This window comes from Mustela nivalis (genome assembly GCF_964662115.1).
Source record: "Mustela nivalis genome assembly, chromosome: 5".
In the NCBI taxonomy this organism is placed as follows: Eukaryota; Metazoa; Chordata; class Mammalia; order Carnivora; family Mustelidae; genus Mustela; species Mustela nivalis.
The window spans coordinates 7,693,057-7,837,235 of NC_139024.1; the positions used below are offsets into that span (position 1 = coordinate 7,693,057).

General features: G+C 49.5%; 1 protein-coding gene across 1 annotated transcript; it reads right to left on the reverse strand.

Annotated features, from left to right (window-relative positions):
* Positions 1-4,257: 4,257 nt before the first annotated feature.
* Positions 4,258-99,901, reverse strand: IGF2R (insulin like growth factor 2 receptor). Its single transcript, XM_082729508.1, has 48 exons — positions 99,511-99,901; positions 81,198-81,337; positions 71,522-71,643; positions 69,839-69,937; positions 64,889-65,021; positions 62,335-62,464; positions 60,943-61,048; positions 57,756-57,918; positions 57,405-57,579; positions 56,475-56,578; positions 51,337-51,501; positions 48,661-48,801; positions 47,319-47,459; positions 46,077-46,214; positions 45,317-45,464; positions 44,621-44,798; positions 43,870-43,985; positions 43,253-43,421; positions 41,912-42,091; positions 39,584-39,685; positions 38,376-38,477; positions 36,318-36,513; positions 35,332-35,502; positions 34,684-34,827; positions 34,429-34,604; positions 34,081-34,168; positions 33,389-33,604; positions 32,394-32,524; positions 32,043-32,140; positions 29,860-29,996; positions 28,851-29,041; positions 27,192-27,318; positions 26,394-26,513; positions 25,844-26,100; positions 25,321-25,539; positions 23,188-23,337; positions 20,593-20,754; positions 19,217-19,424; positions 18,719-18,865; positions 17,572-17,806; positions 16,623-16,759; positions 14,148-14,262; positions 12,871-13,017; positions 12,144-12,331; positions 10,145-10,331; positions 7,859-8,011; positions 6,784-6,853; positions 4,258-6,103 (listed from the first exon to the last, which is right to left on the reverse strand). The coding sequence occupies exons 1-48, from the start codon at positions 99,657-99,659 to the stop codon at positions 5,687-5,689; spliced, it is 7,488 nt and encodes a 2,495-aa protein (XP_082585634.1). The 5' UTR covers positions 99,660-99,901; the 3' UTR covers positions 4,258-5,686.
* Between the last annotated feature and the right edge of the window lie 44,278 nt (positions 99,902-144,179).

The window sequence follows — 144,179 nt, forward strand, 5'->3', positions numbered from 1 at the left end:
TCCTCCCCGCTCCCCTCGGCCCCATAGCTGTCCCAAGCTCCAGCTCTGGGTTTGTAGTGTCCCTCTCTGTGCTGCCAGGAAGCATGTCCTCTCCTCACAGCCTGCCACCCGCAGTACCTCCTCCCAGACAGCACCTTTCTTTTAAGGGCCTTTAGGGACGGTTCCAGTGCGCGGAGGAGTCTGGAAGCCGCCCGAAATGAGGAAGGAGCATGGGAGCCTCGACTGCGTCATCAAAGGCGTTGGCTTCCTCAGTGACCGCAGGCTCCTCCCTGGGGTCAGGGCCCCTCTGACGATTCTGCTTTCCCCACGCCAAACCCACTGATGCAGGAGGCCATAGAGAGGATGCTGCGCCCCAGGGCTCAGCCAGACGGCCAGATGCAGGAGCCTCCTGTCTCTCAGCGTCCCCCCCCAGTGTCCCCCTCCAGGCACTGGGACCATCCTGACTCAGTGGCACGTGTGTGCCTGGCATGCCCGTGACCATCTTCTTGTCTCCATCTGTCCCACACACATATCGAATGGGAGCCACCTAGCGTATTCCTCCTTACTCTCCTGCCTCCAGAGCCCGGAGGACCGAGTGTTCACGGGTGTGACCAGCCGGCTGGGGTCCCGGAAGCATGGACTGGTCAGCACAGGTGAGTGGGGTTACGAGCCAAGGCCATCTGCTGGACTCCGTTCTCAGCTCTGTTCCCCACTGGGTGCCAGCAGCCCGGTCCCAGAAGCCTGCACCCACGTCTTCAAGGTATCTGAGTCCAAGCCTGGCCCACGAGAACCCGTTTGGCTCTCAGTGACCCAGCCACCCTATTCCCACAAGGGAGCCCGCAAAACCACCCATACATTCATTCATTTATTCTCCACCGGGCACAGAGTCCACTGCAGGTCCTGGGGGGTGGGGGTGGAGCGCAGCCTTGGCCCTGGACCCAGCCACAGGTCCTTCTGGGCCTGATGGCTGCCTGGCCCCTCCAGGAGCACGACAGGGCCTCGGATCCTGGATTATGTAATGAAGCCGTCGGGCCAGGCAGGAAGGTATTATGTCCCAGTCCTGAAGGTCGAAACTCCAGAACCAAGGTAGGATTGCTTCCTTCCCAGGGCAGTGAGGGGAGGGTGTGTTCCAGGCCTCTGTCCCCGGCTTGTGGAAGGTCATCTCCTCCCTGTGTGTTCACATCCTCTTTCTGTGCACATCTGTCTCTCCCCAAGTTTTCCCTTTTTTCCCCCAGTCCTAGTGGATCAGGGTCCACTGACCTCACTTCAACTTGAGGACTTCTGCAAAGACCATCTAAGGTCACATCCTGAGGTGTGAGGGCTTAGCATTCCACACGTGAACTTGGGGGGACACGATTCAACCCCTAACAACATCGACTCGCTGCTCGAATGCGCAGAGAAGAGAAGGGCGTGCCAGTACCCAGAGCCCCCACCACCGTCAGTGCCATGGTCAGCGGCTCGAGACCCGGGCCCAGATGGGGGAGAGGTGTTGCGGGGGCACAAGCGGCAGGGGCTTCTTCAGGGAGAGCAGGTTCCGAGATGGGGCGCAGCTCTTGGGCCCTCCATGTCTATCAGATAGCACCCCCCAGCCCGTTCGCTGTGACCCCCCCGCAAACAACAGAACTGGGGCCCACAGTGACAGCCTTTCTCGGGGGTCTGGCCTCGAGCCACCAGGCTCCCCCAGGGGACACTGACAAACACTCAGAAAGCCTGGCGTCCCATACCCTTTCGTGGAGACTCACTGGCCACATCTTTTATTGTAATTTCAGCCATCCCTCCTTTTAAAGACTCTAGAGGTCTCGCGGCAAGAAAGGCTCTCTAATTAGGAACCTCCAAACTGACTTGGGCACAGGCCCTTTCCAGGTTTTGTAGAACACTGACTAAAATCATACGGAACAAGGGTTCCCTGGGGCACACTTTGGGAAACACCACTCTATGATGACAAAACTTCCTCATTGAAGTATGATTTTGTCCCACCTGAGGTCTCTGTCCCACGCTTCCTGAACAAGAGTGCTAAGGCCACGAGGTGGGGCAGAGCACAACAGGGATCCTCCAGGGGCCGGGCGGGGGAGGGGCGGCCCATGGGGACAGCGGCCTGTCAGGGTGTCAGACCCCAAGCAGGGTGAGAAGGGCAACCTCCTGTGTCAAGGCCATGGAAGTACAAAGAAGACAGAGGAACTCTCTGGGCTGGAATAAACTAAAAAGAGCAACAGAGAAGGAAAAATGTTCCTTGTCCTATTTGTTCAAAATTTCTGTATGTCCTGATCATCTCAAAATTAAAGAAAAAAAAAAATTCTGCAGCCAAAGGTCCCAAGGTTTGCTGGGACGTAGCTCTTGGCTTCTACCAGGGCTTTCTGAGGCACCGCACCGCACGGTGTGTCCAGCTACGCACCCCACACGGCCAGCTCCCCAAAACCGTTTCCTCCAGGACGGTGCTGAGGGCAGCCATCGGGTCACCCCACACAGTGGGGTGCGCACACGGGGGCCCCCGGTTTTGCCTTGTCCAGGGGTGACGACCAACTGTACCATGTGTTCAGTCTAGTTTCACTCTATGCAGCATCAAAATATAATATCTGAAGTAATTCTTCACTGAACTTGGTTTGCAAACTGGTCAGCACACAACAGAGACTAAGATGTAAAAAAAACAGGAGAAACAAGTCACAAGCTTTACTTTGCTCTTTCACTCCATCTTTTTTATTTTTTTGTATTTATCTGACACCGAGAGAGAGGCAGCACAAGCAGGGGGAGCTGAGGCAGAGGGTGAGGGAGAAGCAGGCTCCCCGCTGAGTAGAAAGCCTGAGGTGGGGGGGGCTGATCCCACGATTCTGGGATCATGACCTCAGCCAAAGACAGATGTTTAATGGACTGAGCCCCCCAGGCGCCCCATTTCCCTCCATCTTTAAGAAAAGTCTTTATTTTGGGACGCCTGGGTGGCTCAGTTGGTTAAGCAGCTGCCTTCGGCTCAGGTCATGATCCCAGCGTCCTGGGATCGAGTCCCACATCGGGCTACTTGCTCTGCAGGGAGCCTGCTTCTCCCTCTGACTCTGCCTTCCACTCTGTCTGCCTGTGCTCGCTCTCACTCTCTCTCTCTCTTACAAATAAATAAATAAAATCTTAAAAAAAAAAAAAAAAAAAAAAAGTCTTTATTTAGTTCCTTCCAAGCTGAGAGGCTCTCCAGGGTGTGCAGGGCCACAGGGGCGGCTTGCACAGCCCACCAGGTATTAGCGCACATCCAGTCCTTTCTGCTACAACCCTGCCCTTCCACACTCTCACAGGTCTTTGGCGCAGGTGCACACGGCTCACTGGGACTTTCAGGAGACATCTCGAGTCCCGGCCCACTCCAGCCTTACCTCCTCACCTGCCTGGCTCACGGTCCCCGCCTGAGCCTGGACAGGTGCATGGATAGTCCGGCCGGGCGGCCAGCCCCGCGCCCACAGCACCCAACTTGTGGCTCTCTGCCGGCATCCCTCGCTCACCCCATGCTCCTTGGCCACACGGCAAGGCTAGCTCAAGGGAAAGGCTAACCCCAAGTCATTTAAGTCCACCTGGAGAAGCAAGTCATGTGAGCGCACCTAAGTCATGAATGTTCTTCAGAAGCTGGTGAAGGGGATTTCTTTAAACCTCACCTCATGCACACCGTCTGCCCCCAACACGCTCAGTATTCCCTCGTGACCTGAGCCCCAAAAAGAGACTTAGTTAAGTCCTGCAGGCCCATCCGTGCACTCACATGAAGGACTGCATTATTCCGCAAGATTGTTTTAAATGCCTGGGCGGCAGTCAGCCCTTCTAAAGGGCCCTCATGTGCACTGTGCGATTTAGTGGTTGGCATACAACTGGTTTCGAATGGTTTTAAGTGTTCTAGTGAGAGCAGATTTCCACTGTACCACGGATTTCCTTGACATGCACTTGCCTACACTGTGCTTACCTCTCCCCAACTCTACCTCCCCGCTGCCCTTGGACAGACTCCAACAAAAGGGCGTCAGAAAGTTGGCTCAACGAAATGAAGCACGAGGGCTGTGCACTTACCAAAAAAACCGCTTCTCTGAAAATACCTGCTGTCAGGGCCCATTTTCCTAAAACGACCTATAGCAACAGCTGGCGAGGACGGTGAGGTCGAGAGCCCAGGACGGCGATGGTCAAGGTCCTAAGACAGCGAGCATCGTGCCACCGAAACCCAAACCCAGACCTCTTCGGGAACTTCACAGAACACAAGGGCAGACGTGGCAGTGGGCTCGGCAACATTTCGCCATCGAGGGGGACAAAGCAGTAACACCCGACTAATAATTTATCTTTTATTGAAACTGTTGAATACTTTATATTACAGTAAATTTGATTGAAAAAAAAATGAGGAAAGAAATCAATTTTAAAAAATACACTCATGTTGAAATCAAATTAGCCAGCCAAACCGAGTACAAACCAAGGGTAGCTTGCTTTTCAGTACATGAATACCAGAGTCTATATACAATTCTATAATTCGAGAAAAGTCATTCATTAAACACTTCAAGAAAGGTGCCAACAGCCAGGGAAGGACAGCGCTCCTGCCCTCCCGTCCTGCAGCACTGAGAGGCCGACCCAGCACCCCCAGAGCAGGAATCCCAAGTGCAATGCTAGGGCAAGATGCTAGCCCATCATCAGCTTTCATGCAATTTCCATGAAGTCACGCACTGTGCAAATTAAGGCTTCTTATAGGTCGAATGGTTGATAAACACTTTTTTTTTTTTTTTCTTAAAAAAATAAGCACAGTAAAGGTGGTATCATGAGAACCTGAAGAGGTGAGACCTATATCCCAAATCTGGAAAAAAGTTATTTTCTCTGAAATCTCAACTCCATCCTCACACACACACACAAATAATCAATCTTTGGGTGGGTTGTTTGAATTCACCAGCCGGCGAAAGAAATACTGATACATGTGCCCTGTGCACCTAGGATCGAGGATGTCATGCAAAAAGCTGCAGCCGTTACTGACGAAAGGCAGAGAACAGGCGAACCCTCCCAAGCCTAGGCACTCGGGGAGCCCCGCACGCGTGTGTGCCCGCACGTGTGCGTTCCCCTCAGAATCAGGAAGCAAAAAGGAAGGACAGGATGGAGCATTCTAACTTAGAGGCTACATTATTGACCAGCTCAAAATCTCCTACAGAACCTTCCTAGCACACCGACAGCTCCTCCTCCGGACAGCGGACGAACCACGACGGTATCCCAGCCGGCAGGAAAAAGACTGTTGGGTTGGTTTTTTTTCTTTTGGTTTTTTTTTTCTTTTTTTTCTTTTTTCTTTTTTTTTTTTTCTTTTTTGCAAACCTGAGTAATTGTCAAAGTCAATAAATAGGAGGAGAGAATTAAATGCTAAAATATAATGGTCAAAACCCTACAGGGCCTAAAGCAGCAAGGGTTTTTCTCAAATACACAGCCCTCGGTTCCAAGACGCGTGTGGCCCGGGCACATAATATGACGTGCACGGTTGCCATGCTTTTATGTGAGGGCTGGGGACAAAACCCAGGGCCCCAGCTCTGCCCCCAGTGACAGGAGCAGAGCCTTGTTCCAAGGACTGTAAACCTGACCTCCTCACTCTCTCCCCCATCACAAAAACTCTTCCCTTTTGAAACAGTTTTTGTTAAAGGCAAAAATGACAGAAGCATCATCGAGCTGAAGTCTTATTTGGTTGGAGGTGCCTGGCGACGCCGGACCCACGTCTCCTGGAGGCCCCAGGAGACTAGATGTGTAGGAGGTCCTCGTCACTGTCATCATGGAAGGACGCCAGGCTGCCGGAATTCAAGGTCTTGGGCGGCGCGGGCCTGGCCTTCCCTCTGCGGGCCCGGTCCCCTCTCGCCGGCACCCCAGCACCCTCTGCGCTCTCCCGAAGCCCACTCCTCTGCGGGACTCTCCCCTGCGGCACACCCGCGGCCCCAGTCCCTCTGCCCGAGTGCACCTTCACCTCCGGGATGGTCAGAACCTCATCCTCACTGTCCTGCTCGTCCCCATGCAGGGAGGTAAGGGCTTCGGCCTTCACAGACTTCGTGGTAATGTGGCCGTTTTCCTGTCCTTCCTTCCCGGGCCTCGGGGTCGGCACCTGGATCTCTTCCATCAACCACTCCGTTTCATTCTCATCCGCCTCCTCCTCCTTGTTCACCTGCCAGAGACAAAGCAGGACCCTGGAGCCCAGCTGAGGCCCCGCTGCGTTCTGTTCCTCTGTGGCCCTCCCTTCCACGACCTACCCCGGAGTCGGGGACCCCCCTCCTCTGCCCACTGCAGTTCCCACATTCCCAGGCTCCCCACGAGGAGAGGAAGGGAGGGCCGGCGACTGTCGGCTCCTGCTGAGACCCCACCGAGGCAGACAGCTTCGCCAAGGGCAGGAAAGCGGCCTCTACCCAAGCCAGGTGTCGGCGGGGGTGGGGGGAATGGACGGGCGGGGCCGAGCCCGAAGAGAAGCCACAGGAGGGACACGACTGGGTCTGAGATCAGCCTTTTAGGAAGCGGACTGGTAGGCGTATCACGAGCCACGAGCCTTCAGCCAAATAACGCCCGTCTGGGGAGTCATCTGAAAGCATCCATCCAAATGGCAGATGGCACAGAAATTTTCACTGTTTTTTTTTATTTTTTTTAAATAACCAACAAAGCAGAAGCAACTGAAGCTGTAACCACAATGAGAAAAAATTGAAGGAAAAAAAAACAAATAAGGGGTTTGGGTTAAAAACAACAGATGATGTTTTCCCTCTCGTAGGACAACCGACGATGAAGGCATTTTCCTTGTCACGGACTGAGGTCAGCACCGCCGGCCGGCTGCACACGCGGGGGAAGGCGGGACGTTACCTTCGAGTACTTGTAGGACACGTTGGCGCTCCTCCGGCAGCAGCCGGTCAGCCTGCTCACCACCAGCTCCCTGCAGGGCAAGCACAGTCGCTGCAGGGAGGAAGCAGCAGGGCCAGAGCCCCACTGCCCCGGCCCCGGCCCCTCACGCGCCCGACAGAGAAGCCGGCAGCCGGTGGGGACACAGCCCTCCACGGCACAGGCCCACTTAGCCCACAGCAGTGGGGCCATAACCCAGTTCGGTGAAAAGAATACTCTGGAATTGGACAGAAGTAGATCTGAACCCTGCTCTACCTCCTAGTGGTCTAGCAAGGGCAAGTTAGCTAATATTTGTGCTTTTCCGCTGACCCGTGTTGACTATGAAAAGGCCACCCCGGGCCGCAGTGAGATTCTGTGTGCCAAACGACTAACCCGAGACCAGCTCATACCCAGCCCTCTGCCCTGACTCTGTTCCCCGGCCAGCCTCTCCGGGGTGAGACGGCTGCACTCAGGACTCCGGACGCCAGCCCTCGCTTGCAGGGGATGGTCACGCCACAGGGCTCTGGGCTTCACCCGTGCACGCCACGGCCATCTCCCAGGTGGACAGCCACACGCGGGATAAGCCCTTTTACCCAGGGAAGGTGAGCCAAGAGGATGGCATGGCACATGGCGCGCATCTCACAAATGCTCACTCTGGCAAGGGGAGGAGGAGGAGGAAGACAGGACGGCGGGCTCAGCGGAGCAGGACACAGTGCGCTCGTCAAAGGTGGTCATCTTCCATCTATCTCTGGACACAACCAGAGACCAACATCCTAGAAACCGGCGGGCCTGGCTGAGCGCCCCAAGCACCTGCTCCGTGAAGGGAGCACCAGAGCCCGACTCAGATGCCTGGGACCGGCTCCACGGAGTCGGGCTTCACGGCGCCGGTCACACCGAACGCCTTGTCACAGGAATGGAGCCATTTATGAAATAAAACTTCAGAGACAGCATCCACGGTGTCAACACACACACACGCGCACACACACACACACACACACACACACACAGAGTCCCAGATCCCAGGACAGTCCCTCACCCTGCACCGCCTCCCTCTCCTCACCTCCGTTCCTTCTTGTAAAGCAGCAGCGCCAGCAGGCAGCCCGTGAGCGCCACCAGCAGCAGGCTGAGGACCGCGCCGACGGCCTGGCTCCGCTCCGACAGCCCCTTGTGCTCCGGCGTGGCCTCGCCCGCACCGTCACCATCGAGGCCCACCCTGAAAGGAAGCCACGTCACTTGGGGGCGTGCCACCCCAGCGGCCACCCTCGCGGTCCCCCAACCAGGATGCAGACAGCAGCAGTGACAGAGTCCCTGGACATGGAGGTTAGACAGGAGTCCAGCACACGGGTGGACGGCGCTGCCTGGCCCTCGGCGCGCGGCGGCGACAGAGGACCGCAGCCGGAGTCCTGACTCCTCCCACCAGACAACTGTCAGGGCACAGAGGCACCTGTGAGGGGGACGAGCGGGACGAGGGTCCCCAGTGGTCTCCCAGGACCCGCGACCCTCCTCTCTGGGGACAAACAGTGGCCGCCTGCTGTCCGAAGGCCTCTCCCTCCCTGCACCTTGTCTGGGGACGTAGTGTCTGCACCACGGGGGTGGAGGGTCCCCCCCAGGACAGCACGGGGCGCGGCACCATCTATCCAGGCTGCTCGTCCCGGGAGACAGGGCTAGGGACGAACACGCCTGCTACTCCACCAGCTAAGATTGGTCCAGGACCTTAACCAAGGAAAGTCGTAAAAATTCACTAACAGAACACCAGCAGCACCAGGACGGACTTCCCTTTCTGTTCAGAGAACCAGGCGTCTGTGGACGGACCTGACACTCCTGGTCCCGTGGGCACTCATGGCAGCGACAGAACGAACCCCTGGTGGCAATTCTTGCCCCCACCTCCCCCCCCCCACCCCACCAAGAAGGCAGAGAGGAACGTGACAGGACCCTCTGGGCTGCTCAGGAGCAGTGCAGTGAACTGGTGGCTACAGATGCTACAGACTCAGAAAACCACTCGTTCGAGCTGGGTCAGAGGGCAGCCGACGGCCCGACTATGTACGTATAACCATGCCGATCAGGGTTCGGCCGGAGCCAAGTCAGCTAATGCCCATCCACGAGGAGGAGGAGCGCCGTGTTCCCCTTCCCCATCTGCTTGGGCGGGGAGAGCCCCACGGCCGCAGCGGTGCTCTGGCGGGAGAGGCGCTCGGCCTCACTCGCTTCCAAGTGTGCCCTCGCTTCCACTTCCGGGCGCGCCGGGGAGCCCGGAATTACTCGGAAGTGTGCTTCAGTGTCCCAGTGTGTCTCTATTTTTTCAGTTAATTTCTCGTTACTGGGTCTTAACTGCCCGGTGTTGTTTACACAACACTGACATTTAGAAATTCGCTGACGCTGGCCTCACATCCACGTTCCTGGAAAACGCAGGACAAAGCGGACGCTTTCAAAAGCAAAAGCTGACTGGAGGTCAGACAGAGGGGGTCTGGGACCCCCCCACTGTCCCTAGCTCCGGATGCAGAGAAAACCTCCTCCAGGACACAAAGCACACAGCTACTAGGCAAGAACCTTCCTTCCTGATCTTACTCTCAGCACAGAGAACAGCAGCTCCTGAGAGAAGCTGACACGGATGAAAGAGGGAGAAAACAAATCCAAGAGGAAAGCACCGTGTAACAGCACGTCTACGCGAGGGCCTCTCAACGTGGCCGTGGACCGGGCGGAGGAACAAAGGCCATGGGGCCGAGAAGAGGGGGGGGTTCCCCGAGGCCGCACAGAAGCCCCGGCCGCCCTTCCCCCACTGGGAGTCCTCAGCACCCAAACGCGCACTCCCACGAAAACTCGGCATACGGCCGATTTTCAAAATCTGTGGAACAAGTTCTCATTCCTTCAAACACAGACAATACTTTGTTCAAGCTAAAGGAACATTTACCCCACGACAATCTGCACTAGAGCAGACAGAAAAACGTGCCGGGAACACAGAGGAGCCACAGCGGCCGCCTCCCGCGAGCCAGTGAGGAGAACTGTCGGCCGGGGCAGGCCGGAAAGAGCGAGGGGGCTGCGGCCTCGTGTGTGCTTGTAGGCGCATGCTGACGCACTGGGAGGGGCAGACGGTGGCTCTGCGGGTGTGGGGGGACCAGGAAGGACAAGACCTGGAGAGCCGCTGAAGCGGGGTCCTGGCTACGTGGGTCTGCCTCTCTGGTTCTCAGACATGCCAGAATATTCCCACAGGACAGCGCTGGGGCAGAGAACTCACACCAACAGATGCTCGAGCTGCATTCTGAGTGAGCCAGCTGGGGTCCAGCTAGGACATGCACGTCCCAAGGGCAAAGTGACCAAGGAGGCCCCCGCCATGCCAGGACAGCGTACTCACCCGAGAGGACACACAGCAGAGGTGTACCAGGAGAAGAGGTACTGGCAGTCGGCGGTCTCGTGGCTGAACTCGGGGATTCCATCCTTCACCAAAGGGTCACAGTGGAAGAAGATGGTGGAAGACACAGACTTCGTCTTATCCTTCCCACACTTCGAGGACGAGGCGAACACCACATCTAGATCACCATCTGTCAAAAAGGAAGACAAAACACAGGCAACGTTATCATCAATATTTCAATAAAGGCCCAACTTCACCTTTCCACGGTCTGTAAAAAGTTTGTATGGACTTCAAATCCGAGATAAAGGTCCTTCTTCAAGAGTCCCACATGTGCGCTTTCTCACAGGCTTCCTGACACACGTTACGGAGCCCCTGCCTCTCGTCAGGAAGCAGGAAAGACTTGAACCTTGCTCCAGAAGAGGTCAGGCTCTGTCCTCAGCTAACAGCGGGATTCAGAACAGGGGCTGGCCACGAGGGATCAGCACTTCTGGAGATGGAAATGGACCCAGGGGACAACCCGCCAGCCAACCCACCGAACAAGCCTCCACACGGAGCCCGGGACACTGGGGGACCGGTGAGCGTCCCTGGTTGGGGAGAGTCCACGCACACTGCCACACACCAGTGCTGGGAACAGAACCCATCCTCTGGCCACAGCGGGAGGACGATGGAAGCATCCGGCTCCCTTCCGGACGCTACCCTAGATGCCTCCTCCCGTGGCCAGTTTCCATCCTTAACCGTGACTGTAACAGGTCAAATGAGTCCTGAGTCCTGCAGATGCTCAAACCTCAGGGCAGTGACGGAAGCGCCCCGAAACCCGCAGCTGGTGTCAGAAGGGAGCGAGCCACGGGCGGACGCTGCCCTCTCCGAAGTCTGCTGGTGGCTCGACGTGCACAGTCCGCCACTGCTATGGGGCCAGGGCGTTTAGTGTGCGAGGCAGCCACGTCCGTGAATGGAAAGGGACCTGGAGCTCCAGGTTCGGTGGGCCGGGCTCGGGAAGGCCCCATGAGTTCGTGCTCATAACCGGCTGAGGCATGACCTGAACGGACCGCCCCACAAGGACGGCACGTGAGCGCACGTCCCCACGCTGACGGGCAGCCGATGGCAGCTCCGAATCGCAGCAAGATGGGGCTCCAGGCTTCCTACTCTGGCCCTACTCGGGAAGAGACTGAAGCTGCATTTCTTCATGAAATGCAAAAGGTGGTCTTAAAACTAAACAGACTTTCTAGCATTGGTAAACACTGAAAGTGCAAAGGTCTGAAAGGGGTTTTAGGAACGATGAATAAATAAATGCCCGTGCAGACATGACCCAAGTTAATCAAACTCAGAATTACTGGAAAGGAACAGAGAACCCGGGAGTTTACTCCATGATGCGAAATCAAGACAGCGCATCAGGCTGACCTAGCGGGTCTGTCTGCTGGGCCTGCAGGGCAAGGCCACGTGCAGGGACAGTGGCACTCAGCGTCTGTGTGTGAGCACACGGATGTCTGGGCTCCTACCACTCGGGGAGCAGCTGCTTCTCCTCTCGGGGAATCTCTTAGGAGCTTTTTTTACAACAGAGCCAGCTGGGTTTTTAAACACACTTAACTTTGTAAAGAGTGTCTCCCCTTTCTCTTCACCCTTTTGACAGATGTAACACGTCTCACTCTTCCGTAGTAACATCTGAAGTTGCCCAGTAAAGAAGCAACACGACAAAGCCAAACTGAAGGCAATTCTTGGACACACACACTTTATCTTCTGCCTTCACCCCACCTCACAACCTTGGCTTGAGACCAAGTTTTTGGTTTTCAGGCGCTTATCTATGAACTGGGGTGACTTTTTCCTAGAGCGAAATGCTCATCTTACATGTATTTTTGAATCGTTCTGACGACTGCATAGCAGGACACAGACTCAGACCAGGCTTCTGCTTTCAAACTGGGGATTTCAACGGAAGGGAGTGTCTTCATGAAATTCTTAAAGTCCCTCTGAAGAAGCTGAACATGGAACACTGATGGAAAGCAATTACCTTGAATGTAGTATTTGGTTTTGTCGGAAGTTCCAACTTTCCTACTGAAGTGCTGGTCGTTTGGTTTAACCTGGCATATGTTGGCGCCCGAGCACGCGGGATTTCTGGAGCTTGTGATGGAGGAAAGCTGGATTTCATACAGGTACTTGTCCCCATTTGTTCTCATGTCCCCAGAGGCACTGAAGAGCCTGAAGAGAAAAAAGGATGGCAGTGACTCCAGTCCCTCCAGAAACCCACTCCTGATAGACCCAAACAGCCGGGCCCAAGTGCAGGGCTGGAGGCCACGGCCCTTCCCGAGGTCGGCCGGCCTAGGAGCCTGTGAAGACAGCCGAGGGCGCCAGCTTCCACCCCATCTTCTTCCTGCCTTCCAGCCTGTGCTCTGAGCAGCAGCCCGCACTGTGCCCACCTCAGCCCGCCCGGGCACGGCCAGCAGCTGTGGCCTGTCCCTGAGGTCAGGTGGCCAACCCCTGGGATTATCAGGAGGGGAGGAGAAGGAGGAGCGACTTTATTTTTATTCTTGCTAGAGTTCACCATCTTTGGTGTTAAAACTTAATAGTTGAGTAATGCTTTCCCTTGGCTGAAGCAAAATACGACAGCTACCTAGGAACAGTAACCAACACACACTGCCGATTTTCCCTGCAGCTCCCCCCGCCACGGGGGAAAGATCTACACTGCTGGTTTGATTCTGAATACACTCCAGCGCGCCAAAGGAAAATGTTCCACTTACTTAAAATAAATATCTCCGAGGCTGACGCTCTGGCCGTTTACAGGGTTGGTGATGGTGCCGTTCACCATCTGCACCTCCTGGGGCTTCACGGCGCAGGCGGCCCGAGAGTCCCAGCGGAAGTAGTAAGTGCAGCTGTCGATGTCGAACCTGGGGAGCGAGCGAGGACGGCGGTCACGCCCAGCCACACTGCGCGCAGCCGCGGCCACACGCAGCTGCTCGCGCCTGCAAGACTGGCTTCCAGGGCTCCAAGCGGTCCTGAGCCCGGGTCCCCACGGACGCCCCCCACCCTCCCCCGTCCCCATAGTAGGCACCGGCCGCTCTGGGCTGGAATGGCTATTTACCGACTTTTCTCAAGAGCATAATCGGGAAGGGGAGGACCCAGTACATCGGCAATGTGGAAAAGTAAGCAACTGTGTAACAGTTTTGTTTTGTTTTATTAAGAAACAGCGTGGCACCATGCCTGGGTGGCTCAGTTGGTTAAGCATCAGCCTTCGCTCCGTTGGGGTCCTGGGATGGAGCCCCCTGTCAGGCTCTCTGCTCAGCGGGGAGCCTGCTTCTCCCTGCCCCCATCCCATTCTCTCTCAGATAAATAAATATTTAAAAAAAAAAAAAGAAAGAAAGAAAGAAAGAAAGGAAAAGAAACAGTGCAACATCTGAGAGTTGGAAAAACTTGCTCTCAAAGTTTTGAACTTTATTTTACAAGCTTTTCTGACTCCTACATTGATTGAAATCCTAGGACAATTCCCAGGTCTCCCCCGAAATTCCAGCCCAGCTTCTAAAAGAATCATTGGGAAACAGCAGCTCGTATGCTCCCTCTGTTGGCCAAACTGTTCCTAGCACTAGACGCACAGTTGCCTGGAAAATTCTCAGGTGATCCAAGAGCACCCCAGGTACCAGCCCCACCTGCATAGGGGTCTCAGGCCACTTTAACAGCTGGCCTGGGCAGCACCAACTGCTGCTCCTTTGGTTCTACAACGATACTGAAGGCAGAGGCCAGCGAGACATCACTTTACAAGTCGCTTTGGTCAAGTGACCCTGTGTCCCCACCCCTTTTCCAGGAAACCCCTCTCTGCGCAGAGCAGCCCCATCAGGACAATTAACAGCCCCAGCCCCCTCCCCAGGCCCCAAGTCTCAGTGGCTGCACAAACACCCTCTCCCTGCGCACACGACTGCACCCCCACATGCCCACACGCCCACAAGTGAAAACCAGGACTGAGATGGGGTGAGCTCTCAGGCCACTCTCTCCTCAGCTCCCCCTGCAGGCCCGACCCTCTCACCTCATGAACGACGGTCTGCCCACGGTCTTCGCACAGGTCAGCTCTATGACGGCAGATGCCGTCTTATTCTCCCCACACTGATAACCTTTCGAGTAAGTTACAATGACTTTCTCATCTGAAACATACAAAGGATAGAAGTGACGTTATTTCTGGTTATAAAAAGCTTCGGTGTCTGAAATCAGCATCTATGTTAAAGGCCAAGACAGAACAAATGTTTGGCTCTCTCACAACTTGTAAGTCTGCACTCTTGGGTTCGGAGCACAGCCCAGCTGGGTGACCGCTCTGGGTCCGCACCACACCTGGCAGGGCTGGGAAGACCTGGGCTCACACCCCTTCCCCTCCCGTGCGCTCGCAGCCCGACTCTGGCCTGTTGAGCACGTCTCCCGCCTGCCTGAGAGGAACACGGCCCGAAGTGTCTGCCATGTGCCCAGCACGGTGGGCGCATAGAGAAGAGCCCCGCTGCTCCGGTTCTGTAGGATTCTAGGGTCGTTGCAGATGCTTTTCCAACACACCCCCACCCCCGGGGAACCCTGAGAGTCACAGGCCAGGGGCTAGATCTCCCAACTACAAAGAGAAAATCCAGAAACAGAACAGCTCTGGTTTTCTCGGGCATCCTGGCTCCGTGTCCAACTCTCCCACTTCTGAAAACACCACAGACGAGAGACCGCGGACACCTGACGTGTGGGGGTCCATAAGGCAAAAGACCCTGCGTGGCTGCCAAGTCAATGGTGCTGCTGCTTCCAGCTACTGTGGGGGGCTACCCGGAGCCGTCTGGGGGTGCGTGAGCCCAGCCTGGCTCAGGGGCACAGGGCGGGGGCCTGGGAAGCAGGGCACACCCCGCAGCCCCTGACTCTCACACCTCTGAGACACGGGTGGTAGGGGAAACACGGGCCTTGGTACCAGCTTCCCACCTATTCTTCCTGGGACACAGGCCAAGACACAGGACACTGCTCAGCCAAAGGCCCAGGCCCTTAGCCTTGCCCAAATTCAAAGCTGTACTGGATGAATTAAATATCAGGCTCCTGTGCAAAATTTTGAAAGTTCTACTGCTTTAAAGAGAAATCCTTAAACTGCTGGAGCACAGGAACCAAAGCAATGCAGCTCTTACCGTGGACACCCTACACTCCTCGGCCATCAGCTCGACCTTCCCCAGCTCATTGCCCAACCTGGGGCACGGACTCTAACCCCGAGCCCACCCCCACAGTGCTGTGAGGACTGCTCAGCAGAGAGCAGAGCTGCAGATAAGGGTGACTTCCTGGAACAAAGAGTCCCTCTCTCCAACCCACATGGCTGCGGCCCTTCCCGGGCATTGAGCCCCTGGGCTCTGTCCTTGCACAGCCGTCCTGTGAGGGCCACGGAGTAAGGCCCCTGGTGTGACGGGGACTAGGCGATCCCTGCAGGCCAAACCTTCCTTGAGGCCTTCACTCTGCAAACCTTTTCCAGCTGGCTATGGGAAGTCGGGGAAGGGCTGATCCAGTGTCCATACACAACCACGAGAGCAACGGGGGGCCACCCTCGACCCTCGTCGTAAGCCGTGTGGGCAACAGCAGTGAGCGGCGTGCTGGGAGGGCCACTCCGGGCAACGGGACCGACAAGCGGCTCCGCCACGGGGACGGTGCCTCCCTCAGAATTCCTTGTCTCCCCTCCAACAGTTCGAGCAGATTCCAGTCTTGACAATGCGGGACCCCATTCTGCTCCAACAAGGTAAGAGCGTTTTTCTTTATTGGTCCCCCGAACACACCCCAGATGTTCCTAAGAAAGATCTGCCTTTTAAATAATGAAAGACTGGGGTGCCTCGGTGACTCGGTCCGGTTGTCTGACTCTAAATTTCAGTTCAGGTCATGATCTCAGGGGCGTGAGATCAAGCCCTGTGTTGGGCGCTGCACTGGGCATGAAGCCCGCTAAAGATGTTCTCTCTGCTTCTCCCTCTGCCCATCCCCGCCACACTCACTCTCATGTGTGTGCTCACTCGCTCTCTCTCAATTAAATAACGAAAGAATCTTCCACTCAACAACTAACGGCAAAATGAGTTCTTTACTAACACTGTTAAAAAGAGCTTCGGTATTTCCTAAATTGTTAAGACGCTACAAAAATGTACCTCTGAATTATGTTTACCAAGTTCTTGCGTAACGGTTCAGCCTTTCCGACTCCATGCTGGAGCGCGTTACGCTCGAGCCCGAGCTAGAGCCAGGAGCCAGAGGAACCTCAGCCACTGTGACCCTCTCGGGGTAGTTCCCCAGACAGGTGACCCCTCTGCACACACCTGCTAGGACCTGCCACCTCTAGCAATACAAAGTGTACTTACTCTAATGTTCAAGAATTAACAAAATGCTTGAGAAACAGTCGTTGGGAATGGTATGCGGCGGTTTAAACTGAAGCCGGTGCTGACCCTCCTGGCCATAGGAGGATGCTCTCAGCTTCCCAACTCCGAAGCAACACCTATAGTCACGCACCACAAAGGACCCAGGGCCTTACCTAAGACGTCCAGCTTCTGGGTGTGAACGAGCCCCAAGACCTGGACAACACCAGATGCACTCTTTTTGCAAATGCTGGCTCTGTCAGAGCAGTCGAGAGGCCCTTTATATATTTTCTGACAGAGGTTTATGTAGTACCTGTGGAAGAACACAGAGATGGGGGAGGGGCTGCAAGGTCAGTCCGCCCTGCGAACGGGGTTGCAGCTCTGGCCATCACTTTCCCAAACAGGAACTGTTCTGATAACCAAGCATGCCACGCCCACTCCGCACGCAACACCGAAACAGACTCCCAAGGAAGGTCCCGGAGTAGTTGGTTACTAAAGAAGGCAGCATGTCACCCAGGCGGGTTGGGTGAACCCGGAGGCCGTGTGGTTTAGAAGGGCTTGAGCTGGGACCCGCAGCGCTCCAGTGCGAGCGAGCTGCTGACCTTAGGACCGAAGTCCTCCAAGCCCATGCCTGTGCCCCACTCTGAGGACTCCTGATCCGAGGGCCCCTGGCGGAGTCACGGAGTGGCCACCACGGCCCCACGAGCCTCAGACCCGCACAGCCTATGTGGTCCGTGCCCAAGAGGGGAAAAAGTCAACGTCCCCGCCAACACCCAGCAACAGACAGGAGCCCCTCGCGAGCTCGACGCTCCTCAGGACGGACTCTGTCACACACAGAGATGGGGGAGGGGCTGCAAGGTCAGTCCGCCCTGCGAACGGGGTTGCAGCTCTGGCCATCACTTTCCCAAACAGGAACTGTTCTGATAACAGCTTCCGGTTCCAATGGTCCCTCTCCGGCCACCTCCGCCTTCACACCCAGCTCTGGGCACCCGGCCCGGCCGGCACTGGACCGGGGCTCTCAAGCCACCGTGGGCACCGGGTTTACATGGCACCCCAGCTCTGCAGGGACACAGAAGCGGGCCACCAAGAGCCCGCCACAGTCAGGCCATGGTGGCAGGTACTCACGAGACTCCTTCGTGGACAAAGAACCAAGAGCCGGTGAGCGAGGACAGCAGCCGCAAGTCGTAGGTTTTGTGCTTCTGGATGAATTTGCACTCCATCTTCTTTGGAGGACAGACGACTTTTGTTTTCCACTCAAATGTCACCTCACAGCCACGAACTTCACTGAAGACCTGCGGCCTGCCGATATCCGCGTCCTCGTCACACCTGAAGATGATCGCGGACATCCGGTGGCTGTTTGCTGGGGAGCAGCGCAGGGAAGAGTCAGGTCGCAGCCCGGTCCCCCGCCAGCTCCCCTACCCAAGCTCGGCTGTCTCATTCACACCCCCTGACCCGAAACAGACCAAGGCCCCTCAGGGCCCTGTGTCTGTCTCCTCCTGGGTTTCTGAATGGCCCCACGGCAATGGCTCAGTCCCTCGTGGACGGCTATTCACCATCTGGTCACAGTGAACGAGGACAGGAAGCAGAGCCACAGTAAGGTCCCTGTGGTTACCTAAAACGCCGAGCGCCATCCAACAGCCCAGGAGCACTGCCATCATCAGCCTCAAAGCAGAACTACAGTAGCCCCCGGACGTTTAACACTTAGAATTTCTTTAACTCCTCTTGCTCCCTGATTGTTCACAAGAATTAAATAGTCTTTTGTGTATTTCCTCATCATGTTCCTGGAGCAGTCACATCCATTTGTGCCACACGTGAGCAGGACTGGCTCACAGCCCTGGTCTCCAAGTGTCTCCGAAGGGCACGCAGCCCGGCTCGGCCCAGAACCCTGGCCCGGGCCCACCACACAGCAGGGAGTCGGCCCACGAGCCTGCCCCCAGTCCTGCCGACGCCCGTGCCGCCCCGCAGCCCCATGACCGGGACTCGGCAGCGCCACGCTATGAGGACATATACCGCCTGAGTTACAGGACCGGCCCTGGTGGCCCCCGGCCTCGGCCTCTCAGCCCCGCCCTACTTCAGTTTCCGTGACAGTCACGTACCACATCCCATCGAGCTAACCGAGATGCCCTTTCTCTACGGAAAACAAGCCTGACATGGAAAAACGACACGCGGCAGAGTTAACCCAGACATCCACGCAGGTCTGAGCGCGAAGCCAGCGTGCGGAGGACACCGGCCAAGCGGCAGCCCGAGCCCAGACGCGCGCCCCGCTACGTACAGTGTCTGCAGAAGCCCCACTCGTGGTCTCTGTCGTAGTTAGCGGTGGTGGAGCACCAAAGCCTCGCCCTGCCCTCCAGAACACACTCCTCGTAGCTCTTCCCATTGAATATGAAGGGGAACACACAGGGGTCACCTTCCTCAGTTTCTGGAAGAAAGAAGAACGTCTATGTAACCCTGATGACCTGCACAACCCCGGCCGTGCTTTCCCTGCTGGGCACGTCACCTAGGAAGGCTCAAAAGGATTCCATCCGGAAGCCACCAGCCTAAGCCAACATCTAGACGCCGGCCCGTGTCACGACGTGACTAGCAGCTCCCAGGCCAGGACGTGTCGAGGCCCGAACACACACTCAGGGCTGCGTGGACGGAACGCTGCGGGGCCCAAGCCCAGCGTCCGCATTCACGGCACCCACAGCTCCATGCCCCCGTCTCCTCCTGTGGCCGGGTCTAACACCACACTCACCGGGAACATAAAACGCAACTTGTTCCCAAGATTTACCTGGAGGACAATTATCTCCATTGGCATAACTTAAGATGACAGCTTCATCCTGGTGCCTGTAGTCCAGCCTCATGGATGCCAGCCGTCCAAAAGACGCCCCCTTGCTTCCAGAAAGCAGGCAGACACCTCCGTCCTTGCAGCCTCCTTCATCCAGGCCCGCCGCCGCGGTGCACACCCCGATACTGTAGGTGCGGGAGTCTCGAGTCACCTGGACAGACAACAGCACACGCAGTCGTCAGTGGGTCTCGCCATGGAGGAGAGCCGTCACGGCAGGGAGGTACGTTCCTGCCGGAAAGCAGGGGCCACCTCGGGGCTGCACACGGGTGTCTCGGTGGGCCCTTCCTACTCTCCAATCCTGACCTTCCTCCAGAGGGCACTGTCTTGCGCACCATCAGGGCATTTCCCTCCGGCCACTGGAGGGATAGGCACCTCCGTCCGCCACAATCCCAGCCTTCTTCACCCTCCCAGCCCCTAGGAGCCGCAGCACACACTGCTGGCTGGCCTTGACAGCCAGGCCTCAGCCCGGGCTCCCCACCTGTTAACACGGGGTGCTGAGGACCGAGCTGATGACCAGAGAGCACACACAGCATAGGTGAGCACGCGGCGAGCCTTCCGCACTGGCCCCGCCCTCGGCTCACACCTGCACACCTGTGCGAGCTCTCCATCACAGGAGCCAGGGTCCGAGCATCGGGGCTCACTACTCACTAGCTACCGTGCCCCGGGAGGTGCCGGTGTCTGGTGGGCATGGTCCAAGGTGCATAACCCAGTAACATCTCGATCACAGGCCCCAAGGCGAAGGAGCCTCCAACACCAGTAACTCAAGATGCCCATGGCCTCACCGATACCACAAACAGTCCCAGACACACAAGCCAGATAGATAAGCGCCCTAGCCGCATCTCAGGGGAGGGGACGGCCGAGCTCCCTCCACCCACCATTCCCTCCCAGCTCAGCAAAGAGCTGCGTCTGCGTCTTCCAGCCAAGTTGGCAGGAGACAGAGGGGTGTGACCCATAGCCTCTGCTGGGTGTACCAGACCTGGCCCTGCCCCCATGAGGTACACGGTCACATGCACGTCCCCAAGCAGCCTCCTGACCTCCACTGAGTCGTTTAACCCTTACAAAGCCCTAAGGAGCGAACCTCTGAGCCGTGGGACACGCCTCCAGCACTACTAGTTGGGCCTTCGCTGCTGCACGGTCTAGAATCTGTAGATTCTAGATCACAAGCTGATCACAAGCTGATCCTGGGTGTCCAGGGCGGGCCGAAGCCCACTGCCCCTCCATGCACCGTGCTTCAGTGGTCACAGACGCCCACCCCCTACAACACAAAGAACTGGGCCACCGTGTCCCGAGACCAGTGAGCTCTAGCTGAGCGGGGTTACCTTGAACGTGCTTTTGGAGAGGCTGGACAGGTTAAAGCTGTAGCGGAGCTGCTCGTCCGTCAGGGAGCAGCCGTCCGCCTTCACTTCGTCGGGACAGACAAGCGGGGTTTCCCACCCAAACACAAAGTCACAGTCACTGGTCCTCAGCAGCGTGGGAGTTCCCTGTTTGAAAGAAAACCCACGTGAGTCAAAGCCAGCGTCCTCACACAGACCCCTTCCTCCGGGGCTGTGGCCGCGGCTGGGAGACGGCCGGGTGCTCTGGTGACCCGCAGCGGCCCCCCTCCAAGAGAGGCCGTGGTCACCACCCACTGCAAGGAACCAGATCGGCCCTCCCGGCACAGCCAGGTGTCCTGCCCACACAGCTGGAGCCCCCCCACGACCTCCAGGGGCCCTCCACTTAGAGAAAGGGTCTCCGTGTCCTCCACACTGCCGGCTCCTTAACCGTCCTGATCCAGCAGGATGTGACAGCGAGACCCGGCCACTGCAGCGTGGGGGGCGACCGCTCTGCCCTGCTCGCCCGCAGCGCCTCCCCCACTGCTACAAACCAAGGACCTTCATGGAGGGCAGCACACGGCCAGACTGCACCCAGGCCACGGAGTCTGCGCCACTGTGTTTGTGCCCTCCCTCGCCCAGCCACAGCCACACAAACCGACAGGGCGGCTGGTCAGGAATTTCATTTTTAACTGCTGTTGAGAATCGGTTTTTCTATAAGCTTCAGTGGAAAAATACTCCCGCTCAAAATAAAACCGAAAGGGGAACACATTTCTTTAAGGTCTTTCCAAACTTGAGCACAAATTTCGTGTAAGATGCCTTGTATCTGACAGCCCGTGAACACTGCTCATTCTGAGAACCGGCGCCCGCCCCGTGCACCACCAACCACGCGCGGTTAGCAGGATTCGAGCTAAGTCGTTAGGCGCTCTCCATGTGGGAGGGCGAGGCAGCCAGCGCCCCTTGGGACAGGATCCTCAGAAGAATCCTGTCTGAAGAACGAAATCCTGCAGAGCGGGGCAGCCTTTCTACAGAGGAAGCCCCGTGGCTCATGGTGTGTGTGCCCACAGCTGCCTGGAACACACGCAGACCCACGGACAGAGATAAAAGGGGTTCACGGATCACAGCTCTGTACCCCGATAACTCAGGATTATGCTGACGGCCAGCGGACAGTCTGTGAACAGGGACACGTCCGAGGGCCCTGCTGTGGGGTGAGCCACCAGATGGGGAGACCCCAGGCAGCGATGGTCTACATCCTCCCCCCCTTCGGACCACGGTCACAGCCAGAGCTCCCTTTGCCTGACAAACCTGCTACAGGCCCAGAAACCAGAAAGTCCACTTAGGGAATTCACAGGACACGTTCCAGAACCAAAATCTGTTACCAGAGCTTCTCGGGCCCGAGGAGCCTGACAGCTCATCGTCTCCAGGATTTCAAGAGGCGATTCGAGCTACATATTCCTGTCCCTCCTCTCTCTCTAACACACCCCCCCACACACACACACACAGTCCTTTAATCATGCACATTCACGTTTCTGCAGCAGAAGGCAGGAATATTCTTATCAGGTGGAACGCACACCCTAAGCAGCCTCCATGCACTCGCATCAGGGGACTAAGTTTAACTAAGCATGTTCTGAATTTCAGAAGCACTGACTCTGCGGTGGGAAGCTGGGCTGCCCGGGGCGAAGAGCTCACCACCGGAGAAGGTGGGGTCCCGGGGGCCACCACGGGGCCGTGTGAGTGAGCGGCGACACCCAGAGGCTGAGTCCCTGTGACATGGGGACCACAACCAACCATTTATCTCCTGTTCACAGAGAGAAAGCAAGAGAAAACTATGCAGAAACTCTGTGTAACAGAATGGTACTCGTGATGGAAACTGTGTTATTTTTAAATGCATGTAAAACAGAAGTCGATAACCTCCTTAGAAGGAACATACGCAATTTTGTCAGAGCTATTTTGATTCCCGAGAGGCCTTCTTTTGTTGGCTAAATTCTAAATCTTGGGTCGTATCCTGAACGACGAGAGCTGCCAAAAAAGTCTGAGTTCCCAGTAGGAACATTTCCCTAATGCTATAGTTTTTTAAAAAGGAAAAAGAAAGCGGACCCTTCTGTATGTTGGCAGACCTTGAGCACCACTCCGATGCTCAAATGTTTCACGTTTTCAAATCCCAGCGAACCTCGCTGTGCAAAGTCTGCCCCATTAATGCAGTGTGGGCTCACTCATTGTTAGATTAATGGTTCTGGGGCACCCGGGTGACTGGGTCGGTTACGTGTCTGCCATTGTTTCAATGATTCAATCATTCAGTCATGATCTCAGGGTCCAGGGATCAAATCCCTCATGGGCTCCCCGCTCAGCGGCGTGCCTGTTCCTCCCCGTCCCCACTTGTCCCTCCCCAACTTGTGTGCATGCTGACTCTCTCTCGTGGTCTCTCTCACACAAAATCTTTTTAAAAAAATTAATGGTTTTAAATTACTCAGCACCCCGCAGACGTACCACGCGACTGCATCCGTGTTCGACATGGGCATCCTTAATTCTGAAGCTTTCTGGGCCTGCAGCTATGGCTCGCTAACCCAGGCCGCGGCCCCCGGACTGTGGGCGGCGCACACTTACCATGCTCACGCCTCTCCTGCAGTGGAATGCGATCAGTGAGGTGTAGTTGAAATGCTTGTCCGCCAAGCAAGGAGTACTACTTTCAAAATTCAAGTAAACTTCATTAGCTATGGGGTTGAGTATTGGGGGTCCCGTGACTCGGCCAATATCCTAAACAAAGAAAAAGCAGACAGCATTTCAGGAAATTGCTCCTTGGCACGGCGAGCACAGGCTAATGCAGAACTGCAAACAGAGTACCTCACGTGTTTGGAAAATGAGCAGCATCTAAAGAAACTAGGTTAACAGCAACTGACTTGACAAGTCTTGACAATAAAGCCACTACTCAGAAAGTTCAGTTCGTCAGTGGTCATCAGTTTCGATCCCACGGTTTCTGGCAATAGGATTCTACTTTCAACCATGGTCAGTTTTCAAAGACACCAGGCAGTAGGATCTTATCTCTCCAGGTGTCTCAAGAATGCTGTGTGGTCTCTTATTACCCAATGGTGCGCCACAGGGGCCCACGGACCTGCCCCACGCCGGCTCACGTCCTCACACCCAGCACTGCCCCGGGATTCCTCAGTTTCCTTGGCATTGCCCCTCAGTACCTCCTTGGGAGGGCAAAGTCTTCCTTCCCATGACATTTTACTGCTCAGCACAGCATCTTCCGGCTGCTCAGTAAATATTTCTGAACAAATAAACCCAAGAATGAAGGAAAGAGGAATGGCCAGAAGTGGTGTGTGTGTGGGTGATGAGAGGGAGAGTGAGCCGTGGGCTCTCGTCCATCACCGTGGGGCGTGTTCAGGCCACAATGACACGATGCCAGCTCCAAGCAGGGAACTGGTTATCTTTTCTAAGATATGAAAAAGGACAGGCCTGCAGGAAAATACAGCAGATCCTACCTCTCAGAAAAGACTCACATCCAGGTCCCAACCTGTGTGGTCAGAGAGGACAGCACTGAAATGCTTCCTACAAAGATGTGGGTACACCCAGGCCCTCGGCTCCTCATGGAGGTAGGACTCTGTGAGACTCCTATTACCATCAATTTCCACACCCACTCCCAACATCTCTCCCCACTGACGCTGCAGATAATGCCCATTTTTAAAAGGGCATCTCCGGGGACGCTTGGTCGGCTCAGTCAATTAAGTGTCTGCCTTTGGCTCAGGTCAAGATCCCGGGTTCCCCGGACTGGGCCCCGAGTCGGACTCTCTGCTCAGCAGGGAGCCTGCTTCTCCCTCTCCCACTGTCCCTCCCCCCACTCACGTATACACACACACACACACACACACACTTTCTAATAAAATTTTTAAAGAAAAAAAAAGGGCATTTCCAGATTTTATGACAGGACTGCGTAAAGCCTACAGATAGATCCTTTGGGACACCTGGGTGGCTCAGTGGGTTAAGCCTCTGCCTTCGGCTCAGGTCATGATCTCAGGGTCCTGGGATCAAGCCTCGCATCGGGTTCTCTACTCAGCAGGGAGCCTGCTTCCCCCCTCCTCTCTGCCTGCCTCTCTATCTACTTGTGATCTCTCTCTCTCTCTATGTCAAATAAATTAAAAAAATCTTAAAAAGAAAAAAAACAGACCCTTTTGAGATGCAGCTCAAATAATAAAGCACAGCAGGGATGTGATAAAACATGAAAACGACTCATGAAGACAAGTCTCAAAGAGCCGAAGCTGTGTACAAAGTGCTCGGAGCCCCCCGCTTTCAAGGCAGAGCCTCCGGCACTCAGCAGATCTGCTCGCGCCCTAGGAGGACCCATTTACCGATGTGCTCGGGACGGGCAACCTTTCTGTACCCAAGACATACGTCGCAAAGAAAGAAACCAAGTTATCGGTGTTCTTTCTTGTCACTTTACAGAGAAGTTTCCTGGTCAGGATCAACCTTGAGCATCCTAACACGACACCGGAAGTCTAGCGACTCACACGTGTTCCCCGTTCCTTCCACTGCGAGGAGACCCTCGGGCTGCCGTCATCAGCTAACGGCTCGCGGCACAATCCCTCCGCTCACCTTCCCCAACTGGACCCAGGACACAGTCCCAGACCCCTGCACCCTCCTTTCTGCTTAAGCAACCCTCCACTGAAAACAAGAAACACAACCTGACAACTGTTGAGAATCCTGCAGAACTCGTTTCCGCCTCGCGCTTCCCATACTTACTATGGGGGGACCGTCGACGGGAACCTTGCACACAGCCGCGCCGGCGGGACAAGGCACCCCATGCATCGGGTTCAGCGGCTGGCAGATGTTGATGTAGAAGTCAGGGCCGGTGTCGGAGGTTTCATCCTCACTCTCGTCATACGCCTCGTAGCCCCCCGTGCGGTGGATGAGCGGGGACAGGTCGATAATGGAGCTTCCGTTCCTCACAGAGCACTCCGTCTGTCAGACAGGGAGGACCTCACTGGAGTTCACAAGAACACCTCGAAGTCACCCCAGGAATTTAACAGTAGCACAAAAGCAGCACAAAAAACAGATCAACATTCCCCAACGTGTGGGCAGGCACACCTACTCATTGTTGGGACCACCGCGGGCGGCTGGGCGGTGTGGCCTGCCCTCGGGAGGGGAGCGGCGGGGGACAGTGACCTGGAGGAAAGCCGGTGGGGGGAGCAGGGCCCACCTGGGCTGTGGGTACCCAGGCGTCAAGGAAGGCACTTCTCAGAGTTCACACGGGCCCCAGACTCACCACCTGCTCGCAGGCCAGAGGCGTGTGCCAGGAAAAGAAGAGCGTGCACGTCTGCTTGTCGAGAGAGATGAGCATGGGCCTGTTGGTGGGCCCCACCTCGGGCCTGCACACGAAGCTGATCACGCTCTTGTAGGTCAGACCGGACTTGGAGGGACAGGGGGACCCGCCCTCATACACCAGCTGTAGGACCTGATCCACGTAGGTCAGCCTCTTGTTCGCCTTGCCCACACTGATCCTGGTCTGCCCGAAGCAGGCCCCTGCGCGAACACGGAGGGGGAGGGAAACAGAGTCACGGACTCCGATGACCAGCTGTCTGCAAGCCCGGAGCTAACCCTCGTCACTCTGAGCGCCCAGCGTGGTGCTGGCAAGCGTCCTGCGTCTACTCCTCCATCACGGGGTCCCGTGCCGCCCGCGCGTGCGCAGAGTGGTAGAGCAGGGACGGTGATGGGTCTTCAGCTCTACTCCTCTCTTTTGCCACAGGAACGTGGGGGCTGGGGACAGCCCTGGGGACGGGAGAGCCAGGCGACAGGCAGGAAGCCACAGCACTTACCCACACCGGGGGCGCAGTTTTCATTGTCATCACAGATGCTGATGAACACGAGCCCCTTCTCACTGTAAGCGGCCGTGTGTCCCGCTCTGCCACTTAGTGAGCTCAGGTCAAACAGATGTCCTGTGAGGGAGGCAGGGGGACGCACGGTGATGCCAGCAAGCTCACACGTGGACCACGCTGGCTCTCGGGACTTGTGACTTCCTGCTGGGAGTCCCCCACTTGCCTCGTCCACTGACTGGGCCCTAAAGAGGCTCCTGGCTGCTAGTCTATACCATGAGGCTGCGGTCTCCAAGTTTATAGGATAGCTCATCTCTCCTCAGGCGACAGCGCCTCCGAGTGTCCTTGGGGCTGGGCCACAGCAGCCACTAGGATTGTGGGATTCAGGAGGGCCTGACGGCATCCCTCCCGTGGCCAAGGGATGCCAGCTGCAGCCTGCTGGGTCCCCAGCACAGCCATGCAATCGCATTCTCCCCGCTGCCCCCACACTGGAAGATTAACACAGACACTGACTCCGAGTGAGGCAACTCCGCAAGCCTCAGCTGCTTCCCAATGAAGAAGTCGAAGCAAACATAACTGAGTAGAGCCAAGACAAGCAGCCAACATGCACACACATGCCCAGAATGCTGCTGCCCAAGGGTGTCCTGCTCCCCAGCTTCATGTTAGGTCCCTCACTCTGGGCACTAATGACTCGCTATCAGGCACTGGTGACCAACATGTCCCTCACTATTGGGGTGGGTCACTGGCAGTGCTGCTCACTGTGTGTGTGGGGGGGGGGTGGTGACTGGCAGTGCCCCTCACCTGTGGCGGGGTTGGTGACTTGGCAGTTGTCGTGCACGTTGCTCCTCACAGGACAGGCAGCCGGTGTGGGCCAGGAGAACGTATACTCACAGTCCTCGACCGCACTGATGAACATGGGCCTGGAGTTCTACAAGCGAAGGACAGAGCACTGCCAACGTGACCCAATTTCTACGACACGTCAGCTTACATCAAGTTAAGAGCTTCTCTGCAGCACCACGTTGAATTGTGGTCAGGGTCTTTACGGACCGAGGGCAGGCTGAGAAAAGCAAAGAGTCAAGATCTTCCCGGGATCGCGCTGGGGCCTTCACACACGCAAGGTGACACAGACTCAGAGCCGGAAATCCACGTGGGGGAACACGGAGAGTCTCCGACAGCTACAGCTGGGGAAAGGCAGGCAGGGGACCGGGCGAGGAAGCAGGCTCAAAGGCTCTGGTGAGTCGGGGGGGAGCATATAGCGGATAACACTAAACGCAAAGGAACTCAAACCCGTTACTATCGACTAAACCAAGAGCCCCAGCCAGAGAACTCGTCCTTTCCTCTCTCATCCTCCACTTGCTCTGGCGAAGGGCCCTCTGTACTTCCCCAAGCCTCCTGTGCAAGACAGAGCTGCTAAGACCGATGCAGAGACCCGCCCTGCAGCCCAGCCTCCTGGGCCCCCCACGGCAGAGCCCCTCACACACCCCCTCACGTCTCCTCCCACATGTCCATCAGCTCCTTCTTCCTCTGCCACGAGCCTCTGCCACTTATGGAGCTGAGAAGGTCTATCGGGGCCCAGGAGTCCAGTCCCCAGTGGCTCCCGTAGGCTAAGCCTCTGTACAGCTCCCCGAGGGGGAAGCCCCAGCTGCTGCTGCTGTCAGGGGGCAGACCCCAGAGCTCCTCCTGATACTGCTGGCCAAACACCGCCGGAGCCAGTGGGCCCTCCATCCTAGAACACTGAGGGGCTGGTCCAGCTTGACCTTATTCCAAAAATTAGCTACATCCCAAATTCTGAACAGCACGTGGGGCTTCACCTTCATCTCACACGTGGAGAGGTTCCTGCGGGGAATAACGGTCTCGAGAAACCATTAATTCAGTCCCACACCTGCTTTACGTCACACACAGCAACCCGAGAGAGGCGCGGACCACGGAAATGAGCCCGGCTCCATTTACCGCGCCCCAGCCGTGCACCAGCCCTGATGCCCAGGCCCCCGTCTTCTCCCGAAACTCACAACGATTTGGCGAGACGGGAACAGCTCGTGTTACTCATGTGTGAACAACTCAGCATGGCTAAGTAAGCAAGCAGAGGTATAGAGCAGCCCTGAACCTGGTCTGCTCACCTTCGGCTTCTCCCAAACTCCATCCGTAAAGGCAAAGAGCACTGTCAAATAGCAGTCTGCTCTACGGCCTTGGGGGGCCTTCCGGGGACCAAGCTTCAAGGAGAACCCACTAATTCTGAGACCTGAACTCCAAGTCAGACACCCCAGGAGTCAGCAAAGAGAGGTAGGTGCCCACGAGCCACAGGGCTGAGGCGACACGGCCGTCACCTGCTGTCCAACAGGGCGTCCCAAGCACTGCACCCACCACTCACACCCCAGGGGAAGCCAGGCCATCTCAGGGGCCCTAGGATCCGTACAGGCCCAGAGCTGCCGCACTGGGGGCTCAGGAGACTGTGTCACTTACCACTTGACTCTCGCTACAGGTGAAGCGGATGGTGGTTGACTTCTTCCGAATCTGGTCTGGACACAGGTCGCCATCGACGTATTTCAGGACAGTGGCACCATCTCCCCATTGTGGCCCCTCGCTCACCCTGCCGAGGTTCACGGGCTTGGAGCCGCTCAGGAGACACGCGGCCGCTTCCGGAGGGCACGGCTCTGTGAGAGGAGACACAGTCGTTACCTTGGCTGATTTTCCAGCCTGCGATTTATCTGGTAAGTAACGTCAGGTGCGTGATCACTTGGTATCTGTTGTTTCTTCCACATGAGATGACAAAGATGCCACAGGACTTCTCAGTTAAATGCTGTTTTACTTCAGATGGAAGGAGTAGTGGGGTAGTGGAGAGAATCCAAGATTCCACAGCCTGACTTATTTCTGAATCCCCACTGTGTTGAAGCTAAAATACTTAGATAAGCCAACCGGACATTTCAAATGGCCCACATTCAAGGACCATCTTTAAGAGTTACTGAGAACTCTGCTGATTTCCCAGTCCCTAAAACGTCTGTGCTATCTGCCCTGCATAAAAAACCAGTCCCACCTCATGGATTAGGAACCAAGTTGTCACTGATCTGCCTGGCACAGAAAGTGAGAGGAAGCGGGCCACGACCTCAAGTGAACAGGCTCACCCGCCCACAATACTCTCAGGAATCACAGGTGCACGCGCAATCGCTTTCACTTCCTGTGTCTCCTCCTGCCCTGCTAAGAGTCACCTGCCACCATGATTCCCACCACCCGCCTCCAACTCGTGCTCAAACAACATTACTATGTTCCCAGCAGAGCCTTCAACAAGGACTTTTTTTTTCTTTTTCCCAACAAGGACTTCTGCTAGACCATCCCAGGGATCAGTTCTGAGACCCTTAAATAATTACTTCCTCCTGCCACCTCGCGGCCAAAGCGCCTTCACAGAACCCTGTTCTTGCTCCATCTGCCCCCAGTCTGACCACAAGCCACCTGCCCACCGGGAGTCCTCTCTCACCGGAGCCAGCCTGGGGAGACAGAGACTTGCAAACGTTGATGAGGTAGTGCTCGGTGGCTCCTGTCCTTGTGACAGCTTCCCAGTTGTCACTGTACCTTGCTAGGGACGAGAGGTCGAAGGTGTTGCCAGCCCCATCTCTGGAGGGAAGAGAACACTGCGGTTAGGCTCACCGGGTACTCCAGGTGGACACCGAGCACTGGAAAGGCTCGACATTTGAGGTGCAGGCTGGGCCTGACATCCTGGGCCTCAGGTCCCGCCCAGAGACAGAACTTCCGACTGGACCTCGCCCACCACCTCCTGTCAGAGTGAACCTGAGCTCAGGAAACTTCATGACTCGGGTCAGCAAAGTCGTGTATTAATCCAAAGAAGAGCAAAGACAAAGCCTGCAAAGGAAGCACTCCCCGTGCTCAGGGCAGACAGCGCACCCCACAGAGCACGCCCCGTGCTCAGGGCAGACAGCACACCCCACAGAGCACGCCCCGTGCTCAGGGCAGACAGCACACCCCACAGAGCACTCCCAGCTCGGAGCACTCTCAGCGGCAGCCGCCTGCCATCCAGCCCCAAGGCAACCGCGGCCGCGGGAGTGCATGTGCACTGGTGCAGACTGTCTGCTCGGGCTGAAGTTCACTACTGTACACACCCCACACACAACCATTGCTCAGAGCCAGCCCCACAGCAGGTGCAGTGTTAACGGGGAGCAAGACAAGCATCTGGTGGCGCCCGAGGGCGCCAGGTCCAGCTGGAGCAGAGGCGCAATCACAGACGCCACCCCACGAGGTCGCAGCAGGCAAGAGGAGACCGGAAAGCATCCACTGGTTCAAAAAATATGGGCTAAGCAGAGGGTGTTATATTGACCCAAAAGGATACAAATTACCCAACTTATGAAATTCACAGAAATTATCAGGAGAAACAGGATACAAATTTTTTTAAGTATAGAGTATGTCAGAGGGCAATTAAAGCTGAAGAGGAAAAACGTCTGCGGCTGGGGGGGGGGGGGGGAGATTTTCGATGGTGTGGTCAGAGAAAAACTCACCGGCCAGGTGACCTCACTGTATACATTTTTGTACTTCCATGAATTTATTACGATGTGCATGTGTAAGCTTCCGTTCTAACTGATTCTCCATTTTTTACTCCATTAATTCTTATAAAAATGGAGCATAAAAAACATGATAGGAAAAGCTTTATGTACAAAAATATAAAACAAGACTTTGTACACAAATCTCAGAAAACAAAAGACAGCCTCAAAGGGCAGCAAGAATGGCTAAGCCAATCAGGACTATCTGCTCAGAGGTAGTTCACACCCGCTAGAAAGGAGAAATGAATTTGTTTCACAAGGAAACGCTCCCGAGGCATTTTGTTGGAAAAAGAAACATTTCAAAACATGACGATTCAACATCACTGAATGCAGATTCCTGAATGTACACTTTACCATACGTTACTGAAACTCAAATAATCACTTGACCTAAATAAAAGGAGAGAACGCAACCAAACAGAACAGGAAGGAAGGACAACATGGAAATGACTCTACTTTTCCCCAAGACTGAATGCGACACCCCTGCGACCCCTTTCAGGTCTTCACACAGAAGAGGCTGCATGTCCCTTGCCTGCTCGAAACCACAGACAAAACCTCCAGGGATGGGACACAACGTGCCTATTTTGTGCAGTTCCAAGGACACTCCTGTTGGGAGTCACACACCGTAAAGTCCTCTCTCTTACCTCAAGGGCACCCAAACCCACCCAATTCCAGGAACCACAGGTGACCGAGACCAAAAGAACCACCGACTGCCCCCGAAAACCTACGTCTGGGGGCCGCATCTCCCACACCACCCAGCCCCTCATCCTCTCCACGCTTGTGTCGGGGCTGTGCCCTCAGACACAAGCAGCGTGCGACGGTGGAGGGGAGGCCAGGTGATGTCCTAGTCACCCCGCTGCACTTACACCTGGGAATCACACGAGGTTTTCTGTCCCAACTGCAATCACCCCCCGGTGCGCATCTTAACCCAAAATAATCCCTGACCCAAAGCTGCGAAGGACTTGGAAGTTCACCTGGTCCCAGTGCTCACCTGACTAGGAAGGGACGAAGGCTTAGAGAAACCACCTAAGCTAACCTCCCGTGCCCCGAACTCCGAAGCTGGCCCAAGTTCCTCAGACATGAGGAAAAGTCAACAGACGCGTCCACTCACTTGAAGGAGCACTCGGTCACGTCAAAAGGCGCACAGGCGTACTGCGTCCGCCACTCGAACAGGTAGGAGCAGTCTGAAGTCTCCCGGAGAAACACGGGCTGGAAGGGGAGAGACGCGTCAGAGGGGGCGCTCCGGCTCACTCCTCACACTTCGGATTCGGGAGCGAACACGGGAAAGGGTGGTCACGAAGGGCCACGCAAGCTGACCAGGGTTCCGACGCACCTTCTGAGACTGAGGCACCTTAACTCAGCTACCCAGGGGAGTCTGAAACTCCAGAGCGGACGGAGGGCCGGGAGCGCGGGGAAGCCGTACCCAGCCGGGCAGCCACCCCGCAGCTGGGAGCCCACTCACCCTCTGGGTGCTCCGGTCACAGTAGAAGAAGATGGTTGTGGAGCGCTGGTACACCTTATGGCAAGTGTCCCCCCCAGTGTAGTTCATCTTCAACAAGCCATTCTCATACGTCAGTTTCTGAGTGAGGAGACCTGCTCAGAGAGAACCGGATCAAAACAGGGACTGGCGCCACCATGCCTGCCCTAGCAGACCCGTCACATCCCCTGAGCCAAGGGCTAGAAGAGCGGGCACGCCCGGCCCTGGGTGCTGGAACCTGCTCCCGGCCGCGCTGCGCCGCAGGCCTCCTCTCGCCCCAGGTCACCACGTTAGAGACTCACGGTGGGAAGGACAAGTGGCAGCCACTCCCCAGCCTCGTCACCTGAGAGGTGGCCCCTACGAGTTCCCCCACACACTTGTCACATCAGCTACTTCTTTTTCAAAGTTCTTCAACTTAGGGGCAGCCGGGGGCTCAGTTAAGCGTCCGACTCCTGGTTTCGGCTCAGGTCGTGATCTCAGGGCCGCGGGATGGAACCCGTGCTCAAGGAGGAATCTGCCTGAGCTCCTCTACCTCTGCCCCTCCCCCCACCTTGTGCCCACGAGCTCTCTCGCTCTTTCTACAATACAATCTTTAAACGTTCTTAAACACACTTCACTTGCCCAGCTGCGGAGGCAGCACTGTGAACAACAGCCTGCGCTGTAAGTTCCGAGCCAAACCCCGTCCTAGATGCCTCCCCTCTGACTCAAATCTAGAAAGTACTACCTCAGAATACCCACCACTGGCTACTTCAGCCTGCCCCGAGTTAAAATAAAGCATCAACAACTGGAATTACTAAGAACAAATAGATAAGATGCTCTCACAACATCTGCCGGTACAGATTCTGCTGAAGAAAATCAAATGACATCAGAAGCACCATGAACACGGCTTTCTTCTGACTCTAGAAAGAGGCCCCCCTTCAGTGTAACACCTTAACACGTAATTCCTCTGTTGCACAAGAGCAGAAAAAACCACACAGTACCTGCCACTTTCTGAAATCCCTCGGGTCCCCGCTTCTCCTGACACGAAGAGATCGCCTTGGACTTGTCACTAGTGGAGCAGACCTTTGAGGACAGCGTGCCACAGACACGGAAGTAATAGGCGTACTCGCCCGCGGTCACGACGGTGTCGTTGGCAGCCAGCGGCTTCAGGTCGTACAAGTTGCCGTGCCTCGGGTCCTTCACTTCACAGTTGTCTCCTTCAAGAACACACAGAAATGAAGGGCAACCGTGATCCCACGGACACTCACACTGTCGGGCAAAAAACGTCTTCTGATGTTTAATCAGGTGATTACTGTCTTAAAATAAGCATTAAATACCATTTCCACGTTTTCTCATCGTGCTTGAACACACAGTATAAACTACCTATCAGACAGCCTTCCAGAAAAGCCAAGGGTAAAGATCCACTTAACGAATCAAAACGCCAAGTTAAGGTTCCTAAATGCAGGAAGGCAATAACCGCCCATCACTCCAGGCAGAAGAGGAGGATGTCACTGGCAAAGCCAGCCAAGCACCAGAGTCAAAACCCACGGGTAGGAAACCATCCCTCCACTACGTAGCATCTCAGGACCATGCACGTGGCCAACGCGACGGGGTTTTGCACCTAGGATGCTGTCTGGAGTCTCTGCTACTTCAGCCGTTTACAACTATCGGGGGGCGGGACCCCAGGTCTTACCTTCCACTCTGATGACGGGACAGGCTTCCACCGTTCTCCAGACAAACACATACTCACAATCATCCAGAAGCTGAAATGTTGGGGATCCCTATAACAGAAACCGACAACTTACGTTTTTATGTTTTAAAGTCCGTCAGAAAGATAGCCGCAATTAGCCTCCAGCTTTCAATCTCCACGAGGCGAAACATAGAGCACTCGTTAAATACATGTAGGACGTGGAGAAGAATCTAGCCAAATGCTACTGAAGGCCTAACGCCCAGGAAAGCAGGGGCAGCTCCGGACGCAGAGAGGAGACGCAGAGAAGGGAGGCGCCGACGGGCAGGCGCGGGCGTTCAGCCGCTCACGCACCGAGGTCTGAGCGCACTCGAGCATGATCCTGGTGGAGAAGCGCTGGTTCCCGCACTTGTCGCCGTTGACGTAGACGATACTCAGGGACCCGTTCGCCGCGGCCTGGGGGCTGATCTGCACCACGCCCAGGTTCCAGCTGTTGTCTTCTGACACCAGGCAGGACCCCACTGCGCTGCCTGCAAGAGCCGGGAGCTCGACTGGGGCCGGGGGCGGGAGGACGGGAGACGGAACTGAAGTCAAATGCTCTCAACTCACCATGGCATCCAGGAATATAAGGGAGGGGGTTGCAAACACTCAAATAGAAAGTTCTCTTTCTTCCATCAGCCGAGGTGTCCACAGCAGTCCAGGGCTTCCTGACTCTGCTTAAGCCACTCAGGTCATACTCATTCCCAGCATCGTCTGCAATACACGGGAACACAGGCTAGCCCTGCTTTCTCGCTGACCGCAGACCCCTCATGCACGAAACTGACGCCGGATGCTAAGGTCTCGGGCGAGCCACCGGAAGCCCGGAGTCTTCCTACAGACACGTACACTCCCTCTGCCCCTCTAAGCTGCCCTTCGCAAGGGGGACCACTGACAGGAGGTACAGAGCCTGAGGCCTCCTTGGGACACTGTTCGGCATCCGGGGTGCACCTTACACAGCTTCCCAGCCTTTCTTTTAGGTCCTCAAATAAGATCTGATAATATGTCTTTCCCCTGAGTTTTCTTCTGTTCTTAAGCAGCTTCTGATCCCAAAATATAGATTAAAACCCTTAGTCCAGATTCTCTTCAAGAGAAACATCTCAGGCATAAGGATCAAAGAGGCACAGAACACAAACAAGCCAGACACGTGCGTGTAGACAGACTCACACACACATGCATGCCCTTGACCGGCCTTCCTAAACCGGGTCCTCTCAGTCTTACCTGTGACCTGGCAATCCACAGGAGAAGGGACGCAGGCCAGTGCAGTCTCAAACTCAAAGAAAGTGTTTCGGATCCCCCGGCCAGAGTCAATGTCCTGATGCAGGAATGTGGGGTTTCCTGGGTAAACATCATCGTTGCAAACGAAGCGGATGATAAAGGTATCAGCAGTCCCTGGGGAATGAAGAGGCCAGACTTTAAGAAACAGAGCAGCCATCACGATTCATCCCAGAGCAGCAGCGGCCACTGGGAACAAACCTCACAGCCCCCCTTTAAAATGACGACACCACCATGCTGGTCTGCTTCCCAAGGCCTGACATGAACTGCTGAGTAGCCACTCTCACTGCAATAGTGATCCACACAACCACGGGCTCATGGGGTGAACATAACGTCCTCTGTCCTGATATTCCAGAAAACAGGGAACCGCAGCATCCGCTCATCAACCCAAACATGAGCTAATGTCATTGATTCCCGGACAATACTGAGTTCCTAGTACACAGGAGTGAACGAAAGATATGTTTCCGAACACAGAATATACTGGGGAGGCTGTGGGCAGGGGGCGGGGGCCACTGAAGGGCTCCTGCAGCCAGGGGTGGCAGCAAGCCACGGAAGGACCCGCAGCAGTCCACGGGGTGGCAGGTAACGCCATCATCCCCATTCGGTCCAGGGGGCACCTGAAGCAAAGAGGTTTAGTAGCAAGCCAGAGATGACAGAGCTTTACGTCCAAGAACCTCCTGAGCGGCTGACTGTTGGGAGGCTGGGACCGGGGCAGGAGGAGGGAGAGCCAACAGCACAACCCCACTCGTGAAAGGGCCGCACGCCGGGGCCTGGCAGAGCACACAGGACGATTAGGGAGTGTGGGGCCATGGCCCAGAAGCGGGAGGTGGGGGACAGGACAGCAGATGGCTCTCGGTACATGCCCAGAAGGCTCCCAGTCACGAAGACCCCGGGACACCCAAGAGCTGCACCACACATGGTCCAGAGCTCACCTGTGGCGGGGGAAAGTGGCCCTTTGTAGGTCAGGGTTATAAAGCCCTCCGTGGACAGCTGCAGGCTTTTCTCGAGTCCAACCGGCCTTTCTGGCTTCAGGTTCTTGAGATCCTCTGTCTCAATTTCCGCCTCGCAGCCAGAGGCTGGTTTTCCATCGATGGTCCCGCACACGGGCATCGCACCACACACGTTAAACTGGGGGCCAGACAGCGAGAACCACGCACGTTAACTCGGGCCACGTAACTCGCCACCAACAAGAGCCCCAGCAACTCAAACGCTGCCCCATGACCCAGACAGCGTTCAAGTACCAAGCACACGCTCGGGCCGTTCAGCCCTGAAGTTCGCACGAAAGGCAACATCTGAAGCCCAATGACAATGCCCATGAGCTGCTTCAGAGGAACACGCAGCGCGCTTCCTGACACAGCGCCACGTCCATGAAGGCAAGAGGTTCGCCGCAGGGGACAGAATGCGGACAGCGTGCTGTCAGCGAGGCAGGACATGCTCTGTAGCAGGAAGACCCAGGGCGGCTCCTCCGCTTCCGCTAAGCACTCGTGGACGGCATGTCCACCCTCGAGGTTACACGCTGAAAGCACTTTTCTTAAAAACTGAAGCCCCCTACTCCGGAAATGGCCACCGGGTGGGCTATGCGCAGGAGACCTCGGGGACAAAATGCTGGGGCGGGTTCCCTTTCCTTCTTTCAAGGTCTCATCTGTGAATGAGCATCACGGCTGAGAGAAGCCCGGGCCTGCCCTGCTGAGCCGTGGGCACTGGCTTCTGGCTGCCTGCACCCGCGGCCCCTCCGACTGAGGGGGCAGGCCCCCGGGAGATGCCTCCCTCAGCAGCTTCAGCAGCGAGGGAGGGCCCCAGGGGGACCTGGGGGCAGCGGAGCCCAGCAGGACCAGGGGACGAGGGCACAAAGCCAGGGAGTCGGCTGGAAGGCCGTGTTGCCCTAAGTGGATGGATGGCAGCAGGCCGTGATGTCGCCCAGGACCCACAACACACCTGCCACCTCCTGACGCCCCTGCCGGCAGCCACACGCAGAGCCTGCTGGCTGCTTCTAGCACGTTCTTTATGAGGTAGAGCACCTTCCAGCATGTCCTCTACGTGGGTCAACAATGTTCTCGTCTGCCTGCCTGCCTCTCAGTCTCACGTGTGGGCACATATGCTCTCGCCTATTATAAACCAAACTGCCTGAACAATCTGGGAGTCGGGGGTAGGTGGAGGACCTGCCGAAGAGCTGCTGAGGGGCAAACGCTGTTCCGTGCTCTGCCGGGCACGAAACAAGCTGTATGCTCTCCTGTGTGAGGTGTACCCGCACCTCGGTATCAAATCTACAAAAACGTTCTTATCCCAACTTCGTGTTTTCGAAGGTTATTCTCTCATTCCACCAGGCCTATCAATGAAACAAGTGCTAGCAGAAGGTTCTAGAACATGGCCACCTGGGTCATCTCTCGTTTCAGGATCAGGTAACTACCACTTCCCCTTGACTGGTGGTTCTCAGACTCGAGGGGCATCGGAATCACCCAGGGGATGGTTAAAACAAACTCATGGATCCACCGCACAAAAATCTGTATTTCTAACAAATTCCAGGTGACGCTGACGCTGCTGGTCCAAAACCACCGCTCCAGACACACAGCAACAGATCAGGAACAACTTATTTTTGGGAAAATAGCACCCTCACATCAGCACTATGACAGGATGGGACTGAGTTTTTCCTCCCTTTCCCCTTGAATTTGGGTTTTTCGTCTCCTCCTGGGGGAGACCTGCCATCGCTGCGCCATTCCTCAAGACACCAGCCACCAGCCTCCCCAGCGGCGGGGACTTCAGTGACACCGGCCACCGGCCACCCCAGCGGTGGGGACTTCAGTGCATCTCAAGACACCGGCCACCGGCCTCCCTAGAGGCGGGGACTTCAGTGACACCGGCCACCAGCCTCCCCAGCGGCGGGGACTTCAGTGCATCTCAAGACACCGGCCACCGGCCTCCCCAGCGGCGGGGACTTCAGTGCAGACTGCCTTGTTTCAGAGCAAACTGGAAATTCATCACATAACTCTTACCACAAAAGTCTTCCCGATTCCCGGGACCACGTATCCTTGGGAAGTGTTCAGAGGGTTAAGGTCGAACACAAAGCCACTGTTCGGGTCCCTTATGGAACAGGCCTGCAAGAGAAACAGGGAACTCAGACGACACAACGTACCTCCCAAGCCTGCGCACACGGACCTCACAGAACACATGCTTCTCACTGACCTCAAACCCCCAGCAGACAGCGGGCATGATTGATTAAGAACAAAAAACAAGCAAAAAAACCTTAAAGTTGGTTTAAGTGTTCTGTTTTCCACCTCACTTATTCACTTAAAGGCAATGGTGATGGGAGGCACAAGGTACCTCACGTCCCTCCTCTTCTAAGAGGCTTCTAGGAGGCTGCTTCCTGCGCAGCCCACCGGACGCGGGGCAAGGAGCAGCAGCCCCAGCCGCGGTACGCATGGCCGAGGACAGAGCGCGGCACCCTGCCCTCCCCGCCCTCCGCAGGCTCCACCAGCCCACGACCCTGGCTGGAACGGCCGTTCAGGAGAGCCTGGGTTCTGTTGCTAAACCGGAGATTTTAAGGTGGAGGGAGAGAAAGAAGTCCCACCACGGAGAAAACAGCCAGGGCTGTGGGAACCACAAGTCTCCCTTTGGAGTCAGAGAGCACATCACAGCGCAGCCCGCTGCCAGGCCCCGCAGGGCTCACCTGAGGGCACGAGCACAGGCCACGCCCAAGAGCAGGACGCCCCAGGAGGGCAACAGACACACAGAAGAAATGGCAGTAACGGGGCTGGGGTCGGAGTTTTAGAACCTCGAGCATCACACCGAAACAGACGGGCCAGGTCCCGTAGATGACGGGGCACTGGTATGTGTGAGATCTTAAAGCGACGTGCTCACCACTCACTTGTCGGCAGCGGCAGCGGCGAACCCTCCGAGCCCCCCGGGGCAGGGATGCCACCACAACACAAATGGGACAAGGGAATGGAGCATGGAGCAAAGGGCAGAAGCCTGCAGTCGGCGGGGAGTAAGGCTGAGGGTCTGGTTCTTAGCCCAGCATCTGCGAGCCGGGGTGGGGGAGAGACGCGAACAGGAGTCCCAGAGGTCTGCTGTCAACACGCAGGAAACGGGGGCGCCACTAACAGATCTGGAAGCACGAGGGAAGGGGCGGTGCAGAGCCGGGACACCCGGGTGGGAAGGTTCAGAGCCGGCTCAGCGAGACACCCCCCGACCGCACCCGTACCTGGTCTGTGTCCGTCGTTATTTGGATAGGACAGGCGGCCTCTGTGTTCCACAGGAAACTGACCACACACTCCCAACTGAGGGAAAATATGGGGTGAGGATTCTGAAAGAGTAAACCCAGGGAACAGTCAGCACAACAGGACGAGCTCAATCTCACCACACAGCAGCGGCCAGACCCTACTGAACGTTTCACGGTGTATCCGTGATCAGCCAGCTGCCTGTGTGCACTGGCTAGTTATGACGGAATGTCCTCACTATTCCTACTAAAAAGATGGTACCCCTCAGGCTTGGATGTCACAAAATTCACCTGAGGTCATGGGGCAGTAAACGGCACAACCAAGGTCCAAGTCTTGCGTTTCAGCCTGTGCTTCTGAGAAACGCTCTATGCTAAGAACACACAACGTGAGAAGCCAGGCACAGAGTTCACCTACGTAAGCCGAAAACTGGGGAGAACTGACCTGGGGGGTCAGAGGCCAGTGCAGGGGCAGAGAAGTGACTGGAAGGGGCGCCCGTGCTCCGTGCAGCTGCTCCCGGCTCAGTGAGCGCTCCGGGCTGTCCATGTCACGTACACTCTGTGCACTTTTCTGGGTGTGTTTGAGAGAGAAGTTCCCCAAACATGTGCAGGACCACGTTCTGCAGCAACAGCAGCTCACGCCGACAGTTTATCACGCCACCAGGAGTTGTGTTAGCATTTCTCAACAGAGCCTCCCCATGACCCCAGGAACCCGGTTCTGTCATCACCCACCATGTGTACACAAACGAGAACACAGGGGCCCAGGGAGTCAGGACACCTGCCCAGGCTCGCAGGAGAAGGAAATGGCTGCCGCCTGATGGGGAGCCCACACCTCGCCCCCCGAGCACCCTCGGACCTGGAAGTCCCCCACCCTCTTGGCCTCGACACCCGTCCCAGTAAAACAGAAGCACATCAGTCCCTACTGCCCCACGGTGTGAAAAGGAACTGCTTTAGCCGTGAAAGTTCTCAAAGTCCCGTGGCTTGCGGAACCCTGCAGACGTGACCCCTGCTCACGGTCTCTGGCTGCACGGGGCATGGCCAGCCCCACACAGGCCCTTGGAGATACAGTGACTATGGGAGGCCACTCTGAAAACACAACACAGTCCACATAAGGTGTCACAGGAAGGCTGGAAAACTGAGAACCCCAGAAAACCGCCTGGAACAGTCCAGTATGTCCACGGCAACGAGAAACCACAGTGGGAAGAGGGAGGCAGGCGAGGCTCTAAGGAGGGGTCACAGACATGCCCAGAGATGGCAAGGACTGGGCTGGGCAGCTGGGAACCCTTCCTGAGACTGAGGAAGAAAGCAGCCAACCCAACCCCAGGCTAATCACGGAATGTGTTTACTGTTCGGTCATGGAACACCTCTCTTGCACAACACCGGCCCACACTCACCCAGCTAATAACTTCATCCCCTTATCAGAGACCCCTTCTTGACCTCTAAAGAAATCATCTCCTGGAAAAAATCGTGTGTTTGCAAATGACACAGAGACCTCAGGATCTGCAGGGCACCCGAAATGTAGGAGACAAAGTCCCCGGGACCGCCAGCCCTGGGTGCACTGGGTGCTCTTCCTTCCATGAAGCCAGAGGACTCGGCACGTGGACCTGACCCTTTTAAATAACTTATTCAATAATTAATGTGAATTCCGCTATCTCCACTCTGCATTCATCTAAGAGTCTGGCAATTATTCAAAAAATACATGACCCAGATATAAATGTGAAACCCCAGGTTAAAAAGCAACTGGGTTTGTGACAGCCAAGTTCTGAGCATGAGAGCCAGGGATGGGGCCTAACACCATGAAGGTATTTCATGCCACTGAATTGAACGCCTAAAAAAGGCTTAAATGGTACATTTTATGTTATTTATACGTTTCACTGACTTTTTTTTTTCAAGGAAAACGATTGGGACCATACGACGACCTCCAGAACAGTTTTATTTGTGGAATTTTTTCTTCTGCTCCTCCCTGGCTGAGGAACTCAGGGCCAGGAGCAATCTCTGTAACTTTCTCTACCTCCTGGCCTTCATTTTTTATCCTTGATTTGCCCACAAATCACACACATAACCCTCACTGTTCATCTGTAGCCCTGAGCGGCACTGACCCCAGCTTCCTTGTCTATGAATGTCCCTAAGACCTGTTCTGCCGTCAGGGTCCCCCATCACCAGCTGACAAGAACTAAGGGACAGGAGCGCGTCCACACAAAACCCTAAGAGGAACCACCACGCCAGACCCCTTCATCTCCAGAAGACACACATCGACTGGCCCTCTGCCACAGAAGACCCCGAAGGAAGCAAGGTCATGGGCCACGCGCGCCTTACCAGGCTGCCCCTGGAACAGACGAGATGGATCCTGGTGGTGTAGGTGGTCAGCCTCCCATCGCTGGTGGTGCACGCCGAGCCGTTCACGTACTCTATGAGGAGGCTGCCGCTGTCCTCCACCGTAGGGCCTCCCTTTGCGACCCCCAAGTTACTGATGGATGCTACCTCAGAAAAGGAGCCCTGCAAACGAACGGGTCTATTAGGTTTTCCCTCCGCAGAGAAAACAAGGCTTCTTCCTGACTGCTACATTTGATTCTTGTTATTCACAGCACGTATGCTCTGTGAAGTCATCACAAACACTGCCCCATCACGCCCGGGGAAACACGTACCTATACAGACACCATCCCACAGAGATGATGATCTTAAATCCTAAGAACTTCTGCTGGAACATTCTATTTTATTTTATGACAATAAATGTGGTGTGTGATGGGTCTGAGGTTGTCCCAACAGGCATCTAAGATGGGCCTCGAGCCCTACCCCCAGACCCCACACAGCCCCTCGTGTCCCCTTCCACGGTCATCGATCGGACAGACCTCGAGAAGGAAGAGCTTGGCCTGGCCCCGCCTCCAATGGGAATGCACTCTGGAGCCACTCCACACACGTCCACAAAGGACTGGGGCACTAAAGGTTTTGATCTGGGGCCACAGGCCTGTGCTGGCAAGGCAGTGCTTCACACACACAGAACCCGTGGACAGCGAGGACTGACTGTACTCTGAGGCCATGGCTCCACAGAGAGTGCACACACAGGTGTGCCCGCGCACACGCCCAGCGGGGAATGTCACTCCTACCCACCAGGGCGCGCTCCAAGCTGCCACATGACAGGCACCAGGAGAAGTACGTTCCCGACGTGCCACGCCCTATTTTCAAAGCAGCATGTGTACATCTTTATTTTAAAATTCCCTGAGCATGAAGAACACAGGCAAAGGGCCCAGAGCTGTGGCAGTCACCGCACTGGATCAGGGAGGAGGCGCCCCAAGCAAGGGAGCACGCACAGCCCCGCCACAGCCACAGCAACGGTCCCGCGCCACGCTCCCCTGCGTGAGCGGAAGCAAGAGCCTCTGGAGCCAAAAACCATTCTTCACAGAAGGCTACGGACTGAAGGACGCTCGTGAGCTCCAGCAAGACCAGGCATCGGAGCGTCCTCCACCCTGTGCCGTGATCGGAGGCCGCCAGCTCCAAGGCATTTCGTGAAGTTCTAAATCTGAACGACGACTCGAGCGTGATCACGTGTAGGGGGGCGCTCCTCCTGCTCAGGGGGTTTTGTCCCAGCAGCCGGGTCCACTCTAAAATACCTGCCTCCACCCGCCGAGTCACGTGCTCTGCAGGGAGGGCGAGACCCACCTGCTCATTCTTGTACCTCATCTGGCACACCGACGCATACCGATCGCAGCCCGGCACCGGGTTCAGAGGGCGACACACGTTTATGTAGTATTTCCTCCACGAGCTGTGCTCGCCCGCGTTGTCCATGGCGTACCAGTTTCCTCCACGACCGCCCTCGGATTTTGCGAGACTAAAATGTGAAGGCAAAATGCATGCTTCTGATGCTAACAGACGCCAGTCTGACAATTCGTTTCTAAGAAGTTACGGACAGACAGGACGAAACTGCCCTGCCCATCAAACCACGGGACGCAGCTCACCGTGACTCACAACACCCACGACTAGCTCGACCTTCACTGACCTCGCACGCAGCGGGACCCTGCACCGGCCCCCTCCCCCTCCGTGTTGTAAATGATGCAGCTGCAGACAGACTTTGCTATGACGAAGAGCAGTCAACGTCACAAAGGCGACCAGAGCGTTGTTAGAATTCCTTCTGCTTAAAACTCCCCAGCTTGGCCCTGCACCCCCAGAACTTACTTGACTCCCCATTATCCACCCAGTTACGAGCTCACCAGCCAAGCCTAAGCCAACCTGGACCCAGGCCGGGGCCAAGGCCAAGGGCAGGATAGCTCTGCCCTCACCTGGAGAGATCGTACTGCTCCATTGTGGAGGGGTCGGTCACCACGCACTCCAGGGGCTCCACTGGGCAGGCGTAACTGGTGTACCACCGGAAGTTGTAGGTAGAGTTATCTTCCTCCTGATCACGTGACAAGAAGAGAAAAGGGATATATGGCAAAGAAAAAGCAGAACATTAACACAAAGTCAGCATTTAAGAAACGGCTGGCACTTTCCCTAAGTAAGAACCACAGGAAAGAAAGTCTACTTTGCCCGTCTACACCTGTCTTATTACAAAGGACGATGTCCCAGTAATAGATTAAGACTCAGCTGAGTAGCATCAGCATGATTTGTGATGCAAGTTTCGTACACAAAATCAACAGGGTCGCGGGTAACCACCGAGGTGCACGGTCCAAAGAATAACCAGCTTGGATGAATGGTGCCTACGTATCCTGGCAACTCTAAAAAGATTAATTACAATCATAGGAGATGTTGATTGGCCAAGAAACCAGACAAATAATAGCTCTGCTTCATAATAAAGGGCCCATGACAGGGTCCTGTATCTCAGGGAGCCAGACACTTTGATGGATTCTCCCCAGGAAAGACCACAGCTCACGCCTCACCTGTGGTTAGAACCTCATTTCATTCCAGAGAAGTCACCAGCCCTGTTCCACCCACTGTTGTCCTGCCCCCTGTCTTTACGAGACCAGAGTTCTCTCCCTCTCGGCTCTCCTTGGTGACGGAAGCCCATGCGCGCTCACGCCGCACAGCTCCTACCTGATACTCAGGTACACCAACTCCGGCCTCTCGGTCACAGAGGAAAGTGATCAATGTGGCTCTTGGTGTGTGTTTTTCATTATTATAGGGCGTGCCATCTTTGTAGTTCAACTGGATCATGCCATCGTAATAGGACAGTTTAGCATTGCTCAGTCCCAAGTTCCAAACCTTATTACCACTAAAACAAGCAAACAAGCATCTCTTAGGAAGGACAGCAGGGCCAGAAGGGCTGTCATGCTGTGACCCGGAGCAAGGCCACCGCAGTGCAGGGGTGGGGGGCGCGGGGGTAATGTCCGTGACCCAGGGCTACAGATCACCGGGGTCTGTGGTGGGGCCAAAGGGCAGCCTCACCCCACACCAGAACCCAAGGCCACACTCAGCATAGCTGGCTTAAGGTACAACCACCCCCACTGAGCTATTACCACACCGAACAGAGAAACATGTGCGTATCTAACAACCGAGACATGCAAGCTTTGCTGAAGTAAGGTATTATAAACTCCGAGTGTGCGTGTGGCCTGCTTCCTTTCCAGGAAATGGAGCTCCTGGCATCCTCTGCTTTTGAGGCCAGGGCTGCTTAGAGTTGCACGCTCCCTGAAAAGCAATGATGTCTGTGGAGAACACACCTACTCCTGAATAAAACATCTGTCAGTATGAGATATCTAAGGAAAGTCCATAACTAAAAAGGAAGTTACTTGCATTTTGGCTAATTGACAGGCTCCGGAGCCCGGCGGACAGGAACTCAGAGACACCGCACCGCAAACATTTATGTAGAACTCATACTTGTCGGTGTCGACTCTATATGCACCATTTTTCTTTGTGAGAGGTGACAGATCGAAAGAAAACCCTAAGGAAGAGTGAAAATGACGCCATATGTAAGGTCAGTCAGACCACAGTTGAGAAGGGTGGCCCCAGGCTCACAGCTTCAAAGACAATCTTCCCAGGAACCGGCCACTGACAGGGAGCCGCAAAATGGCCAAAAAGATGTTTTCCCCTCAGGCCACAGGAACGGAACTGGCGGACATCTCCCCTGGAGATGGATTTGCCACCACCATGTCCACTTTACCGCGTTAACCTAAAACCAGACTGAAGGTCCAAAACTGCCGATGAAAAACCAACCAGTCCATGTGAAGCTAGATGACCACAACACAGTGACCTTCTTGAAAAGTCAAAGGCAGGTTTCTAGGCCATTAACTTATGCAAAGAGCCTGTCCAAACACCATTCATTTCCTTGTGGTCCTCACATTCTGTACTCAGTGCACACTGCCCTCTACCATGCATCTAAGACGTAGTAGCTTCCTCATTATCTCCACAGACACCAGGACTCTGGTGAAACAGTATTAGTCTAGTTCTCAAGTGGAGTAGTTCTTAAACTCCCACAGGAAATATTTACGAAAAGAAAAAAAAAATCTAAGCCATTGGAGAGGGCACCCCACCAAGGTGGTGTGTGCGCACACACCTGCCTGGGAGTCAAAGACCGTGCAGTTCTCGCCCTCCGTTTTGGACAGCACGCAGGCGGCGGCTGTATGCCACTCGAGCTCATAGAAGCAGCCGTCGTCCTCGGAGGTTCTCAGCACTGGGGCACTTTCCAGATCACCTGTCAGTGAGGAAGACAAATGGATCACTAATCGGTCCTCAACTAAAAATAGTCCCACAAATACTGGGATTCCGCTGACATGAGGTTCCTAGAGTAGTCAAACCTGTGGAGGCAAGAAAGAAGGGCAGTTGCCAGGGACGGGGGTGGGGAGCTCGTGCTCAGTGAGGACAGAGTGGGAAGATGAGAAAGTTCTGGAGACAGTCGGTGGCGATGGCAGCACGACACCGGGAATGTGCTTCAGGCCACTGAGCCGGACACCCGAGGAAGGCCAAATGCTGAATTTCATGTTATGCGCATTTTACTACAGTTTTTTAAAAACAGTAAATGTTGTGTTATATATATATCACCCACAACTCAAAAAACACTCAAAAATAAAAAAATAGTCCTAGCCCTTGACCATCTCCCACAGCTGGGCACTTATCCAAAGAAAATATTTCAACAGGAGGCGGACAGGGGACCTGCGATAGCACAATCGCCAGCCCTGGAAACACGCTATTAATCCAACAATAGGGAAAATGGTTAAAAATAGTTAAGACCCAACCATTATCAACGAGGAAGTCCCTAAAAATTATAACTATGACCGCAAAACACAGAAGAGTATTCACGAAATGCCACGTTTTGAGGAACATTTAAAAAAAAAATTCCGAACATATACAGATTTTGACCCTGTTAAACAATGTAAACCTATAAATATAGATAAGTGAAGAAGAGCATTGTCTCTAAAGGGTGAGATCACGTACAACATTTTTCAAGCGCTTACGATTTTCCCCCTTTGGAGGAAGTAAAGCAGCCGCACAGCCGCGCAGTATCAGTCCCGAGGAAGAGGAAGCCGCACTGAGACCCATAACTCATTTGGAAAATTGCAACATGACGCTCTCGACACCATATGGTTTCTCCATTTCTGGACTGGTCTTGGGTGGGGGCTGGGGGCTCAAATCCACAGACCGCCTCTGCAGGTTCTAGAACTGGGAATGTGTGGTATGAACCCTTTCTACCTCCCCCTCTCGGCAGTGGCCTGTGAGAAACAGAAATGAAGGGCGCAGCCTCACCCGGGACAGAAGCCACCAGCACATGTCGCCTCTCCCCTTTCTCAAAAGGGCTCACCTGGCTTACAGATGAGTGTTATGTTAGTCGTTATCTTCTTGTGGCCACAGTCGCTACCGTCGGTATAGGAGAGCTGAAGGTTCCCTTTCTCTTTCGTGGGAGAAGAAACGAACTTGCCTAGACTTTTAAATCCATCCTTATCTGGAAGAAAGGGAAAACAGAAGACATAATTATAAATGATGACGATGTAAAAAAAAAGAGGTACAAACGCGTCAGCCAGGACCCAGCAGGGTGCTGTGACCTCTTCCCAGCCCGCCCAGTCTGGCGCCGTGGTCGGTGGGTTTTTCTCGAGGGACAGGTTTGGCCAGGCCGTGGCAGCCACACTGAGGACACCAAGGCCACCTCTAGGCCCACTGGGACAGAGCAGTAACGATAAACAACATCTCGCTCCGTGGGCACGAGAGACAGACAGCAAGCGTGCATGTCACACCATCCCAGAAAGTAACACCCTTCCCCGACTTCCAGGGCCTTGCTCCCCTGAAAACACAGGTCTTTTGAAAGCACAGCCAAGAAGCTAGAGTTTGTCCCGGGACCAAAGCAGAAACTAACTGAACCTGTCCAGCAAGCCAGGCAGGTGACTACTTCATTCTTGAGTCAGTTGACTTTTACTATGAAGCCCTGAAACTCCGTCCCCAGCCCTGCTTACACAGAGGCATGGGCGCGCCCGGACCAGCTTCGGGAGACATATCAGCAATTCGGAATACCGGGGTAATTCCCAAAACCCAACCTGGGTTCACAACTCTTTATCTAATGTTTGTAACAGATTCTGATTACTTCCCCCGCCTCTCATTTTCCAGGGGAGTCTTAAGTGGCAGACAACTCTCGTGCAAAACGTCTGCGTCAAAGCCTCTGCAGGAAAACCACGGGACCGATAGAATTACAGCAGGAGGAACCCAAGGGGCACAAGTACTCTTCTATGGAGAATACGATGAGACGCCACTCGTCCAAAGCCATAACTTAACAGTCACGGGCAGTAAAGCTGTTAAAAACTCAAAATCAGTTTCATACAAGAACTGGCAACGTTATTCTCCAAGTTACAAAGGGAAAAGATGACCAAGTAACTCCAAGCCTGGCTCCTTCTTCTGTCCCCGGTTACAGGGGCAGCTCACCTCAGACGGCTCTGGCCACTCCGTGGCAGCGGAGCACTTAGTTTCTAGAGCACACCGAGCAGTTACCTACATGTGAGTCCCTTTCCTCCCCGTCCCGGATACGCGGAACCCAGAGAGAGGAGACGGCAGAAACCACAGGAGGATTCTCCAACTTGCTCCAAACCGGATGCAGCCGAGTTCTGTGTGCCTTTGGGAAAACCAGCACCGTGGGCCCCAGTGTGGCCACAACTCACCGACGGAGCAGGCGGCCGCATCTTCAGGGCAGCCTCTGGCCTGGCCTTCCTGCAGCACTCTGTGGCAGATGTTAACAAAGAAGGGCTTCTTTTCTGTTTCCCCCTCGCTGCCATCCACAGCTTCCCAATTCTGTTCCACTTCTATAATTTTAAAAGAAAAAAAAATTCTTTTAGCCAGAGGCAATGATTATTTCTCTGTGAGTCACACCATAAATGGTGATTAAGCCAAAGGAAAAGACCCAAAGCTCACCAAGCATGTAGTCCCTTAAACCCCAGTACTCACGTTTCTGGATGCAGCAGACCAAAGGCACAGAAATTCACTGAGCTCCTCAGGCTTCTCTTCATGGAACAGAAACAAAGCACGCCCCAATACCTCCTCAGAAGAGTAGCCTTACCACGAGGTAGGGACAGGGAATCAATCAGCGAGACTCTCCCAAGCACCGAAGTGTGAGATCAGAAACGGAAAAGCACATCCAGATGGCGACCCGTGCCTCGCACCTGGCCGAGCACCACGCTTTCGGTCCCACGCCCTCCTCCGACCACCAGGAAGGTCAAAGACACCTGCCCCCACTTCCCCACCAGCAGACCTAGTGCAGGCCATGCTTTGTTTCAGGAAAATAACAAAACACACTGGTCCCTGAGCTCAAACATCTTGTGATCCAGTCACGTACGAACAGAATCAGAACTTCACAGAAGATCGAGGGCGTGCGCGCCGAGTGGAAAGAGCAGGACCCTGAATCGGAGGTGACCCACAAGCAGTGGCCAAAGAGATGAGTTAGAAATGTGTGTGAAGGGCATACAGAGACTGAGGCACTCCTTTTACAGACAGGATGCTGGGGTTCAGAAGGGAAAGGCCACCACTCGTCAGGGTAACAGTCACTCTGCAGAGCTATGTGCCAATGTCAACACCTGAGAAGAGCCCATAGGAGGCCATGCAAAGACAAACAGTGACAAGGCCGGGGGAGTGGGGTGAGCTGACAAGCTGTAAGGCAGGACAACTGTTTAAAGCTAGCAAGGAAGGAGTTCTGAGGCAACCTCAGCAGTCTGTGTGGATCCTGAGGAAATGCTCAGGTCCCTGGAGAGCCCAATGGGGGGGCACGCGTCGGCTGCGTGAGCGCATGTGTCTCTGTATTGCTCACCGGCCCCTGTGTGTGTCTGTACGCGGTGGCATGTAAACAACAGTGCCCGACAAAGGGCTCTCACAGTACCACCCAGCTTAGTGAGACAAAGCTGAGGCCTGCAGGAGGCAGACATCTCACTCAGGACCAAGCACAACACCGTGTTCTCTTTCCACCGCACCAAGCCGAGCTCTTCGCAAACACGTGTGTACCAGCACTGAACCACGGCACCACTCCCAGCTGACCAGGTGCTGAGTGACTAACGTGCAAAGTACACTTGCTGCCAAGGTAGTTCATCAAACCTGAACATTTAGAGAGGTCTCGTGTCAAAAAGCAGCTCTCCGACACTCCTTACAAGAGAGGAATCCGTCCTTCTACTATCATATTGTCCCAACCAGATGAGGACTCAGAGTGCATGAGTCATCACTCCCACGGCACGGGTAACTCTGTGACTCTAGGCAAGCATTCTACCTCAGATATTATCTGCACAGATGCAATTTGCTTCCACTTACACCTAATCCCAGGGCTGCCGAAAGGGCAAAACTAAAAATGTCCCAACTAGATTCAGCTTCCCCGTGGGGAACCCCGATTCTTAGCACTCGGTCTCTCGACACACACCCCCTCCCCAACCCCCATGAAGTTCAAAGGCCTGGGGCAGGGGTCATGTTCGCCAGGACCCGGTCTGGTACCTGTCACATAGCCTATGCCCCACGACACCTGCAGAGCAGACTACCTCCTGCTCGGCCAGTCTCTACCGTGAAGCTGGGTCTCAAGGACAGACCTCTTCACTCGGATACAGCGAGGAACATGGCATCCGAGGGCTCCCAGCCCATTTGCCTTTCAGCCCCACAAGCATCAGAGGTTGCACAGGAAATGCAGACCCCACTTCAGAGAGAGTTTGTCTTAACAAAGGAGGAAAGCATGGGGGTCAAAATAAGAGTGAACCCAGCCACACTGGGTTCCGACCCTGAAGCCCGACAGGCCAGGGGTGAGGTGGAAACACGGCCCACTTGAAGCAGGCTGCTGTAGGACTCTAAACTTCCGCTGCTGACGGTTTTTGACTGAGATGTAAGTGACATGGAACACGGTAGTCGTTTCAGGTGGACAACGTTGTGACTTGATCTGTGTGCCCCCATGTTTAGTTACCATCCACACCACACACAGATACAAATGTGTACGTGTGTGTGTGTGAGGAGAACTTTCAAGATCTCCTTTCTTAGCAACAAGAACGTGTATCTAAAATTAAAAACTTTCTAATCACAAAGTTCAAGGCCTGGGACGTGGCCCTTTTTACTAAACTAGGATAAGATTCGCCAGGGCGTCCCAATTAGAACAGTCCTGCCAACCTCAAACTCAGGTATTTTACCTCCTAATTCAGCGTCATTCCTAATAATTTGTGTAACTGCTGCATAAAAAGGCGGGGGGGGAGAGGCCAGGAAACAATCAGCTGACAGTTCAAGAAAAGGAAGAGCATTTCCAAAGGTTTTCATAGGGAAAGAGGCAAGAGAAGGTTCCCGTGACCAGGCGGACGGAGCCCCACGGGGTGTGCGGGCCCTACCTGAGTGCCGGGCCAGCGCCGACAGGTCATATCGCTTCTTCCCATCAGTCACACTGCAGAGGAGATCCTCCTTCTCCTTCACACAGGCGTACTTGGTGTCCCACGTGAAGAAGTAGGTGCAGTCTACCTCCCCGGTGAATATGGGCACTCCTTTCCCATCGTTAACTGTGCAATTGGAGAAGGGAAAAAACAAGCACTCCATTATGTGACCAAAACCCGGTCAGCCCACTGGCCACGCTGCCAGCAGGGCAGTGCCAAGCCCCAGACATCAGAGGTGTCAGAGATTGGACACCTTCTCTGGAGTCTCAGACAATCCCAACCCCTCAGTAGCAGGCCTCTGTCCCTTCCACCTTTAGGAGGGTCTCAGTAAGCCATCAGGCCGTTCGCAACACGTTCGCCGTGGGCATGAAACGGGGGCCTGACGAGGAACATGTGAGCCCCCGGGCAGGGCTTGCCACGCACGGGCTGTGGTCAGCCCCGAACAGACTTGTGCGTGGACCCCGCATCAGACAACAAGGGAATCACCCACAGGCGGACGGAGACCAGAGCTAGAGCTCTAGGAGCGCCGCTGGCTTTCTGATGCAATGGCGAGCAGGGCGCGTTCCCTGAGATTCATCTCTGAGCTGAAACAAAAGGGTCACTGGGGATAGCCACCCCATCGAAGTGCCGAGGCCCACGTGCCCTCCCAGAGCCCAAGGCACGCCTCCAGACATCCCAGCATCCTTGACCCTCAGGCCTTCATCGGGGTCCCATGCTCCGCTCGCCACATGTTCGGGGGCCCTGATGCCACACGTCCAGGGGCCCTGATGGCTCAGCTCCAGCCTGAGAGCCAGCGCTTCCTGGGCCACTGCCCTGATCCACACAGCCTGGGATTCGGCAAACTTTGGTCATTTTTCCCTTACTAGAAATATCCCCTCGTCTTTCCAAGCTGGTGGACTGCTGGCACAGAGCTCTGTTTTCCACCCCTTGATGGTTTAACAACTCTCCTCTGGACCTCCTGCATGATTTGCCTTTCTTGAGGTCTGGTGCCCTGAAGTGCACAATGTTCTAAAGGAAAGGGAAATAATATTTTGTACCAAGGGCAAATGATGTTTTGATTGCAACTTCTCTTAAATCTTTAATATTATAAACACGATAATTATAATACCAGCAAGAGCAGCCGGTGTGTTCGGAGCACAACCTGAACCAGGCACCGAGCATCGAAGGGCTACAGGGGGGCGGTCTGCATAAAGCGGGCTCAGGGTTGAGGACTTGACAGATCTTGGCATATTAATTCCATGGCACAGGTACAGTTCCAGCCCCACTTTTATAGATTAAGGGGGGGGAGGGGAGGTTAAACAATTTGCGTATGGTTTCCTAGCTAGAAAGCAGAGGAGCCAGGACTCAAACCCAGACAGTCTGGCTCATAACCATAACCACAAGGCAATACTTCCCTACACTACTGCGGAGCTTTTTTTCTTTCCTTTTTTTTTTCCTCTTAAATGATGGACTTGAAGCCATTCTTAAGATGCAGCACTCCCAGCTTCCCTCCCTCTCCGGCTGTGACCCGCTGCGACCCACCGTTGCCTGCCCCGACCCACCGTCGCCCCGACCCACCGTCGCCCCGACCCAGACCCACCATCCCCGACTGTCGGCCCCTCCCTCCACCCGCAGCGGAACTCTTCCGCAGGTCACCCCGCCCACGTGGCTGCGGACGGCTTCCTCCCGCTGGGTCTGTCTGGGTTTGCGTCTCACGATGTGGAACAGATCTGTGTTTCCCACAAACCTGGAGCACTCGCCGCGTTTCTCTTTGAGCAGGTGAAGTCTACAAACCATTAAATGACACTAGGCCTGGTCCGGGTATCCAGCCCCACTCTGGAGCTGATTCTGTGTCTGAACCTTACTGAGGAGGGAGCACCCGTTTTCGTCACTGGGGAGCATCTCGACTCGCGTTCCTTCTTCACCGCCCAGTGAACTGTAGAAGAGTGATAAAGCCGGAACGACCCAGCTCAGGGGAAACGAGTTCCTGCCGTGGAACCCAGTCACTCTCCGCCCACACTATCGTCCCACCTCACGCTTCAGCAAAGACAAAGCTACCCACTCACCCGACCAGTTTAATTCTCCCTCTCGCTGCACAGCTAGACTGCATTTCCAGCCTCCTGGCCTCCGAGGTGGGGCTATGCCACTTAGCTCTAGCCCATTTTTTTTTTTAAAATACTGTTCCCATTCTGCAGAATCCTCGGAGGCCAAGTCTGCAGACAGCAACACCATGGCATGGGAGGCATGAGACAGGCCCGCGGACCGGAGCCCTGCTGCCAGCACCTCCAATGACCTGCCCTGAACTGAAGAAAATAAACCTTTAACACAGTGAGCCAGTTAAATTTGTGGGTAGCTTCGTACCAGCCTATTCCAATATATCACTCATCCAAAAAAAAAAAAAAAAAAAAAAAAAAGAACAAACCTGATTTCATATCCTTCTCTGACAAGATCCCCAATAGTAAGTATCACATTACAGCGAACTAGATGTTGGCTGCCGAACAAAGGGCTGTGTGTATGTGCACACACACGGGCTTGAAGAATGAATGCACGCACCTCTGGGCCTTAAAAACACTTAAGCCCTAGAATCGTGAACATATATAATTCTAGAACATACAAGTTAAAACTATAAACCACATCCTATTACGTAACCAATTAACACCCATTCACATTAAAAAAATTACATTATTACATTTATCCAAATAAACAAAATCCACCAAGGGATTTTTCTCTAAGAACTCTAAATTTAAGTTTGGACGAAATAATAATGCAGTAACTTTTACAGTACATAGTTTGCTCCAAAGTCTGAAATTGAATCACAGAGCTGGAAGGAGTCATAAATATTTTATGACCACCTCCAGCATGAGAGTAGGCTCAAAACCTCTCACAAAACCTCTAACATCTCGCTGTCCGGTCCTCTTGCCACCCTCCTAACTCAAACAGCCTAGGACGACACTAAGTTTCTGCATGAGGACATCTCTGTGAACCCTGTCAGGCCGGCGAGAGGCCGAGCTCACAAGAAGGAGCGGACGTGGGGTGGGACGTTCTGACCCATCGGTGCTGACGTAAAGTTTATATGAAGCCAATGTGCCAAAATACTAGCAACTGTTGAATAGAGAGTGGTGAGCATATAGACTTTCACCGTAACGTTCTATGTGTATGTTTGAAAACCGTTAGCGGTAAAGAAAGAGGAGGGAAAGGCGGCCATCGGTGCTTCCTTCACCCTCAGCAAGTTCCACACGAGTTCTGAGTGCCGGCGCCTCATCCCAGCCGCCCCAGACTCTGTACCCTTCTCAATATCCTCCTCACCTGCTGGGATCTATTTAGATCACTATTCTATCAGCCCAGCATGCTCAAATGAGATCAGTGCGCGCGCAAAGATCTCAGCCAAGTCATTTATAAAAAGCCCAGAAAAGAACGGGGCCAAAAGGGGTAAAGACAAGGTCGGAGGGAGACTTGAACCAGAGGAGTCGGCCAACAGCGAAGCAGCTCGGCCAGCAGGGGAGGGCGGGCGCCAAGGGGCCTGGTGGCCTGGGGACACAGCATGAGGAGCAGGGCACACTTCCCAGGCCTGGGGACACAGTGGAAGGGAGATACTTCAGAGGCAGTCCCCTCAAAGCCTGAAGAGGAGAGGAGGACGGAAGAAGGACGGGGCGTCTGAGGAGGGCAGCGGGGTGCTCAAACCACACGGGAGACGCGCCCAAACCAGCCATTCACCCTCCACCTCAAGCCCTGGGGACTCCACACTGATTTCTACAGAAAACCCAACTTCTCCACAGGACTTACGTGCTTCTCACCCTCCATTTGAGGGTCTTTAGCCACGTCCAGAATCTGAAGCTCTGACCTAGTCACACCTGCCCACATTCAGGCCTTTGCGTGAGCCGCTCCCTTTGCCACAGAGACCAGTCCCCATGGCCACCCGACCTCCATGCCTGGCTAACTGTGACTCAGCCACGGCGTTCACCGAGCAGCTCCTCCTCTTTCCCTAACAGCCCGACCAGCTTCGCCAAACCGAGGACTCCCTCCCGACAGGGTCCTGGCTGCCATACTCGCCCGCGGCCCTGGTCCGGCCGGCACGACCCGCACTCCAGGCTCCGTGCCGTCTCCCCCTCTACACTCCGGAAGCACACGCGAGGCGGGGCGGGGAGCCAGGAATGAAGGGCACTGTGATTCAAAGCCTCCCATCCGCTCTACTCCAAGCTCCCTCCTCGCCTGTCGCTGAGGCAATGTACTAGAGCCTGGTGCGAATCACAACCTCCCTGACCCCCTTCACCGTCACCAACACGAGCCTCCAGCACAGTTTACGTCGTGTGCAGCTACCCTCCCCGAGCTCCTGCTGAACCGCACAGGAACCGGCCTCATCACGACTGGCCCTCGGCGGGGTCGCGGGGTCTCTGGAGCCTCTGTGGCGGTGCAGCCCACTGCAAGCAGGCCGGCTCCAGTACAAGCTCCAAGCAGAGGCCCAGCCTGCCTGTGCGCGTCTGGGGTCCCAGCCTAGAGGCTGACGAGTGTGACAGTCCTCTGGTAACTATGGAACCCCGTCACCTCCCCGCAGATGCAGACTGTGCCCGGGAGCATCGCGATACGGACTGCAGCACAGCTTTCTGAAACGCTAGCACCACTGTGACCTCAAGAGAGCCTATCCTCATTGCTCGGTAAAACCAAAAGCTCCACTCAAACTTGCCCTGTGACCTCCTGTGATCCCCCATACCCCGCCTCTACCACAGGGTCGCTCATTTGCAGAAAGGGTCGTCTTGAGACTTCCTTCAGAAAAGAAGGGCTCTTTAGTGACTGCCCCTCGAGGGTGGGGGGGAACCCACCCCGCTGACCGGCACACGCTCTGGTGCGAGCCAGAATTCGAGAAAGAAATGCTTTCCCAGCAAGCCCAGGGCTGGGCCCCTTCCCAAAACAAACAGCAGAGGAAGATGGAAACAGGATGTGTGTGTCACGGGTGGGACGGGTAGAAGGGGCGCTCCTACCCACCCCAACAGAGCAACCTAGTCTGCGGACCAGAGGGGGCCACGTCCAAAGCAGAACGTCTGCCTGGTCCGTCCGCACGCGGTTCCCGAGGACACACGTGCTCCCGTCACGGCCACGGGCGAGGACGTGTCGCCCGCGCTCACCTGCCGTCTTGTTGCACTCGAAGTTTATGACACTCATCCGCTGGAAGCCGGAGCTGCACTTTTCCCCTCCAGAATAGATCAGGGTGAGGTCCCCATCGGAGTACCTGGATGTTTGCGACACAGACACAGGGGTTGGGGGAACCGAGAAAGAAGCTCGAATCGTTACGCGTCTCCACATGAAGCCTTCTGCATACCCTCTGCCATCAGCACTGACATAAAACAGCAAGCTCTCGGGCCAGCTGGGGGAAAAACGTCTAAAGGAAATGAGTTCCAAATGTATGGGCTTGTCGTCCTCCTGCTTCAAAGTAATAGCTGGCGGGAAGAAAGCACTGAAGGTTTTGCTGTGAGCATGAAAACTCTTCCACTCGTTCTGGATTTTGCACAAAATAAATAAGTCCAGAGAAACACACAGTGTATCTAGCAACTGCCATAAACACGCTCTCACCTGAGCGACCCTGGACAGCGCCCATTTGCAGAGAGCTACGTTTTCCTAACACTTCTGTGAAGATGACTACCAAATTACGGGTCACAGGAATTGTACTGAGCGCGTTTCCTTAATTGTTTCAAACTTTGATGTAACGCTAATGGCATTTCAGATTCTCAAACGGCCAGAGAAAAATCAGAACTCCTCAGAAAAATGTATTTTAAAATACAAAGGCTGAATCAACTCTTAACCTAATGAAAGGCCTTTCCTACAGTGTGATTCCTTACACAAAACAGAGGATAAAGCGAACCGTTTTCACAGACACGGTCTTACTGGAAAGCCAGGGTCGGTGACAAACAGCAACTTGCCTATGTCAGACAGGAAGGAATGCGGATGAGCGGACCTGCCGGCTCCTTCATGGAAAACGGAAGGAGGAAGGTGACAAGGGGAGTCAGCTACGTTTCACAAAAACAGACACAATGCACTTGAAATTACTGTTTACACACCGGAGGGTTTGATTCTGGTATTTTCCAGCTACTTTGATTTGAGAGGGTTCAGCCTTCTTCACTTGGCAAACGGCGGCATCTTTCTTACTACAGAACGGTACTTCGACTTCTCCACAGACATTCAAATAAAACATATATTCCTTCCCGTCTGAAGTGTAGTAAGAGGAGGACGGACCTAAAGGAAGGGGAACCGATGAGCAGAGGCTCTGTTGTGTCCCCAGGTGCTAGAGGGTCAGGGCATCACCTCAGGCGTACCCGAACCCCTCTTGGAAACACCCGCCCAAGGACAGAGGCGAAGTGGTCCCCTTGGCACACGTGCGCCTTCCCGCTTCCTTTCGGAGCTCCCCGCACCTCTGTTCTGTCGCAGTGGCTGGAGGTCAACGGTGATGTCATGCTGCTCGCTGGTCAGAGAGCAGGTTTGACTCTCCAGATAATCTCTGTGGCACGCATACTCAGTGATCCACTCGATTTCGTAGCGGCAATTCGATTTTGCTGTGAGCTTGGGAATGGTGCCCTATCAAGAACGGTTTGAAAGGAGCAAAATTAATGTGGTTTTTTTTTTTTTGGAGATTTTATTTATTTGACAGAGAGAGATCCCAAGTAGGCAGAACTGCAGGCAGAGAGAGAGGAAGGGAAGCAGGCTCCCCGCTGAGCAGAGAGCTCGATGCGGGACTCGATCCCAGGACCCCGAGGATCATGACCTGAGCCGAAGGCAGTGGCTTAACCCACTGAGCCACCCAGGTGCCCCAAAACTAATGTTTTTAAATGCAGATTTTCCATGCTTCTGAAAAGCTCAAAGGTAGTTTGTTAGGTTTTTATGTTCTTCCATTCCTGTTTCAGACCAAGAACCACCTCAACACAGTTCCATCACGGGCATATAAACACCCTGTTTACTTGCAACCATTTCTGTCTCTTTTAAAGGAGTCACACTCAAGGTCCACCCAGGGAGCCCAGCCTGGACTCGACGTCCCCTGACAGCCACAGCCTCCACACGCAGCCGTGACTCAAGAAGGCACGCGGCCTGTTCCCTCCTTTCTACTGGAGCAGTAGGGAACGGGCCAGACGAACCCACAAGTTAAGCGGAAGTCGCCGTAGGTGTGTCTGGGGAGATGGTCCGTAACTCCTTTGCTCCGGTTGTCAAAGGGGCCTCGGGCACACCTCACTGGTCCTTGAATCTGCTCCTGCGCTGGGGGAAGCCAGGGCATGACCCGCTACAAACCCTAACTCTGCCAGAGACCAGCTTTTACAAACATGAGCTCAGATGCTCGTGTTTGGTGTGGACAGGGAAGGACATGATCACTGCTGACCAGAGAGTGCAGTGTCGCCCTTTGAACCATCCTTGGGAGAACGAGTGAGACAGTTCTTAGTACCAGGAATAGCCTCGCACCTCCAGAAACACCCCAGGGCCAATGCTGCCCGCGCCAGCCACGCACCAGGCACAAGACAAGGCGTCAGGACTACATACACGGGCTACAACTTAGTAATGACACAGAGCTTCAAGTCCAGTTCTGTCCGACTCAAAATCAAGGCTTTAACTACTTGGCTTGGGGACACCAGACATCTGGGAATGGGGCGCTAAGCGCCGAGTGGTGAAGCCAGGCACAGAAGGCCCCCCAGTGCAAGATGTGCTCATCAGGGAGGAAAAGGCAACTCCGTGGAGACAGAAGGTCACCTAGCAGCTGCCAGAGCAGGGGGTGCGGAGGGAGGGACGGCCCCCGAGCAGAGCGTTTCTTCGGGGCGATGGAAATACTCTCGCGTTAGGATCACACCACCAGTCGCACAGTTCGGTTACTCTGTTGTACAGGAGAATGCTACAGTATGTAAATTCAATAAAGCTTTCTTAAGAAGATCTATATGACAACGTGAACATTTACTAAAATTCCAGCTCCTAAGGGCATTCCATGAGCCTGGTAAACATTTAAAGAAACCCTCGAGTGTTCAGGTGTCGTATGTCACCCAGATCTGTCCGGCAAACGGTTAAGCTGGAAATGGAACCTCTCGCTCCATGAATAACAAAGCAGCCTCCTTTCCCAACACCACCAGCTGCCCACGGAGAAGAAAGGGAGGGACTCCCAGACTCCTGATTCCCCTGACTGGGGTGGAATGAACCGCTTCTCCCTGGACGAGCAGGAAGGGGCCGCACAACAAGCCCAGCCAGCTGAGAACGTCTGTCTCATCGGGCAGGAAGAACTTCACCCCGCATCCGCAGGTGCAGATGGACCGTGTCCGCCAACGTCCCTAACATTCACCTTCAGAACGCATGTCGTCTGCTGGCCAGTCAGGTCTGTACTGAGCGGACGCCACGTGGCCCTGCAAGTCTGCGGACACGAAGTGGAAAGCTGGCCTGGCCTACACTTTTGTCTCCACAACCCCCACACACAAAACGGGCCAGCTGCCAGCACGAAACCAGACCAAATTCCATGTTTGTTTGTGGGGAGGGGGAGCTCGCTTCCCTCGCCAAAGAATTCAACTCCTCCTCCTTCGTTCTATTAAGAGGAGACAGAAATAAATGAGAGGAAAGCCCTGCCCTTCCTCCCGGGGGCTATCTCCCTTCCATCAGCACCCCACACCTGCTAGAACACTCGAACAGCAACGGACACGTGCAACGCGGCCGGGCACGGGCCCAAGGACAGCCAGACCCCGGCCCTACCCTCAAGGAGTTTACAAGTGTGCTGGAACTGAGCGGACAGCCAGGGAACAGGGTCAGGGGCCCGCCCGCGAGTGTGGGAGGAGGGGATGAAACACTTCACGGCAAGACCCTCAAACAACCACCTTCCTTCCGGCCAGGACTCTCCCACCTGAGAAGCCCCCAAACTCCGGCCACTGGCCTGCAGAAGCTCGGCCAGGCCTGCACACCACGTGCTCCGCTCACCTCTTACTATGTTTCTATAAACCAATTAATTAGCTATTTTCACCTTACTCATTCTAACAAATACTAGCTAGGAAATCACAGGTTTGAGATTATACATGTGGTTTTTCAAATGTTCATTCAGATCAGCATTATTATATAAATTTTCAAAATCTTTCCATGAATCACTTAAAATCATCTCACACAAACCAGAACAAAAGGCCATCCTCGGAGCGCCCGGGTGGCTCAGTGGGTTAAGCCTCTGCCTTCGGCCCAGGTCATGATCTCAGGGTCCTGGGGTCGAGCCCCGCATCGGGCTCTCTGCTCAGTGGGGAGCCTGCTTCCCCCTCCCTCTCTGCCTGCTTGTGATCTCTGTCTGTCAAATAAATTTTTTAAAAAAGGCCATCCTCCGTAGACATGCAATACCACAGGCATCAACACACACGGGGCCCCTCCGGGTTGGGAAGGAGAAACAAGCCCCAGCCTGCTGTTCCCCTGAGACCCTCACGCAGGCAGGAGTGCCTCCCCCCACCACCAGAAGCAAGTCTTCCTGGAATTCCACTGCCCTGACTGTCTCTGGCTCCCCCTCTCCGGCCCTAGACCCAGCATCCCGCACCAGCCCCAGATGCGCTCACCTAGACAGCCCACACGAGCACGCTGCCAGGAAGTCCTCTGTGGACAGCCACTCACCTCTCTGCGCTCCGATGGGCACACAAACGTGATGGTCACCGCCGGGCTGTGACCGTCGCAGAAGTCCAGCTCCCCGGCCCCTTCTTTCACATAACTCAGGACAAGCCTGCATGATACACGTTGAGAAAAGAGTGTTATGGAAGTATGAATTCCATTCTCATCGACGTGTTGCCCTGAGTGTTCATGCCGCTCACTCGTTTGGGGGCCAGGGGTAGCAGAAAGAACACTAAACTATAAAGGAAGCCACAGTACGAAATACCTTCAATTTCCATTTTTAAAAAGCTGATTTCAAGTAAACTTCAATGAGTGCTATTTTCTTTTTAAAAATAAATAAAGTGACCAATGTGTAAATTTAAATACTAAGAAAAGCTACTCGAGTAAGACAAATGAGAAAACACTATAAACAATCGAAGAAAACAAAATAAACACAGCGGAGCAGGCCGAGCGCGTTTCTGTCCACGAGGCTGCACGACTGCTTCTTCTCTAAACAATAACTTTGTAAGTGGAAGCCAAGATCTTTCCCTCTCTAACCTGAAGCCAGCCAAGCGCCCCAGCCGCCGTGACCTCCCACAGCCAGGAAGAGCCCGAGCCGCCCCAGTGCGCGGGGGTCTCCCGGCGGGACGCGCCTGCCGCTCCCGGTGCGCCGGCCACAGACCCGCCGAAAACAGATGGCCTTCCTCTTCTCTGCAGACTAGCTCAAGCTCTCACTCAGTGTCCAAGCTTTGCAAAGTTCCCTCTCCCCTGTGAGGAGTCACCCACTTGTCACTCAGGACAGCGTAATGGGCTGAATCGTGTCCCCCTACAATTCATACTTTGCAGCCCTAATCTCCAGGACCTCAGCATGTGACTGGGTTCGAAGACAAGGCTTATACAGAGGAGAGGAAGTAAAAATGCGGCCATGGGAGCGTGGCGGCGGTGGGGACGTGGAGCTAACCAGATAGGGTGGGCGTCCTTATCAGAAGAGACCAGGACACAAACACACAGACCAACAGAGCCCGTGAGGACACGGGGAGAAGGCAGCCATCTACTAGGCAAGGAGAGAGGCCTCCGAAGAAACCAGCCCTCCCATCACCTTGGACTCCTAGCCTCCAGAACGGAGAGGAAGTAAGTTTCTACTGCGGAAGCCAGCCTACGGCCTCTCGTTACAGCAGCCCTGGCAAACTAACACAGACACACATATAGAAACCTCCCAAACGTTTTTAAATTTAGGTTATGCTCCAGAGTCTTCTGTGGACCAAAGCAGTGGCCTGATACACCACCAGTTCCGTGCTAGAACAAGCCACAGCAAGGAGTCCACCAAGGCCCCAGGATCTATGGCACAATCCAGGACGCGGTGGCATCGGACAGGCCAGACGAGCATCTGCAGGAACTCACGCCCCAGCGCGGACCCACCTGTCCTTGTTCACCAGCTTCAGTCCCTCCTTGGGCTGGCCAACGTCGAAGGCCTGGTCCCCTCTCACCAGGCAGGCAGCTGTGCCGGCGGGACAGCCACGCAGCTGCGGGCTGGGGTCCCGCAGCGAGTCTGTAAGACATCCCATGTGACGCTGTCAGACTGTACCTCCGTCTCAAAGTTCTGAAAGTCCTCAAAGTAACACAAGTTAGTAGAAGTTTGGAACCCAGAAATAAGTCAGGCTTGAGAGAGATTCTGGGCGCACCGGTGACCTCTCCGGACGCAGGAAGTGCATGCGTCCTGGCCTGCGGGGCCACTGGGAAGCAGAGGCAAGAGACTCAGTCTGCTCCTGGCAGGAAGAGGTGATGAGAAACAGGGACTGTCACATACTTTGTACTCAAGGAACGTACATAGTCCCCCCACCCTTCCTGAAGACACACTAACTTGAGTATTATCCCCTTGTCCAAGCCATAAGCAACTAGAAAACGCAGGCACTCCGTGGACTGGTGGGAAGACGGGTAGGTTCGTGGAAGGAACCTACATACAGCTCTGGGACCAGGCCTTAGAAACATCCCTTGCTGTCCCTGCGACTTTGCTCTAATGGCACAACTATCCAATGCCAGGTGCATTTCCCGAAGGTCCGTGGGAGGATTAAAGAACATCTAGATGTGCCCAGAACAACAGCCAGACGTTAGACGATCCGCGACTCTGCTTGTACACAGTCACAGGCTCACTTGCATCCCTGGCCTGTGACTGGTGCTGTACCTGACCGCAGCTCCATCCAGGGCTGGGACTCAGGGCCTCACACATGATGGCCTCAAAAAATACGTCCCTCACAAAGGAGTAACTATGGCCCAGTCTTCTTAGTCGGGGCGCAGGGTGGGGGAGGGGGTGCCCTATCTTCTCCAGTCTGGCAGGAGGCCATACCAGCCGATGAAAAGGAAAGGCCGTGCAGCACAACTCTACCAGGGGCTGCTCTGAGTCCACATCAAGTACCAGTTGTGCCTCTTCTCCCCGTGGCATTAGCAGATCCCTTGGTTTACTGAAGGCCAAAGAGGAGGCAAGATCCCCAAGTGTGCAGAGAGGATACACAGAGCCAGCCCACAACTGCTCGTGAGGGTCTCAAGGTCACTATCAACATGGCTTGTGACCCCAGGCAACTTCCTGGGGAGGGAGAAGGTCTGGACAGAAACTGGTAAATCCACTTTTCTTAACTTTTAAATTATCAATTTACAAAATTACTGTGAGTCAAAGTCACTGAAGTTCAACCCAAACTGCCAATAATCAGGAAGAAAAAAACTTTCATAAGAAAATCGCCACCGAATTCAGAAAATCCTCGAAATGGTAAAAGACCAGAAATCTAAATGTTTTCTAAACTGAAATGAATTCAATAATCTGCAAGACTCTTCAGCTTTATAATCAAATTTGAGCTACAGACCCATTTAAGACACAGGCTTTGTTCGTCTGCCTTTTTCCAAAAGAACATTAAAAGCTGTCCTTGGAGAACAAAAGAATGATGTAAAAACCCTGACACACAAAAAATCTAAAATTATCACTGGTCACTTTTAGTGAAACACATATGTGGTATACTCACATTTAAAACAACAGTTTTTTTTTTTTTTCCCTAAACATAGAAAGAATCAAAATGGTACATAATATGTATTTGTACAACTCACCGTAAACTCAAATACCTACCACTCAGCCACACCATCCCATACTGAGTTTATTCTTAATATTTTTTTTCCAAACTTTTCTAAGGCCAAAGTCCCACAGACAGTGTGAGGAACAGGAACATAAAGATAACACTAGAACTCATCTTTTCATTTGCTAATTCACTCGTGACAGAACTGCTGCTGGCATAGCAGAAAGACAAGTCTTGGTCTAGGAGACTAACAACTCCCTGAAAAACACACAAGCTAGGTTCTAGAAAGTGCGGACAAAACAAAGCCTTAGTCAAACTTAACATCCTATTTAGATAAAGACCATGTACAGCCTTCAGTTAATTTAGCCAAGACACCCAAGCTTCCCACACCACTTCTGGCAGCTAAGAAGAAAGCCAAGCCAAAGCTGGCTTAGGATAAAATATGCATCACAACCCAGTTCCCAAGGTCACTTGACCATCCCTCTCTCCCTGTCCCCCAGCCTGCAACGCAAAGCCCACAGACGTAGGTACGCCCAGCTGGCCAGAGGCTGTCCTCCCCTGGCCCCCCACAGGAAGGCTGACTCACCCTGCTGCAGCTGGTCTGGGGCCCCCGGCACACCCACCCCGTTCATTCTCCCACCATCTCGCTGGAAGTCAGTTACCCGAGAATCCTGGAATCAAAATGTCTGGCAGAGAGCATCCACTGAGATGGATAAACCTATACAGTCTGGATAAAACCTATATTGGAACCAAAGCTGACTGGGGGCCCAGGGGGGCTTATGCACAGAGAACATCTTCCTGCCTCCTTAGAGGGTTGACTCCGTGACATGGACACCCAACTAGGAATAACGGTGGAAGGGCAAAGACAGAGAAGTCTTCTAAGACCTCCCTCACCACCACCACCCCCAACCCACCTATGTCTCTACAAACGTTGATGAACAGCGAAGTGTCTGGGTCAGAGTCGTCCACCAAGTATGCCCCGCTAATCTTGATCAGAGGATTTAAGTCATGCTTCTTGAGTTCTCCATCAAATGCATAGCACGGCACCTAGAAGAGAGGAAGAGAAAAGGTGAATCCTGGACACCCGCCTTCTTGTGGTACCAGCTCAGCAGAGCATCTGACCAATGTGTCACAGGACACTGGTCCTACCGCTTATGGTCTATCATGCCGTCCGGTCCCCCGGAGACAAAAGAAACAAAGCAGAGGTCAACAAGTGCTTCAGATGCTCTGCATTTAGCACCACGTTTTTCCCTCCTGACTGCCCCATCTCCATCAGTATGCTATGGCATCTGCCAGCCTACAGATGATCTCTCTGCCCCTACCCTGCCCTCAGCCCTCATCCCGGAGCTCTGCAATTCATAATGAAATTACCTGATTGGTCCATCCTCATCCACTCCCCTTCCTCCCCTTCCACTCTGCCTGAACATGGGTCTGGGAGGTTGCTGTCGCCACCCTGCCAAAACCACTCCCAACCAGTCACCACTGACCGCCTGCTGTAGACATGATGTGCTTTCTCAGCCTTGAGTGTCACTGGCCCTTCCCTACTGCCTGACTGCCATTCTTCTCTTTGCTCCCTAGCCCCCCAGAGGCTCCTGCTTTCCCTCCACCTGCTGGATGCTCCTTCTCAGCCTCCTGGGAACATTCTTCATCTTCCTGCTATCTCTTAATGCAGAGGTACTCCACACCTGACTTCTCTGGTCACTTCCCTGTCTACACTCTTCCCCCTGGTCACCTCCTGCCCAAGTCCAGACTTCCTAGCAACACACAGTAGATCTTGTTCATCAGCGGACTCTGGAGACTGAATGCTTAAGTCCAAGCTCTGGTTGCTGACACTTAGGACAACCGTGAGCCGTCTAACCTCTGTGCCTCCGTTTACCCCTACGTCAACTGGAAATAACGACAGTCATTAGCTCGGAGGGCTGCTGTACGGACAGAATGAGTTAATGTATGTAAAGTTCTTGGTACAGTTCCTGTCAAGCCCATATTAACTGTTAAACTTGTTACTGTTACCTCCCATTATCACTTAGATACCCAAAAGCATCTCAAATTTAACATTTAAAAATGAGCACTAGGTGTTAATATGCCACTTATGGATCATTAAATTGTACCCCTGAAACTAATAATACATTTTATGTTAACTAAGTTAAATAAAAAACAAAAAATTCTCCCCCTGAAACTAATAATACCTTATGTTAACTAAATTGAATAAAAAATAAAAAATTCTAACCCTTAAACTAAGAATATACTATATGTTAACTAAGTTGAATAAAAAATCAAAAATTAAAAAAAAAAGTAAAAAAAAAAAAGGGAAGAAATGATTCTATTTCTCCCCCAAACCTGCTCCTACTCCAGTGTTCTCGATCTCAGCATTCAGCCAGCTGCTCAAGCTGAAACCTTAAGATCATCCAGACCCCGAACATTCCACATCCAAAACCATCATCAGCAAGTCCTATCAGTTCTGCCTTCAAACTGAATCCCTGATCAACACGTGGTCCCTGACCTCAGCTTTAGTGCAAAAATTATCTGCATCCAGTCTCTTAGATGGAGCGCCCCCCCACCCCACCCCGCCGCCCACCCCAGTCTCAGGCAGGTAGATCTGTATAACAAAAGGTAACCGCTTAGTAGCTGAACAGTAGTTCAGCTAACAAGTTTTTCTAGGAAAGATGATCAAACTTGAGGGACTGCTCTGACCCACTAACCATTTCCCCCAGTGCAGTCCTCAGAGATTTCAGGGCTCGTATGGAATGAGTCGAGGGCAGCTCCTCACAGACTCAGGGAACACATGAACTCCTTTCAAGGGGACCCCTAAAGCAAACTCTCCCCATGCCCACGGGGGGATCAGTGGTCCCGCTGCCGACGGAGGGGGCTGCAGCGGTGGGGTGGGAGGGGTGTGCCGGCACACGAAGCCAGCAAGGTCAGAAGGCCAGACGCCAAGCCTCACGCTGGACCCTGCAGAAAAGCCACCAAAACCAAAGGTATTCCTGCGGACTGTGACAAGGTTCCAGTGAGAGGAACCAGGGCATCCAGCACCCTGCAAATGGAAAGCCTGTCATCCTCCAGGCAAGGTAACACAGAGACAGTAACTCCAGCAGGGAGCGACCTGGTCTGTGGCAGGGGTGGGGAACCAGCAGACACGGAGCGACTCCCTAGCTACAAGCTGAAGGCGTCTGAGAGCAGGGAGCAAGCCGGCAGCTGGCGTGGAGGAGAGCGGGGGCCACGTCTGAAAGAGCTCGTAGTTCTCCACCAGCTCAGCTTCACCCGAAGACTTGAGAGATTCCAGTAAGCGAGGTCTGCAGACGCCTGGCTCAGGGCAGTTTCAGCAACTTCTGGCCAGCTCTCTCCTCCAGGAAGGACTAGAAGACACGCCTAACACAGCACCCCACAGAATTGGAGCGTGCATCGGAAAAACAGTCAAGGCTCCTGGGGAAAGTCCTCCCCACTTCCTGCTCCACTGAGCAAAGCAATGGAGACATTCATAAGAGCAGGAATGTAGCCGCGGGGGAAGGAGGTCGTTGGCCGGCCGCTCGCACCGCACAGTGAATCAACCTTGTTAGCGCCAGACGTCTGCGAACTGCACTCGTGGAGCTCTGCTAAGAACACAAGCACCCCAGGCCGGAGTTCTCTGCACTCCTCGGAGTGTGATGGGAAGGGGATGCACATCCAAACTATTTTAAAGAAATTACTATCTTAAAAAAGCCCTACCAGAATTCACTCAACAAGCATTAAGACTGTCTGCAACTACCATGAGCTTTGCCCCACAATTGTTTTAACTCCGACAAAGCCACTTACAACCGAAACGAGATACAGAAATCAAGACTCCAGTGACACGAACCACATCTGGACTGGTTTTGGGTTTTTTGCAGGGTTTTTTTGTTTTTGTTTTTGTTTTTTTTTGCATAAAATATTTACTACAGTTTTTGAAGCAATACCATCTCCTGTAAGGTATAAAGCTGTAATCAAACCTCACTGAAGACAGAGAAGAGGAAACCTGCTCCACCAGGATTTGCTACAGCGAGGCCCGGCCTCTCAGCGGCCACCACGGGCCTCTGCCCATTCCTCCGCCATTGACCTATACCTGAGGCACAGCAAATCCAAGCCATGAGCAAGGACCTGCCCTGCATACCCTCCCTCTATGGGCTCTCTAAGAGCAAGAAGCCTTTCAAAATTTAGTGAAATTCCTGCTTCCTGGCCCACGACAGGCCCTCCACAAATGAAAACTGAATGAATAAGGCCCGGGCTGCCAACCAGACCTAAAGACCGGATCACTGAGGACACACTGCACACTTCTCCTCCATCTGTAGATCGGCTTCTACGAGAAATTAAATGTCACTGTTTGGAGAAAAAACACAGACTATACTCCTCCCCTCATACATCAAAAACTGATTTAGAGCAAGCCCTCCCCACCCCACCCCCATTACTTTCCTATAAAGAGCAACAAAGTAAATAGTTTAGGCTCTGAGTCACACAGGTCTCTCTTGTTCTTCTTTGCTTTTTTCACAATCCTGTACAAATGTAAAAACTGTTCTTTTCGTTCTGGGGCTGTGCAAACACGGGCCAGGGCCAGGCTTTGGCCCAGGGGCTGTAGTCTATGACTTCTGACCTCCGACGCAAAGAAAATAGAAAACAAGTAGCATTTATGTATTTATTTTGCGAAGTAATTTTTCACCAGGTATAACAGTTCAAAAAAGCCAGGCAAGACAACAGTCAAAACAGGAAAAAACGGGTCTCGCTGCTGAGCTGGAGAGCCAGAGTCCAGGAGGACATCTGTGGGACCGGGAGAAGTCTGAGGCCCCACAGGAGAGCAGGAGGCAGCGTCTCTCTGTGGCTCTCACATTCTTTTCCTGCCACTAATTGCACACTGGCACACAGGGTAACCAAAGCATTAAAATTCAAGGTTTAAATCTAAACACTGTCATGTCAAGGTCAGTGTCGTTGTATTAGGCCTTCACTCTTTCCACACTTGAGACTTCTTTCTCACTTGGTGTCCCTCATGCTCTCTTCCAGGAGGCAACATTCTGCCTCTTGCAGTTCCATATCTGATCATTTATTATTTACAGCTTCGTGTGGCTTTATTTCTTTAAAAACAAACTCCTCTCTTTCTGCCCTTCTTGAATGACACTGTATTGGGCCATCAGTGAAAATAACTGATTGCTCTCGTCTTCAGATCCTAGATCCTAAGAGAGTCTTTGAACTCAATCCTTCAGAACATAAAACTTAATGGGGAGACAGAATAATCAACCCGTGAAGCCTGTCGCCTCAGGAAGCACAGAAAACCACCTCCAGACCTGCAGGGGGAGGAGGGGAGACGTGGCAGGGAAAGGGCCACACAGCACGCCGGCTTCAGGCTCTGGGCTCGGGGAGAGGACACTGCAGGAATCACCAAGGACGACTTGACTGAACACCAGAGAAAGAGTGGAAGGAACGACAGAAGCCATCCAGTCTCTGACGGACACCAGCAAAGAACTGACTGGCCTGAACTCACAGCGTCCAGGAGGCATCCCAAGGCTGAAGAGATGGGCGCTGCGAGAGAGAGTGTCTAATCTAAACACAAGCTCATCCCTGGCAGTCACTGAGCTGCACGGCACCAGAAACCAAGAACTAACTAACTAACTAACTAAACTGAGATGGTAGACGGTGAGCCAGTCTACTTCTAATCATATCCTAGGATATTTTAAATGCCCTGTCCTAAAAATAAAAACCACCCAGCATCATTTTAACAATTAAATCACGTAGTACCTCTACTCAAATGGAATTTCAAAACTAAAAAAGATTTTTACCCCAAAAGGTTTATGCCAGTGTTTCAAATCTTAAAGGTCCCAGAATGACCTTGGTAGTAAGCACCTGACCTTGAGTCCCCTTGTTACCTCTTTATTAGCTTTAAATGTCTCTTTCTTGCAGGCAGCAGTAGTCCTCCACTCGAAGTAATGCACACAATCTGTTGCAGTTACAAATTCAGGAGTTCCCTATTTTTAAAAAAAAGTAAAAATAAGTTACCATACTGCATTTTGTAAGGGTTTTTTTTCCTCCCCCCTTAAAGTTAGAAACAGTAAAGGCTAATGAAAATTTTTAAAGCAGCAAGGAGGGGGAGGAGGGAGGACACAACTGTTTTAGTTAATCAAGGTCATCAAGAAGTTCCCAAACCCAGAAATTATGAGACAAAAGCTTCGTGAAATCATGCTGGAATTTTGGTATAACTGGTCCAAAACTGTTCTACTGCCCCAACTATGCAAGCACAGTAACTCCTGGGATGTAGTCCTCAGAGCCCTTCCACTCTCAGACTCCAAATGTTCTCTTAACCAAATGCCAACAAAATCAAAGCCAGAAAATGTGACCTCATACTTCCTGTAAGCTGAGGACGGAGGCCCATCTGGACCCGACCGAGTTCACACACCAGCCTCGCTTTAGACACCCCCACACTCAAGGGCAGCCCCTCCACACAGACTGCAACCAGGGTCGACTCCAAAATGGTCAACCACACAGCACTGCTGGGTGAGACGTGACACAAATTCACCTCTACACTCCCATGTGCAAATCTAGGGAGTTCTTTGCAATTCTGGTTCTCGTGTGATGAACACAGAACTCCTGAAGGAAATCAGTTAAAATTAAAGCAGCAGCTAGCCTATGCTGTAACACAGACCTCCATATTTCATACCACTGCAAAAAGATCTTTTTTCTAAGGTTCCAACATAGACAAGAGTGCATCTGACAGGCTGGTCCTAAATTAACAATGTTAAGTTCTATTTTTAAAGTTCTTCAGAGGAGACATTATGGGCCTAAAGATACAACAATCACAGCACCAAGTTCTAAAACAATACTTTAAGGTAATCTGGCAGCCCACATGAGTTTCCACAACCTTATTTTTCTAAACACTTGGGTTCTTACTCTGATTAGAGAACAGTCATAGGATCTCTATATAAATTGCTTCTCCTAAAAGCTAGCAAGTATTTACTGGAAGGTCCTTTCTATATACCAGAGATTAAAACCAACCACTCATATGCAATATGCAAGAATAAGAACAAACATCACACTTTAAATAATGATGTCCCCTTGCAATGCCAGTAACACTCAAAAAAGGTGTGATTGATGGCCATTACCTACTGGCCAAGACTTCTCCTAGACAGATGCTGGTCTTCCCAATTTAACATAAATGAGGAAACAAAAACAGTTTAAAAATAATAATAATAAAGGCACTGCCCTAAAACTACCAAGATAAAATGCTAGGTAAAAAAGTCTTAGAAAGAAAAAAATTTATGCCTACAGTGTAAACACTCAACAGTGTTTTGAGTTTAAACACACTAATCACCTTGAATTGTAGTTTTATACAGGATGTAGGTCAAGTTTCACTTAAAAGTTGTAACTACGGGCTACGGTTTGTTTACATATTGGTTCTTAATGGTAATGGTGTTTTGGTTGGTGGTTTGATGGCTCTGTTTGTGTTTTTAATTTTGCTCACTTATTCTTCCCAGAAAAACACTATAGCAAGAATGCCTAACGGGCAAACATTTTTAACAAATGGAACATTATAAAGTGACTCTGTGTGGACTCACCAAGGTTTTCCCACATAAGAAGGTAATGCTACTCTGGATTCTGTGATTTGGGCTTTGCTTACAGCTCTCTGTTGTGTTGAATTCCAGAAGAGATCTGGTTACAGTTTTTGAAGAAGAATCACCTATTTGGAAAGGAAAAGACATGAACAAACTATAAAACATTTATAACCATAAAGCTATTTCCAAGCATAAGCAAATTAAAAGTGGCACTATAATTCATCTGAAGGCTCATAAACTTACAAACTGTCCCTTCGCCAGGATTTTCCATCTGAAGAATGGCATTTCCATCAAGCTACTGGTCAAGCCCCAAACACATTAGAGTCTTATCTTTCTCTTATCTACCACATTCAATAAATCAGAAAGTTCTAATGGTTTTGCCTCCATCTCAAATCCACCCACATCTCACCACCTCTACTACTGCTGCTACTAAAACCACTACCATCTCTCACCTATACTCTGGCAATAGTGTAAGATTGGTCCCCTTGCCTCCATCTTGTCCCTCACCATTCCCCCTTTCCCCATCTACCTCAACCAGTGTGATCTTAGAAAATGTAAATCAGAATATATAACTCAACTGCTCAAGTTCTTCAATAATTTCCCATTACCTGTTATAAAATAAATAATTTCCTAATTACCTGTTATAAAATAAAATTTCTTTAGAATGGCTCACAAGTAGGATGATTACATCTCAGTTTGCCAGGACTGTCACTGCAATAATCTGGAATAAAATGTCTATGCCATATCAATATGGTAATAAATTGGCATAGGAACAGATAAACTCACAAGCAGATTAGAAGAGAGAGCGCAGAGAGATACGTACAAATCAAACCTTGATATAAGACAGAATAACAGATCAATGAGCAAAGAAGAGACTATTCAATAAAGGGAACTAAAGAAAATGAGAATCCACATGTGAAAAAAGAAAAAAAATGGATCCCTGCCTACCACTGTATACAAAAATCAACTCTAAAATAAAGACATAAACATCAAACTTAAGAACTTTTAGTACAAAATATAGTTATCTTTTAGATCTTAATGTAGAAAAGTATTTAAAACTCAAAGCATTAACTTCGAAATATTAATATATTTGACTTCTTAAATTTAAAAGTTTACTTTCATCAAAATATAGCTTAATGAAAACAAACTACTTATGATAGACAAAGCTAGCAAAGAACTGGCATCAAGAATATAGATTCTCACACACAGGAAAAGAATAAAAAACTTTTCTTTTATAATCCTAGAAAGTGAAACAAAATAACCTCTAACTGAAAGAACACACAAAACGGAGATAAGGGAAAACCCACACCTAGTCATGTCTTGGTAAATTTTAATATTAAAGGCAAAGAGAAAATTTTAAGGCTTCTAGAGAAAGAACACATCACATGCACTAGATAATATAAAATGGATGGGATCAACCAAAAGGAAGAAAAATATGTCAGGAAGCATACGAAGAGAAATGTTCAACACCACTGGTAACCAAGGAATTACGTACTGAAACCACATGGCATACCAATTACAACCATTCCAATGACAAAAGTTAAATACCAAGTGTTGGAGGAGAGTGGTCTAGCTCTCCTTTGTTGCTTCAGCATGGTATTAGGTCCTAAAATTGAACATCTTGAACCCCATGAGCTACGTACTGAACTCTTAGGTATCTACACAAAAGGAAACAATGCACATGAAACACGTGAAATGTGAGCAAAAACCTGGAAACAACCGAAATGCTCATCAGTAGAACACTGGATAACTTACCTTTGGGAGAGCCACACAATATTTATGTAAAAGTTGGCTGGAACAAACTACAGTGAAAGATAACGAGTTGGTTGATCTTTAGCAACATAATATTGTTGTTACCACTTTAAGTCCCAGAAAATTACACATAGTATGATATACACTTCCTAGAAAGATAAAAATACCTCTCTCTCTCTCTCTCTCTCACACACACACACACACACACACTTGAGAAAGAAATAAGACACAGCAAGAGAAAGAAACAAAGAAAGGGAAGAAAATTTTAAATACAGGTTAATTATTACTCCCACTGAAGGGAGATAGGAAGATGGAGAAAACACATAGATAGTGATTATTCTTCTCGGGTTACTAAATTTTGTTAGTAATCACATTATTAGTTAGTAGTCACATTATCCAAAACAACTAATCACATTATTAGTTAGTAGTCACATTATCCAAAACACCTAATTAAAGAACAAGAAAAGGGCGCCTGGGTGGCTCAGTTGATTAAGCAACTGCCTTCGGCTCCGGTCATGATCTTTGAGTCACAGGATCCAGTCCTGCATCAGGCTCCCTGCTCAGCAGGGAGTCTGCTTCTCCCACTGAGCCTCCCGCCCTCTCCTCCTCGTGTTCGTGTTCTTTCTCTCTCTCAAATAAATAAATAATCTTAATTAAAAAAAAAAAACAGAAGGTTAGTCCACAGATCAGTTATGACTGTGTATCATGAACTCGGGATTATAATTGGTCCAATCCGATATAAATACCTGAGATCTTCTTTTAAAAAAGAAATAAAGGAGGAAGAAAAGGGGAAGGATCAAAATTAAGATGCAGTGGGGAGTGGGTAATGGGTTCCAGAGCTGCCCCCACAGTACCAGTCTCACAGTCCATTGGTTCTTTCTCCTGACTGCCCGCCTGCCTTTTGTGCAAAGGTCTGCCTGAATCGTTCTCTCCCCTAAAACTCCCGAGATCTTTCCGAAAATCCTTCTTCTCAGCCGAGAGCACAGTCTCCGGGACCAAGGACAGCGCCCCGTGGACAGCACCCGTAGCCCCGCCCATGGTAGGCGTGTCTAGCGCCGCGAGATGGGGCGGGGCTTCTACGCGCCCCTGCAGTGCTGCGCTCCAGGAGACACGGAGGGCGGGCGAGGACCGCAGCAAGCTGCACAAGCCGCTGCCACAAGGGGGCGCTCACAGGCCACGGTCCCCCCCCCCACCTTGAAGACCCTCCCCCACGCCTCCCGTCCCCCCCACACAGCAGCCCCTTCCGGCCCTGTGCCCAGAGCTCCTGGGGGCTCCTCGTAACAGCTGGGCCCGCCCTGAAAAGGAAACGCAGAGGGTCCTGGCCTCGGGCTGGGAGGGATCCAGCCAACCTTTGCCGCCGCGGCACGGGGCACCGGCATCCCTAAGCGCCAGGCCCCCATCAGCATCGCACCCGCCTGTCCATCTCGCCTTCTTCCTCTGCCCGCTCCGCCCGGTGGCCGGGACCGGCTGCCAACCCGGGCACTCGGGAAGAGGCCGCAGCGAACCGCGGCAGACAACCGCGGCAACCGGCCAGCCTGGCCGTCCTCCCCGGACGAGAGCCGGGTGAGGACTGCGGGGCCGCGGCCAGCACGCCAGGCCCACGGCCAGCTCCCGAGGACGGCGCCAAATGGGCTGGGCCGCGCTCGCCGGGCCCGCCAGACCGCGCCGGGTCCTCCAGACCGCGCGCCGGGCCCGCCAGACCACGCTCTCCAGGCCGGGTCCGCCAGACCAGACCGCACTGGCGGGGCCCCACCAGACCAGACCGCGCAGGGTCCTCCAGGCCGCGCTCTCCAGGCCGGGTCCTCCAGACCAGGCTGCGCGCGCCAGGCCCACCAGACCGCGGTCTCCAGGCCGGGCCCGCCAGACCAGGCCGCGCTCGCCCAGGCCCGCCAGGCCGCGCCGGGTCCTCCAGACCGCGCTCTCCAGGCCGGGTCCGCCAGACCGCGCTGGGTCCGCCAGACCGCGCGCTGGGCCCGCCAGACCGCGCGCTGGGTCCTCCAGACCGCGCGCTGGGCCCGCCGGACCGCGCCAGGCCCGCCAGACCGCACGCGCCAGGTCCTCCAGACCGTGCTCTCCAAGCCGGGTCCGCCAGACCAGGCCGCGCTCGCTGGGCCCGCCAGACCAGGCCGCGCTCGCCGGGCCCGCCAGATCGCGCCGGGTCCTCCGGACCGCGCCGGGCCGAGCGCGCCAGGTCCTCCAGACCACGGTCTCCAGGCCGGGTCCTCCAAACCAGGCCACGCGCGCCAGGCCCACCAGACGGCGCTCTCCAGGCCGGGTCCGCCAGACCAGGCCGCGCTCTCCAGGCCAGGCCGCGCCGGGTCCTACAGACCCTGCGTACCAGGCCCGCCAGGCCACGCTCACCAGGGCCCGCCAGACCGCGCCGGGTCCTCCAGACCGCGCTCTCCAGGCCAGGTCCGCCAGACCAGGCCGAGCTCGCCCGGGCCCACCAGACCAGACAGCGCTGGCAAGGCCCCACCAGACTAGACCGCGCCGGGTCCTCCAGGCCGCGCTCTCCCGGCCGGGTCCTCCAGACCAGGCTGCGCGCGCCAGGCCCGCCAGGCCCGCCAGGCCCGCCGGGCCCTCCAGACCGCGGTCTCCAGGCCGGGCCCACCAGACCAGGCCGCGCTCGCCTGGGCCCGCCAGACCAAACCGCGCTTGCCGGGCCCGCCAGGTCGTGGCGACTCTGCCAGACCTCGGTCTCCAGGCCAGGTCCGCCAGACCGCGCCGGGTCCGCCAGACTACGCGCTGGGTCCGCCAGACAGCGCTCTCCAGGCCGGGCCCTCCAGGCCGCGCTCGCCCGGGCCCGCCAGACCAGGCCGCACTCACCCGGACCCGCCAGACCAGGCCACGCTCTACAGGCCAGGCCGCGCCCAGTCCTCCCGACCCTGCGCACCAGGGGGCCCGCCAGGCCGTGCTCACCCGTACCCGCCAGACCAGGCCACGCTCCACAGGCCAGGCCGCGCCGGGTCCTGCAGACCCTGCGCGCCAGGCCCGCCAGGCCGCGCTCGCCCGTACCCGCCAGACCAGGCCACGCTCTACAAGCCAGGCCGCGCCGGGTCCTGCAGACCCTACGCGTGAGGCCGCGCTCACCCGAGCCCGCCAGACCAGGCCGCGCTCCAGGCCTACCAGGCCTCGCCTGCAACCCTCGCCGTCCCCGGCCGAGCCCAGCCGAGCTCGCAACTCGGCCTCGCTGAGGCCCCAAGCGCTGGCGATCCCGACATCGCAGGCGGCCGCGGGGCCCACCGCGCGGCCTCCCGGCCTCCCGAACACACCGCTTAGAGCCTGTCAGGCAGGCAGACAGCCCCCCCCGTGCTAGTCACCAGTGTGCTCCGGCAAGGCTTCCCCAGTTACCCACTTTCCTTTCCCTTCTCTATTGTGTCGTGTCCCTCAACGTGTACGATTCACAGGTTCTTTCACCAAATGAAGACAGAATCCTCTCTACCCGATTTCCCGCCCCCCACAGCTGCTGCCTCGTTTTTCTGCTCCTCTTTATATCAGAACTCTTCAAAAGCGATTTCTATTCTTGCTACCACCAATTACCCTCCCCACTCAGATACTCCCCCTTGTCCCCTGCACTGGCTGTTCCCCGAGCCACCTGACTCACTCCTTCAGCTCTAAGTCTTTGCTTAAATGTCACTTTCTCAGCGACACTTACCCCCATTTAATATTCTTGAACACACACTCCTGAGACCTCCAGCACCCCGACTCTTCCTTTTCTTTTTTACAGCACTCATCACGTTCTAGCGCACCACCTAGCCACTGTTTGTGTCTGTCTAGCCCCCACTCTACTGGTATGTAAGCTCCACAAGAAAAGGGATTTTTGTCTGTTCTAGTGACTGATTCATTCAAGTATTTGTTATAAATAAATAAATGGACATTCAGTGTTGGCTGTTTCAAAATATAATTTATACATATCTCTTTTAAGATATGACTTAATCAAGTAAATCAGAATAAAATATGTTACAATTTACCAAACCAGCCCCATACAGCTAGGTTGTGCCAGCATATCTGCCACAGTTACCAATGCTACGAAAAAAAAAAAATTCTTGTACCAAAATCTATGTACAGTGCTAATTTATCTACTGGTAGGATTTACAAAAGTAGGTAAGGGAAATATAGGCTTTAAAACTTAACAGCTATTGTCGGACTATCAGGAGAGGCCATAAATAAGACAAAAGCATGAGTTATATCTAAAACTGAACCGGATTATCTTCTTAAATAGCCAAAAGAATTATACAGTTTTAAGAAAATGAAAGAATACAGGGCTTAACAGGAAAAGAGATTTTTACATCTTAAGAGTCAGAGATGCAGAATTCAATCCAGCAATCAACCTGGATGGCTGTTCCAGAGTTCTCTGAGTGCACACAAAATATCAACCATACAAATGTCATCTCAAGTAAGGGGCCAGCCTCCTTAGAGTAAATGAAGGCATGTGATGCAGCAACACAACGGGATTCCTTGTGTCCTGCCCAGGTCATCAGTAAGAAGCCGGTCAGAATCACAGGCTTTGGCGGTAAGTAACCACAATTAACATTCTTTCCTGGTGGGCTGGTAACAGGCTTCCTGAAGTAGATGTATAGCTTCTAACCCTCAGAAAGATTAATTAAATTAAGACGAAAGAATTAACATTTGGGATGGCACGAGAAATGTGACTGTATCGGTATTTTTTCATACTGGCAAAGTTCAGTGTCATGACTCCAATCGATCCACAGCTTATAACTGACCAGCTGACTGAGACTTGTGATGCAGTATCAGAACATCTAAGAGAATTTCAGACTAATTCTGTTTACAAATTTAAACTACTGAATTTATAATTATTAGTACTAAAGTTCTAATTGTCAGATCAGACACATTAAGTACTTTAAAAGGAAATCAAATAGGTAAAATGTAAAAACGTAGAAATTTTAAATTGGGGCAAAGGCAATTCAACAAGGTTGCAAATGCTGTTCACAGGTCCCAAAAAATGACTGCTAAACTCTGCCAGATTTATATATGGAACAATATCATTTGCCTAAGGAAGAGCTAATATATGATTTTTCAATCAAAAATAATTTAATATTGTTTAAACCAAAGTTGAGGTCTTAATATTCATTTCTAAGTACAAAAGCAGCCTTTGTGGGTACCATAAAATACACATCAACAATTATCTTCCCAAAAGAGTTACAACCATCTTCCCCGTAGCAATACAGGCATGTGCCTGTTTCTAGGCTCCCTGCCAATGCTCTGTGATTCAACCATTTAAACTTCTGCCAATTTGATACAAGAAAAATGAGATTTCATTATCGCTTTGATTTGCATTTATACCTGGCTACTAATGAAGTTGGACTGACCATCTGGGATTCTTCTTTTGTGAGCCGCCTGTTTTCAGACTTTGCCATTTTTCTTTGGGTTGTCTGTCTGTCTTACCATGCATTAAGAGAAGCTCCTACCTCCCCTAGATTATATTTCTATTTTGCTAGGTTTCTTCCCAATGTTCTATTGTCATTTTAATTTTAACTGATCTGAAAATTCTGTTATAGGATATGAAGGAAAGGTCTAAAGTGGTTTCCTAATGGACAAATAGCTAAACTACACCCCAACCTGTGGTTATACTGAAGTTCTCATTTATTTCCAATCTACTGCTATACTAGCTTTTCTGTTCCTCTGATCTACTGGGAGCTCCAGTTTTTGTAGCTGTTTTCAAAAATTCACTTTCTTTCCTTTCTAGCAAGTTCATAAGAGGTTAGTTTCTCAGTTGTCCTCTCACAGCCAGGAGTTTGGATTTCCCATCATGGTTCCCATTTTAGCTCTGCAACTGTCCAGTGTGACCCCATGACTCACAAAGCAACACGGCCCAGAATAAGTTCGCAGGCTCTGGAGTCCACCTGTCAACATTTGAATCCATAATCATGCAACCTCTGACAAGCTCCTATATCCATTTTGGGCTTCCATTTCTCCATTTATAAAAAGGGAAAATGAAGTCACCTACTTCAGAAAGTTTTGAATGAACTAAACAAGATATTTTACTTAAAAAACACAAGGCTTGGCACATAAATGCACAACTTTAGTTATTATTTAGTTATGAAACCAAATTCATAATAACAAATTCCGTTATTTCTATTATGCAACACAAACTGGCAAAATCAGATCTGATTCCAGATTATCTGTGTACTAATTTAAGAGCACTTGCATTCAATCAAACTAGTCTGCTTTCTTGAGGTGAAGAGCAGGGACAATGCGCAGAAAGGGCCCACCATCCGGCAGCCCATTCTCTCCCTTCAGGAGTGAAAGTATCTGCATCACACATGTCTGGGAGTCAAAGGAGATGGGAAAGTGCTCGTTCACCTCACAGTCAACCTGTACCTTAACTTTTAATTCAGCTAGTTACTTCTGGCCTCTCCCCTTTAGCCAACCTCCCACTCCATTGGGCCCAGCTTTCTATAAACACATTTTAGCAGATCACCTCCCCCATTCCTGGCACAAAGAATCTATAATGGACCCACTATTTACATCTCAGAAAAAATCAACTCTCCTGTGGGGCTTTCAAAGCCAACCCACCATGGGTCATTCTAAAATTCTGTCCAGCCTCTCCAACTTCACAGATCACCCTGCCAGTGACACCTGCTTATCCGCATCCAATATCCATCCCTTCCACTGCACTTCTCATCAGCCAGAAATACTATCGTCAAATATTATCATAAAGTCATGACGAAGATTCCCTTTCCTCTTTCTGAAAACCCCAGTCACAGTGACCAACAGGCCCACCTGTGGCCTCCCTGCACGAATCCTCAAAATAGAACAGCAGGAAGTTGGCCGTCTCATTGCACGACTTTAAGTAGGTCACAAAATAAAATTTGTCCAGCCCAAGAGTTCCGAACCTGGTGCTTTCTCAGATCTCTGCCCCGAGCCTCGCTTCCCTCTTACCCATGTTTCTAGTCCAGACAGTGCCCTTGCTGGCAGAGAGAGGAACCAACAGAAGCTGCCTCCACCAGCAGGCCACACAGACCTTACTCCTGTCCATCCAAACATTGCTTTCTAAAAAGCCTTTTTAGCCATGTTCAGGAATTTTCATTCAAAACAACAGAGCTACCACAGCAAGCTGACCCTCCCAAACTCCAAAAACCTGGCAAGTAGCCTCTCCCCACGACCACACTGGCCCCAGTCACCCACGGTCTTCACCTCATGACTGTCCCTCACCGTCACATCTCACTGTTCCAACTGCCCTGGTCCAAGGTCCCCAAGGACATTCATGCCACCAAACCCAGGGAAACACGTGTAGGTCAGCCCTCCGCCTCTTCCGTTAGTCATCGCCCCCTCTCCTGCTCCATGTGACTCGGCAGGGCTGCCCCTGTCCGCCAACCTGAACCCATCCTCCTCACCCGAAGAAAGGGATCCTAACCCAAAAGGAGGGCATTTGGGGAAATAAAACGAGCCCTAAAAAGGAAAGTTTGCACTTCTGTCTCCTAGACTGGCAGTCCTTAGGACTGGTAAATTTTTACTATAAGCCTAAAACCAATGACCACCTTTGATGGCACATAAACAGTAAGAGCTTGAGACTCAAAGAAGTACAGAGGAAAGCAGACACAGAAGGGGTGAAGGGGCCGGGCTCTAGAAGAAATGAGCCTAAAGGAGGGAGAAAAGTAAAGTAAAGCCCGGGTTTGAGAAAAACAAGAGAAGGCAGAGCCATCTAGGAAACAGCCTTCTGTATCAATAAATACAAATGTGCATGACTCTTCATGATTCTTCATGACTGTTACTGCGCTAGATGGAAATAAACTAATGTGATCTCACTCTGGACACATATAAATTCTTACTTTTAACACACGATAAAACAGAAAAAATATATTACATAATATAAGCGTATATAAGCTTATGTGTCGATAGCTATAGTCATTTTTGCAAAACTGGGATCCTATACATCCAGTAATTTAAGGGTAGTTCTACTTACCCACAGAATGATAGGTGCTTGTCTTCAAGTCGTACATACAAATGGCACTTAATGGCCCACAGTGGGCAACATCCACGTTTCCACAGATGCTGATCTTATAAATCATGTCATTTTTGGTATCAACAGCTTCCCATGTATAACTAGAAAGGAAGAAAAACAATATGTCACTGTCACTGATCTGCCAATAATTAAACTTCTCCCTAGTTTCACACTAAAGCCACTTTTACTCAAGACTACCACAATCTAGAAGACATACTTTCATCAGCCAAAAATACTAAAGTCAAACTATGTTAAGTTGAATAGAAGCCAGGGCACAAACCACTAAATACCACCTCGTTCTGGTTCAATCCGCCCTGAAGCTGCCACAAGACTGACCATGATCAAAATACTTAAATATTCTACAATTTAAGAATATCAACTCTCATAAGTAACTGCTCAAGAATTATGTTGAATATATGATCGTAACCCTTCCAATCACACCGGAATGCTGAAAAGCCAAAGGACTGTTTTTAACTTAATGTTATATAAAAACTAGTTATGGCATGAAAGACAATTCTCTTCTGGTTTTACCTTTTATGGCTACAGTTCAGATCCAAACTAACAAGAAGAAGTTGTGCAATAAATCAACTATCTGACTCAAAATCAGACAAAATTTACTTTAGCTTGATCCACTCCATCAAGCATTTAACATGCATTAGAACTTACTCTCCATTCAAGCCTCTGGCAAAGTAAATACTGAGTTAATTGTTCAGGAGTCAATCTGCATACTTGGGACAAAATAATGGTTTGTCAGTTCTGTCAAAACAATTATTCTCAATTCTCCACTCTTCCCGGAGAGAATGTTTTGTCCGTTTGTAAAATAGGGGTCATTTCCTCAGCCAGGCTAAAGACAGGAAATGAGGAAAGTAACTAAAAAGTTCCTTGCAAAATGCGAAGATACTGTATTAATTCAACTGCATTGCTGAGGAGAAGTTACATATGAATTGCTCTGGTTCAGCCTACTGGGGAGTTGGTTGGGGGAGAGATGGCTAAGTCCTGAGACCACTCAGGTGTGGGAGTGAATCTCCCCAGAGCAGTACCGCCTTGATGGTAGAAAGCACCAGCTCACAGAAGTAGCCCTGCTTTTCCCAGACCCCGCCTTCCCCAGGCCTCGGGACAAAGACCGGCACAAAACACAAGGCAACGTGGCTTTCCCTGCCTAGAGGCAGCCCTCCCCTCCCCCGACAGCCCTGTCCAGTAAGGAAGGAGCCCCAGAAGTGGGGCTGCTGACAGGCAAGGAGCCAAGCACTCTCCTGAACCTAGAGCTGATCAAATTGACCTGCCGAGAAGCAAAGGGACACAAGCACACGGAAGCACTCGGGCAGGGTGGCCCAACGCTCCCCTGGTTCTGACAGCCGTGGTTGGGAACCTGAAAAACAGGCCGGTGTGCTCCCAGGGCGCAGGCCTGGAGGTAACGCTAGGCTCGTAAGTGGTTACCACCGAGTGTCGCTTTTTTTCAAGTGTAGTTGATACACAATGTTACCTTAGCTTCAAGTGTGCAATACGGTGATTCAGAATCTCTATTCCTTATGCTATGGTCACCACGAGTGCAGCTACCATCTGCCTCCAGGCAAGGCTATTACAATACCACGGACCCTGCTCCCTACGCTGTCTCTCTCATCCCCATGAAGGGGGATGAATGGGGGAAGCCTGTACCTCCCACTCCCCTTCACCCATTCTGCCCATCCCCCTACCCGTCTTCCCTCCAGCAACCACCCATTTTGAACTCAGCTTCTTTATCAGTCACCCCTTATAGTTATCTCCTAAAGGCAGGAAGGCTAAAGGCAAAAGAAAATACCCCAAGTACCACCAGGCATGAGAAAGTCATCAATAAAGGCCTGTTTCCTTTGACCTTCACTAACCTTTATTCATTTGCTTCACAAATATTTAAGGACTTCCTGCGAAGGCACTCAAGGGTGCAGCAGTGATCAAAGCAGACCAGTAAATCCCTGCCCCCCCCCAGTACATACGGGGGGGGGGGGGGGGGGGACAGAAAACAGGTAAACAAATTCACATACTAGTATGCTGAGTTAAGTGCTCTGGCAAAAATGAAATCGTGAGTGCTGGGAAATGGGCAAGGACGAATTTAGACTTAAAAGTCTTCGGAGACTGTATTTGCCCTGAGATTCAAACAACAAAAAGGAGCAACTCAGGGGAAGATATGGTGGGGAGAATATTCCAGCAGCTGCACTAGCCACTGCTAGGCCGCGCAGAGGGAATGAACTTATTATTAGCACCCTGATGGAGAAGAGGGCAGTGTGGCTGCGGGCAAGGCGGAGGAGGAGAGCAGCAGCAGCAGCAGCAGGGGTGAGGGGGTGAGGGGGTGAGGGGGTGAGGGGGTGAGGGGCGAGGTCCAGGAGATGGGCAAGGCCCACTACACGGGCAGGCGGGGGAAAGGGTTGCAGACTGAACCACACCGTTCGATTTTCTTCTTGAAGGAAGGCCGCACAAACACACTGTCGATCTTTCCTTAAAATTTTAAGCCAGTGCTTTTATTTGCAAAGTATTAGTAAAACTTTTCTATTAATTACAGTTAATTAAAGAAAAATGCTAACCTCTTATTCAAGAGCAATGACTACGTTTTTCTGGGATACTAGACATCGAATCTAAAACCTGAAGAGTGACATCATGAAAGTGTTTCGCAATCCTAAGTGTATGAGAGCGGTACATAAAGGTATCATTTTAGAATGAATCCACTGCTAGGAATCAAATCTATAGAAATCCGCACGGTACCTAAAATGCTGTACTTTTCTTAAAAACAGAAATCCACTGCTGATTTTGCAAAGCTGATATTTAAACAAGGTAGTTGTAAAGAGTGTGTGTTTAGGTAGCAGAAAAAGAGATAAAAAAAGGAAAATGGGGAATACTGTCTTGATTATCTGGAAATCAGTGTCCCTAGAAAGAAAAATGTTCCTCTGATTTTCTTTCTTTCCTGATTTTGCATTTCATAACTGCTTTGTCAAGATTCATCAAACTGGTAAGTGGGCTCGGGAGTGAGGAGTGATGAGGCTATGAAAGTATTTGAGTGCTGGCTTTCTCCTGGGGCTTGATATAACCACTTACCACAGGGCAGTCCCTCCAGGCTGGCACCTTCGACACCCCCCACAACCGCACCCCAAAATACCGGGTGTAGAGTCCTTCATCACAGGAAGGAACAACCATAGTATGTCTCTAATCTATACTACACTAAACCTCTGGATGAAAATATTTGCAAGCTGTGTAGAAATGTGGTCTACACACACACACACACACACACTCACAAGAGTGTGCACGTGTGCATCTTGAGTGTGTCAGCTAGGCAAAGGCCTCCTGCAGCAAGACAGGGATGAGAGCCCAGGGGCATTTCCTTGAATCTCTAACACTCAAACCCATATCAAGTCTTCCAGGTCACTGCGGCTCTACGCCACCCCGCACCCGCTCCGAGGGAAATGACGGGACGCGAGGAGGTGGAGCAGGGAGAACCACAAAGGCCCGAGGAAGAAGTCGGTCAATGGGAAAGAGCACCCAGCTGCCCTGCCCGCGGTCCCAGCCTTGCGGAATTCGGCCGACGTCCTCAGAGGAGGCAGCCCGTTCCCAGTAGAACTGCTCTTCTGGATGCACCACCTGTGTGAGAACCTTGGCTTTGAAAACGAGCAAAAGCGAGCAAGGTCCGTGCCATTCTACCCCATTTTCCAGCGTGTAGTGTAGGAAGCCGACACCCCCTTCCAAGTCTCAAAAAAACCAAATTCATTTCAATGCACACCTGACACTTCTAGACATGCATGTAGACCCAGTAAGTGCCCTGGACCCACAGCTGTGACACCAGCTCTCCTGACACGGCCCACACACACGGCAGTCATGGCCTCCGCTGTCCCCCAGCATGTGGACCAGGATGGAGCACAGCATGGCTCTCCCAGAAAAGCCACCTTTCTTCCACCGTCCTGAGCACCTTGGCCCAGGGGCCAAAGATTCCCAGGATCAGAAGATTGAGCCCCTCACCCCAAGTCACGCAGGTATGGAATGTGCCAGGTCCGTCTGAGCTCCAAGGGCAAGTGTTTAACCACCAAGGTGAACTGCCTCATTTACTTTGACTTCTTCAAAGTTTTTTTTAACTTCTCAGAAAATAGTTTCAATTACAACACTGCAACTGACGAAACAGTCCACAGAACTCCTAGTTTAAATCTTGTCACAATAAATGCCACTAAAATGACAGATCCTGTGTTGCGCAGACGCCCAGCATGAGCGAATGCACCGGAGGGTGGCCCTTGAGGAAAGGCCGCAAACCTGGGCGAGATGCAGACTGCCCCGGGGCCACACTGCCTGAAAGACTGCAACTTTCCCAACTCAAGTTCTCCTCCACACTTTCACACTTCTGCTCTCTACCCCGTCCACGTCTGCGCTCTTCTGAACTGCCAACTACCAAAGGCACCGCCTTCTGCAAACTCTTCCCTTACCCAGTGCCTTCTAAGGAAGCGTATCCCTCGGGCCCCTTCCCACAGCTGCCCTCGCCCACCGTGTGGAGCCAAGCTGGTTGAGGGTTTCACCGAGAGGGACACTCATCTCTGACTCACCCTCCCCTAAAGGAATACTCAGCTCAGCAAAGAGCTGCCCTTTGATACCCCAACCAAGAGTCCAACAGTGTCACCAGTAACTGAGAAACATCCTACCGTCACTCCTTCAGGGACGCGGACAGAAGTCACACACAAGGTAAATGTCTTTAAGACATCTCTGATTTTAAAGTGAATTTTGCTCCTGAAATATGCCCTAAACGTGGACAATTAATTTCACCATAAAAAGTGAGCACGCAGGCTGAGTCGTTCCTTAAAGGAAGCTTAAAACTGTCAGCCCCGACTGCAACTCCTACAGCCTCAGCCGAAAGTGTCTTGGACGACCACAGTCAGTCCGTGTCTGTTCGGTGGCACAGAGGTTCCATTTTAACCTCATTTGGTTTAAATTTCATAATATCCTGAAAGGTGTTGGCAGATTACCACGAGAAGGAGGCACACAAGTAGCATACTGTCAACCAAGCCCGAGACAGGAAGGCATTTCGACTTTTCCAACACGGTCCAGCAAAGGCCACATGCACAACCCATGCCGGGCAAGAACACACCCAGCCAGGGGCACGACGACGCAGCAAAGCCAGGTGACCAGACACAACTGCCCAGAGTCCAGAAAGCCTAACGGAGAAATGCAGGGCCACGCCCACTGAACAAGGCCGATACGTCCATCCGAAAGAAAGGAAATTCACAAGAAAAAGCCAGAAATGTACAACTGGACAGACTGTGTAAACTCTTTGAGGCTGGTGTCTTCCTGGGACACCTCTCGGGTTTTCTTCTCTGTGATCACGGAGTATCTGCAAAACTGCAAACTCTTACAAAATAGAATTTGGCTTTCTTTCACTTTTAAAACCACTAACATCTAAAATAGAGTACATAAAATTCCGTTATAAAATGTAGGATATGCCCAACCTCTTAGAGGAAAAAAAAAAATCTTAGAAGACTGAGTTCTTTCCCCCCAACATGAAACAGCCCCACGAACCTGATGTGCTTCTGCACGCTTTCTGCCATCAAGTCACACTCCTGAAATACACCTCAGTTCCCTCACGCTCCATGAGTCTTGGGGTTATGGTCATGGTCATGAAGCTATTAAACTTTTTATTACTGGCCTACAATTAATTATTGGTTTATAAAGCCGTACAGAGGTATGATGGAATCAGTAATAAAATTAATAAGCATGTGTGAATCTATAATTTGGTTTCTTCAAGAAAAAAAAAAAACAAAGCTTGGTAACACACCGGCTAAATTCACACAGCACAGTAACTAGCCAGAGGAATGTTTTTCTGAATGCAGAGTGAGCAGCAAATCTAAAATTTTAGGGACAAGCGAAAAGTCTTTCCAACCTGAACAACAAAAAAAGATTTTCCAATTTTTGGCCTGCATCCAAGTCCTCTTGCGGAATACTCAGGAAATCGTTTGGCTCACTTCTGCCTCTTATCATTACCAGATAGTTTCTCAGCTCGTATATCCAGCTCTCTAACCTTCAAAAATCTGGAACAGTCTCCTAAACTTAAGAAGGGGGGAGGGGGGACGCAGGGGGAAAGGAGGCGAGGAAAGAGGCAGGATTTCCAAAATGGACATTTGCAGCAGAATGTCAAGAGCTTAATGTAACCACTGTTGTCAACAACTTTCTGCGGCCCACACTAAAAGAGAAGAATCTGATTTGGCATCCTGGTCTCAAGGCCAGGGGACACATGAGTTTGACACAGCATGGCAAAAGCTTATATAGGAAGTACTTCACTTCCTATTCTAAAAAACCCACAAAGCTGTGGATATAGATATGGGGCCTGAACAAAAAAAAAAAAAAAGGCAAGAAAGTGCCAGACATTAGTCTTTGGTTTTCCCGGGTGGCTACACCGGGTCGGGGAGCAAGAAGCCAGTTGGCTAGAGAGGGATCCAGCTGGAAGAAAGGCTCTCAGGCAGCACCAGAGCCCAGGGCGCTAGGGGATGGGTGAGGCGGTGGCCCAGCAAAGTTTTAAAACCAGCACCATGAGTGACTAACAGAGGTCGTGTGAAATAGAGAGGGAGGTGAGCCTCACTCGGAAAGGTGCCATGGCAAGAGGCAGGAGCCCACAGACATGGCTCCAACTGCCGCCCCACCCTGACCAGCTGTGTGGGACACACTTCATCTCCCGAGCCCCGACTTCCTCATCTATGAAACTCAGCTGCTGCACAAAGTCACTGTGAGGGAAAGCATGACCAGGAACGCTGAACTTTTGAGGGACTAGGATTTAAGGCTTTCATCTGATCAATAGAAGGCTTCAGGCTGCTTCAAAATGGAGTTTACAAAAAAAGGTACATTGGCTTAGAGCCTCCTAAAGGAATGTCACGTAACACTGGCCAGGAAGTGGAGGGGGCAGGCCCTTATCTTGGGCCATCTCCACAGAGCTGGGAGAGCTAGAGACAGAGACTGGGGGTTGGGGGGGGGCCCTAAGGACACACACACACACACACACACACCCGCTGCCTCCTGGGCTCTCTCAGGACAAGACAGCCACTTGGGGCCTACCCACGCCTGGGCCACGTAGCCACCAGCTGCCACCAGAACAGAGGCCTGACGAATCTGAAACTCTGGCAGAGGAGCAGGAGAAAATGGACGGCACATACCCTTCCTAAAGAGGTTCCAGCACAGCACGAGGTGTGGAATTCTCACTCAGTCCACTGGCAAGGGCCCCTCCACAACACAAACCTCCGAAAAAGGACCCTCTGTCCTTTCTGCGCCACGCCGTGGCCTTTTAACTCAGGTCAAGTCCGCTATTAGGATGTGGGCCTGTATTTCAACTCTAAACCCTCTGTGAGGATTTTTTAAAAATCAGAGTAATTACCTGGATGTTCCCAGACTGTGTTCCTCATATGCATAAAGAAAAGTTGGATTACAGGCTAAACCTCCTTAATTATACAGATGCCTGAATTCAACTGCTTTTAAAGCCAACCCACCAGCCCACGGCATAGGATTCAAACCATAATGCTCCGTCCCCTCGTAAGCTGTCACCAGTGTCCCAGAAAACCCTCCCAGCCCCTGCAGCTGGAAGAACCCAACTGCCAATGGGGACAAGGAAACGCACACACAGGGCACCGCTTTGGTGCCAGGCCAGGAGTCACCGTCGTGAGTTCCTCTCAGAAGAACAGCATTATCTCACCTCACCCTCAAGAGCTTTTCTGAAGAACACAGGAAACATCTGTCGGGCAACTCTGTGCCCCGCGCTTTTGCTGAATGATCTGCAAACACCGTTACTCAACTTCACCCAACCTCTCCGGGCAGGTGCTGCCCCCCCGTCGGACCCAGAATGACGACCCTCTGAGGCGCAGGGCCTTGCCTCCTGTCAGGAGCTGAGAAAGTGACAAAGCCCACACTTGAAGGAGGCCTGTCCTGCCTCAGAGCACATGCCGCCTCCAGCACAGGGCCACAGGAGAAGCATCACCAACCGAATGGGACCTGAAGAGAAAAGGCGGCCATTTGCTAAAGTGCCACCCTCGGCAGATATCCTGCCTCTTGGTTCACTATGGAAATTAAAACAGAAACTTCCTCATTTCCATCAAATCTAACGGTCTACCTGCACCGTCTTCACACACTCTCTCCACGGAGGCCCGCCCTGGCTGCCAGACTTGTTCCCTATCTGGGGACAGACCCGGGTTTTGTGTCCTCTCTCTTCTCCTCCCTTTCTCTCTGTGCCAGATAACTCCCTTCAGCACACCGGCCTTCCGTCAGAGACTTGGCTCTTTACAACACTCCCCTTGGCCCCACACGCCAGCGCAGCGCCCACCCTCGGCTCTGATCCCTTTGCAGCAAACTCCAAACCTACTGTGTGCACAGCCTATGCTCTCACATTCCCTCTGAGCCAACTGGGCTTTCACCCACCCCTCCCCCAAAACCTGGGTCATCATCACCAAAGACCTCTGCGCTGCCAAACCCCCTGGTCACTTCTCAGTCTTCGTGGTACTCAATTGCTCCACATTCAACATACCCAACCCCTTTTCTTCCCTGGGCTTCCAGAACACTGTGCTCTCTTGGTTCTCATCCCATCTCCCTGGCAGCTCTTCATCAGCAACCCCTCCAGGCTCCCCAGCATCCGGCAGACCTCCAGGAATAGGGTCCCTCAGACTTGGCCTCCACGACTTCCTAAGTACTTGTTCCAGTGTTTTCCAGCTATGCAGCAGCTCCCAAACTGACATTCCCAGCCCGAGGCACTGCCCTTAACCCCTAAAGGCAGAGTCTGGCTGCCCACTTGACCCCCCCCAATCAGATCCTAGAATGCATCTCAACATCAACATGGCCAAACCAATGCCTGGTCTTCCCCCATACCTGCCTTTGCCGTGGCTCTCCCCAGCTCTGAAAACAGCAATTCCATTTGCAGTGCAACTTCCAATTGCACGGACTAAAGTAAAACCTGTGCTTGTCTTTCTCGCCTCACATCCCAGAAGCAATCATCAGGAAATCCATCACCTCCACCTTCAAAATACCCAACTCCAACCGCTCCTCACCACCGTTTGCTACGACCTTGGTCCACTCTACTGTAACTGCCTCCCCAGTGTATCAAAAGTCCCAGCATTCTCCTTGGGCCACCCTCACCTATGTCACTCCTCTGCTCAAAATCCCCCCAGGGCTCCCACCAGCCTTGGAATAAAAGCCAGAGTCCCCCCAGCAGCCTCTGGGACTCGGCCCTCAGCTCCTTCCCCACCTCCCCTGCAGCCCTCTCCTCCTGTTCCCTCAGACGCCACAGCGGCCCCTGTGCCCTGTCCGAGCCAATCAGCGTGCTCCCCACCAGAGCACCTGACACATGGTCCCCAGTAGGAGGCACTGCCTTCGTGGTCTCCGCAAGTACGTCATCTTACAGAAAGGCCCCGGAGGAGTGCACACTTCCTTATGAAGGGCCCCGCCCGCAGCCCTTCCCACCAAAATGTCAACCAAAGGCCAACTCTACGGAACAGAGAGCCACGTTGGCTTATCACTTTGTTTGTGGTGAGGCACACGTGTACAGCACGCAGCAGGCCAAGGCGCTCCGAGGAACAAGGAGAGGGTGACTCAGTAGAGATGCGCCCTGTCACTTCTAGGAATCCACTTCTTAGCACTTCCACTCTGGTGGTTTGGCTTGCTATTTTCAGACCAGGGGCAGAGACCAGGGAGTGTCGGGGGAGTTTTTGGTTTTCGATACAAAACATCATTTCACAGCGTGTAACTGGCTTCAGGGTGGAGAGAACCCACAGATGGCAACAAGTGAATTTTACACACAAAATCCACCCGTGCATCCTCCTGAGCCGGCCCTGAGGAGCATCTGCACCCTCCAGCCCAAAGGCTCTGACTGAAAAGACAGCTCCTACACTTCCCTTCCAGGCTGCCCAGGGGCAACCGGGTTTCAAAGGCCACTTTCCTCCATTCCCACATCCCGCAAGCTTTGCCTCCCTACCTGAAAGCAAAACTGAGTAACACCTTCGCGATCTCTCTAATTCCTACAACGCTCCTCGCCCGGCACCGTAATGCTCATCAGGATCTGCTGTCCCCACCCAAGGAAGCTGCCCTCCAGACGTTAGGCTAAGGCCAGTTGCCCCAGCGGATCTCAGAGCACACAAGAGCTCACAGAAGGATCCCCCCCAAAGGTCTCCAGCTGCTCTGAGGGGCAAACTTCATGCTCAAAGGACCTGGAGCGGCAGGCACCCCCCGCACCTCCACCGCTGGGAAGGGTGCGCGCCGACCTGTCCCCCGCGCCGGCTAACGCAGAGACCAAAATAGGCAGATGACACAGGGCTTCGGGCGCCTCAAAATCCTCTCCAGCAGCAGCTGTTGCAGCTGAGCAGCCCGGCAGAGCTGAGGAAGTGCTTGCGCGTCCACCCCCCCACCCCTGGCCTGCCTTCCCGAGCCCGAATCCAGCACCCATCCCCCTCCATCCAGGGAAGCCCACGGAGAGCTAAGAAGGGGCCCCTGCTGACCACTGACACCCACACAAAAGTCAGCTGGGGCTTCTTAGCCCGGACAGGAGATGAACAAGGAGGCTCTCTCTCTTTCCCTGGACGGTGGAACTGCTGCAGCCACCCCAGGAAGGAAGACAAGCCAAGAAAACTGCAGGAAGGGGCCCAGGGCCGGCCTGACATATGGCATCTGGCGTCCACCCAAAGCCTACACCTCCCATCATGAAGCTCCTCCTTGTTTAAGGGAATTTGAGTGGGGCTTTCTGCAGCTCACAACTGAAGGAATCCTGAAGGATGCATACCTCCGAACCGCAGAATTCTGGATGCAAAATGGACCCCGAGAATCACACAGTCCAGTGGTTTCTAAACTTTTTCAGACGATGGAAACGTTTCTTTCTCAAAAGGAGTCTTTCGGGGGCGGGGGGTGCCAATGTAGAAAACGGCTAAAGAAGCGATGCTCTCTGGTTGAGGCAGAAACCCCAAGGCACTAATAGAGAACCCCGGGGGTGCAGGGTAACAGGCTAAAAATACCACGAAGATAAATGCAGCAACTCCAGCTCACAGACAGAAAGTAGTCATCACCGCCACCGCCATTTGCGAACACTGAGGCTGGGAAAAGCACTGAAATGCATTGGAACCCTCAAACCAACCCTAAAAACTTGACTAGCACCCTGCTTTGACGCAAAAGGAAATTAAGGCCTGAAAGGACCCATAACTGGCCTGACTCCTAGCAACTAATAAAGGGAGGGGTCCAAATTCAAACCCAAGACAGCCACTGCCCGCTCCCACGGACGGAATTGAGACCCAGAGAGAGATCTGCCAGAGTCAGCTCAATACTCCAGCTCTCGAGCCTCCAGTGCAAGCAGGACACACTGCACTTGGCCAACTGCAATCAACACGGCTTTATCAGCTATCTCCTGGCAGGCGCAGGCTGGGGGTGATACCTGCGAGGGCAGAAAAGTCCCAAGATTTGAAGAGCAGACACCAAGATGCATCAGCCAGAGGCCCGCCTCGCCCATCCCCCAAACTCCTCTGAAACCATTTAGAGCCAAGATCCAACAACTGCTTCCAGCCCTACCCTGCACAGCTGCACCAGGACAGGCAACAAATGTCCAAAAGGAGACTCACCGCCAAGACCACAATCAAAAGGGCACCAACGCCATGAAAACGAGGACAAACTACCAACAAAAGAAAACAAGCCCAAGGAAGGAGAATTAATGGAGCAACTGGAGCAGAACTTTACGACCTATCTTCCTAGGAACGATGAAAACTGTGGCAGCCAAAAGGATAGATTCACAGGCAGCCGTGACTATACATCAAGTTGTTGAAATAAAAATTTTTTAAAAACAACAGAAAAGTTTTAGAGCTTATGAGCACAGAACAGCTAAAGCTGGGAGAGGGGAGACAAGACTTTCTCCTGGAACTCTAGGTAACAGCCAGATACAAAGTATTAAAGACAAGTCAAGCAGGACAAAGAATTAGTTACAATAAAGAAAAGCTGAATTACAGAAACTTTTCCCCAAACGAAGAACAGTTTTTCCAAACACACAGAACACTCTCGACTTGACTAGGTGCTAAGCCACAAGGGCAATGTCAATAAATTCCACCCCATTCACTAGCCACAATGGTTTGGGGGTGATGGGGAGTGGAATTATCCATTCGCCTTGAGAAAAATGATTCTAAACAACCAACGGGTTCAGGAAGTTGAAACAGCTAGGACTTCTGGATTCCTGAAAGAAACTATTTAGAATTTAAAGGTTAACAAACATGTAACAAAGCTCTGAGTGATACAGTCCTTGGAACAAAGAAACATATAGCTTTAAATTCATCTAATTATGTAAAAGGACTTAAAAGATCTAAGCTTTTCAAATATGTTATTAAGAGAAAGCAGAAATTAATAAAATTGAAAATACACAGTGACAGAGCTGGTAAACAAGAGGTAGACAAATCTTTTCTAAATATGAAGACAAAAATGCACAGACATCAGAACTTTTTAAAAATTCACCTAGAAAGACAAAGAGTATTTTCAAAAATATAAGAGCATGCTGTACATTTATATATGAATGCAAAATTAAAATGACAATTTTCTAGGAAATACAGACTTTTTGTAAAGTGGCTTAAAAAAAAACTAGAAAATCTGACTAGATACATAAAGAAGGTAAAACTGAAAGCATAAGCAAAACAACTCCTCCACGGTACTCTACCTTCTCAAAGACACCAGGCCCAGATAGTTTTACTGATGAGTTCTACCAACAGTTAAGGAAGAGAAAACACCCATCTTACACAAAACTTTCCCACAGCATATAAAATACTAAAAACTAACTAGCTTTTTCCACAAAGCAAATATATTCTTGATGCTAAGCTCAGCCAAGAACAGCATGGCAAAGAAAATTACCGGCTAGTCTCACTTAAAAACAGCTTTAATCATCCTACATAAAATGTTAGTAAACAGAACTAGATATATTCATGAAAAAATAAACTTTCAGCCTCTCCTCATATCATACACAAAAACTAATCCAAAAAAATTGAACATAGGACTAAACATAAAAGTTAAAACTATAAAACTTCTAGAAAACCGTAAGAGAAAATCTGTTCGGCCTTCGAGTCAACCAATGGTTCTCAACTAGAGGTAATTTTGCCCATGAAGGGCCATTTAAAACGTTTGAAGACATTTTTGTTGGTCACATCTGGGGTGGGAGCAGGGGGTTACCTCCTGACATCTACTGGGTGGAGGACAGGGATGCAATTTAACATCCTCCATACACAAGACAGCCCCCACAACAAAGAATTACCCATCCTAAATGTCATTAGGACTGAGACTGAGAAACCTTAGCATACATAAAGATTTCTTAAGTTACAAAAAACACAAACCATTAAAAAAAAAAGATACACTAAATTTTGTCAAAATTTAAAAGTATCTGTTGATCAAAGTACATATTTTTAAAATGAAAAGGCAAGCCAAAGACCGGGAAAAAATATTCACAGTACACATTACACAGACGTAAGAAAGGACTTGTACTCAGAACACACAGAGAGCTCTTAAAACTTGTTATGATGACCCCTCCCCAAAAGAATTGGGGAGGAGGGTGATAAAAGACTGGTTTTAATAGGCATTCGTGAAGGCTGTCCAAATAAACACATGAAAAGATAGTCAACATCATGAGTCAGGGATATGGAAATTAAGACCACACTAAGATAACACTACGATCCCACTAGAATGGCTAAAATTAAAAAGACTGGTAAGACCAAGTGTTGACAAGGACAGAGAACTGAAACTCTCATATAACGCTGGTGGGAATGCAAAATGGACAATGGACAATACAAAACGAATAGTCGGACACTCCCACATATCTACTTAAGAAAAAAAGGAAAGTCTATGCAAAATCTTGTGCGCAAATACTCAACAGCTTTTTATTTATAATAGCCAAAAGCTAGTTTAACACCCAGATTATTTTTAGATCAAAGAGAAAATCAAAACTAAAATGACATTATTTAAAACTAACAAAAATAACTGGAGAATGGTGTGCATGGTTGCTGACGAAGAATCCACAGTCCTCTGGGATTTCAACACCATGCCCTTCCATTCGTGGTGGCTCCAATTTCGGTTCTGGCCCCACCCAACTGTCCCTCTGCTTAAGAAATTATTGAGGAATAAATGAATCCTACATCACCTTGCAAGGATTAAAGATGAGGAGACACTATCGGTGTAATTTCAGGCTTCTATCCCTCAATGGTCAGGAGTCAGCTATGAGGAAGACACAAAGGACCCATACGTATACCCAATCTCAGCCACTTCCACCTTCTCGTACACTGTCAATGACCAATGGGGGCATTACCAAGAGACAGATCCCCACAACTGGGGCGGGGGGGCGGGGTCGAGAAAAAAAGAAAAAGAATGTTACCTCCGAAGTAATGAGCTACTTTCTACCACTAAGTCCCCGTTCTGAGACCCTAATGAATCCTCTGACCAGCAAGATACAGTTCTACATGCTGAGATCAAAATAAAGATGAGAACATGTGAATTATTTTTCTCAATCCCATCTTTCAAAAATCCTTCTACGAAACACTGATAAAAGATGTGAAATCCCTCCAAGAATTCATTTCCTAGGAATTCGTCAGGATGCTGTTCTAAGAATTAATGCAGGAGATCTAATGTACCCATAATTAACAACCTTGGGCTTCTACACACACTTATTGTTGCAAGAAATTGCACACACAAATGGATGTGGTCCAGGTTCAACATGTGGCCCAAATTAAGCATATAAGCATTGTTCCTTCAGAAAAATTGCAGGGAAAAAAAAATCTCCTTAGAGACAGCAACCAAACCAACCTCAACTCCCAGCTGGCTTCATTATTCTCTTGTTCTCAATATAATAAAAACTTTCCAGCATTTTTACCCAAACAATTGGGGGGAAACTTGTTCTGAATAAATTATAAAGTACTTTACTTAAATCAAGCAGCCCAATGCGTTATTTTATAACTAGTGTAAACTGTTAGGACCCCTTAGGATGTTAACACCTAAACAAAATGGAAACTCATCTACCATATATGATGTAAAATGGTAGTTTCCAAAGTGTAAGTCACACAGTGATGAGAAAGGCTAAAGACGAGCAAAGAGCATGTTGGTCACTTTGGTGACTTTTGATGACTTGGCATGGCCTGGCTTCTGCCCTCCTACCACTTGCTTTCACTGTTCCAGCCCCACTGACCTCCAGACGTTCCTCAGCAGCACTAACACTCCTCCTTCCCCGGGACCTCTGTCCATGCCAGACCCACAGCCAGTCACACCGGCCTCAGGAAACACGTTCTTTCCACTAGCACACCACCTCCCAAAACAGCTCAGTGACGAAGAATCCACCAACTTCTTCTCCAGCTCAGGGCTCACCTGGCACAGCAATCATCTTGAGTCTTAGAAAACATTCGACGAAGGCGCTCTAAGAAGCGGCATGTGAAGCACTCGGTAGAGGCCCATGCCTTTGGGAAAATAGCCTTTCTTGCCCCTTCTTTTCAGTGCACAACCCACAGAGACCTGTTCTCTCCTCCATGAGCACAAATGCTGCTCCAGTAGTTCTCCGCTGTTTCCATCACACCTCCCAGTAACTAACTGCACCAGGAACCACACCCCTGCCGCCTCCTTACCCTAAAGACAGCAGGCCCACAACTGGCCCTCAGCTTTGCCCTCACCCAGGGGCCTCACCAGGTGACCTGCTGGCAGCCCTGAAGCCTACTCAACTTCCCTCCTCTTCCCTCCCTGAGATTCTAAGGGATCGCAGATGAAAAGTATCCTTTTTGGTTCTAGAGAACTGGGTAAGAGAGAAGTTACTTCCTGGGACCCAACTCTTTTCTTGAGAGACAATGACAATTTACTAGCAGGGCGCTAGTTAAAGATGTACAGTGTCTGGGCACCACAAACTGTGGCATAGATGACGGGTTTCTGGTGACTCCCCTAGATGCCAAACCACAACGAACAAGAGAATTTTCGGTGGAAAAAAGTATCTTCTGTGTTACAAACAAGCAATTTACAAATATTTGGGATGTGATCCTTGTGTCTACTGCGATGTCTACCTGGGGCCTGCTGCCATTTGATGAAGCTACACAGAAATAACACTTGTACAGTCTGCTTTTCATACTTCTGGGGAGGATCTGGGTGGGTCGTTCACATTTCAGACAAATGGACTCCCAGAGACAGAACAGAAAGACAGCTTAACACAACCCGCTTTGGTGATACTAAGTAGAACTTTTCATACTGGATTTAAAAAATTATCAGCTTGCATTCCTGTTCTCCAAATATAAGCTAGAGTTAAGAATTTTAGCCAGCGTTATCTCATAAAAGTACACACAGATTTTTGACACTCCCCCCCCCAAAAATGTCTTAACAAGCATTTAAGCCAAGGTATTCACTTAAAACAGGAACAAATAGGAAGAATTTCATTTGGCGGAATATTAAGTTTAAAGTTGAGATTATGCACAGCTCTGGAGAAGTCTCAACACAAAACCGCAGAGCAGTAACAGACACGGAAAAGAAATGTGTCCAAGCCCACCCCTGAATGGACGGGGAGATTTGCTGTCCTAAGGAAATCTGGAAGAAAAAGCAAACACGCCAACTTTGAAGATATTCTAAGACTGCAGAGCACACATTTGTCCCACTAACAACGCATATCACCCTAGAGCACTCTCTAGCATTTGCGAAGTTGAAGATACAAAGGCCATTTTCTACTGGACCCAGAAGCCATGTTCCACTCGAAAAGGAGGTTAACAAATGCAGATTCAAATTCAAGTCCCTTGAGGACTCACTTTCGGTGAAACTAAGCCCCCCCCCCAACGCCTATCAGCTACTTACATGTTTCTGCAATCAAAACCAACTTTAACCCTAACTATTAAAAAATAAATTCCAATTTGTTAACAGGACCAAGACTTCGAGACCACTAGCCCAGTTACTTTCTTCCCAACAGGACTGGTCGCAGCAGCCATTATTCCAAAACCTCCTCCTTTAAATGTTAGCTGCAGCTTGACCTGGCAGAAGTCGACCCCCTTTTCCGTGTACCATGCTCATTACTGTGTTAATATGTATCTTAGAGCAGCCAACTAACCTATTAACGAATGTGCAGTAAACACTCCAGTCTGCCCCCCCCCCACAAAAAGGGAAAAGAAATAAAGAACACGGACCTTGCAAAGAATTTCTTTTGTGAGCTCAGTCTCAGTCTCCTTAGAACAGTGTTATCTGCGAGTTCTAAACTCAGGGGTACAAATTAGACCATGTCTGATACAAGGGAAAACTAAGAATCCAGTAAACCCCACCACAAACTCAAAGTTCAGCTCAAAGCGGGCTCAACTTCATTCTGAGATATAACCTGGAAGCACCCGTTCACTGGTGTTTCCGAACTCTTCGCCCTGCTTCCTTCTACCAAAGTTTAAAAATAAATAAATAAATAAAAGTTGGTTTCTCCATCATCCTAAACAGTCCACAAAAGGTTGGTCAGAAAATTCTCCTAACTGGCAGTTCCCCAGCCCCGGGACTCCCATCCTCGCCCGCGTAGGATACTAACAGCCCTCGATGGGACTGGCGATTATACAATCATGATTCCCAGAGCAAAAGGCTCCACTAGAATAATCCACCCTGGAGACAATGACATCATGTGAGCAACTAGACAGGAAGTTAGGCTCGGAGATGTGAAGGGTAAAGTCTTGAAAGCCAATACAGGATGACCACCCTCCAGTCCCTTGATCAAAAAAAAAAGTCACCTTCTGCAGAAAAGCTACTTTAATGAGAAAAGGAAAAACCTACATGGAGGAAATCAATTAGCAAATGAAACCACCCCCCCCCCAACTCTAAGGCCACTCGTGCGGGATCCTTCCACACTAAGGGCCCTCTCCAAAGACCAGCTGGTGAACTTTGAGGAAAACGTGGAGTGGGAACAAAGCGAAGCTGTAGTTCCTGCGTCCTCCAACTTTCGCAGGCGCTCCGCTGTGAGAGGGCAAGCGCTGGGCGGAGGGCGCCCGCAGTGTGACACCCGGCTGGGTCCGGGCGGCCGGCTGCTCGCACACAAAGACGCCCCGGACTTAGTGACAGCCACAAGTGGCTAGGCAGCAGCCCCCCGGGCCAGCGCCAGGACGACGAGTACCCCGCGCCCCCCGCCCGCGCGCGCACGACCCCTCGGTCTCTCATCCCTCGCCACTACGCGGACAACTTTCCCTCGGGGCCGGGGGAACCCAAACCCAGAAGAAAGGCGACTCGGGGAGCCCAGCCTCTCCCCAGAGCGCCCCCGCCCCCAACCCAGCCCAGCTGCGCGCCCCGGGCACCGCGAGCGAAGCCTGCGCCCCGGCGGGCCACCCACCTGCACAGCTCGGGGAACTCGGCGCCCTGGGCCAGCGCGGCTCCCGGGGCCCAGACGAGCAGCAGGAGCTGCAGCAGCAGGAGGGAGCGCAGCGGGCGGCCGGCGGGCGCGGGCCCCAGGTGGGCGCCCCGGCCGACGGCGGCCCCCATCGCGCCCGGCCCGGACTGCGCGGCGAGCGCGGGGCTAGCGGCGCGCGGCTGCCGGGGGCCGCGGCCGGGACATGGTCGTGCAGCCAGGGCGGAGGCTGAGCTGGAGGCGGAGAAGCGGAGAGGGGCACGAGAGGAGCGGGAGCGGTGCAGGAGCCCGAGGGGCGCGCGGCTCGGCTGGGCTCGGCGGCGGCGGCAGCAGCAGCAGCAGCAGCAGCAGCAGCGGCCCCGGAACAGCGTCACGTGACCGCGCTTGGCCCCGCCCCCTCCCCCGCCCCGCTCACATGACTCCCTTGTTCAGGTGATCCCCGCCCGCCCAGGCTCCGCCCAGGCCCGGTCACGTGAGCGCGGCACGCGCGGGGCAGGAAGCGGCGCAGCGGGGAGCGGGGCGCAGGTGCGTGGCCCGGGCCTGAGTCCCCGCGGCTGCCCTCGGCGGGGACCGACCCCGGCCTCGCTTTCTCCCTGCGCACGCTTTGGGTCGCGGTGTGGGAGCGTCCCAACCTCGAGTTACCGTACCTCAACCCAGACGCACGGCCGGGGAGGGGAAATAAGGGGGTCAGACTTGGTGCCGAGCCGTGAGTGCCATCACACGGCCGCGCCGCCTCGGAGCCTGGAGGAGTGGGGACGCACTTTCCCTGCTCTGCGGAGTCAGCCCTGGAGCCCCGCACCGGGTCCCGCGGTCGCCCGGCACAGCCTCTCCCAACCCTCCCTGGGAGTATTTCCCCAGTCTGGGCTTCCCACGTTCGGGAGGCAGGGCGGATGCGGGACCGGGGAGGATGGAGGAGGCAAAGGCGTGACTGCGAAGTGAGTGCCACCCAGCAGGGCTTCGTTAAGTCCTCGATTCCAATACTCCGTTGAGCCCACACTTTGTGAACCGCTCTGAGCTACGCACTGTGTGAAAGTAAAAAGAAAGCTGAAGTGTTGAGTTCAAAAAATTTTACCTTCTCTAAGAGCAAATAAAAAGATACAGACTAACCCCAGCGGTGACAGCTCATCTTTTCTTTAATGTTTTTCCTTGCCAAACCCTACTGGCTGGCACTTAAGCATGAATCTGGAAACCACGAGATTGGACCCTTGTTATGAATGAGGAACACACTCAGAGACGTTAACTGATCCAAAAGCACTTTAAGATGTGGCAAAGCTGGGATGCAAATACGTACACATAATCATGACCCAGTAGAGGCTAACATTTCTTGAGCGGGTAATGGTGTGCGAAGTAGCATTCTGGTGCTTTCATTTAGCTCATTTAATCCTAATACGACCCTATAAAAAGAAAAAGTACCTTTATTGCACCTATTTTACAGATAAGGAAACTGAGGCGAGAGAGATTAAATAATTTGCCAGTCATGCAGCTAGTAAGAAGCGTGGGTTTGAGCCAAGTCAGACAGTGCCAGACTCTGGCTTAGTCACCATGCTATTGAAAGAGTAATATAACCCAAGAAGAGAAAGCACTGTAGTGGCTCAGGGGGAGAGCTCAGATGTCCAACTGTGGGCATCTAGAAAGGGTTCATATTTTGCAACTCCTCTATTATAATTGATACAGGCAAAGATCTTCAAGGGATACCAAAACCATCAGGTGAAAAGCTGTTACAGCCAGAGAATATTCACTTTGTCTCAAAGTATCACCCTCAAAGTGTATTTCCCTAATAAAGGAGAAATATATCTACACAAGGGAAAGATCTGCTAGAAACACCTTAATCAAGTGATTAGGATTACTATCACCAATATTTGGAAAAAATAATGTTTTCTGCCTCCTAAAGTGATGCAATGAAAAGTACTGCTAAAGTTAATGTTGAAAAGAGCATGACTATGACTCAGATGCAGATGTAAAATGAACATGTGTTAAAGATATTATTTAACTCATTAATTAACATGAGAACCAGTAGCATGTTACAACTGGCTCAAAGGGGAATCTAGAGAGAGAGTCCAACACACTTATAAGCAGTCAGGAATGCCGAAATTGCCCAATAGATGAAGGATTGGTCAATATCCATAAGTCAAAAATCAATTGCATATTCAATGAACACAATTTGCATTTCTAAAGACAAGAATCATAGATATTATCAACAGTATTCAACAATCTCTCAAGTTTTAAAATAGCTCGAAGGCAATGAAAGGCACAAAACCCCATAGAATCAGATGCCGCAGCAGGGGCCATTCAATGGTGCCTAGCCTTCCACTGAGGTTGCTCCATATTATTTTGGTCCGTTTCAAAGTCTCCCATAATTTTCCCCTACAGTACACAATATCACTTACATGATATTCTTATCAAGATGTTTAATTTAAATCTAATCAGAATAAAACAATTGAATCCATATTGTGGAGCATTCTGCAAGAAAACTGAATGCACAATTTTTAAAAATGTCAATGCTCAGGGCACCTGGGTCCTCAGGCAGTTGAGCATCTGATTTTGGGTTTCAGTTCAGGTCATGATCTCAGGGTCACGGGATTGAACCCAGAGCTGGGCTCTGTTCTCCCTGTGGAATGTGCTTGAGATTCTCCCTCTTCCTCTCCCTCTGCCCCTCCCTCTCCTCATGCTATAAACAAACAAATAAATGAATAAATAAATAAAACTTTTTTTTAAAGATGTCAATGGTCTGTAAGTCACCCCCCTCCAGAAAAGCAGAAGTCGGGGATATGAACAACACACTGAGGATCGAATCTGGCTAGAGAGCTCCTTTGTAAATAAAGTTTTATTGGAATATAGCCATACTCATTTGTTTATATATTGTCTATGGCTGTTCTTCCTATAATTGCAGTGAGTGTTTGCAACAGAGCCCACAAAACCTATTCTACCACCTGGCCTTCTACAGAAAAAGTTTTCCAATCCCAGTTCTGGATCAGTGGTTCACAAAAGTGTGGTCCTTGGGCCAGCAGCTTTGACACAGCTTTCCTTTGTTAGAAATGCCAATCCATGGGTCCCACTCTGACCCATTGACTCAAAATCTTCAGTGATGGGCCCCAGAAAATTGTTTTAATAAGCTCTCCAGCAGATTTTCACATACACAAAGGTTTGAGGACCACTGTCCTGAATTAAAGGAGACTAAAAAGGCAAGACAACAAAATGCAATGTGTGACCCTTAGTTGGAGACTGGACCCCAAAAAAGGAAGACATGAGGGACATTTGGGGTAATTGGAAAAACTTGAATATAAACTGTATATCAGAAACTCTAACGTCAAATGGCATAGAGCATAACTCTCCTGTATTTCGCTTAAATTTTGCAACAAACCTTTTAGAAAATACAGACTCCAAGATGGTAGCTCAAGACCCCATGTTATGGGTTGAATTATGTGCCCTGAAAGGATATGTCAAAGTCTTAACTGCCATCATTCCAGAATGTGACCTTATTTAAAAATATAATCCTTGGGGCGCCTGGGTGGTTCATTGGGTTAAGCCTCTGCCTTCAGCTTAGGTCGTGATCTCAGGGTCCTGGGATGGAGCCCCGCATCGGGCTCCTTGCTCAGCTGGGAGCCTGCTTCCCCCTCTCTCTCTGTCTGCCTCTCTGCCTATTTGTGATCTCTGTCAAATAAATAAATAAAAATCTTAAAAATATATATATATATAATCCTTGTAGATATAGATAGTTGGGTGGGCTCACTCCAATCTTATCAGACTGGTGTCCTCATAAGAAGTGGAGTAGAGACACAGAGACACACAGGGGAAGACAGACATATAAGAATGGAGGAGTGAAGCATCTACAAGTGAAAGACACCAGGAATGGGAGGCAACATCAGACGCTGGGAGAAAGGCAAGGAAAGAGTCATCCCCTAGAACCTGCGGAGAGAGCAGGCCCTGCTGACACCTTGATTTTGGACTTCTGGCTGGCAGAACTGTGAAACAGCACATTCCTGTTGATTTAGTTTGTAGTACTGTGTGTTAGAAACAATACAGCAGGCCCAAAATGGAATCACTTATGCTAAGCTCCATGACATGGGACTGAGATATAACTTAATTATAATTTCAACCTCCCCCAGAAGGCAAATCTTAAACCAGTCAATCAGGAATCAGCCGGTCAACCTTAGTGAGGTCATCTGCTTGACTGACCCCCCAACATCTCCTGAAGTGACCTCGACACAACCAATCTACTTTTTTCTAGTGTGACTTGCTTCTAGTTAACCCCCCCGTGCTACTATAACATCTCCCCCCACCTTCTGTCTGTAAGAGTCTTTCATTTTGTACAGCAACTCAGAGCTCCTTTTTATCACTAGAATAGAGGCTTCCCAATTCATGAATCATTGAATAAAGCTAATGGTATCTTTCAAAATCCATCAGTTGAGTTTTGCTTTTTTAAAAAATTGTCACCACAGTCCTAGAACTCAAATACACCTCGCAGCTTATAGGACAGATTCAAGCCTGGAATCCAGGCATTCCAACTACTACACCCATGTAAAGGCTCAATCTTCTTCGTCTGGCACTTGATCTAGCTTTGGAAACACAAGTTCAAGTGACAGGCCACAGACATACATATGTTGCTGCTGCGGATTTCCCTGCTTTGTGTCTAAAATAATAGTAGCTGCAGGTAAATGAGTGGGTGCCCTTTGGGGACACAAACCAGAAGCTATCAAACTGATGGTGCTCAGACATCTCTCTGAAACTCAGGCAGGTGTGTGCAGAAAAATTCCAGAAACTTTTCTGAATATCCAGGGAAGAGCAAAATTCTACTAAAAGACCCTCAAGTCACACTATCATTTCTATTGGGTATTTCTTGATCCCTACAACAATAAGCAAAGTAATGTTTTCCCAAGGGTAAAAAGTGAATAGTAAATAGTATTATCAAACCAATGTTAAATTTCAGGGGGTGGAGATAATGATATTGTTATTTTGGAGGTGAACGTCCTTGTTCTTCCGTGATACTTGCTGAACATAAAGTATCATGATGTCAGCAACTTTCAAGTGGTTCCAAAAAGAAAGGATTCATGTAAAGAGACAAAACAGATGTCAGGATCCCTAAATGGCTCAGTCAGCTGAGCACCTGACTCTTGGTTTCAGCTCACACCCTGATCTGAGGGCTGTGAGATTGAACCTTGTGTCGGACTCTGAGCTGGATATGGAGCCTGCTTGAGATTCTTTCTCGCCCTCTCCCTCTGCCCCTCCCCCATCTCTCTCTCTCTCTCTCAAAAAAAAAGATGTCAAAAATATTAACAGTTGCTACATGTAGGTGAAGAGTATATCAGTGCTCTATACTATTATTTTGGTTTTCCTGGAAGCTTGACATTTTTCAAACATGAGATGGAAAAGAGATGCTATCAGAGAAGAGATTGCTTCTGAGATGAGCCTGGAAGGAAGGTGGATGGGAGGGAGGAAATACAGCGAAAAGACACTGCAGACAGAGGAACAGCAAAAGTAAGGCACAGGTAGAAAAAGACAGAAGCTGTATAATGAGCTAGGCCTTTTGCTTGAGTGAAAGCACATAGGAACAGAGAGAAACTACTTGGGCCAATGATTGTGCTAAATCCTAGCCTTATAAAATAGAATCCTTCTCTCAAGTAGTCCATGGCATAGTAGGGAAGATCATCCATTTTAATGTAAGTTTGGAAAAACATAATTGGGGTCAGCTCCTATAGGATTTTAAATTGTCGCTTAAGAAATGTAGATTCAATTGGATATTAAGTGAGGAATAATAATAGCTGACAAAAAGCAATACCTATTGAAGACTCACTCTGGGCCAAAAACTGTTTCATATTATATAATTTACTCTTCATAGCATACCTAGGAGATAAATACTTTTATTACCTTCATTTAAAAGATGAGTAATTCAGGCATAAAGAAATTAAATACCTTGCCCAGGGTCGTGCAATTAGTGAGAGACAGAACTTTGACATGAGTTGTATGATCTGGTACAAAAGTCCATGATTTTAACTCAGAAACTTCCTCCTCATTGAGAAAGAGATGCTCACAGTTACCTCTTGAGGAAAACCCATCTGATTGCAGGATGCACTGCAACGGCTTCTGTAAAGGTATCAAAGTCAAGGTGACAAAGGAGACCATGGAAAGCCTTTTGTCCTTCCCCAAGAACAGGTTAACACCCTGGCCAAGAGTAGAACTCGGGGCTTGTCACTATCCGGGCACCTGGGTTCGTTGTGACTACCCAGAGGGAGAGGAATGGGGAGAGAGGTGTGAGGCAGGTAAGGTTGCTGCATTCCTGCAGGCATTCTCTTCTGGGCAAAGCCCACCTTTCACTGAAGAACCTGGACACGCGGCATCCCAGACGGTCTTACAACCAGATTGATGGGACGTCTCCCGGGACTTCTGCAAAATGTTTTCCTCTTCAATAAAAAGTGAGGCAAAGAGGCAAATAAAATAAGATGAAATCAGAGAGGGAGACAAACCACAAGAGACTCTTCACTGTAGGAAACAAACTGAGGGCTGCCGGAGGGTGGGGGGGGGGGATGGGATAAGAGGGTGATGGGCAGAAGGAGAGCACGTGATACAATGAGCACTGGGGAATTACTGACCTCTATATCAAAACTAATGATACACAGTATGTTAAGTAATTGAGTTTAAATAAAATAAATAAACAAGGAAAAAAAAGTGACACAAAAGAGGAAATTCACCACGCTTTTTTTTTTTTTTTTGTGGGGGGTGGTGGACAGAGTGCTCTCTATGTAAAATACCTGTAGGTGATTCAGCCCCTTGCAACTGTGAGGGAAGATACGGCTCACACAGTGGGAGAAAGATGGAAAACATCAGGATCTTTAATGATATTGCTGACCACTTCAAGAGAACCTTAGAACTGGCCAGTGTCTGATCATTTGTTTTGTGACACAATAAATAAATTTGCTTAAGCCATGTGTGTTAGTTAATCACTTATTGTGTCTCAACTCCACATGCACCCTCTAATATATGTTCTGTGATAATGAATTTTTTTTACAGTAGTTCTCCTTTAAAGTGAGCATTCTGGGACACCTGGGTGGCTCAGTCAGTTAAGCATCCGCCTTCAGATCAGGTCGTGATCCCAGGGTCCTGGGCTAGAGTCCCACGTCCAGCTCCCTGCTCAGCGGGGAGCCAGCTTCTCCCCCTGCTTGTGTGCGCTCGCTCTCTCTCTCTCTCTCTCTCTCTGACAAATGAATAAATAAAATCTTTAAATAAATAAATAAATAAAAATAAAATAAATTGAGCATGCTCTTAAGCTTTCTGAGTAGAAGGCACTCTGGAGGGACGCTGTGGGAGACGAGGTTCTCCAGTACTTCCCAGAACATCGGTGCCACGGGTTGCTAATTATCTGCTACTCCCCCCCTACCCCTACCTCACACTTCCCAAAGGAGGACCTATTGCAATTGCAGACCAACTCCAGCCTGGTCAACCCAGAGAACTTCTCTATCATTCAATGGCATGAATTCCATCTTCTCCAATGAGATCTGAACCCCTTCCAAGACTGTCTTTCCTTGGGTTCTCTCCCTCAGCCCTACTGTACCATAGAGTTTCTTCATATCTTAGAATAACTTTTTTTGCCATTGTTAATCATTTTCTATATCAAACATCCCTGTTTCTATCTTCTGATTGGACCCAGACTGCTATACCATGTTTAGCTGGCTTTTGTATTACTTGTAGCTAAAAACATGCCCAGTGACCCACATTTTAGCACCTGGTTAGATAGGACAGCAAAGAAGAAGGCAACAATGATGGTGAAAGTTTCTAGATGGGAAAGCTGGTGGTGCCAAGAACAGAAAGAGGGAAGGAACTGGAGAAGAGACATAAACTTGAGGAGAAAGAGAATAGGTGTCTTTCTGTGCAAGAGTGAGTGTGGGGAACACCCAGAGAAAGGTGCCCAGTAGGCAGCTGACAGTACAATATTGAACATGGACAACAACCTGGAACTGGAAGAAATTATGGGGGAGACACTTACAAAGGAGAACTGGTGATGGGAGAGAGAACTGGACATCAGCACAGTGAACGAAACCACCCAGGGAAAAAACAAAAAAGAGATTCTTGGCATATTGGAGGCCTATGAAAATATAATAAATTACTCTCAAATATGGTGAGTTAAAATAACAATCTTTATTTATTAATTCTCACAAGTTACTGTGGGTCAGGAATTCAGACAGAGCCCAGCAAGGATGGCTCCTTTCTACTCCATGACTTCTGGCCCTCAGTTGGAAGATTCCAGGGTTCAGGCTGGAGTCATGTGAACGTTCATTCACCCCCATGTCCGATGGTCAGCACAGCTGTCAACTGAGACTTTAGCTGGAATGCCTGTGTGTGGCCTCCCCATGAGGCCCGAGCTCCTTCAAATATGGTGGCTGGGTTCCAAGTCAAGCAGAGAGAGAGATGAGGGAGAGAGGTGGATTCAATTTGGAAGTCACATAACCTCAGTTTGGGCATGCACAATTGATCAGAGCAGTCACCAGACCCTGTCCAGTTGCAAAGGGAGGAATCCTAGACCCCAGCTCTCAGGAGGAGAATGTTGGTCTCACCATAAGAAGAGCAAGTCAAATGAGAGAAATATTAAGGAACAGGCATTTATGGGAAGGGCAAATTGCCACCCTTGAGAACCGCTATATTCATGGGGAAGAGAGAATTCTACCCAAAAAAAGGAGCAGAGGTATAGTAAGAGAACAGAGGGGACTCACAGGGGCCAAGAGCGAAGAGAAAGTTCTTGTGACGTTCACTTGAGAGTGCTGTGGAGTTCAGTTATGAGGAGCACATATGAAAATGGATGGTGGCAGCTGTGTCATAGGCAACTGCGGCAAAAATATCACTTTCAGGTTGGTGGTAGAAAAGGCAAATCTTCAGATTAGAGACATCCAGTCTTTAGCTTCTCCTGCTAGGAAGCAAGACAACCAGAGTTGGGAGCTTATGAATAAATACAAACCATTAGATCCATATTAGCAAGACTCCATATGATTGCATTCTCTCACAAAACTAGAGCAGGAACGAGATGACTCTTTGGACCACCGCCTTTCCTCTTCTCACCTTCCACAAAAGGCATAATCCCGAGAGAAGACTGTAAAGCTAATTCAACAAAGTTGAAAGTTAATTCAACAAACACATACTGAATATTGATATTTTTCTATTGAGAACTATACTCAGCTCTGGGGAGCAAAGAAGGCACAGCCTCAAAGGACTTGAAGATTTAAGAAGAGAGACAAGTAAACCATTTCCTACTCAAAGTGATAAGTTAGGAGGTACTTAACTGCAGGAAATCAAAGGAGAGAGTTTCCTCTACATCTCACGCAACCTGGAGAAATCAGGGGGAGGCAGACCCGCACACAGGGAGAATGCCACATGCAGGTTGGAGTTCTGTTGCCATGGGTCAAGGAACCACCAGGAGCTGGAAGAAAGACCTCGAGCCTTCAGAGGGAGCATGGCCCTGCCAATACTTTGGTTCTGGCTTCCCGAAACTCTAGTTTCTGGAAAGTCAATTCAGTTCTGGAAATTCAGAAAAAAAATCTGTTGCTCTAAGCCATCCTCTTCTTTGTGGTAGTTTATTGCGTGGTCTGGGGAAACAGATCCACCTGGAAAAGATAAAGAATGTTCAGGTCAAGCAGCCACAGTGAGAACAGAGAGCGACAGGAAGTGCTCTTCAGATCTGGGAGCTCCTAGCAGAGGTTGGAAGAGAGGCGTTAGGACAGCTCCCCAGTCTCTGCAGGATGACTGGGTATTTGGTGGTGCCCCCCACTGAAAAAGAGGAAATCCTCCCAGAACGCAAGCTCTGTGGCTGTATTTTGTTCAGTGTGACTCCTAGTGCCCAGAAGAGTGACAACTTAGTACCTAGAACAAATAGTTACTGAATGAGTGGGGAGCCAAATGAAATAGGGAAAAGAGAAAGGGTATCTGTTTTATATCTGTACCACACACACACACACACACACACACACACACAGTCATTTTCAACATTTCCCCACCAAGTTTTTTAAGTTCCATACAAATTCACTTTGTGTGCAGCCTTCTTTTCAGTGCTCCCTATTGTCCAGGGTTTTTAGCCCTCCTATCTACCATTCCCTCCCTTTCCCCTTTCCTTTTATGCTAAGGTGCAAATTTTCTGACCAAAGAAATTGGAGCCCGTGGTTCCCTAAAGAAGGCATGCTCACAGATTCTGCCATGTTGCTTGACACAAGTAAGTGATCTATAAAAGCTACTTATTGTTGTTCTTATCCAAATAGCAAACTTGGACTTCTCTGTTAAATCTGGACAGATCTTCTCTTTTTTTCCCCTCTTTTCACTTCATTTGATTTCTTAACTGCCGCCTTCTTTGTCCTTTAATTCATGGCTAATCCTTCCTTCTGACCTGCGTACCCAATCTACCACCACTTTTCTGACCTAATATGGAAGAAACATTTATTAGTTATCTCCTGCAACTTAACGACTCATCCCAAAATGTCACAACTCAAAAATAGTAATAAGCATTGGTGATCTCCCACACTTTCTGTGGGTGGGTAAGGCAGCGCTGGCTCAGGTATCTCCAGAGGTTGTCATCATCTGAAGATCCAGCTCAGGTGTGTCTGCCTCCAGGATGTGCACTCACATGGCTTGCAAGTTGGCGTGGCTGTTGATGGGAAGCTCCAGTTACCCTCCATGGGGGCCTCTCCACAGGGATGCTTGAGCAGCCTCCCTACACAATGACTAGGTCTCCCCCAGAGCGAGCAATGCAGGAAACCAAGGTAGAGGTTACAATGACCCAGGTGACAAAGACTTAGAGCTGCCGACCATCACTCCGGCCATACTCTGTTGGTCATACAAACCAACCTTATATAACATGGAAGTACACCACACAAAAGCATACATGCCAGAAGGTGAAGGTGACTAGGGGCCATCTTGGAAATTGGCTACCACAGAAAGTGAGAGAGGAAGGTGAGGAGGGGATATTGAAGGCATAATAAAGGAAAAAGAGATGTCATATGTGTGCCTTTTTTATGAATACTATGTTCAGTCATTTCACTGCTTTCCCTTCATTTTAAAACTTTCTTTAAATAAAACTCATCAAAATAACATGAATCAACATTTTATCTACGTGAAGTTATTTTTGGAAAATCTTTCATTTTAACCCAATGGTCATTGAAAATTTTTAATCCTATTCCAGTTGGTATTTCTGTATTTTTAAGTGGGTTGTCAAGCTTATTATGATGGATTATAAGATATCCCTTCAATTTTCTCATGCCCCACACTATTCCTTTCTCTACAGTAACTTGTGAATGAATTCGTTGTCTCTAAGAATTGAATTCATCATTTTAAACACATTTATTTCATCAGGCCTATGTCAGTGTTGTTGTGTATAAAAGGCTGCATTTGCACACATCACAAAAAAGTGCAAGCCTTTCCCTAGAAATTCTCCCCTGTTGCTGTTGGTAGTGAGAGCTTGGGTGTATGGGTTAGGATCTAGCCTCTGCCTCTTATTAGCTCCTTGACTTCAGAGGGGTCATTTAACCTCAATTTCACTTTCTTCGCCCAGAACAAGAGTCAACAAATACCCTATTGAGGGCCAGATAGTAAATATTTCAGGTTTTGTGGACCACACAGTCTCTGTCGCAACTATTCAACTCTACTTTTGGAGCATGTTTGTGTTCCAATAAAACTTCATTTACAAAACAGGTAGCCAGGTTTATTCCAAGGACTATAGTCTGCCAATTCCCAATCTAGAAAATGAACATATATAAAAACACTATAGTTGAATGCTCAATATCTATTATACCCCAGCTGGTTAGTCTAAGTCGATCTAAGAAGTTGATCCCTTGGGCCATGTTAGTTCAGAAATGGGCATGCCCAGCCATTATATTGCCAGTGAGACATGAGGAGATTACTGGAAGTTTCAGGGAAATCAGCATCCTTGCTCTCAGAAAAATTCTGCTGCACAAATCTAGTCTCTCTGTACCCCAATAATGGACAAGAAACTGCATGCCAAACTGCCATAAGTGGCCATCCTACCAGACTTAAGAACAATTGTACAATGTGGATGGCAGATAAAAGCCTTTCTCTGGACTTCTTCTCATGTGAGCTAAAGAAATTTCCATCTTCTCTTTATTAATCTTGATTGGGTCATCTGCTATTTCAAGTAAAGTCATCCTAAGTGGAAATCTCATCAAAGATACTTGTGAAATCTAAACACAACTTTGGCATCCATAGTCCATTGAAAAACCCCTCAGGTCTCCTCAGTGATAAAAACCAAAAAAAAAAAAAAAAACCCTGAAAACTATCACTTCTCTTAGATTGAGATTCCCAACCCACACAAGAAAAAACTTAGTGGCAAGAAACCAACAATAATTATTAGCTTGTCAAAGAGATAAAGTAGCGGCATCATGACAACAACCATACAGGCTGGTGAAGGTGCTTACAAAGCAGTCTTTCTGTCTGTCCCTCCTTCCCGCTCCCTCCCTCCACCACTCTCCCTCCCTTCATTTTCTGGAAAGTAGCAAGGCAGAAACTTGAGTTTAAGAGATGTGGGACTGGAGTCAACAATTGGTCTTCTTTGATTATCCAGCTTCAACCCTGAGTAGATTGCTACATACAAAATGTTACTAGTCCCCATAAAGAATATTTTCTCATGTCAGAAATGGATAACTAGGGATTTGTGGTTATTTATTAAAATAAAAAATTGCTGAGTCCCTTACAGCCTGAAAACACAGTCTTATCCTCTCTCCCTCCCTCTGAAGAGATTTAACACAACCAGCAGCATGTTTCTTCTACTTCTTTTTTATCTTTCTGTGATGACCCAGTTCTGTGATCATCTGAGAATTTGAAACAAAGAAATAAATAAATTCAATCTAACATTCCATAACCATACAGGTACCGTATACCACAGGCGGAGAATAAAGAGCTGCTCTTATTTATTAAGTACCCAGGACGTCTGAAGCATGAATCATTCACCTTACAACAGTATAATTTGCATCTTACATGTGAGGAGATGGAGGTTCCCAAGAGGGCAAAGAAATTGCCCAAAGCTGCAAAACAAGGAAGTGGGGGGCCCCAAGATGGATACACATCTGTGGGATTGCCAAGGGGGTTCAGAGAGAACAGCTCAGCTCTGAAAGCATGAAAATTGTGAGTCTGCCAGAAGCGGTGTTATATATGGCTGCTGGTTGAGAGACCCCAGCAAGGGTGGGCGTGCCACCTTGGGTGGTGGGACTCTGGAGACCAGAATGTTGGGTACGAGTGAGGAAAGAGGCAAGCTGCCCAGCGGGCACCTTAGTGGGCTGGAGCCGTCCCTGCTGTGCCACGGCCCTCAAACCCAAGAACCTCCGTACCAGGCTCAAGTTCACACACAGCAGACCCGGAACACCAGCTAAGGTCTAGTTTCTGACTCCTGTCCCACTGCTTTTTCCTGCTAAAAACAAAACAAAAAACAAACTCCACCGAAATAAAAACCTCAAAACAAAACAACAACAGCAACAAAAAAACCTTCCCTTTAAGTCCAGTACAGAACCCTCTTTTCTCCACAGTGCCTTGGTCAACCGCTCTGGGCCCTGCAGAATCCCCACTCAGAATGCCAAGGATGACCCTCTCCTTCGGCATTTGCCATATACTAATTAACTTGTGTCTTTAGCCAACTTTCCATTTTTGTGCACTTATTTTGGCAAAACTCAAAGGCAGGGGCTATATCTTATGATTGTGTGTGTGTGTGTCCACTGCTAGAAAACAAAACTCAACTGAGTAAATTTAAAGATCTCATTGGCTTTATTCAACATTCAGGAATCAGGGAGCATCTCATCCAGGGATTTTTATAGGCAGGAAGGGGGTGTGGGACAAGGAGGCTATCAGCAGAAGAAAGGATTATTTGAGGCAAGTTCACCTTCCCTTAGGGCGAAGGGCAGGTGGTCTTATCTGGCAGATTATCTCCCTAATGCTGACCAAGAAATTCCAGATCTATTGGTTGAAACTGCAATTAAGTCTTGGTTTTCTTTTTTTTTTTAAATTAATTTCTTTTCAGTGTAACGGAATTCACTGTTTATGCACCACACCCAGTGCTCCATGCCATATGTGCCCTCCATAATACCCACCACCTGGCTCCCCCAACCTCCCACGCCCCACCAAGGGTCTTGGTTTTCTGTCCTGGAACAAGTGACTCTGCCTTGGACCTGCTATCTCCTTTCTTTCTCTCTTTCTTCCTTCCTTCCTTTCCTTCTTTTTAACACTACATAATATTTTGGGGGCCCTTCACAGGATCTAATACAATGCCAAGCACACAACCACACTCACCCGATGTTGGGCTGACGTAGCAATAGAGATGGACTGGGGACACGGGCTTACACGTGCCAGCCTTTTCCCAGAGGCCCCTGTGTGCACAGACTGCTTATGAGATACAATACAGTTCTGCGGGTAAACACCTGAACTTTCAAAAAAGCAGCCTGGGTTTGAAATCCTGCTCTCCTACATTCTAGCTGGGCCATCTGGGTGATTTACTTCTCCAACCTCCATTTCCTCATCTGTAAAACATGAATAATAATAAATGGCGGCCAAGGGCCCACCACCATCCTCAACACACAGACAGCCCTTGGTCATGAGCACCCATGCACTCCAGACACAGTGAGTGCTCAATAAATGCTATAGGTTGTCAATGCCAATGGAACACAGCTTTTAGCATCTCTAAAAGTAAAGAAAGAGAGTTTATTCAAGCCCAGGTTAGGACAGCTGCCCAGGAAACACACCCTTCACAGGGAAGCAGGTGCTCTGGAGAAGGGACAGTTTTTACAGGGTTATGTACTTTTTACGTCTTGTAAAACCTTGAGAGATTATAGATTAGCATACAGGCAGGAATCACAAGTTCTACTATACAGGAATGCAGGGACACGGGATCTCTACATCAAGGACAAGATGGTTTTCCTTTATTTTTTTAAAGATTTTATTTATTTATTTGTCAAAGACAGAGAACACAAGCAGAGGGAGCAACAGGCAGAGGAAGAAGCAGGCTCCCCGCTGTGTAAGGAGCCCAGTGTGGGACTTGATCCCAAGACCTATAACCTGAGCTGAAGGCAGATGCTTAACTGACTGAGCCACCCAGGCATCCCTAGATGATTTTCCTTCACACTACTCACTCACAGAGCAGACGTACAATGCATGCATTGTGGCCATAAATCAGGCTTTTGGTTTGGACAAAACTTCAGAGAGTTTTTCTCAGTGTGTAGCAACAGTTTTTAATGACAAGTGACAGGAAGACTTATTGAATACACATAAAAAAGTAGACTAAGAATTAGTAGAAACAAACTTGGCATTCAGCTTTGCTGCTGAGTTGCTGTAAACCTGCTCTGCAGAACACATGTTTAATCCCTAAAAAATGGGGATCATCTTTCCTACCTTGTGCTACACCCCCTTCTTCAGGCTATAGATTAAAACTCAACAGCACTAATTGGGTATCCCCCTGGACCCAGAACCAGTTCTTCAGTGGTGTCCAGCAGGAACACAGGAGCCGTTTGTACTTCTCTATGTCAGTGGTTCTCAAAGTGTGGGCCAGGAAACCTTTTGAGGTATCCGTGAGCTCAAAGCTATTTTTATGAAAATGAGATGCACTTTGCTTTTTTGCTTTCTGACCTGTGAAGAGTAGTGTTTCTGACATGTGATGAGATGATGTTATATCTCTTGCAGTTGATGGCAGGAGAGTTTTGGGATGTCTATGGGTTTTTTCTTGTTTTTTTTTTTTTTTTACCTTTTTTAAAACTTTTTTTAATTAATTATTTTTATTAACATATAATGCATTATTTGTCCCAGGGGTACAGGTCTGTGAATCATCAGGCTTACACACTTCACAGCACTCACCATGGAGCATACCTCCCAATGTCCATAACCCAGTCACTCTCTCCATACCCCCCTCCCCCAAGCAATCCTCAGTTTGTTTTGTGAGATTAAGAGTCTCTTATGGTTTGTCTCCCTCCCAATCCCATCTTGTTTCATTTTTTTCCTTCCCTACAACCCAAACTCTCCACTCTGCCTCTCAAATTCCTCATATTAGGGAGAGCATATGATAATTGTCTTTCTCTGATTGACTTCTTTCACTCAGCATAATACCCTCTAGTTCCATCCACATCCTTGCAAATGACAAGATTTCATTTCTCTTGATGGCTGCATAGTATTCCATTGTGTATATATATACACCACATCTTCTTTATCCATTCAAATGTTGGTAGACATCTAGGTTCTTTCCATAGTTGGCTATGTGGACATTGCTGCTATAAACATTCAGGTGCACGTGCCCCTTCGGATCACTACATTTTTATCTTTAGGGTATATACCCAGTAGTGATATTGCTGGGTCATAGGGTAGCTCTATTTTCAACTTTTTGAGTAACCTCCATGCTGTTTTCCAGAGAGGTTGCCCCAGCTTGCATTCTCACCAACAGTGTAGGAGGGTTCCCCTTTCTCTGCATCCTTGTCAATGTCTGTCATTTCCAGACTTGTTAATTTTAGTCATTCTGACTGGTGTGAGGTGTTATCTCATCATGGTTTTGATTTGTATTTCCCTGATGCCAAGAGATGTTGAGCATTTTTTCATGTGTCTGTTGGCCATCTGGATGTCTTCTTTGCAGAAATGTCTGTTCATGTCTTCTGCCCATTTCTTGATTGGATTATTTGTTTTTTGGGTGTTGAGTTTGGTAAATTCTTTATAGATTTTGGATACCAGCTCTTTCTCTGATATGTCATTTGCAAATATCTTCTCTCATTCTGTCAGTTGTCTTTTGGTTTTCTTGACTGTTTCCTTTGCTGTGCAAAAGCTTTTGATCTTGATGAAGTCCCAATAGTTTCTTTTTGCCCTTGCTTCCCTTGCCTTTGGCGATGTTCCTAGGAAGAATGTGCTGCAGCTGAGGTCGAAGAGGTTGCTGCCTGTGTTCTCCTCAAGGATTTTGATGTATTCCTGTTTCACATTGAAGTCTTTCATTCATTTTCAGTCTATTTTTCTGTGTGGTGTAAGGAAATTGTCCAGTTTCATTTTTCTGCATATAGCTGTCCAATTTTCCCAACACCACCAACACCATTTGTTGAAGAGACTATTTTTTTTCCATTGGACATTCTTTCCTGCTTTGTCGAAGATTAGTTGACCATAGAGTTGAGGGTCTATTTCTGGGCTCTCTATTCCATTCCATTGATCTATGTCTCTGTTTTTGTGCCAGTACCATTATGTCTTGATGATTACAGTTTTGTAATAGAGTTTGAAGTCTGGAATTGTGGTGCCACCAACTTTGGCTTTCTTTTTCAACATTCCTTTGGCCATTCGGGGTCTTTTCTGGCTCCATATAAATTTTAGAATTATTTGTTACATTTCTTTGAAAAAAATGGATGGTATTTTGATAGGGATTGCATTAAATGTGTAGATTGCTTTAGACAGCATGGGAATTTTCACAATATTTGTTTTTCCAATCCATAAGAATGGAATGTTTTTCCATTTGTGTCTTCCTCAATTTCTTTCATGAGTAATTTATGGTTTTCTGAGTACAGATTCTTTGCCTCTTTGATTAGGTTTATTCCTAGATAGCTTATTGTTTTTGGTGCAATTGTAAATGGGATTGACTCCTTAATTTCTCTTTCTTCTGTCTTGCTGTTGGTGTAGAGAAATGCAACTGATTTCTGTGCATTGATTTAATATCCTGACACTTTACTGAATTCCTATACAAGTTCTAGCAGTTTTGGAGTGGAGTCTTTTGGGTTTTCCCCATAAAGTATCATATCATCTGTAAAGAATTAGAGTTTGACTTCCTCTTTGCCTATTTGGATGCCTTTAATTTCTTTTTGTTGTCTGATTGCTGAGGATAGGACTTCTAGTACTGTGTTGCATAGCAGTGGTGATAGTGGACATCCCTGCTGTGTTCCTGACCTTAGCAGAAAAGCTCTCAGTTTTTCCCCATTGAGAATGATATTCGCTGTGAGTTTTTCATAGGTGGCTTTGGTGATATTGAGAAATGTACTCTCTATCCCTACACTTTGAAGAGGTGTTTTGTTTTGTTTTGTTTTGTTTTTAAAGATTTTATTTATTTAGTTGACACACAGAGACCACAAGTAGGCAGAGGGGGGGGCAGCAAAGCAGGCCCCCCGGCCAAGCAGGGACCCTGATGCAGGGCTCAATCCCAGGACCCTGGGATCATGACCCAAGCAAAGGCAGGGGCTTAACCCACTGAGCCACCCAGGCGCCCCACTTTGAAGAGTTTTGACCAAGAAAGGGTGCTGTACTTTGTCAAATGCTTTTTCAGCATCTATTGAGAGGATCATATGGTTCTTGTTCTTTCTTTTATTAACGTATTGTATCACATTGATTGATTTGTGGATGTTGAACCAACCTTGCAGCCCTGGAATAAATACCACTTGATTGTGGTGAATAATCCTTTTTAATGTACTGCTGGATCCTATTGACTAGTATTTTGGTAGGAATTTTCACATCTGTGTTCATCAAGGATATTGGTCTGTAATTCTATTTTTTGATGGGGTCTTTGTCTGGTTTTGGGATCAAGGTAACGCTGGCCTCATAAAATGAGTTTGGAAGTTATTCTTCCATTTCTATTTTTCGGAAGAGCTTCAAGGAGTAGGTAATTATACTTCTTTAAATATTTGGTAGAATCCCCCCTGGGAAACCATCGGGCCTTGGGCTTTTGTTTGTTGGGATATTTTTGATGATTGCTTCAATCTCCTTACTGGTTCAGTTATGGGTTATGGGTTATGGTTTCTGTTTCTTCCCGGTAAAGTTTTGGTAGCTTATATGTCTCTAGGAATGCATCCATTTCTTCCAGATTGTCAAATTCGTTAGTGTATAGTTGCTCATAATATGTTCTTATAATTGTTTGTATTTCTTTGGTGTTGGTTGTGATCTCTTTTCTTTCATTCATGATTTTATTAATTTGGGTCCTTTCTCTTTTCTTTTGGATAAGTCTGACCAGGAGGTTATCAATCTTATTAATTCATTCAAAGAACCTTTAGCTCCTAGTTTCATTGATTTGTTCTACTGTTCTTTCGGTATCTACTTCATTGATTTCTGCTCTGATCTTTATGATTTCTCTTCTCCTGCTGGGTTTAGTTTTTCTTTGCTGTTCTTTCTCCAGCTCCTTTGGGTGTAGGGTTAGGTTGTGTACTTGAGATCTTTCTTGTTTCTTGAAAAAGCTTGTATGGCTATATACTTTCCTCTCAGGACTGCCTTTGTTGTGTCCCACAGATTTTGAACAGTTGTGTTTTCATTATCATTTGTTTTCATGATTTTTTAAATTCTTCTTTAATTTCCTGGTTGACCCATTCATTCTTTAGAAGGATGCTCTTTAGCATCCATGTATTTGCGTTCTTTCCAACTTTTCTCTTGTGATTGAGTTTTAGCTTCAGAGCATTGTGTTCTGAAAATATACAGGGAATGATCCCAATCTTTTGGTACCAGTTGAGACCTGATTTGTGACCCAGGATGTGATCTATTCTGAAGAATGTTCCATGTGCGCTAGAGAAGAATGTGTATTCTGCTGCTTTGGGATGGAATGTTCTGAATATATCTGTGATGTCCATCTGTCTTCAGTGTATCATTTAAGGCCTTTATTTCCTTGTTGATCTTTTGCTTGAATGATCTATCCATTTGAGTGAGGGGGGTTTAAAGTCCCCTACTATTATAATATTATTATTGATGGTTTTCTTTGATTTTGTTATTAATTGGCTTATATAGTTTGCTGCTCCCATGTTGGGGGCATAGATATTTAAAATTGTTAGATCTTCTTGTTGGACAGACACTTTGAGTATGATATAGTGTCCTTCATCATCTTTTATTATAAACTTTGGCTTAAAATCTAATTGATCGGATATAAGGATTGCCACTCCAGATTTCTTGATGTCCATTAGCATGGTAAATTGTTTTCCACCCCTCACTTTAAGTCTGGAGGTGTCTTTGGGTCTAAAATGAGTTTCTTGTAGACAGCATACTGATTGGTTTTGTTTTTTTAACCATTCTGATATCCTGTGTCTTTTTATTGGGGCATTGAGCCCATTTACATTCAGGGTAATGACTGAAAGATATTAATTTAGTGTCATTGTATTGCCTGTAAGGTGCCTATTACTGTATATTGCCTCTGTTCCTTTCTGGTCTACTACTTTTAGGCTCTCTTTCTGCTCAGAGGACCCCTTTCAATATTTCCTGTAGGGCTGCTTTGGTGTTTGTTTGCAAATTCTTTTAGTTTTTGTTTGTTACAGAGGTTTTTTTTTTTTTTTTTTAATCTCTCCTTCTATTTTCAATGATAGCGTAGCTGAATATAGTATTCTTGGCTGCATATTTTTCTCATTTACTGCTCTGAATATATCATGCCAGTTCTTTCTGACCTGCCAGGTCTCTGTGGATAAGTCTGCTGCCAATCTAATATTTCTACTATTGTATGTTACAGCCTTCTTGTTCTGAGCTGCTTTCAGGATTTTCTCTTTGTCACTTAGACTAGTAAGTTTTACTATTAGATGATGGGGTGTGGACCTATTTTTATTGATTTTTGAGGGGATATCTCTGTGCCTCCTGAATATTGATGCTTGTTCCCTTTGCCATATTAGGGAAATTCTCTATTATAATTTGCTCCAATATACCTTCTTCCCCTTTCTCTCTTCTTCTTCTGGAATCCCAATTATTCTAATATTGTTTCATCTTATGATATCACTTATCTCTTGGACTCTCCCCTCGTGGTCCAGTAGTTGTTTGTCTCTCTTTTGCTCAGCTTCTTTATTCCCTGTCATTTGGTCTTCTATATCACTAATTCTCTCTTCTGCCTCATTTATCCTAGCAGTAAGAGCCTCCATTCTTGATTGAACCTCATTAATACTTTTTTTTTTATTTCACCTTGGTTAGATTTTAGTTCTTTTACCTCTCTAGAAATGGATTTTATTTATCCAGACAGGGTTTCTCTAATATTCTTCATGCCTTTATCAAGCACAGCTAGCACCTTAAGAATCATCATTCTGAACTCTAGATCTGACATATTACCAATGTCTGTATTGATTAGGTCCCTAGCTGCCAGTACTGCCTCTTGTTCTTTTTATTGAGGTAAGTTCTTCCACCTTGTCATTTTATCCAGATAAGCATATATGAATGAGAGAATAAAATACTAAAAGGTTGGCAAAGACCCCAGAAAATTGTACACTAACCAAATCAGAAGAGACCCCAAACTGGGGGGAGGAGAAAGGGGGTAAAAAGAAACCATATATATGTGTGTGTGTGTATATATATATATATATATATATATATATATATAATTTTTTAAATTTTCTTTTTACATATATACATGTATGTATATATATGACTGATGAATAGAACAGAGTGACCCACTTGATTTTTGGTGTATTTTGGTCTCTTAGAAGAAACTACCTCCCAAAATTTTAAAGAAATTTTAAAGAAAGAAAAAAAAATATGTATATATATATACACACACACAAAAATAAGGGCAAACATGATGAAGGGACAGAATATGAATGTAAAGATGAAAAATTTTTAGAAATTCTAAAAAAAGAATTGATAGGATTCATTGGTTGGAGAAAGAGAGAAGAAAAAAATGGGATAGAGAGAATGTGCTCAGGCTGGAGACTAGAACAAAGCCCTGTGCTAGATTTAGGGTTTATTTTGATCTATTAGAAGAAATTGTATCTCAAAACATTTTAGGGGGAAAACCATATATGTATACAAAAAATAAGGTTAAATACAATGAAGGATAAAATGACTATAATAATGAAGGTTTAAAAAGTTTTTTGTTGGGTGCCTGGGTGGCTCAGTGGGTTAAGCCGCTGCCTTCAGCTCAGGTCATGATCTCAGGGTCCTGTGATCGAGTCCCACATCGGGCTCTTTGCTCAGCAGGGACCCTGCTTCTCTCTCTCTCTCTCTCTCTCTGCCTGCCTCTCTACCTACTTGTGATCTCTCTCTGTCAAATAAATAAATAAAATCTTTAAAAAAAAAAAAAAAGAAGTTTTTTTTTCTTTAGAAAGATACTATCAAGATAAACTAGTTTAAAAACATTACAAGAGGAAAGAGGAAAAGTTAAAAAATTAGAATAAGAAAAAAATAAAATTAAAAAAAGTTAATTTAAATTTGCAAGACTAAAGGATCATGGGGAGAAAGCCATGAATTCCATGCATTGCTTTCCTCTAACTCTGGAGTTCTGCTGTTCTCCTTGATCCGTGAGCTTGGTCTTGGCTGGATGCTTTTGCTGATCTTCTTCGGGAGGGGCCTATTGCAGTGGTTCTCAAATGTCTTTGCCCAAAGCCCAATTGCACCGCCCTTGCCAGGGGCCGGTCTAAGTAATCTGCTCAGGTTCACTCTCAGGAGATTTTGTTCCCTGAATGCTTTCTGTCAAACTCTGGAAAATGGGAATGAAAATGGCAGCCTCCCAATCTCCAACCCGGAGGAGTTGAGAGCTCGGGGCCCCACACCTCAGTACGCCCTCAGAGAAAAGGGGTCTCCTTGATCTCTGGCCACACTCTGGGCTCACACACCCTGTGACCAAGTATTTCTATCTCTGATGTATGATCCCTTTTGGAGTCTCCAAACCCAGCAGATTCCTGCCTCCAGAGGAGGAAGGTGAGTCTCCCTGGATCTGCCACTTGTGGGGTCCCTGCTCAAAGAACAGTGGTCTGACTGTCCTGCAGATAACAGTTTAAGGTAACCCCGAGCTGAGAGCTCACTCCTCAGCTGTTTCTGTAGTCAGCTTCCCCACACTGATACTTGCGAGCTCTGCTACACTCAGACACCCCCAATCCTTCTGTGATCTCACAGGTCCTGAGACCACACTGTCACTGCGAGGGCTCCATCCCCCGCTAAGCCTCTAGAGCAATGTCCCTCAGTGGAGCAGACTTCTAAAAGTTCAGATTTTGTGCTCTGTTGCTCCGCTAATTTCCGGGAGCTGGCCCCTCTCACCAGGGTCTATCTACCCATGGCTTCAGATTTACTTCTCCACACACCCTACCTTTCAGAAAGTGGTCAATTTTCTGTTCCTAGAATTGCTGCTCTTCTTCTCTTCAATCTCCTGTTGAGTTTGTAGGTGTTCAAAATGGTTTGATAACTATCTAGCTGAGCTCCTGCGACCTAATGTCATTTCATTCTGATACTCCTCTGCCATCTTGCCTCTCTTGGGACTTCTGTGTTTTTAAAAATTTTCCATGTTGATTCTGTATATGATAAATATCTGGGGCACATGGGTGGCTCAAGTTAAGCACCTAATTCTTGGTTTGCCTCAGGTTGTGATCTCAGGGTTGTGAGATGGAGTCCCACATTGGGCTTCATGCTTAGTGGGGAGTCTGCTGGAGATTTTTTCTTCCTCTCCCTCTGCCCTAACTGCTCCTGCTCTCTCACTCTCTCTCTCTAAAATAAATAAAATAAATCTTTAAAATTTTGAATATGGTACATATCAATAGATATAATCCACATTTAATAAAAAATAATTTGGGGGCCATGGGTAATCTTCAGGAGTGAATCCCACCCAATGCCAAAAGTTTAGGAACCCCAGATCTAGATGATTCTGAGCTACCTTTCTGGGTAATGTCATCTCACACACTGTCATTCTTCTGTCATTCACTGTCTTCATCTTTGTTGTAAAGCCATGTGAGCAGTGATAAGGATGCCTTTGGATTTGAGGATACATTTTTCTGATGGGTCTGTTTAAGTTCATCTTGCCAGCATTTCTGTTGAACATTACAGTGGCAGTTACAGGCCTACAGACACTCATGGAAGAGACAATCCTCCTTTTATTTTAAGAAAAATGTCCACGGTGACAGGCTGCTGCCTGAGAAAATGGTCCCTGCACCCCAGCTGTTCCTAACTGTCCTGTTGCTTCTCATTTGCTTTTCCACCTTGAACGCTGTGCTTTGCTTTTAAACAATTATATTCCAGAGTTTGTGAAACAGCCCATTGAGCAGTTCTTACAATGATTTTCTGTTTCCCAAGAGTATGCTTATAAGGGTTGTGGTTACAGAAGTTAGAAAAGGCTGGGTGGGGTGAGCTAATTATATATGGATTATTGCTTCACGTTTTCCTGTCCCACAGACTCAATGCAGATGGTATGACTGTCCACACAGCAGGGGCAGATCTGCCACCAAAGAGACAGGAAAGCTTGGCGGGAGGCATACAACCTCCACGGGTGTGTCTCTCATTGACCTTGGCATCCCTCCAGCAAATCTTTCCTTTTTGGTAAATGAGGGAGACAGCTTGCGTAGGCTCTGCCAAGGCTAATCGGACTCTGGTTTTCCCGAGCTCTGGAACTCGCTGACTTTAGGCTTAAGGGAGAAATTAGACGCCTCTTAAGAACCAACAGCAAATGCACATTCCCCCTTAATCACACAGGCTTCGTTAACTGTATAATCTCTTACAAACAGGGCCTTCCTGGAGGTATCCGCTCAGGAGATGCCTATTCAGGAGACAAAATAGATCCTGAATGTGTTTACAAGAGACATCTGCTTTCTTTGGCTAGTTGTTACCATTAAATCAAAATGTATATGGAATTTATAGTCCTTGGCAGAACAAGAATATAATCAAGGTTGAAAGGTTGAGAAGGTTACCAGACTGAAATAGAATTTATAAATTCCACAAATGGGTAAGACTCCTCTCCAAGGGTCCATGAGATAATGGAATAAGGTCCCTGACTTAGAAGCGCACACAGGGTCTACAGATGAAAAACAAATCAGCCACCCCAGGCCCAGTTACCATCCGCTCCAGCCTCCTGACTGGCCTTTCTCTGTCCTCTGCTTGTTAGGAGGCAGCCAGGGGGAAATTTTAGAATGTTTAGAACACTCTAGAATCAAATTTCAAAGCCCTAGCCAGTGAATTTCCCTTTCAGCTCTCCAACCCCATCCCCACCTGAAATTCCTCCCCTCGTGACTCCGTGACTCCGGGGCCTCTCCTCCCTACCCTTGGTCCTGAGTCACCCACTTGAGACCAGGAACAGTTCGTAAATAGTTAGCTACATAGCCCCAGAGCCACTGGCCTCTGGACCAGATGAAGATTCAAATGCAGATTTACAGAGCTGGTTTTTCAGCTCCTAGATCTGAGAGAAAATATGCAAGAGCTGCAGAAGCAGAGAAGAAAGGGAGGGTCCCTTGGACAAAGCCTGGGGAGGGCTTTAGGCAGCCTTGAGTTCCAAAGAGGTGGAGACACCAGCTTCCAGCTGTGCATTGCTGACAATCACCAATCTACTGCTTTCCAATTCGCTGGTTTTACTTGGCTCTTGCCTGTACTCAAGACTTCCCAATTTATTGTTTGAGGGCCTAGGACACTCTTACAACCTCCAGAACTTCTAGAATAAAGGACAGAGGTGTTTTTGGAGGTGAGCATCCTGAGGGCAGGGAGTGGTCCAGATGAAGGGAAATTTCACTTTTAACCAAGATGAGCCCGGAGAAACCAGTTTTCAACCCTCCCAGGTGGAATATGCTGGCCTGTTACACTTTCCAGGACTGGGGTAACTCTATCTTCACAGCGGAAAACACACAGAAAGGCAGAAGAGCCATTTCCCACCCAAAAGGCAGAGATGAGCCTGCTGGTGAGAAGGAAATTGAGAATCATTAATAGTTTAGATTCTGGGGATCCCTGGGAAGGGCCCAGCACCCTACTCCTGGACCAGCACTGGAATATAAGGGTAAGAAAGTGAGGAATCCCAGGTAAACTGAGGAATGCCTGGATCTCAGTCTCAAAGACAATTCATGTGCTCACTGGATACCTGAGTGTTTGGGTAGCAATGCCAAGGTGCTCAGGCTGGTGGGTTTAAAAGAAGCTTCTGAAAGGGAACAGAATGCATGACCCCAAAATATTCCGGTTTAGCATGCATAATATTTTGAGGTGAAGGCAATCAAGGCCCAGCAGATTCAAGAAAAACTTTTACATCTCCCTTATCTACCTAAAAGAATTTAGATAGAGTGCCCGGCTCAGAGCTATTACCAGAGACAATTTTAATCTAAATGCCTTATCTGTATGCCAAAGCAAACATCTAATTTCCAACATCCTCTCTTCCTATGTCGTGTGAATTACCTTCCCACCCTCTGAAGCCCCAAGCTCTATCCATTCCTTAGCTCAGCATGACATATAAACCTCAACTGCTGGCCTTGCCTTTGGGGCTCCAATTTTTATGGGGTTGCTGGACATACAAAATTAAATTAGTTTTTCTCCTAGTAAGCTGTCTTACGTCAATTTAATTTTTAGGTCAGCCAAAGAACTTAAAAGGGTAGAAGGAAAATCTTTTCTCCCCTGTACTTCACAAGGGGGCAGAGCAGCAAGGAAATGGCCAAAAGAGCTAGGGGTCTTGAAAGGACTCTCTTGATTGGGACAGAGACCAACCAAATGGGCCCAATGTAAGTGGCCTTGAAAAATAGTGTACCCTCTTGGAAAGCAGCAAGAACAAGATGACCAAGGACCATAAAGCACCTCCCCACAGCAGTATAGTATGGGAGCCTCCCCTGAACCCAGACACCGCCTGGGGAGAAAGGAAAGCAGAGAGGTTGGAAAGATTCTCCAGTTAACCTAAGAGTTTCCCGAAGGAGACTGTTGCAAACTAGAGGCAACTGACTTGTGGCAAGATGAAATTCTCCTTCAGAAGAAATGAAAACTTGTCAGCAAAGTTGAATTCGGTTTTACAGAAATCACATTTCTGCATGCCCGTGTTTGTGAATGAAGAAATTTATGCCTTTTATGGGGTCAGGCAATCTCCTGCTAAAATACTATAATAGTTTCCCGTTGCACTTGTAAATTAATCCAGACTCTGGCCTCTGGCCTACAAGAGTATGAATCTGTTCTTCCTCCTCTATTTCCACCCTACCCCCAACTAAACTTTTGTCCCACTGGTCTCCTTTGTGAACAGCACACTCGCCAAGTTCTTTCCTGACTCAAGGCTTATGTGTATACAGTTTCTTCTGCCAGGAACACTCTTTCTCACACCAGCAGAGGAAACTGGCACCTTCTCAAATTTGGTAAGGCCAGCTGCAACTGATCTAAATAGTTGTTCTCTGTACATCTTATTCTCTATCTCAGCACGCTTCTCTTCTTCAATTCCTAGCACTTCACGCTTTAGAGCCACTATTCATTTATCATCTGTTGCCCTCACTAGACTCCAAGCTCTGTGAGGGTGGGGATCTCATCTATCGTGATCATGGTGATACCTCTAGTCCTAGCATACCACCTGAATTTAGTAGGCACCTGTCAAATATTTGTTGAGTAAGTGGATAAATAAGCAATCAAATTAACCAAGCAGCATAAGAAAGGACTCCAGAGAGTACACTATAAGTCCAAAGCTAGAAATGACTGATTTTGCTCAGTGGATTTAGAGAAGACTTCATGGAAGGGGCATATCATGGCAGTATGGGCAAGAAAAACAACACCAAGGTCAAGAGATGGGAGTGGGTAAGACATTAAAAAACAAAAATCAAGAGAGGACAACACTTACTCCAGGCCTTAACACATTCTTCTATATTAGGAAAGCAAGTAGCCTCTATGGTTTTGAGGAGGGAGGGGATTCAGGTATAGGCAGGATGCTAGAGTGTAGGACTAGGAACAGGAAATAAGGACTAAGATTAGGCATGTCACTTGATACTCTTATCTGAGGCTGGGTGCATGCTGGACATGTCCAGTTCAGGAACTATGGCTGCCTGAGACATGGCTCTGTCCACTGTGTTGGTACCATCAATCTCACTCAAAAAGCCCTGGGCCATCAGCTCCAGATGAGCATGACATAACTCATTGACCACTCTGGAATCTCAGTCCTTGAATGAAGGAAAGAAATCTGAGAGAGATGCCCTGTGAGCCTTCATGATGGATATATGCACACATTTTGGGAAATATTTTTTTAAATGTGTATCTGTGAGTCACTTAAGAATCATGTGGCCCCCAATTGGGATCTGCGGCTTTAAATATCAGCTACCCTTAATGACAAGGCACCTACTTACAATTCAATCATAAAAAGATAAATAACCCAATTTAAAAATGGGCAAAGGATCTGAAGAAACATTTCTCAAAGAAAGATATACAGATGGCCAATGAGCACATGAAATGATGCTCAACCTCATGAGTCATCAGGGAGTTACAAATCGAAACCACAACCAGATATCACTTCATACTTACTAGGATGGCTAAAATTCAAAAGTGAGATAACAACAAGTGTTGACAAGGATGTGAAGAAATTGGAAGTCTCACATACTTCCTGGTGGAAATGTTTAATGGTGCAACCACTTTGGAAAACAGGCTGGCAGTTTTGCAAATGATTACCATACGACCCAGAAATTTCACTCATGGTATATACCCAAAAGAAATGAAAACATTTCTTCACACAAAACTTGTGTTTATAGCAGTATTACTCATAATATCCAAATGATGGAAACAATCCAAATGTCCACCAACTAACAAATGGGAAAATAAAATGTGGAATATCCGTACAATGGAATATTATTTAACCATTAAAAACAAATGAAGTACTGATATATGCTACAATCTGGATAAACTTCAAAAACATTAGACTGAGCCAAAGACACTAGACACAAAAGACTACCTATCATATAACTCCATTTTTATGAGATGTCCAAAAAAGGGAAATCTATACAGAAAGTAGATCAGTGGTGCTTAGGGCTGGAGAGGAGAATGGTGTGGGGTTTAGGGAGTTGGTAGCTAAAGGGTTTCTTTTTGAGGTGATGGAAATGTTCTAAAATTGACTGCAGGGATGGTTATGTATATCTGCAAATACACTTTTAAAACATGGAATTGGACACTTTAAATAGGCAAATTATATGGCGTGTAAATTATATCTCAATAAACTTGCTTCAATAATATAATGAAAAAGACCAGGCAGTTACAGAATAGAGTTAGAAAGGCTTTCTAACATATCTGTTCTGGATAAGGCAAGGGACCCTTGTATTGTGCCACCTGGAGTCATAGCCCCTTTAAGCCAGAAACACGTGCATCATTGCAGCCTCTAGGAGACTAATGCAATGCTGTACTGATTAAGAAGAATTCAGTAAAACAGTTGATAAATAAATGAACAGGAAAATAACATTTCAGTGACTGAGGATTATTGTTCCTGAGCACAGAGTGAGAAAAGAGGGATAAATGCCAGGAGGAAGCTTTTAGATTAGGCGTTTGGTAAAATGGCCTAACATCAAGTGTGGGACCAAACAGAAGAATGATCTGTTATGGCCTATACATTACAAAATTGAAGTCAATCCAGCAAGTTGTTAGTGAACTTTTCTCTGGCAAGAATTGGGAGATTCAAGCCACCATTTATTATCTCCAATTCTCTATGTTTTCTCAGCTATGGTAATCACCATGGAAAGTCAAAAGCATCAAAAAATCAATAGCCTTGGGACACCTGGGTGGCTCAGTGGGTTAAGCAGCTGCCTTCGGCTCAGGTCATGATCCCAGAGTCCTGGGATCGAGTCCCACATCGGGCTCCTTGCTCAGCAAGGAGCCTGCTTCTGCCTCTGCCTGCCATTCTGCCTCTCTCTCTCTGATAAATAAATAAAATCTTTAAAAAAAAAAATCAATAGCCTAGTCAGACAAAAAGTAACACCCCCTGGACAATTAAACACACCCAACGTATTATTATCATTCCCAAAATATTGGCATCTTTCTCCTGTTTATTCAAATAACCAAATAATCAAATAATTCCTCTTTCCTCTCTACACTTCTCGAGTGGTGTGGCATTTTAAGGGAATTAAAATTAATTTCACTTTGAGAATTTTATACCCCTGAGATAGAGATACCTTAAAAATTGGGGCTGGAAACTCAAAACCGGGGAGCAGTGTAGGATGAACAGATAAGGTCTGTGATGAGAACGCTATAGTATCGGAGACTTAATTTACTTAATAGAATATGCTTTACTTACTAATGGAAAAGAAGTATTATACAAAGCCAAGATAAAAAGCCACATCCCTAATGTAGACAAGCAAATGATGTTAGTTCTGGAATTGGCCAAGTTACTCCTTACCAGGTTTGTTGGGGCAAAAGCATCACATTTCTTTCTGCTCCTCTTCTTGTTACCAAGAGAAGAGAATCTCCACTCCCCACGGGCAACACTTACTGGGTACACTTGAGAGGGAGCCCAGCTGTGTCCCTGCTCTGCATCCAAACGGTAGGCTAACTGTTCAAATTCCACCAAACAGGAAGCCAGCCAGGCTCATTCTCTTACAGCCTGAAGAATATTGCACCTGGAATGCTTGGTGAAAGTTGAATAGACCCCCAAAAGGATCCTGGATCTGTGAGGTGAGAAGCCCTAGTTCCCAGAGGAGGCATACCCCCGGCCAGGGCTGCAGGGGTCAACAAGCCTTCTGATGCCAAGAGATAAGCTGGCAAGAAAAGGAGTCATCCTACCAGTAGGGTAACCTATCCTGATCACCAGGAGGGTCTCCCCTTCTGCAATGGGGCATGGGAGAGTATATTTGCACACTGGCAGTCCACAAGACTATCTCTTGGCATTCCCCTGCCCAGCTCTGATGGTAAGGAGGCATCACACACCAACAACAGTCTCAGCAGGGTGTGGTGATCAGGATTTCCAACCCCTGGGGATGAACAACTGGGTCAGGCTACCAGATAAGCTACCCAGACCAGGAAAGTTGCTGGCTGAGTGGGAGGGGAAACTAGAATGGATAGCAAAGGAAGAAAATGATGGATAACATGTGGCCTCAAGCCTACCTACAGCAAAGAAGACCAATCTTACTCTTCCAAGTTTCCCCAGGAAGAGACTAATGAGACTCTTAGAGTAGTTTCCAGATGAAGTCAAGTCACTAAATGAAGCAGTTGCCCAGAATGTGGGCTGCGGTGGATGATGGTATGCTCTCCACATTCCCTGCTCACAGTGGAGGCACTAAGATATCTCCAGATGGAGGGAATGTTTTCTGCTCAAGTCTCACAACCAGGTGCAGTCCTCTGCTGAAGAAAGCTATCCCACCCAAGGTAACATCCTCTCCCCAGCGGCAGCCTGCTTCCAAGGATTAGTTGAGGCAAAGATATAAAGGTTCCATCCTCTTACCTCATTAGGGACACACATGTGTATCCTAGTAAATATTTCACAACTGGTTCTCTAGGAAAAAAGCCCTGGCTTGTCATGTTGGGTGGTTTCCATGGTGTAAATACTCCCATTGTGGCCAATTTCGAGATTAAGCTGACATCATCGAGCAAGGATCTGGAGGGGAGGCACACAGTTGCTCACACAAGCCGGTAGAAACCAGTCCGGTGCACCACTGCTCATCACTCAAAGGGCTCATCTGGGTTTTAGAGCTGCCATTGGATGGGCTGAGACCTGGCGAAACCACATTACATTCAACTTGTCCCTCTACCCAATCCCGAGTCTCCATTTTCTCACCGGTGTTGGTTCCGAGACATTCCCCAGCATACCTGCTGGTGATTCTTCATCACCGAAGGTATTTTCCAGGAGACCTGGGCTACCATCATCTCTAGGACTTGACCACTATGGGAGTCCGTCCTGGCCCTGTTCTCCTCTTACTCTAGTCTTTCCCTGGGCAACGTCATGCTCTCCCACACAGGGCCATCACCTCTGGATCCAATAACACTATTCTACTATGGACTCAGAGAAAATAAACTTCAGACCCCTATGTAAGCCAGACAGGATTCGCTGGTGCTTAGCACTTACTGTACCCAAAATAATCTCATTACCTTCCCCACCAACCGCCTTTTCTTCTGTACCCTCTATCTCAGTACATGATTCACCACCTTTCCAACAACACATGATTTTAAAACAAAACAAAACAATATCAACCTAGAACTGCCTTTAACAGCTCATTCACCCTAAATTCCTGCCAGATCTCTGCTTGTTTCTGAAGCCCTGTCTCTGTACTCACATCTAGCCCCCACCTTACCATAGGTCGCTATCACCTCTTACCAGACCATCCTGATGGCTCTGAGTCTGATTCTCTTTGCTTGTCTCCCTGCCCCCATGATCTACACCATTAACCTTCCAAGTGGGGTCTGCCTGTTAATCCAATGGAAAGCAAGGAGTACTAGGGCTTTTCTCTTTTTTTACTTTCTTCTGTTGCTTTTAACATGTGGCTTTTAATGTATAAGTTATGCCCATAAATGCTTATAATTTATCAATACCTTTAGTGGAATGCTTATTCGCTGTTTTTGTTTGATTCTTAATGATGCATGAAAAGTTTATAGACCATGGCCCTCCACTCCTACTCCAGGGTGATCTTCTTGCCCTCCCAATCCTCTAGTGTCCCTCCCTGACTCAAAGATGTTTGGTGACTCCCTAGGCTCAAATGATCTCCCTTCTTAGATCTTTCTCAATTTCCCAGGCTGTCATCCCCTTCTTTCCCTGTGTATCCAGAACTCCTAACACATATATATATATTTTACTTACAATATAGAAATTGTAACAATTTAAGCTCATTGAGGATAGAGACTCTATTTATATTTTCCCCCAGAACTTAGCACTTCTCCTTGCATATGGAAAATGAATGTTAATTGAATGAATATCTTAAGTATCATATACCTCAAAGATTGATCCTAATAATATAGCTTACATCTAAATAACAAAGGGTTTTGTTGGTGGTGGGGTGTGTGTGTGTGTGTGTGTGTGTGTTCTTTTCCATTTTTGAGAAGGTAATGGTAGTTGATAAGACATCGTTCAGGCTTAAACGCTCATCCTTTTTAGGAAGAGCCAGGGCTCCCTAGCAGTTGCTGGGTTACAGGCTATAGCAACAAGACGAACTCACAGGAAGATACTACCACAAGGTGGCAGAACGACATTGCTCTTCAATATATGTTTCTTTCAGCTTGCATTCTCTTTGAAAACATTATTAACCTACCACTTAAGCTACCTCAGAACATAGCACATGTCCCCAGAAGAAAGTGCGCTAGGAGCACTTCCCGTCGTGCTGAGCTCTGACCTTTGTAAAAGGCATTAGATAACAGGAGTACCCATCTCCCGAGCGCATGCGATTCTGACTCAGAGGGTCTGGTCTCCTGCACCAACATGTCTAATGCATCCATCCCAGCATCAATTCTTGTGGGGGTCAGGGGGCCAAGGAAGCTTCTACTGGCAGCTTCCCTTCTGCACCAGGCACCTCCATGGACCCCAGAGGACCAAAAGAAGCTGACATTTGATGATGTGATACAGGTACCCCTGTATGCCCCTGTATTTCTAAGCATCCTCCACCCAGTGATCCAGGGTGCCCACATGTGAGGCTCCTCACTAACGCTCTGTACCAAGTAGGATGCAAACAGCAAAGGAGTAAATCCTTGGCTTTGACATTCAAGAGGCTGGCGATGGTGTTTTGGGATCTTTTGGAGAGGTGGTGGGAAAGAATGCATGCTGAAGGGTAGCAAGGCATTCTGCCCTTACCTTATTTCCCACGGCCAGGCCTCCCCGGGGCCTCTCCAGAGAGGGAAGCCCTGATAGATTACACTGGAAGCTCTGCGCTCTCCATCCCTCAGAATGTCAGATCAGTTGCAGGAGTTGAGATCAGAGTGGCCAAGAGCTGTCTTTCTTGGAAGAGCCTGGAGGGACCAAGGGCCCCAGCAGAAGGACAGACATCCCACTATCTGGCATGACAACAAATGTCACCAAAGTCGAGACATTGGTTTAAGTGCTGACTCACTGAATTTTCATAACCACTCTGTGAGTGAAATTATTTTAATCCCCCTTATTTTCAGGTGTGAAAACAAAGCTTTTGCCCTGGCTAGGGAATGGTGGGGCTGGGCTTCAGGTCCAAGCAGTCTTCAGTCTCATGCCTCAACTTTAGTGCCCACTGCCTCCCAGAACAGGACGGGAGGAAGTGATGGAGGGCGGAGTCTGTAGGGAGCTGAGGTCACGTGACATGTGACTCAACTGTGAGTTTCAGGGATCGTCCCCCAAATGTCAATCAAGACATCTGAGTAACCCTGGCAAGGGTGAGACCCAGACCTTCACCCCATCCGTGCCTGGCATAAACTTATGTTACTCTGAGGAGAGGAACCAACCAAATGGGTTACTTTCTACTCTCCGTGACTCAAAGTAGAAATTAAACTCAGTGCCAGGAAAGAAAATAAAAAAAATCATTCCTTACATCTCCCACTCAGTAGACAGAGGAAAAGGAAGAAAACAAACCCTCCTGCTCTATCCCAGGCACACGGATCCTCCCCATAGCATGGAGGGTTAGCAATCCCCCCTCCATGTTAATGGGGCACGGCCAAGAGCAGAGGTCAAGGGCTACAGAAGCAAAGGTCAGTACAGGTGGAGCCAGAAGCCAAACCAAGATTCATTTAGTGAAAAATCACGGGGTACTTCCACTGAGCCACGAAGCACTGGGTGTTAGAGGTCAAGCTGCCCAAGGCCGCCATCTTACAGATGAGGGCACTCAGTGCAGAGAGCAAGTCCAGGCTCTTGGCTGTTGCTCATCCCCTTTCCCAGCGCCTCTGACTGATGGCTCTGCAGAAGACTAGGCTCTAGAATGTCTTCTCATTCCGTACAAGTGACTCCTCTCAGTTTGCAGCTTCTGGCACTGCCTTATCTCAGATTTTGATAAAGAGAGCTTTGCTGAAAACCTCTTGGAAGTTGTGCAATAGAAGAATTTTTTAAATCTAAATAGCTTTATTGAGATACCATTGGCATACAATAAATTACATACTGAGATACCATAAACTGTCCATTTAAAGCAGGCAGCTTGAGAAGTTTCCATGGATGTATCCATCTGTGAAACCATCACCACACTGGAGACTGAAAATATCCATCCTTGCCAAAAGTTTCCTTGTGCCTCTTCTTTGTAACCCCCCTTTCTCCATCCTCCCCCAAAGCAACCAATGATCTGTTTTGGGTCACTATAGGTTAGTTTGCATTTTGTAGACTTCCATATAAATGGAATTATACAGCAGTACTCTTTTTGGTCTGCAATCTTTCACTCAGAATAATTATTTTGAGATTCCTCAATGTTTGTCAGTGTATCAATAACTCATTTCTGTTTATTGCTGAGTAATATTGTGCTGTAAACATTGCTTGCTTATCCATTCATCTATTAATGGACATTTGGGCTGTCTGCTATGAACATTATATACATATCTTTAGATGTATGTCTTCTTTTTTCCTGGGTAAATACTTAGGAATGGAGTAGATGGATTATACGGTAAGTGTATGTCTAACTTTTAAAAATGCTACTACACTGTGTTCAAAAAACAGTTGCACCATTCTACATTTCTACCAGCAGTATCTGAGAGTTCCACTCTTTCCATATCCTCACCAGCACTTGGTGTGGTTAGTCCTTTCCATTTTAGCCATTTTAATAGGCATGTAGTTTTTATCTCACTCCGGTTTTAATTTCCATTTCCCTAATGTCTAATGATGCTGAATATCTTTTCATATGTTTATTGACCAACCTTATAGTGGGCAAAGTGTCTATTCAAACCTTTTGCCCTTTTTTTTTTAAAGATTTTATTTATTTATTTATTTATTTGACAGAGAGAAATCACAAGTAGATGGAGAGGCAGGCAGAGAGAGAGGGAAGCAGGCTCCCCACCGAGCAGAAAGCCAGATGCAGGGGCTCGATCCCTGGACCCTGGGATCATGACCTGAGCTGAAGGCAGCGGCCCAACCCACTGAGCCACCCAGATGCCCCCTAGGTGGGCTTTCAGATATACGCTTTGTATAGATTTCCTCACTGGTTATGTATATCTTTTCATTATCTTAACAGAATCTTTTGAAAAGCAGAACTCTTAATTTTGGAGAAATATAATTTTCAATTTGTTATGTTATGGCTCATGAATTTGGTGTTATATGCAAGAAATCTTTACCTAACCCAAGGTAACAGATCTTCTATACTTTTATCTAGAAATTTTATACATTTAGATGTGCAATCTAATTTGAGCTAATTTCAGTATACAGTTCAAGTTATGGGTCTAAATTCATTCTTTTTCATGTGAATATATAATATTTCCAACACCTTTTGTTGAAAAGACAATTTGGGGGGTGCCTGGGTAGTTCAGTCAGTTAAACGTCTGACTTGATTTCTGCTCAGGTCATGATCTTAGAGTTCTGAGATAAGAGTCTCATCAGACTCCATGCTGAGCATGGAGCTTGCTTAAGATTCTCTCTCCCTCTTCCTTTGGCCCTTGCCACCCTCCCCCCACTAAAAAAGAAAGAAAGGAAGGAAGGAAGGAAGGAAGGAAGGAAGGAAGGAAGGAAGGAAGGAAAGACAAGACCTTTCTTTCTCCATTGCATTGCCTTTGCACCCACCTTTGCACATTTGTCAAAGATCAGTTGTCGGTATATGGGTGAGTTTATTTCTGGACTCTATTCTTCTGATCTATTTGTCTATCTTTATGCCAAGGCTACACTATTTTGATTGCAATAGTAGAATTTAAGGTGTGATGAGAAGCTTAAAAAATGGCTCCAAGATCCACTCCATCCTAGAAAGTCTGCACTTCCCTCTTTCTTTCCCAGAACATGGTGGAAACCTGCATTCTCTTCCCAGAGCTCAGCATAGTCTACCTTTTGCTTAAATGGTCTTAGAAGAGCCACCACACATGTTGCAGCCGAGAATATTCTGGGCTAATGTGGACAATATAAACGGTGGAATCTTTGCAGAAAATTTACCTCTAAGAGAGGGAGAAGTGTTCCCCCGTAGGAACAAGGACTGTTGCTGTTCCTAGCACTGAGTTACCCAACTGGACACTTGCTAGCCATTTCTGTAAAGATTTGCAGGTAGGGAAACTGAAGTTAATCATTAAAATAAAATTCGAGACTAAAGAATTTATTATATCTACCCCCTTCTCTCCCCTTTTCTCTTCCACCATCACTCCTAATCTCTCCGCTTTGAAAATTTTGACCTAGTTAAGCACTGAAAAGGGGGTAGAAAAAAAGATTTCTCTCTCTTACACACTAGGGGCATGGTATTGATAAATATGGGAGCCTGGCAACAGAGCACTGGAGGGTTTGAACAAAAAGTTAGGGAAATAGTGTGTATGGAATCTCTCTGTACTATCTTCACAAATTGTAAATATAAAGCTATTCTAAAATTAAAATGTTATTTTTAAAAACCCAGAGTAGCCATATGAAAGAAAAGTTAGAGAAAGGAAAGGTTTACTAAGACTGCTTAAAATAACACTGCAGTTCTAAAACCTAATCATCCTTTTTGTTTATTATCTTCCCAACTGAAAAATGACCATTAACCTTCAACCTTCCAGATGCTTCTATTTGATTGGGTATTTATTTATTTCTTCAAGCTCTAAAATGGTCTTTAGATGCCCCATGAAACAGCGTGAGAGTGTTTTGGTTTCTCCCCAACCCTTCTGGGTACAAACAGCCTTCCATCTGTTCCTTTTCTCCCCAACCCAGATTGCATCATTTTTCCTGGTTTAATCAGAGATAAGAAGAATAGATATTGAAAGCCTCCTTAAAGGGGAGTCCAGAGATGCTCTGCACTTGTGGAAGGTATGAAAGCGCGGGAATTCAAAGACGAGAACTGCAGGCTGCTGTCATGCGTCACTACTGCACTGGCGTACTAAAGATGGAGGACATATGAACATCGATTCCAAGGAAATCAGAGTCTCCTATAGACCAAAGCATTTCACGGAAGAGTATCCCACTAATGGGATAGTCCCACATATGGATAAAGACAAAAACACAGGGATCTGTCATCCACTAACACCTGAGTACAGCTTTGCCCAGGAAGGAGGCCGTCGGGTAAACATAGGTGTCAAACTGAAAACAAAAGCCCTGGAGGCAACACAACAATGCTTACTACCAAATGGAATTCCATCAATGTCAAGTCTATCTTAGACCTTATCACAGAGACTCATTACCAATAAAAATCACAAGGAGCTAAAGAGCAGATGATTGCTTAGTGTGTAAAAGGGCAGTTTTAGTCCAAGACTTTGAGGTACTTATAAATGAGTTGGGGAAGGCATTAAATATTCACTTACAGGTCAGGTTAATCCTGACCCTTGGTGAACCCCATGGAAAACCCTCCTCCTGGGGTTCACATGTATGTAGGTGGGAACAAGACCTGTAATTTGCTTTAACCAAGAGAATATGGCAGAGGTGATGGGCTATCACTCCATGGTTAGGTTACTATATGCATGTATAAGACTCTGTCTTGCTAGCAGACATGGTGGACTCTTCCTCACTGGTCTTGAAGAAGGCACCATGAAGCAAGTGGCCATGGTGGACAAGCCCTTGCAGCAGAAAAGCATGAGTAACTTCTATTTGCTGAGAGCAGCCTCCAGCAAGAAACTGAAGGCTTAGCTCTGTAACAAGAAATAAATCAATTCTTCCAACAACTAAGGGAGTGTGGGGGCTGACACTTCTCCAACAGAGCCTCTGATGATCCTACAGCCTTGGCCAACACCCTAACACTAGTCTGGTGAGATACTGTACCCAAAAACCCAGCTAAGCCATGACCAGACTCTTAACCCCCAGAGACTCTGAGATTATAAATGGGCGTTGTTTAAAGCTGCTGTTTGTGATGATTTGTGATGCACCAATAGCTACCTAATACCCAGAGTAAGATACACTTCGGTGCATTAGCCACTTAAACTTTAAAATATAAAAATTTCATTTCCCTTCATGCTCGGAGAGGCATCTCCCCCTCCTCCCACTGCCATAGAGGGGACCCTGAAATCCAAACTTGCACTAGACCGCATCTGAAATACACAATGGTAGAAAAGCAGTGGCTCCCTAAAAAACAAACAAACAAACAAACAAAAAACGAGGGTCCCATGACTAGAAGAAAAAGAAGGCAGAAAGTGAACATCTTAAAAATAATGCTTTTCCACCTGAGAGTCCAACCCATTTAAATTGACAAAGGAAGAAATAGGCCCAGAGAGGTGAATGGCTTCCAAAGTCACCACTCTACACAGAGCCAGAAGAAAAACTATTTCCCCATCCTTAATCCAGCACTCTTATCACTAGAGCAAGTTGTATGACTAATGTTTCTGGATGATCTTATTTCACTATGCGGTTAACCGATTTAGGAATATGTATTCAGAAAGCAAGCTTTAAAATCAGAGTGAAACCATTAGTGAAGATAACCATAAGTTTGAAAAATCCAACCACGGAATCAAACTTGTTATTTGGAAGAGAAATGCCCATTTGGCGGCCCTTCGAAAACATTTCCAACCAGTTTGTGCATACTTGGGACTTCGAATCACTCCCACAATCAAGAACAACAGAATAGAAAACACAAACCTGTCAAAGAAAGAGAAAAAGAATTGAGTGTTTGGCTTCTAGTCCCTCCACGCCCCCTTTTTTCCTTACATGTATAAACTCTGGGGTCTTCTCTAGAGGGGGAAATGGAGGCTCTCTCCTTGGAAGAAAGCTTTGAGCTTATTGAATCAACCACTCTGCTTTCCTCACCAGTGAACGAGTAGGTGGCAGGACCCGATCTGGGAGGCTCAGGGGCTGTAACATGGGTCAGAGGCTCTGGCATGCTTCCTTCCTCTGTCATGTGATTTCTTTCGGGCTCCACTGTATTCCTGGAGCTCCGGGAGATTCCAAGGGCACCAGTAGGTGTGTAAGCGGCTTCCTGAGGTCAGAGCACAGCTGCTCATTGGCCCCACGGTGGCTCTGGTGCCCTTGGAGCAGCTGCATCATGGAAGAAGGCCCATACAAGTACTAAATAGCATGTTGCTGGTCAGGGCTTCGGAAAATAGCTTCTGGCATTTGCTTCCTGCATTGCTTTCCCCTTTTTATGTCAGCAGGCATGCTCTTAGGGATGGTCCCGATTCCGCAAAGGCCAAGGGGGCAGAGGAGGACAGAGGGAGCCGACAGAGGACAGAGAGTAAGGGCAATGCCAAGCCTTGCTGTCTGGCTCAGAGCTGAGCAACCTCTGTGAGTCTCTGCTTCTCCTGTCTAGAGTAAAGTACTGATTGCTGCCAGCAACCTCACCATGGGGAGCAAGTGAAATGGTATATGGGTGAGAGCATGTCCAAGGTGTTTAATAAATGCATGAGTGCTGGTCTGAGCCAGTTCAACATCCATAACCACTTCTTGCCCTCAGCTGAGGCCCCGAGGGCTTAGATGTCGTAACGATGGGTCCTGTGCAGGGCTTGCTGTGAACACAGTCTTAGTGTTTTCCACAGAGTAGTACATGATCCTCACAACCACATATGGGGTGAACACGATTATGACCATCCCCCTGTACAGGTAAAGAAACCGAGTCACGGGGGTGAGACTCTTGTTTGGAGTAACTAGCTGGTGTGCTAGTATAGCCAGAACACAGACTCAGGCAAAAAGGTCCAGGCTGCAGGTGTCTCATTGCCACGTTTTCTCAGATCACCGAAATGTCCCCCGGGTAATGCACCAAAGAGCTCAGGGACCCATCCTCCCACTGCTCCTTCCTCCCATTCTCCACTACTAGTCCCACAACCCTCTTCAGTTCTGGGGCTCCTCTCTTACTCCCAAATTCCTGGATTCCAACCTTCCCTGAGCCCCTACCTTCACCTCTTCTGTTGGATCACTTGCCTTCTTGGTGCCCACTGAGCTCCTGTAGCCTTCTCTCGATCTGTCCCAGCTCCATCCTGCAGTCTGGAGGGGCTCCACTTGAGCCTGTCTAGAAGGGAAGGTAGGAAGATTGCAATTGTTGGTCATTTAGCAGAGAAGGTTCATTGCAGCCAACATAGCATGAACAGACATGAAACCCCCAACCCTGCCAATGTCAGCGTGATGCTAGCCAACAACTACATGGAACTTACCAAGAGATCTGCAGCCCTGGTAGTGAGTGAGTTGTCTTCCAGGTAAGCCCTAGGAGGAAAAAGAGACACAACACAAGGAAAAGAGATCACACTTGAGCTCTGATGAGCTGTCACAGATTCTGTAAAATGTTCTGACGACACTGTTGGGGATGGGGGGAGGAGCTGAGGAACAGAGCATCTCCCTTCCAGCATCTGCGAAAGTGGGATATTTGGCATCAGGTCAAGCTGTGGGCTGCACAGTAGAGCCACAGGGCACTAATTCCAAGTCACTTATAGAAATATATTTTTCCTTTGTGTGCAGTCTTTTGAGTTCATGAAAGACTGTTTTGAAAAAAAAAAGTCCCTTTTTTTCCAGTTTTCATCCTCAAAGTTTTGGTGCATTTCCTATTGCTGTTGAATACGTTTTACAAGTGGGGATCTCTTTTTCTTGTAACAATGTCTGGAAAACCACATCTGATAGTCAAGTGGCCATCACTTCCAGTGCTGTCCGGTCTGGAGATATTGGTCTGGACGCATCTTCATGGTCTGGCCACATAGTCTCTCCTCATTCCTAACCAGTGAGCCACTGAGATGCTGTGGGTGTTGTTGAGTTTGAGTTTGCTCATATTTGATGTAGTGGGATCAGGAGCAACAAGAGATGTGTATGATCTACATTAGCAAGTAAAGCAGCTACTCACCCCCACCAAGTGATGGTGTCCTTGAAACTCAGACTTAGCTGTCTGTGCCACCTGGCTGGAGGAGCCCTCACTATACCACAAAGTCACCAGTGGGCTTCCAGAATGGCTGACCCAATGGTGTCCCTTTCTCCTCCTTGTCCACATGCTTACCTACAAAGATATTTACTTGACTGAAGGGCATGACCTTCTCAAACAGAGAAGATCCCTTCTTGGATCAAGAATGACCTTCAGAGGGGCGCCTGGGTGGCTCAGTGGGTTAAGCCGCTGCCTTCGGCTCAGGTCATGATCTCAGGGTCCTGGGATCGAGTCCCGCATCGGGCTCTCTGCTCAGCAGGGAGCCTGCTTCCCTCTCTCTCTCTCTCTGCCTGCCTCTCCGTCTACTTGTGATTTCTCTCTGTCAAATAAATAAATAAAATCTTTAAAAAAAAAAAAAAAGAATGACCTTCAGAGATTGAAGTGTCAATGAGGGACACAATACGGGGATTTGCTTCAACACACTTCGCAGCAGTAAATAAAAACGAGGACCCTGAAATGGGCCGGGGAAAAGGAAGACGAGCTGCAGAATGTCGACAACTGTGGCAGCTAAGCACTGACATCATGGGAATCCACGATACTGTTTTCTCAGTGTTTGTCTATATCTGAAGTTTCCCATAAGAATACTTTTTTTTAAAGTGGATGTCAAGTCCCCATGTTGGTTTAGAAAGACGTAGACACCTCTGATAGACGGGGAGCCCAGCGTTTCCTGCTGACATGGGTAGAACATTGGGGTGAGTATTCTCACACTATAGAGCATCATGACTTGTTTTTGCCTGAGTAGGTCAGTTGGAGGTCAAGTAGGTCAAGTTCATGTTCATAACTTGATGTGGCCATGTTGTATAGACACAGACCACAGAAGGGGCTTGAATCTGGTGTTTTTTCAGCCTATGCTCTGTAGAAGCCCAGGGCTTCTGAGGAGATGCTCCAGAAGGTCCGAGCCAACCTGACATGAGCGCAAGTGGCATAGAAGGTTCCTAGTACCGGGGATGTGACACCAAAGGAGACACACTGATCCCCATCCTCCTGGAGTCCACAGTGTGGGAGGAGGTGGGGAAAGACAAAACAGATGTGTACATCCATGGTGACATGGAGAAACAAAGCAGGGAAGGGGGATGGGTTACACTAAGGTGAAGGGCCATACTGTCCCCAGCTTCCCTCTTGAGCCCCACCCCTCCCGCTAGCAGAACCTCAGAGGGAGCTCCAAGCATGTTTGCAGAGCCCCCACATTACCCAGCTGAGTGCAGAAGGGTTTGTCGACAGACAGCAATGTAGTAAAGGGCCCCAAAGTCTCCCTGTGACCCTGCGCTGGGGCTCACCCTGTCAAATGCAGCCCATTCACTGGACAAACCTTGAACACCTCCTAGATGTCAGCTCAGTTCCACATGCAAGGGAGGGAACATTAATGAGGCAGCCACAACTCTCGACCTGGGACACCTCAGGGTGAACCTGTGCTTTTCACTCTCCTGCCAAGTTCCTACTTGGGCTCTACCCCTGCAGCTATGTATCCAGTGTGTGTGAGTGTGAGTGTGTACGTGTGTGTGTGTGTATGTGCATGTGTTGTGGTAAAGTTATACGTAACACAAAATTTATTGTTTTAACCATTTTTCCCTTGCATACAGTTTATTTATTTTATTTTATTTTTTATTTCTTTTAGGTATACCAGAATTCATTGTTTATGTATCACACCCAGCGTTCCATGCAATCCGTGCCCTCCATAACAACCACCACCAAGCTCACCCAACCTCCCACCCCCCACGCCTTCAAAACCCTCAGATTGTTTTTCAGAGTCCATAGTCTCTCATGGTTCATCTCCCCCTCCAATTTTCCCCAACTCTCTTCTCCTCTCCAACTCCCCACATCCTCTGTGTTATTTCTGAGTGAAATAAGTCAAGCAGAGAGAGTCAAATATCATATGGTTTCACTTATTTGCGTTTTAACCATTTTTAAGCATACTGTTCAGTGGCATTAAGAACACTCACAGTGCTCTACCACCATCCTTCTCCAGAACTTCTTCATCTTCTCAAACCAAAATTGTACCCACTAAATAATGATTCCCCATCTCCCTCTACCCCCACCGCCCGGCCCCTGGCAACCACCATTCTACTTTCAGCCTGCGTGGATTTGACTATTCTAGAGACCTCATATAAGTGGAATCATAGAGTATTTATCCTTCTGTGTCTGGCTTATTTCACTTAGCAAAATGTTTCATAGTTCATCCAGATTGTAGCAGGTGTCAGAATTTCATTTCTGGAGCACCTGGGCGGCTCAGTCAGTTAAGCATCTGCCTTCGGCTTGTGTCATGATCTCAGGGTCCTGTGATTGAGCCCCGCGTCAGGCTCCTGCTCAGCTGGAAAGTCTGCTTCTCCCTCTCCCTCTGCCACTCTACCCACTTGTTCTCTCTCTCTCAAAGAAAGAAATAAAATCGCTTTAAGAAATTTTAAAAACAGAATTTCATTTTTTTTTAAACTGACCTAAATTCCATTGTACAGATATACCACATTATGCTTATCCATTCATCTCTTGATAGACATTTGGGTTGTTTCTACGTTTTGGCTCTCGTGAAGAATGCTGTTATGAACTGAGTGTCCCTGCTTTCTTTCATAATCAATCCATACTCAGTAGACACGGGAGTGGAGCTGTGGGATCCTATGCTAGTTCTAAGTTAACTTTTTGAGGAGCCACCATGCTATTTTCCACAGTTGCTGTAGCATTTTACACTCCCACCACCAGCGTAGCAGGGTTCTGAAGCCAGGATCCATCTCATCAGTTCAGGTGAAAGAACGAACACCAGTGGTCATATCGTCCCAGGCACGGGTGGACTGGGCAGGGAGCATGCAGACCCAGACCCTGGAGACAGGAATGCTTGCTAATCACTCAAAGGAACATGAAAGAACACAACCCCACTAACTTATGTATATACAAGTGGATTGTTTAAGTACATACAAGTAGCTGGCAAGCACTACCCTAACCACATAATCGCCATATACCTAATGAAATCTCTGACATAGAAAATAAAAATATTTTCCATATTCCAAGTGTCTTGACATAGAATAGAGCTCCATGGATGAAACAAAGTGGCACCGTAAGTGACTAAGTAACATCTGTTGACAGGACTTCATGAGCCTCCAATCAATGGCTTTCACCTTCTCTGGAGACCCTTCCCCCAAATTTGCCCTTACTTATAAGCCATTGGAGAGTTCAGGACCTTCAGCGTTAGCTCCTGTTCTCCTGGGTGGCACCACTTTCCTTACTGCAAAGCTCTGTGTCAGTCCTTTCCTGGCTTGCAGCACATCAGGTAGACAAACTTCTGCTTGACTC

Coding starts and splice junctions, on each gene's coding strand:
- IGF2R (XM_082729508.1), bottom strand. CDS start 99,659: ATGGGGGCCGCCGTCGGCCGGGGCGCCCACCTGGGGCCCGCGCCCGCC. Junction 43,422..43,869: donor GAGCAGTACGATCTCTCCAG/GTGAGGGCAGAG, acceptor TTCACATTTTAG/TCTCGCAAAATCCGAGGGCG. Junction 32,525..33,388: donor GGGATTTCAGAAAGTGGCAG/GTACTGTGTGGT, acceptor CTCTCTGAGCAG/GTCTCCTCACTCAGAAACTG.